The 144,179-nt window shown below is 43.1% G+C and overlaps 2 long non-coding RNA genes across 4 annotated transcripts; both read left to right on the top strand.

The window, feature by feature from the left end:
* Positions 1 to 29,948: 29,948 nt before the first annotated feature.
* On the top strand, positions 29,949 to 38,903 carry LOC137157691 (uncharacterized). 3 transcript variants are annotated; one of them, XR_010921190.1, is made up of 4 exons: positions 29,949 to 30,052; positions 32,992 to 33,128; positions 34,248 to 34,342; positions 37,887 to 38,903. It is a non-coding gene; the product is annotated as an uncharacterized lncRNA (long non-coding RNA). The 3 variants fall into 3 exon arrangements; XR_010921189.1 differs by lacking the exon at positions 37,887 to 38,903 and adding an exon at positions 34,493 to 34,714; XR_010921188.1 differs by lacking the exon at positions 37,887 to 38,903 and having other exon boundaries at positions 34,248 to 34,714.
* A 32,795-nt stretch (positions 38,904 to 71,698) lies between these two features.
* On the top strand, positions 71,699 to 86,338 carry LOC137157692 (uncharacterized). The gene is made up of 3 exons (XR_010921191.1): positions 71,699 to 71,812; positions 76,193 to 76,640; positions 86,241 to 86,338. It is a non-coding gene; the product is annotated as an uncharacterized lncRNA (long non-coding RNA).
* The last annotated feature ends 57,841 nt before the right edge of the window (positions 86,339 to 144,179 follow it).

Consider the following 144,179-nt stretch of genomic DNA (forward strand, 5'->3'; position numbering starts at 1 on the left):
TGAGGAATGCTCTGCTTCTTAACTGGGTAATACTCTATGATTTAGATAATCTGCCACATGCTACAAATAATGAATAGTCAAAGTGTGCTGCTTGTGAAAACCCCATAGGCTGACTTTTTTTGCATGAACGGTTTTTTGTTCATAATGGTTTGACTGAACTGTGTCTGTATGCAGCAATTTGCAGATAGAAGTAAATCCTGTATTAGTGGGCTATATTGTTCACAACTGGAGCTAGTCAGGATGGTGACTTTTTTTTGGTGACAATTTTTTTAAAAATTGTCATTAAAGTTGTCATCTAAGATTAAAAATTATTAACAAGTTCTATTTAATAACATAAAAACATAAGAATGGCCAATCTGGGTCAGACCAATGGTCCATCTAGCCCAGGATCCTGTCTTCTGACAGTGGCCAATGCCAGGTGCTTCAGAGGAAATGAACAGAACAGGTAATCGAGTGATCCATCCTCTTTCCCATTCCTAGCTTTTGGCAAACAGCAATCCCTGCCCAGCTGGCTGATAACCATTGATGGACTTATTTATTTATTGGAAGAAGAAATACTTCCTTTTTTTCATTTTAAACCTGCTCCCTACTAATGTCATTTGGTGACCTCTAGTTCTTGTGTTATAAGAAGGGGTAAATAACATTTATTTGCTATTAATAGTTCACCAGCTTTAGCGTAGAACCTGACCGGAGCCCGAAGTCGATGTTGTGATGTTGAAGAATAACTGAAAGCTGACTTTCAGTTGCATGAGCCTCTGTACTTCCTCATTCTCTATGGAATGAGAATCCAAAGGGCTAAAATTCCCTGGATAAAAACAGAGGTGAGAGCTCCTGACATTCAATTGTATATCTGGAATTGTGGTTGCTTATCCACAGCATATCACTCTCCCTTTTGAAGATCACACACGTATTACTAGTGATGCTGTTAAATTAGTCATACAATCTTAGGCCATTGATACAGGTTGGTCATCAATTTCATACATCTCTCGGGTTTAAATTTCCTCAATTTAAGATATTGTTACAGGGTTAGCAACTACAAGTAGTTGTTCCTTGAGCACTTAAACTCGTCACTGTGTGATTATCAACTATGAAGCTTCTTCCAGAAGCAGTATGCTAAGGTAAAAGTAGTAGGCTGGAAAGGGTTCAGGGTTCCCTGCCTCTCCCAGGACTGACAGGGGATAGAGGAAGGAGGTTTCCTTTTCCCTGCCTCAGCCAGCCATGGGGAAAGCCTCTGGCATTATGACCAGCACTTTCCATTTTATTTTGTTGTGTTAGATAACACCCTGAGGAAAGGGAAAGCATGGAGTTTGCTTCCCTCCCTTGGCTAGTGAAACAGCCTCCAACTTACAAGCTGTTACGTTGGTGTCAGACACCCTTCAGTAAATAGGGGGGAAATAATGTGAGCATCAGAGCTGGCTGGAAATTTCCCGGCAGAACATCTTTCCCTTGGAAAATGCCAATTTTGTCAAAATCAAAACGTTTTGTGGGACTGTGTCGACTTCTGAAATGTTCAGTGGAAACCAGGCAGATATCTGTCAGGAACCGGCCTGTCTTCCTGCCAGCCACCACTTCATCAGGCCGTTCAACTTCCTAGGCTGGCGGTTCCCCGGATCAATCTTCAAACAGACAAAGATTCCATTGCAGTTCCTCCAAAATGGAACTGGCCGGTCTCCCCCTCTCTGAAAAACTTCAGCTTTTTGATATTTCATCCCAATTGGCATAAGATTTTTGTGTTTTGTTTTTCTTCCAGAAATTTGAAATTTTCATGCCAGCCTCCTCGAGTAGGGTAAATCTTGGGACTGTTTCCTGCTTGTCTTTAAGGTTCATTGCAATGCTTTTTTTCTCTTCAGCTCTGGTCCATTAGGATAATCAGTCATCAAGTTTTTGAGTCTTCGGTTTTTGCTCTTGATGGTCAATATTTCATCCTCTTGAGTCACCAGGATATGGAAACAATATCACTAACTTTTGTTTGCATCAGGTCAGTACCTGCACCTCCCACACAACGAAGGTGCGGTCTGTCCACAAAGGGCCATGATTTAATGCATGTGACAACTTCTTGCTTGTGTGATTCTTGAATCAGGCCCCCACAGAGAAGCATTTGAGACTAAATTCTCCACTATAATAAAAATAAAATGCAACAACTTGCAACTAGTGAAAGACAGACACAGCCACAAACTGTGTGTGACCTCTCACATCCCAGCAGTTCCCCAGCCCAGAAGGCACTCTGACTGCAGTTAATGAAGTTACATCCACGGCGCTGTACTGTAAGGTCACGTCCCTCCCGCCTCCCACTGGGCTTCCAGTTCAGTAACCCTCGCCCCTCATCGTCAGGACTGCCAGGTTCTTGACACAAGCTGTTAATAAGTGTGGTCACAGTTCTCAGCCTGACACGCGAAGCTCCATGGAGATCACACTGCAGTTATTTGGCTGCGGAGGTGTCTGTCTCTAGCCCAGTAGCTCGTCGGGATAATGCTCCCACAATGAAATTGAACAGAAAATGCTTTGAAATGAAATTCTCAAGGGGAAGCTGACAAATTGGGGGTGGAGGTTGCCAAATCTCTTAATATTATTAAGAAATAACGAATGTTTACAAGCTCATTTAGTTGGATTCACTCTATGGTCCTCTATTTATTCTAACTACTTTGGGTCTGTTTTTTTTAATCTTGTGGTTACACATGATACTAAAAAGGCATGTCACACTTATCTGCAGCTTGTGTCCATGCGAGCCCTGCAGGCAGCAGGCCCGGCCACTGCAAGCAATAACCACTGAGAGCTCTTCAACGTTGCGGGCTCACTTCTGCCTGGAAGGTGCAAGTTCACAGCCGGCGGCAGTGCCGATACATGGCGGGGGGACACAATGCCTGTAGCAGAGCAAGGAGTGGTGCTTGGTGGCTGTGCTGCCCTCTGACAGAACGCAGCGCCCAGTGGTGCCAACACTAGAATTATATAGTCCTTGCGCTCAACAGAGCACACCGACTGCAGGAGGGCCGGGGCCCTGAGCAGAGGGGATTGTCTCATTGTCGCCTCTCTGGTCCCTTGTTGTGCTGCTACCCAGGGCCTGGCACACACACAGCTGTGCTCACTTTCACACAGGCTGAGAATGACTTATTTAGCATGAATGGTTTTGTAACTGTGTCACTCCGCACTGGAGACACTCCAGTGTTTAATAGCCCTTACCCTCTCCCTACACCCTGGCTGATGCTAGTGCATGGGCCTGTACTGAGAACAGGTTCTGTTTTGAGAACAAATAGAGAAAAATATAACCTTTATGGGACTGGCTCACTGTCTCAATGGATATTTCTTTGCTTCTATGTTTAGGATACTTAAATGAAGCAAGTGACAAATAGGGCAATCTCCTGGATAAACCTTATTGAATTAAGTTTAATACCTTTGGGGTCCATTGTATTAAAAATGCAATTGGTTGTGGTGTTGTGGGATTGTATATAACTTCTCTAGGAGATGGGACTTATGTAAACCTTGGAAAATGGTAGGAACTTCAAAGGACTCTTTGAACCAATGGGAACTTTTAAAATTGTGTGTTTCTCAGGACCTCTCTGGGTGGAGGGAGTAGCTAACATATGAACTCAGCCCTTTGAAGCCTCACCCAGGGGAGGGGTCCCATTGCCTTGCTGGTTACCTATCCGCAGCATCTTCAAAGACTCCAAAATGGATAAAGGAAAGGATTCAATCACACATTCCTGGTGGTTGTTGTTCTGAGCAAAGGGTGTTATGAACTTGATCACCTGCCAGTGCCCATTTTGTAGCCATCATTTTTCTAGAGTTGGTTAATATTCTGTAACTGGTGGTGCTGGTTCTGTTTTGTGTTCAGTGTTATCGATCTAACCCATGTGTGGTTTAGAAAGTCCCTTTAAAACTTCATCCTGAGGGAGAAAAAGTGCTGGTTGTTCCAGTGGGCGCTGGGTGGAGAGAGGGAGAATAATAGGTAGGGGTGTGTGTGTGCGTGTGTGTGTGTGTGTGTGTGTGTGTGTGTGTAGGGAGGGAGGGAAGCTCCACACAAGAGGGCCTACAGTAAGCAGGTCCTCACGTTGCAAAGCGGCTGAAAAACAGCCTGAAGCTCAGAAGGGACAGAGAGGCTGACTGGGGGACGTCCTAGGACAGGACTGTTACCCCAAAATTTAGGCTTTGGGGTGCCCCTAGAATAACCTGCTTATCACCCCTTAATCTGCTCCTCCTGGGGCCTGGGTCTCCAGGGTAGCTAAGGAAACACTTGGAGGCCACGGATACACCCTTCCCGTAAGGTGCTTGACACGGACGGTACACTTTCCAGAACAGTATCTTTTACTGATGTAACTAGTCATCCTTACTACAATTGTAGCTAAACAATGAATCCCTCCTTGCACGTTAAAGAGCCTTTGAACTACAGTAGAGTCATTTCAGCTGGATTCTGCGTGATGCCCTCCATGGCAGCTGATCAGTCTGCAATAGGTCACTGACAGCGATTCTTAAATTAGACTTAAAGTTCCGCAGAAGAAAATGACAATGAGCAGCCATCCATTCGCACACACGCACACACGCTGATGTTCGTGGCTGCTGCAGGAGCTGGAGCGATTGAAACGGCGTCTTTCAGTAGCTATTCAGGGTTGTAAAATGTCGCTCTTTCCTCAGCAGCTCGTCTGCCTTCTTTCTCTCCTCCTCCCTCAGCTCTCCTGTCTCTCCCTTCTAGACTATTCTGTTGTTAGCCCTTCACTGAGACCTCTGGTAACCTTCTAGCTTCCACGTTGTCCTGGAGTAACCTGTATGTGACCAGGAGTAACCTATGGCTTCTGCTATGTGACGTTTAGTGACCTCATACTGCACATGCTCATTGTCAAGCATTATCTCATTCTCGCACGCGCTCACTTGCATTGTTTTGCCTCAGAACCACGATGCCTTCATCCGCCCTTACTGTTCATGCTCCAGGCCATTTACTTTGTGGCCATGCCTCGTTTTATTTTACATTAACTAGGCATGCTCCAAATTTGACTTGCGTAGCTGATTTTTTTTTTTTTTGTACCAGGCATGCTTCTGAGCTGAGGGTTCCAGCTAGGGGGAAGTGAATCCTGCTTATTCAAAAGAGATCAGGCATTCAAAATGGAGGCCAGAGAATTTATTCAGTCACAGAGCCAGGAGGAAATCGCCAGAGAAGGACAAACCAGAGCCGGACCCAGTATCATGACTGCCCCGAGCTGTATGGGGCCGTGAGTACTGGACCTTGTGATCGTGCATTGGGAATAAGGTGGGAGGCGGTAGCTAGTGAAGTGGGAAGTGGTCGCTCTCCGGGAGGGCACAAGAGGGGCTTGGGGAAAGATCACTGGCATCAAAGATGACCATGCGTACCCACGACTCACTGCCGGACTAGAGTTCTGCCCAGGGTTCCTGAACTGTGGGTCTTAGACACAGTGCTTAGCATCTGTGCTTTTATATTGTGGTTCTGCTGGGCCCGTGGGTCCTCATGTCAGATCTAACTCTGTTTAACCACTCCCCCCACCTTCTCCATTCATTCCTCTGTAAATGAATATTGCCCTTTCCTATATTCATTGTACTATTCCAGGGTGTGTGTGTGTGTGAATTAGAACAGGAGCCCTGATGCTGGAAGGGAGTTTCCCTGCTGTGTTCCTGTGTGTGGCTTTTCGTGTCTGGCACCAACCCCAAAACAGACTCCATCTTGGACACAAGGGCGCTAGGGTACACAAAAAAGGGTTTCCAGAATGTCCTGACCATTAATTAGAAAAGCTTCCCGTTTCTCTATTGCCTCTCCTTCTAACGGGCTTTACAAACTAGGTGCTTGGTTCTCCCAGGATACATAGCCAGTTTGCACTGCTCCGCTAGCAAACCTGCCGTGCTTCTTTTGATCTCGTTTCCCAGGCCTTTTCTTGTCCTTGCATTGTCTTTGAACATCTCTCACGGGTGTGCTGAGAAGTGACTTATCTTGAGCTCTTTTTCTTCCCTTCTTGCATGTGAGTTTTCCTTGCAGCCCCCTGCTAAACTAAAACAATGTAGTCATGCTATAAACATGTCATTAACCAGGTCAACATACCGTATTCATAAATAGTTACATAGTGGCTCCGCTTCCATCACAGAAGTATTTTAAACATTGGGAAATATGAACTGCAGAGGTTCCATAAAAGCATTAATGTACAACAAGAATATAATGCAGTCAGTGCACATTTATCAGTGTAGAATAATATCGTCACTCTTGAGAGGTCAAAGAAATGACTGTGGACCCTACAGTAAGGTTTGTCCTGTATACTGTATCTCAGTTACAAACCCTGCAATCTTGCCAAAGCAGGCTTTATATAGAAAAACCCCCTGAAAGGATCCAGGCCTAATTTTTAATTAAATAATGTCTGCTCCGTGGATCTATCTGCAAAGACACCACACTACAGCACTAGAAAGGAATTCAATCAGCAAGAGGAGATATGGCTGGTTTAGAATAAAGAGGGATGCTGGGAAAAATCTTCCGTCTTAGTGCAGACAATATATTATGACTTTGATGTGTGAATAAAAGTAACTGAAGGGACAATGACTTGTCATGTAAAATTAAGTTTCATTCAGTGGCTGAGTACATTTTTCCATGGAGGGTTCTAATTATCAATCCAGCGCATTCTACAGTTGTATCAAGGACAAGTGATGGATTGGATTTGCCAGCCTGAATTAATGGTCATTTAGCACGTTATAAAAGTTTTGCACTCCAGTTATTTAGGTCAGTGGCCATAAAGGAATTTTAGATAAGAGAAAAGGAACAAATTGGTATCGAGCAACTGCTTGGAATAAAGAACCAAAAATGACGACGCGTGAAGGTCCCTCATCCCACCTCCTTGGAAATTCAAATATTCTTAGCTTCTGTCAAACACTAGAGGGAGATTATGACGTTCAAGAGTTGCACAGCCGCTTTGAAAATAGTCTGTGGTTTTTACTGGAGAGCAGTGCAAAATGTCACACATATAGCGAGGTTCCACTAAGACACAATATCTGCAATATGGAAAAAAAAAGAAAAAAGAATTAAATAGTCAACATTTGAACAAAAATAGAGGCTGTTGAGCTATTTCCTATATATCTATATTGTTGCCAATGTAGAACTTTTATCTGCTTCATTGGCTTAAAAATCTTAAAAGCTCCTTAAATCTCAATGACTCCTAAAGCGATGAATGCAAAGAATCTGGAGGTACTTCCTATTTCCATTAGGGCTGGTAAATGTCCCCTTTCAGAACAGTTAGCGTTGTGCAGGCTGGTCTGCGGGGGTCGTGGTAGATAAAAGCGACCCAAATCCAAACTAATTCTTTTTTTTTTTAAGTTAAAAAATGTGGCCAATATTTTTATTCTTCACTTCTTGGTTTTGCCCAGAAGATACAGTGGAAATGCTAATATATTGTGAAAGAAGCTGTCTTCTGGGTTTTGCCAGTTTATCTGGAAAACTCCTGAGAGCCTGTTCTTATGATTTACAGCCGAAGTTTGCAGGCTCAAAAGGCTCAGTCTTTTGTGTCCAAACATTGTGAGATTGACTGAGAAGCAACTCGTGAGAGGCACGCTAATGGCAGGAAAGTAATTGTTTCATTTAGGTTAGAAAGCACGGATTGGCCCATCTTGGGAATCAAATCAATAGTATCTCTTGCTTCACAGAACACAGTGCATTTGTGTGAAACATTAGAGGCAGGCCTTCGGGGGATTTCTAAATTTATCCTTTGGAGCAAAGGGATTTTGGGATTTACCCCCATTTTCTATTAGTGTCTATGTACCCATTCTTAAGTGCTTTATTTGGGTTTCAAAGGGAGAACAGCAGTTTAAAATCTGGGTGTCTGTTTTCATAATACAGGGATGCCTAGAGGCCTTCATTACAATTTTGGCCCCATGTGTGAGACACTGTGCCCACACAGAGATTTTACAGTTTAAGGCCAGAACTGAACATCTTGCATGTTACCGACATCAAATTCCACCCTAACAAGTTCCACCCTACATTAAGCCCCACAACTTCAAGTAAACCAAAATATTTTAGTCCAAAGGATACTAAACTTGTGTGCCACAGGCAGAGAACTGGAAAGACAAAGGCCATCAATGGCTCAGGCCCCTGAAATGGCAGGACATTAGAGATAGGACCAGATGATCCTAGCAGGTGATTCAGACTCCATGCTACATAGGAAGGTGAAAATCCCCGAAGAGTCCCTGCCAATCTGATCTGGGGAGCAGGGAAAAAATTCCTTCCCAATTCTGGCAATCAGTTAGATCCTGAGCATGTGAGCCAGGCATTTATGACAGAGGATTTTCTGTAGCATCTCTGAGCACTGGACTACCCAACTGGCTGATCTCTCATGCTTCAGAGGAAGGTGGAAAAGAAATCCAGATTACAATTATACACTGGGGAGAAAAATTCCTTCCTGACCCTACAGGTGATCACCTGAAGCCCTGAAGCATGGGATTAGATTACTCATTACTCATTACCAAATAGAGAGCTACAAATATTATGAGCCTTTTGATCTGCCTTATTTCCCCCCAGAGAATGGGGGCACAGGGGGATTCATAGATTCCAAGGCCAGATAGCAGCACTTCCATGACCATCTACTTTGCTCCCTCAGACACACCTGTGTGCACATGCCACAGACCTTTTCCCAGAAACTGGATTACAGCATATCTTCCAGAAAGAAATCCAATCTCGTTTTAAAGACTCCAAGTGATGGTGACCCCGCCACCTTCAGTGGTGCACTGTTCCAATGTTTAATCCCCTTCGCTGCTGGGGGACTGCATCTTAGTTCAATGCTGACTTTGTCTAACTTGAATTTCCAGCCACTGGATCTTGTTATCCCTTTGTCTGCAAGACTGAACCTCCACCCAGTCCCCTTCCTTGCGATGAGCTGAATAATCTCATAGTGTAAGGTTTATTTTCCAGCCCATGGATCATTTCCGCGGCCCTCATTTGAACCCTCTCCAGTTTTTTCCACATCCTTCCTGCAGTGCCGACTCCAGAACTGGACACAATATTCCAGTAGCAGTCTTGCCAAAGTTGTGTACAGGAGCACTGTCATTTCCCTTCTTCTGCTTGACGTTCCATTTTTTGTGTACCTAAGGATCACACTAGCTCCTTTTGCCACCCCATTGCACCGAGAACTCATGTTGAGACAATCATCTTTGATGATCCCTAAATCCTGTTCTGAGTCCGTCCTTTCCAAGGCAGAGACTCTCACATCCTGTAGGTATAACCTGCATCCTTTTTTCCCCAGCTGTATTACCTTGCTTTTGGCTGTGTTAAAACACATTTAGTTGGATTATGACTATTTAACCAGATTATTCAAATCACTCTAACAATATCCTAACTTCCTCGTTATTTACAATCCCACCAGTCTTTGGGTCATCTGCAAATTTTGCTAGCAAAGATTTTCTACTATGGTCTAGATTGTTAATAAAAATATTAAATAGCATTGGACGAAGAATTGATCTTTGGGACTTTCACCGGGGAGGTTTGTTATATGCCCACTAACAACCACATTTTGAGGTCTCTCAACCCGTTTTTAATCCATCTAATTTGTGCCCTTTTAATTCCATGAAATACAAGTTTTTAATCAAAATGTCATGTGAAAGTAGGCCAAATGCCTGAAAGAAATTCAAGTACACTATATCAACACAGTTATCTTTAGCTACCAGACTTGTAATCTTGTCAATGAAAGACAATGGGTTTGTTTGTCAAGACCTGCCGGCCAAGAAACCATGCTGACTGGCATTCATTCTATTTTTTACCCTCTATTTCTTTATTGACAGAGTCCCAAATCATATTTTCCATTAACTTACCCAGGATTTACGTCAGACTACCTGGTCTATCGTTCCCTGGTTCATCCCTTTTAAAATATTGGAACTACATTGGCAGCCCTCCAATCCTTTGGAGTTTCCAGAGCTTTTTCCCCAGGCTTTATTACAAATTAACATTGATTCAGAAAGGTCTTCAGCTAATTCCTTAAATGCTCTTGATTGTAAGTTTATCTGAGCTTGTTGATTTGAAAATTTAATATTAGCAAATGCTGCCTCACATCCCCTTTTGTTACAGATGGTAAATCTTCTGCTTCATTCACAATATCTGAGCTAGATACACCCTTTTGCCATATTTGGCATTTTTGCCATACAGAACAGAGGGGTATTTACAGAATATTTCTGCCAGTTCTACATTAATATTTACAATTTTAGTGTCTGCGTCTAGCATTGGACCTATACCTGACCTATTTCTTTTATTGCTAATACGTTTTAAAAATGTCTTCTTATTGTCTTTAACCCTATTAGCCGCTGAGGTTTCACTGATTTCTTTGCCTTTTCTTATCAGTAGCCTATATTACCTTTTACTTGACTTGACTTGACTTATTGTCATTCACTTTTCCATCCATTCTATACTGGGACTTTATGCTTATTGCTGCTTCCACATCTTCTTTTGCTGCCCAGCATAATTTCTTTTTGTGTCTGTGGAATCACGGTATTTTGGCCATCCAGTGGGATGTGCAATTCCTGGTTTTCAGGAACACTGCTCACGTAAAATTTAATGTTCCCAGTCTGTTATGTCGACATTTGCTTTGAGTTTTGGAAAATTGGCCCTTTAAAAGTTCCAAATATATATTTGCCCAAGATAAGCACAGCTAGATCAGGATCACTTAGGCAACTGATAATATTTAAGTCAACAATTAACTCTTCTTGGACCATCAGAATGAGGTCCAATATTCTTTCTGTGTTAGGTGCAGGACAATCTATATTAAGAAGTTATCTATGTTTAGAAATTGTCTAAGATTTGTTGCTGGCTGTCCCAATATTCTTCAGCTTGATGTCACCCATGGTCACTGTTTTTCTTCTTGCACATTATGGACAGATGTCTAAGGAGGAGTTCATTCTGTACTCCATTAAAAGTTGGTGGTCTGTAAGAGATGCTCGCCAGTACTCCTTTTTCGACTTTACTAGCTAGAACTTGAGGTCCTGCAATTCTGAATCTGTAACTGTATCTCAGATGCAAGGTGCCACCCTCTGTTTTTTCCCATTTTATCCTTACAAAACAAATTGTAACAGGTTTTGTTACATTCCGGTCATAAGATCCATCCCACCAAGTTTCCGTAAAACCAGCCATATTGTATTTCTTCTCATAGTAGTGTCTCCAATTGCTCTTGTTTATTACTTAGGCTCCTACCTTTAGTATAAGATCATTTTAAAAATGTGCTGCTTACATATTTGGCTGTTTGCAATATACCTAGTTTCATTGTCTCCATCACCCTTCATTATTAGTTTAAAATGCTTCTGGTGACCTGACCTCATCTATCACCCATCAGATTGGTATCTCTTCTACGGAGATGAAGTCCATCAAAACCATTCAATTCCTTCTCTCCATAGTATTTACCGTAATGTTCCAGAAAACCGAAACTTCCCCCTCTACTGTCACTTTCTTAAACCAACAGTTCACCTCCGGTATCTTCTTTCTTCTCTTGCTCAAGGGACAGGAAGAATTTCTGAGAAGGCAGTATGGATGAGCCTTTTCTTCTGTTTCCTTGCTAAATCCTTGAAGCTTTCCAGGATCGATGGATGCCATGTGGTGTAATTTGCACCAGTGTTGGTCATCACCAGAGGAGTCTCTCAACGACCGCAGAATCTTGTTTATTCTTGTGGTGACATTCTTTGTCTTCACTCCTGAAGGCAGCAAAATGTCTTGCTATCCTTCTGCCCCTTACACAATGACTTGTCCACTTTCTTAGCCTGAAAACCCCCATGAGGATACTCTGTCATATTTGGCGAGAGGATACTCTGTCAGCTTGGTGGAACAATGATAATCAATGGGATAATGTACAGTAGAACCTCAAGGTTATGAACACCTCGGGAATGGCAGTTGTTCGTAATGCTGAAATGTTCGTAACTCTGAATAAAATGTGATGGTTGTTCTTTCAAAAGTTTACAACTATAAAGTGACTTAATACTGCTTTGAAACTTTACTGTGCAGAAGAAAAATGCTGCTTTTAACCACCTCTCTTTAAATGAAACAAGCACAGAAACAGTTTCCTTACCTTGTCATATCTTTTTTTAAACTTTCCCTTATTTTTACTAGTTTACATTTAACACAGTACTGTACTGTATTTGCTTTTTTTTTTTTTTTGGTCCCTGCTGCTGCCTGATTATGTACTTCCAGTTCCAAATGAGGTGTGTGGTTGACCGGTCAGTTTGTAACTCTGAGGTTCTACTGTAATACCAAAGTACAAAATACACAGGAATGACAGAGTAGGTCACGCCTATAGGGGAGCGGCACCATATGCAAAAGAAAGCATGGATTCAAATATAGTAAAAATCTTAAATGAATCAAACTGTACCATAGAATCTCTTTGGATAGAAATTCCATGCTTGAATAATAAAAGCATAGCAAGAATAGGAATATACTACCTGACCAGGATGGTGACGGTGATTGTGAAATGCTCAGAGAGATTGGAGAAGCTACAAAACCAGAAAACCCAATAATAATGGGGAATTTCAACTATCCCCCTATTGACTGGGTACATGTCATCTCAAGATGGGATATAGAGATAAAATTTCTAGGCACTATTAATGACTGCTTCTTGGAGCAGCTAGACCTGGAACCCACAATGGGAGAGGCAATTCTTGATATAGTACTAAGTGGCACACAGAATCTGGTCCGTAAAGTGAATATAGCTGAACCATCCTCACAGGGAAAAAATGCCAAAGAAACCCCCACAGTAGTATTTAACTTCAAAAAGGGGAACTTCTCAAAAATAAGGAGGCTATTTAAATGGAAATTAAAAATGCCTGCAAGCTCCATGGAGAGTATTTAAAAACACCATAAGAGAGGCTCAAACTAAACACATACCCCAAATAAGAAAAACAGTAAGAGGACCAAAAAAAGCCAATGTGGCCACACAGAGTAAAAGAGATGGTTAGAGGCAAAAAGACATCCTTTAAAAAGAGGAAGTCAAATTCTAGTGAGGAATAAAAACAGGCACGTAAACTTTGGCAAGGTAAGTGTAAAAGTATAATGAGGCAGGCCAGAAAAAGATGAAGAGCAATTAGCAAAAGACACAAAAACTAGTACATCAGAAGCAGGAAGCCTGCCACACAATCAGTGGGGCCACGGGATGATCAAGGGGCGAAAGGAGCACTCGGGGAAGATAAAGCCATTGCAGAGAAACGAAATGAATTATTTGCATTGGTCTTCAGTGCAGAACATTCTGAAGGAGACTCCCAGACATGAGCCAATCTGAGGAGCTGTCTTAGAGGGACATGACAATAGAGGAGGTTTATGACCGGGCACTCTAACTGTTGGAGGGTGCCACCTCCTGGCAGTTCTGGGGACTAGCTGTGCCAGACCGATGCCCCTTCCTGTGGTTGCACTCCATCTCTCTGTCTCTCTCTTTCTTGCCACAGTCCCTCTCTCGTGTCAGAAGAACCTGCTTCCTCTTTGTGACTCAGTCCTGGGGCCAGGTCACTCACTGTGTTCCTCCCTTCCAGGGTATCCAAGTCTTCCAAGCTGAACTATCCCAGGCAGTCCACACTCTGCTATCTGGTCTGTGCCACTTCCCCAGCGGCTGGCAGAGGAATCCGGGCCTGCCCTCTACTCTGGGTTCCAGCTCAAAGGCCATCTCTTCAGCAGCCAAGGACCTTCTTACCTCATATCTTACTGCCTTCTCCCAGAGCCTTTCCTACCTCTCTAGCTCGCTCCCTTCTTTAGGTGTGCCAGCCCAAACTTCCTTCTTCCAGGGAGTAACTATAGGTTACTTGCCGCTATAGCCCCAAACACACCTCCCTTCCACCAAGGAGTGTCTGCAGACTCCTTCCCTGCAGCCCCCTTCTGCTCTCAGCTCCTGGGCTCTCTATGGGCCCCTGCTGCTCCTGTCCAGCTAAGCCTAATTTAATCAACCCCTGCTCCCTGGCTCCACTCTCTAGGTGGAGAGTTAATTGGTCCAGCTGGCCACCTTACCCCTTTCCAGTCCTGTGTGGGGTGGACTCCCCAACACAAAGTTTTAGCACAAATTGACAAATTAAACAATAAGTCACCAGGACAGGCTGGTATTCACCCGAGAGTTCTGAAGATACTCAAATATGAAATTATAGAACTATTAGCTGTGGTATATAGCCTATTGTTTGACTCGGCCTCTGTACCAGATGACTGGAAAATAACTAATGTACCACTGATTTTTAAAAAAGGCTCCAGAGTTGATCCTGGCAATTACTGGTCGGTAAACCTGACTTCAGCACCTGGCAAATTGGTCGAAACTATAGTAAAGAATAGAATTATAAGACACACGGATAAACATGATATGTTGGGGAAGAGTCAACATGGCTTTTAAAAAGGGAAATCATGTCTCACCAGTCTATTATAATTCTTTGGAGGTGGGGGTGGGGTCAACAAGCTTGTTGATGAGAGTGATCCAGTTGATACAGTGTGCTTGCATTTTCAGAAAGTCTTTGAAAAGGTCCCACAGGAAAGGTTCTTAAAGAAAGTAAGCAATCAAGGAATAAGAGGTCCTTTCATGAATCAGTAACTGATTAAAAGACAGGAAACAAAGGGTAGGACTAAATGGTCAGTTTTCACACTGGAGAGATGTAAATAGCAGGGTACCCTAAGGATCTGTATGGGGACCTGTGCAGTTCAACATATTCATAAATGATCTAGAAAAGGGGGTAAACAGTGGGGTGGAAGAGTTTGCAGCGAATACAAAATTACTCAAAATAGTTAATCCCAAAATGGCTATGAAGAGTTACAAAGAGACCTCACTGAACTGGGTGACGGGGCCACAAAATGGCAGATGAAATACATTGTGGATAAATGAAAGTCATGCAAACATCATCCCTACTAGCCATATAAACGATGGGGTCTAAATTAGCTGTTAGCACTCAGAAAAGAGATCTTGGAGTAATTGGGGAAGGGATAGATTATGAAACAGAAAATATCATAATGCCACAATATAAATCCATGACATGCCCAGACCTTCAATACTGCATGCAGTTCTGGTCACCCCATCTGAAAAAAAAAGGTATATTAGTATTGGAAAAAATACAGAGAAGGGCAAAAAAAATGATGAGGGTTTTGCAGCAGCTTCTATATGAGGAGAGATTAAAAAGACCGGGACTGTTCATTTTAGAAAAGAGCTGACTAAGGGGTGAATGACAGAGGTCTATTAAGTCATGATTAGTGTGGAGGAAGTGAATAGGGAAGTGCTATTTACCCCTTCACGTAACACAAGAACTAAGGTTCATCTGATTAAATTAATAGGCAGCTAATTTAAAACAAATGAAAGGATATACTTCACACAATGCACATTCAACCTGTGGAACTCATTGCCAAGGGATGTTGTGAAGGCCAAACGTATAACTGTGTTAAAAAAAGAACTAGGTAAGTTCATGGAGGATAGGTCTATCAATAGCTATTAGCCAAGATGGTCAGAGAGACAACTCCATACTCTGGTTGCACTGTAGGAACCTAGCACATTGCATAGCATGGACCTCTCAGGTGCTTAGCCAGTGAGCTGTGTAGCACCTTTAATAGGTGCCGGATGCCTATGGTCACAAGGTCCTGAGGGCACTGATTTTGTGCTGCGTTCGTCTGTAGTTCCTGTCAGGCAAAGCGATGCATAGGGGTGGATACAGCACGGCCACCAATTGCTTGGGTTTGCTGGACACAAGATTGTCCAAGTCCGGATTCAAGGTTTATAAAACCAAGCCGTTTATTTTAAAAAATTCCTCAGAGCAGTTATTAAAACAAAGCCCAGACTTCACCTCAGCCCAGTGCCATGGGGAGGATTTATTACTTACACTCAGCTGCTCTGTACAGGGCAAAACCTGGGCCTGGCTGTTCTTTCCACCTGTGCCAAATGAGTGTCAAGTGCATGTAAACTGATACCAAATACCAATGCTTCAGTGACTGCACAAGGTGCAGAGAGAAGGAGAATCAAGCCCAGTGGCTTTAATGGAGGCTGGATGGCATCTGCTCTGCAGCTGGGAAGATCCCCCCCTTCCAGAGAGTGGCCTTTGATGACTTTGCTCTGAGAGCTGCGGGGCTCAGGTCTGGATTGGGTGGAGCAGTGCCAGACATACCCTCGTATAAAGGAAGAGCCAACAGACAGCTAAGGGAGCCAGAGTTCTTGGGCTGCCACCCCCCTACAAAAGGCCTGGCTTCTCTCAGGTCCTAATACAGTTAGAGGATTCGTGCTTTGTCTGAGGTGAGCAAAGGACCTTTATCTGTCAATTTACCTCTAAACTGACTATATCAAACAATATCCATACAGGACTCTACCACCTCTCCCCTCCCCCACCAGACCTGTTATTTTTTCAGCTGCTATGTTCTGTGCGCGCTCAGGAAATAACTACAACTATGCTGCGTGTGTGTGAAGTTCCTGCAGCCATTTTCCTATTAGAAACAGTGCCAGTCAGCAATGCTAGTACCGGCGATATCGTGAAAATACAGACGCACAGCATTATGATAATGCAGCCGTTTACCCATCACTTTTATTAGGTATGCTAACATTATTTCATTGCCACAACAGCAAGAAAAATGACTTCTTAAGTTCTGTGAGTCCCCACACAGCATTGCTTAATAACTGTAAATCCTCTCCCAACTAACCATGTTTCCTTTGCTGACGTCTTCAGATCTCTTCCACTGAGACTGTTTTCTTGCTAAAAAGGAGCAGCACAAGAGAACGTCCATTTTCAGTCCTGGAATAAGGGAGTACTGGAGAATAGTGAAGGAGATGGTTGAGATGTAAAGAAACAAAGATAAGCTGATATAGTAGGTTACGAGCTGTGCTGTGGTCCTAGAATCCTCTTTAGAAGGAGCGTAGCTTAATATCTCATAATGGTAGGAAATCGTTCAAACGTTAGGGTCAGATGCAGTGGGGCTGTTCCTCAGCTGCTGTAAATGTATGTCAGTGGGATTAAGTTGAGTTACAACAGCTCAGGATCTTGCCCAATAAGCTTCATGGTAGTGGCCTGAAAACTTTGTGGAAAATTTTCCACATCAGCACTAGCACTTGGCTGGATGTGCATTTCTAAGTACACTTTCACTGTCATGCAAAAGACTATGGGGTTTCCCGTGAAACCTTTCACGTAGCTCTTCCTACAGCTATTGCTGCCTGATCCCCATAGAACTCTCTTCTGTACCAACAAGTCCTGCATTGGTGTCAAGAATGCCGTGGTGGTTGGAGAGGGTAGAGTGTCAGCGGTTCACTAGATGAGCGCCATCTACTGGCTGGAGGGTATTGGCATCAGCCTTGTAGGAAACCCACTTTCTGTCCCAGATGGTTTGGAGGCAGGAGTGCAATATGGTACCCAGATAAAAAGAAGTGGAGGAGCATGAGGACCGTGGCTAGGACAAATGTCTATAGGTTCTGTGTGGGCTGAGCAGTAAACTACCGGAGACCTAAAGATATCTCACAAGCAGAGTGAAATACAATGTTACTGGATTAAACGCATATGAAAAAGTAATTGCTTGTTACAGCCTGGTCCCTCCCAGCCTGGATTTTGTGACATTAGGATTTATAGCACACAGGTTTGTTTTTTTCTGCATGAAATTGATTGCTGCCAAGGGCAGGGTTTTAAAATACTTACAGTGCTTCTCTTGAAATTAATTGTGCATCTTGGCCCAAATTCATCCCTTGTGCAATTCCATTATCCTCAATGCAATTGCACTAAGCAAAGCTATTGGCCCCTTAAGTCCTGGAAAAACTAGTACGTGGAATATGCTGGGATAAACAAAGACACTAAAAATCATGGTCTTAATAAAAACTCTGGATTTATGGCTTTTTACTACAATCTGTAACCCATTCCCCCCACCCCCCTTTTTGTCCTATGACTACAGGGGTGTTAACGGGCCACGTCACCTTGATTGGTCCCTTAGAATATGTGCTAACTACTTATGCTAAACTATCTATTCATCCTTGTATTTAACTGTGACATTCTGAGTGCCTGTCTTTCCCAGACCTGAAGAAGAACTCTCCAATAGAAGTTGGTCCAATAAAAGAGATGACTTCACCCACATTGTCTCTAGGATAAACAAAGGGAATTTAGCATACGCATAGTAAATGAACTATACTATTAGACAAAATTGAAGTTATTGTTTTCGCAAATCCGAATTCCAGCGCTGTTTGCAATAGACCTGAGATGAATGCAGATGAAGCTCAAGCATAAGCAAACTATTTACAGTAAAATAATGAGTATCATTTATCACTGGATGATTCCACCTCCTGGAGCACTCTACCTTTAATGCCACTGTGTTTTTTAAAGTTCAACTAATTTGATACAAGGCACAAACTAATGCCTTATGGAAAATACTTTAGAAGCAAATTACTGTCCTGAAAGATGATCCTTAGGAAACAATTCCATTAATAGTTTTCCAGAGGTAATTCCCACTGCAGACAGAGATTCCCAGGGGATTAGTAACAGGTCCGGGAGCATTGTAGTCTTACTTTGCTGGTTAGAATCTGGCAGAGTCTGTAATGACCATACATGAAATGACTTCAGGGGCGCTTGGTTCAGTTCCCACTGGATAGGAGACTGAGTAAAAGAATGGGGTAGTGATAGCCTCTGTAACAGTTTCAATGCAGAGCTTTGCACCTCTAATTTATATCTTTTAAATACATTTGTCGGGTTTTATTTCTGTCTGTCTAAGTTTTCATCCCCTCTATTGCAGGCACTTCTATTATTAGACAACCAAGCATGACCTGAGTTATACCTGCCAGGCTGAAAGTCAGCAAGCATAATGGAAGTTAAGGTTAATTTTCTTGCCATAGCTACTATAGCAGAGAAGACTATGGTAATTAGAACCAGCTTTAAAACGATTTAAACTTGTAAACAGCCTTTAATCAGTAGTAATGAGGTTAGAGAAAGCCCATGCTACATACATGCTGGCTGGTTCAAGGAGAAAATTTAGGTTTTTTTTATAATTAGGTGCTTAAGAATGGGATTCATGAAAGCCAGTGTCATGCTGGCTAGATTTGGTGGGGGTGGAGGGCGCATTTATTATATTATTTAACATCAGTGTGTCAAAATCATAATAATTCATGCGAGATATGCCATGTCAGCTACTGTTAGGAAAGCTACAATATGCTAAGTAAGATGATAATGTTTCTGTTCATGTGTTATGTGTGTAATGGAAGTTATGGATATGTTTGATATCTCTGTATTTCAAATTGTGTTGTGTTTGGGACACACCCCAGTCAGGATGGCTGTAGCACTAGCCTGCTTAATGGCCCATTAAGAAATTCACAGGTCCAGGGATCCAGGGGAAGAAGCCAGGGATATACCTGATGAGTCACCAGGACTTACTCATGTGACTCAGGAGAAACCTTTTTGATAAAGAGCATAGAGTTTTAAATAACTGGTCTCTTTACTGGACCCAGTGGCCGATTGGGAAGCAGAGACTGAAATGCAGTAAAGGGGGCTGTGTATATTTTTATTTTGCCTTCTTGATATCCAGTGTGGGAAATCAGAAGCGCTGTTTGTGGCTGGTTGGGAAGTCTGACTTCAGTATCACCCACCAGCGCTGGGAGAATCTGCTCCCCTTTTACAGCCTGCCCTGACCGTGGTATTTTCAGGTGGCTGCCCTAGGCACGGAAGGGTCACAGCCATCACCCTGAATGGGGACCTGCCTAGACTAGCTGGTAGGCAATTCCTTGCTGCAAGCTATTTCTTTGTGTCAGTTTTGTTATTTCTGGTATTATTACTCATATTACAACCTGATCGGAGCATCCTAGTGACAGTCACTGCACAGGTGTAATCCACTGGTGAGTGTGTGTTACAGTCTCACTCTGGGTCACTCCTTAGACGAGAGGAGTTGTTCTTCGGCTGTCCGTTGTACTCGACGATGACTGTGGAGAAGGGAAATTTAGCACGTGTTGGCTTGGCAATGAGAAGCGAGTCCAGCATTTGAAATAAAGGCTCGGTGACAGTTTGGGCAGCAGAAATTGGAGAGCTGCTTGGTGTTATGCCGTTGAAGATGGTGGTATTGATACGCCGCCTCTCTGTGCGCCTCAGCTGCCTGGATAAAATCCTACACTGCAGATCTCCATTTGTATCTGTCTCTGTCAACTTCCTCCCAGTTCTCTGTGTTAATATTTGCTTTATTTCTCATTCCTTTTCAAAACACCCGTATAGTGCAGCTTGTGCCCTCCTCTATCTCGTTTCCCTTCCTTGAGTTCATACAATCAGAGAAGATTAGGGTTGGAAGGGACCTCAGGAGGTCATCTAGTCCCAACCACAGGACCAACCACAACTAAACCATCCCAGCCAGGGCTTTCTGGCCAGGAGTTCACTATAGAGGAGAATCTTTGGGAGCCGATGATCTGGCATACAGACAACATGACCTATACATCTCAGCTACACAGCTGCTATAAATGCCTCAACACTGAACATGCCAGCTCTTCTCAATCCCTCGACGTTTGGGACTCGAGCTTGCCATTTAATTCCTAGAAGCTGCCGCAGATGTCTCATTTGCAGGCTTGTCAGCTTTTTGATGGGTCGCCTATATACAGAGAGTATTTCTATAGGATACAGAAGTGCTGTCCGCACCACGGCACGATAGACCTTCATCGTAGTTGCTGTAGAGATGCTGTGCTAAATGTCAGAGACTTTTTGATAGCCTCCAAAGCGTTTGGAAGACTTACTGAATGCGTTATGCAACTCTGCATCAGGGGTTTATTGCTAGCAACTGTGCTTCCTAGATATATAAAGGTGTTGACACATTTAAGGGTTTCCCCAATGACAAGAACTTCAGGTACAGCATCGCTGCCTACATTTTGTCTGTTGGATGGTTGGTAAAGAAGTTTAATATTACTGGTATTTATCTTTAATCTGAATTGTTTTGCTGCTGACACAAAGTGAGTGGTTCTCTCTTGGATGTCTCTGAGCAAATGAGCAACTAGGAACGAATCCGGTGCAAAGAGAAGTTATCTAATGCATTCTTTATGCGCCTTGGAGCTGACACGTAATCTAGCCAAGTTAAATAGCTTCCCGTCAGTTCTAGTGAGAATACAGTCTCCTAAATGGAAGTTTTCTGACATCATAGTGAGGACACAGGCTAAGAACAGAGTAAAAAGTGTGGGAGCAAGGACACCGCCTTGTCTCACACCATGGCATATGTCAAACAAGTCTGTAACATTTCCTGCCACAGAGACTCTACCAGTCATTCCATCATGAAATTTTTGTATTATTTGAACAAATTGTTCTGAAAAGCCATATAGGTTAAGCAGCCTTCATAGGGTTTTTCTATCCACTATGTCAAAGGTCTTGGAAAAGTCCCCCCAAAACAACAGAGGACGTGATGTTGTTCTAAGGCCTTTTCTTGTAATTGCCTCATGGAGAATATCATGTCATTGGTTGACTTTTTCACACAAAGTAGTTACGGTTCCTAGTTACAGCTCTGGTTCAATCCTCAGCACGTTGGCCAAAAGGACAGCAGTCACACAGACACATTGTGAGCATTTCCTGCCCCACAAAGCTTACATCTAAACGGATATCACAGACTCGGGATGGAAGGGGAAACTAAGACTCAGAGAGGAAAAGTGGCACAATAGGCGAGTTGTAGAGCTGGGTTTAGAAGCCAGGTCTCCCAATTGCTCGGCCAGAGCCCTACTGACTGGAACTTGAGTCCCCATTTTCAACCAATGCGAGAGATCAGCTGTGTCTGTCACTTCTCCTACTTTCCGTATTTATTTTCATCTTCTCACTCTCCACACCAACTGAGAACCAGCTTTGCTTAATGTCTGCAATGTAAAAGGACACCACCAAATTGATTTCAGCCCAACATGTAGACCGCAAGGTTCTGTAACACCTTTGATCAACCAAAACATTCCCCTGGGTTTTCCTTAATTCCAATCCAAACTACGTTTAGATCGGATGGTGATGCTCCCCTCAGTCTGCGACCCAAGGTAAAGCCTGTGAAAATATTAATTGTCCAGAGTGAACCCAAGGTTAAAAATCAACAAGCAGCCCTCGGTCTGTGCCTGTGGTGTGTCTAGGGTTCAGAACAGCTTGGGTGTAAGTGGTGAACACACCGAGAGGTGAGTGTTACTCAGTACACAGATGTTACGATGGCTCTGTGGGAGCTGGTTTGTCTTCTTTTGGAGAAGAGATCACATGTAGGCCACAGGAAGGATGAAGGGTTTGGAAATGGGCTGTAAGAAGCTATACCAGGTATGTAACAGGGTGGTCTGCTGTTTTAGGGGCAGTCCTGTTCATTACTCTGATGCAGCTGAGGAGAGGACAGGGGTTTCCTATTAAGAGCTGAGCTGTCAGTGTAGAAGCAGGAGAGGGGTGTGTGTATTGACCTCCCTGGAACAGGCTGCTAGAGACTTCTGGGAGGGGAGGCTGGTGGGAAAGGAGCCTCCAAGGAGAAAGCCTGCAGAGGTGGTGCCCAGCTAAAAGAAGAAGGAGGAATCCGACAGTAGGACCTGCAGAGGAGGGACTGGGAGTGGCGGAGGGGAAAATGCTTTGGAGCTGTAGCCAGCAACTGTTTTGTGTTTTTTGCCTATATTTGGGGTGGGGGGGAGGAGAACCCTGTGCCTGGTGTGGCAATGGATCCGTTGTGGGCTTGGGACAGGCCCAGCACCTTACATGAGGCCATGACATAGATGGTCACAATCCTGTTCGCACACCAAAGCCGTTTTGGAGGTTGTAGCTCCCAGGGGGACTATGGGCACTGCAGGCTGGGCAGCAATGCATGCTGGGAAAGGGGCAGGAAATAAAGGAGCAGCTGTTTCACCACCGAGGGAGAGGCAAGATCTGTTGTGGTTTTCTACCGAGGGAAAGGAGGAGAGGGCTGAACAAAACTCTGGAAAGAGAGACCAAGAAAGCGAGATCAGCTGTTGCTGGTGGGTCTTAGCAATGAGAGGGGACCTGCGAAGGGCATCCTGGGAGGGGCTGTAGGAAGAAGTCTGGGAAGGGGCCCAGAAGGAGGCCTAGAAACAAGTGAAACTTGCAGAAACCTAGGGCCTAGCCACTGCCGTCGTGTGGGAGCTGATCGTAACCCAGTCTGAGAGCTCAGAACCAGATCTAGTTTGGACCCCACAACCAAGGGGAGAAAGTCCAGTGAAACTCCTGCTGTTGAGGGGCGAAGGTTGCACGGACCCTGGGGGAAGAGCTTTGGCCTGGGGAAGCTGAAGGGTTATCTTGGACTTTTATTGGATTATTATTTATGACCCTGGATTTTGATAGAATTTGACATTTTGGCAAGAGGCCAAGATGAACCAAGCAGAGACGGTGCAGCCGCCACGCTGGAGGCCGGTGAATTGAAGCGCAGCCAGTCCTAAAAGGCGAGCGACACCATGAGAGAGGCATGCACGGTAGCTTGTGGAACAGGGAGTGAAGGACACTCCACGCAGAGAGGCATGGAAAAAAGATGACACTGGCTGAAATTTTCAAAAGCGCCATAGGGAGTTAGATGTCCAACTCCTACTGACTTTGGTGCCTAAACCTCTTGGGTTCCTTTGAAAATCTTAGCCACTTAGATTGGAGAGAAATACTTCAAGACAGCCTAGGATAGATTTTCAAAAGACCACAGTTAGGCACCAAATCAATGGCCAAATATTCTGAAGAGGTTTGTGGATTGGATGCTGAGCTCTCTTGAAAGTCTACCCAGACGTGTCCTACTGGGACAGCTGAGTGCTGAGCACTTCTGAAAACATGAACATGCTCTTGTGCCATGCTTGCTGCATCCCTGACTCCTAAATACAAAATCTGCTGCTCAAATGGATCATGTATTGTAGCAAGAGCTGACAGTGTCGCCCATAGCTTTTTCTATGACCAGGCTTTTTGTTTCTGATGAAGGGCAGATTTGTTTTTGCCAAAGGTATGTTTGAACTTTATCTTCACAACAAAAACAAAAGAAAGTTTGCCATTGGGATTTGCACATTCAATCTTTGCGATAGTTTAGTCGGTATCTTAGAAGATTGAAATGGAACATACCGGACACTGTAGTTCAAATTAAATGCTTTTCTTGTTTGTATAACTTTAAAGTAAAACTCCTTCTAAAGTGATTTGTGCATCTCCTTCATCTTCAGAAGAACCGTGTTTAAAAGCAAACTGTGCCTGGCTTGACAGTATTCTGAGCCCAAGCGCTCTGTCAAATGTACTGGGGAGGGCACAGAGCTGTCGGACAGATGGTCTCATACCTTGCTTGCCAACTTCATCCAGCTACCAGGAGACTCTGGATCCAGATCAGATGCCAAAAAACAGATACAAATTCTTTTTGAATTCGGGCTTACAAAACAAAAGGCTTGGAACGCTGTCCTGTGGTGATTATGTATCTGTTAATGAGGAAGAAAATGAAAAACAAGAGTGCTTTTGAGATACTGTAAAACACTTCCAGTGCTGAAAGCGAGCCAAATCCAACTCAAAGAGAGCAGTAAAGACAATGCAAGAGGCAGAAACCAGCCCAGTAAAAAGTTTGAATTATTTGAAATTGGGGAAGCATATTCCTAAGGGAAATTGTCAATGAGCAATGAACAATAGTAGAGTGAGAAACTAGAGGGGCAGATGACAAGGGGAATGTAATCAGCCAGTTTCTAACTTGATGTTAATGATGGCAACAAGCATCTCATGTGCAACTCCACGATGGGCCATGGCAGCAGTGTCGCCCCGGCAGGTGTTGTCAATAGTTTTTCGCTTTCCTGGGTATTTCCGATAACTGCTGTAGCCGTAACAGGAAGTAGTTCAGTGGTGTTTGTTAATCAGTGAAGAGAAGTCAGTACTACTACGCCAGAGCCTCAGAGACGTCTGTGTGTGTATTTCATGGGGTAGCAGAATGCTTTGTTGGGGCCAGACACTGACAGCTCCGTGCGTGCTGAGTCCCTGATTCCTTGAGTCGAGCAGTAAATGTGAATAGGACTGGCTGAATCTGGCTTTCACTGAGGACACTGGTTCTGTGACCCTTGCAGTGTAAAATTCCACTTCAGACTCTGCATCACTCACTGCCTGGATGGATGTGAGAGGAGGTTATTGGCCAGGGTTGTTGGTGTGGGGAATATTGACGGCTATGGGGCAGCCTATGCATGTAGGGCCGGAGTGTGTCCTGTAGGCCTAGTTCTGAACGGGGGATGGAGCTTTGGCGGGATTGGACCTCAAGGCAGCCTCTTACTATGCTAGTTAGTATATAGAAGCACAGAATCCACACTACACACATCATGTTTTTCTCAGAAGCTCATAGCTGTGATGTATTAGACCCTTGTGCAGAATACATTAGTTGGTGACCCCAGTGTGCTGTTATTTAAAATCAGAAGTACACTAGTTATGTTGTTCACTTTTCTGAAAATATTATAAAGACACAACAATTTTTGCAGAATGCATTATATTACAAGTGTGCAGGGCACTGATCTGTCCGTGTAACTAACCAACCAGTTAGCAAATGAGTTACACTGGATGGAAAGGCTTCATGTTTTATTGTTTTTATATGCTGACTTTTTTTTTTTCTGATGTGATGTCTCACTTTAAGGCTCCCTTACCTGTGATACAGCATTCTAAGGTAATTTATTCTAAGGTAAGGCAGCCATCCAGTACAGAAATCATGGTCTTGTGGTTCAGGCACCCACGTCAGCCTCAAGTGTTCTGAGTTCAAGTCCCAGGTGTACCCCAGGATTCCTATGTGACTAGGGAATGAGCAAGCTACTTACTCTTCTGTGCCTCAGTTTCTATTTGTAATCTGGGGGTGATAATATACCATTCATATTTATCTTTTTCATGAATCCCCCTCTAATGTGTCAGTCAGTGAGCAGCACATTATACAGAGATGGGTTACTGAGACTTGGCCCAGAATGACCAGACACACAGCACTTCACATACCCACTGCTAATTAGGTTCAGGATCCACTTGTCCGATTTTAGCTAGTCAGAGAATTTTTTCCTGATGGAAATGAGATCTATTTTAGATCGCCTTTAAAAACCATCAAGAAATACTTGACAAATGAAAACAAAATACATTCTTCCCCCCCCCCCCCCATATCACTAAAACAATCCATACTGTAAAGACAAGGGGTTGGGATTAATCTACATTTATTTGGAAGGCCATGTTTGCTGCTTAAATTATGAGCCATGTCCCCCACCTTCCTAATGTGTGTTATCATGCTGCTTGTAAACTCAGCTGTTGGGCATGCAAGCAGATCTGCTGCAGCTGATCAGATTAGTACATGGGAATGCAGGACTGAGACCTGCATGGAAATGAAGTAGCCACGTCTGGGGAAAAAAGTGTCTGGATGAAAGGAAGGGCCGAAAACGAATAGGCAGAAAACCAGGAGAGAAATGCCGAACAAGGAGCACAAAATCGGAATCCTACTACTAGCTAAGCTTGGAAAAGAATAAAATTATAAGTAAAAGCAAAATAAATATTCGTACCAGCTAAATGCGTGATCGGTCCTTTTTGGCTAATAATGCATCCTTTGGCTAGACTAACTGCCTTTGCAGGAATGAATACGCAGCAGGACATGGAAGAAAGAAATGTTACGCATTTTACGTGAGAAGCAAAGCAGTCGAAATAAGTGGTTAGTCAGCATTGCATGTGGAACTGACCTGTCTCAGCAGCCGCAGCTAGATGGCAGAGTTATCTCACTGTCAATACACAAAAGCACTTACTTTGGCAGAGGCATTATGTAAGTGATGTGGACTATGCTGCATGATCTTGCCTGAACAGCTCTCGGCTCTGTGACTGGATAGAATCATAATCTCGCCTGCCACTTTAACCCTCCCTCTAAGGGTCTAATCCAGTTCCCATGCCGGTTGATGGGACTCTGTCCATCGACATGAAAGGGGGTTGGATCTGGACACAAAGCCCTGCTTTGAAGTCTGCTGAAGATTCTGAGGCCGTCCTGCTGGCCCTGAGCCCCATGGATGTTAAGTGCTGGCAAAATTGGGGCCTAAAAGTGCATTTCTAAGTGACAGTCATTTTAACAATGTCAGGTTTAACAATGAGAAGAAATATTGCAGGCATCACACATGGCTGTAGGGTTCCTGCCTGACCGGGGATAAATAGGAAAAGCCCAGTGCAGATGCTACAGAGATGATAACAATTTATTGATGGACTCTGAATCAAAGTCAGGCCATCTGGTCACCAGAACACTGTCTGGCTCAGCGAGTCTTTGTGGGTGAAATTATGCCCCATTGAGGTGAAAGGCAAAACTCCCACTGACTTGAACAGGGCCCGGGTTTCACCCTTTAACTTTACAATTGAAAGCTGCGTTTCATTCCTGACCCCCTGATACTAATGATACCTAGTGCTTCTGTAGCGCGTTTCATCAGCACATTTCATGGAGGTCAGCAACATTATCCCCATTTTACAGATGGGGAAACTGAGGCACAGAGGGATAAAGTGACTTGCTTAAGATTGCCCAGCAGGTGAGTGGCAGAACTGGGAATAGGATCCATTGTCCTGAGTCCCAGCCAAATGCTTTATCCATTAGGCCACACTGCCTCCCCATAAAATATGCCAAAATGTCATCCTATCACCGGTGGTTGTGAAACCCTATGGCATGCTCTGCCCTCCCTGTTCACAGGACAGAGATCAGAACACTACATAGGAGCCCTGTTTTGGTTACTCACGGTTCTATGTGGCCAATTAAGGATAGGCAAGCTGGCTGGCTAACCTTTAGGATGGTTGTGTTGTTCCCACGTCCTGCAGGAGTGTGTCTGCAGAATCAGTGTCATGGGGAGAGGAGGGCACATGACACCTTGTAGGATCAGGCACTGAAATTGTAAGACCAAGAGGCCTTTTGTAAAGTGTTACGTGCTACTCTGGTGTTTTCGAAAGCATAAAGAACAATCTTTTCAGCGGCCCAGTGCATTATATCCTGGGGAGCATCAGCTCAAATGTCATCTGAGGGGCTCGAGGCAGAACCTTTAGTAACGTGGCATAATTTAGCTGCTATAGAGAGGAAGTTGTTCCTCCTTGGAACTGGAAAGAGACTCCCCAAGTGCACAGGTGCAGCAGCGGGGGCCATTAATTGCTGCTGTCCCGAGCCTTACAGGAAATTGGGGTAGGTTAAATATGGTTTTTTTCCTTCAATTTCCAGTTGCAAAGGGAAGAAAACTCTGAATTCCTACAGGAAGCTGAGCTCCAAAAGCATAACTACTGCATGTGCTTTTAACTTCCTGACATTTCAGCACTGGCCATGATGAGCTGTAGAGTGCTCAGTGCTGGAGCTATTTAATGTGCCCTTATCATAAAAGGAAGAATTGGCTGGGGGAAAAAACGTTCAAAAGGTCAGATACAGGGGAGGGAGGAGAACCAGAGAAATGAGGCTGAGGGTGGAAAATAGAAGCCATTACAGCAAAATAACACAACTAGATCGTAGCCAAAAAATGAAATGCAATGGAATCCATGATCAGAAAGTACAGTCAAATGTAGTCTGCTTGCAGAGTGAATATGACTGGAAGTTTTCACTCTGGTTCTTCAAACACAGAAGAAAAATAACATAGCACATAGGTCTGGATTGCTGTGCAGTGGTAGCCTTAACTGGTAGAAGTTCATATATATTATTAGCCAGGAGCTAAGAATCTACTTATGTAAAGTTTTATACCTGTTCTGTGTTCAAAGAATAATGAATTGGTTTTCCTCCTAACTTCCACTGAATCCCAGGAACATAAAATAAAATTGTATTCCTGTTTGGTGGTGGTTGTTTATAGACAGATTAGTTCATAAAATAACCGGCTTGTTATCTGCAAGTTCCTCTGTCTCACTCACTGCTAGGATTATGCTGGCGTCTTTCTCTCAAAAGGTGATTTTAGAAATACAGAGGGCAGGTCTACACTGCCTGCAAAATTTGGCGGCAGTCGACAGGAGCTATGCAGAGTAGCTTGTGTAACTCCCGTCAACTTCAGTACTTCCCTTTAGCGTGATGTCTCCACTGCCCTGTGCCGTTGGGAAATGCGTTCCCATAGATGTAGCGCTACACTTTTTTTGGAGATGGTTTTAATAGATTGACTTCCAAATCAAATGAACGTGTTTTCACTGCCGCTCAGTTGACCCAGAAAAATCAATCTGACGGTGGTGAATTTGCCACCATCGGTGTGTACATAGCCAGAAAAACTGTGGTAGCAACAGTCTGCTTCGAGGTCTTTACAAAGGCTCCAAGTAACTCCATTCAGCTCTGAGCACATGGGTCTCACATGGGAAGATCTTGCAAGTAAAATACATGCAAAGTAGCATCAATGAATGCTAGAATACCTGAAATGTGATCCCTGGCATGTATTGCTGCAAATTTAAAACTGCCTCTATTTGAATAATTTCCCCCCCAATCCCTCTTGTCCCCCAGAAAAACAAACTTGTATTACTGTTGTTCCTAGGAGCCCTAGGGTATACCTTCACTGACAGTGGCAAATTCGCCACCGTCATATTGATCTATCCGGATCGATTGAGCGGTCAGTGAAGACCCATACAATCAATCCAGAAGTCGACGCATTAAAACCACCCATCAAGTGGCACAGCACAATGAAGACGCCATGTAGAAGAGGAGTTAGGAAGTCAACGGGAGTTACTCAAGATACTCTGCATAGCTTGTATAACTCCCATCGACTGCCGCTGAATTTGAAGGTAAGTGTAGACCAGGCCCTAGTCATGGACCAGGAACTCCTTGTGCTAGGTACTGTACAAACATAGAATGAAAAGACAGTCCCTTCTCCAACAAGCTTCCAATCTAAGTGTAAAACAAGAGAAAACATCTACAGGCAGACCAAAGAGAACAAGGACAAAATGACACTGTTGGTCAGCATAATAGGCAGTGGTGGTCTCAGTTCACCAGGAGTCTAGCCATTATCAAAATTTTTGTAGGTGTCACAGCAAAGGAGAATTTTAAGGAAGTTGTGGCAGGGTGCCTGCCCCTCACTGGCCAGGAAAGGGTTAAGAGAGCTCTTGGGGAGGCTGCACGAAAAGTAGCCAATAGGAAGGGGCTGTGTGGCAGCCAATCAGGGCCCAGGAGGCCAGTATAAAAGGAAGCTGCAGAGCAGAGCAAAAGCAGTGATTGCCAGGAGCTTGAACAGGGAGGACTGTCAGCACCTTGGACAGAGCAGTGGCTGGCTGCCTGCTGAGACTCAGCAGAGCCAAATGCCCTGAAGCAAGAGCAGGAAAGGTACTGGGGCTACAGGGAAGTGGCCCAGGGAAATCCACTGAGGAGTTGGGGGGGGGGGGGAGACAGAGAAAGGCTGCCCCATGCTTAGGGGCCCTGGGCTGGAACTTGGCGTAATGGACGGGCCTGGGTCCCTCCCCGATCACCATAGGAGTGGTGGCAGGACTGTGGTGTCCACTGTGGGAAGTGGCTAGAACGGACTGCAGAACCCCTGGAAGGGGTGGCACGTGGATAGTGACTCTGCCCAAGTAATGAGAAAGAGGGTCCAGTGGAGACAGGACTGAGTGCAAGATACTGCAGAGAGGGGCGCCTGCCCGGCAGAGACCCGATTCCCCAGAGACCCAGCGAGGGGCACGAAGGTGGTGACTCAAAGCGTGTTACAGAATGATTTGAAGGGGGATGCTATGAGGTAGAATTGTGAATGTCTTTCTCAGCCGTAAGAGTCAGCCTGGGACATACCACAAAAGAGCTGCCTTGAAAACATAATTAGCGGGCAATGGAGGCTGTCATCACTGGCCAATATGAGGTGAGCACCGGCTGCTCGATAGCAAATGAGAAACAAGTGGTAGGGTGGGGAATGGCTGTGAAAGGCCTTGAAGGTGAAGACAAGCAGCTTGTGTTTGAAGCAATAGAGCAGGGGGAGCCAGTGGAAGGATGCGAAGAGAGGGGAAATTAAAGCAAAGGGCTAGGAAAATAGTCTTTGTAGCAGCCTTCTGAATGCCTATGAGATGGGCAGGTTGGCATTTGTCAAAGCCAGAGAGCAAGATAATAAGAGCTTGGATGAGAAGTTTATCTGTTTTCGCTCTTCCCTGTGTCTGGCTGGATAGGAAAGGCTGTATCATAGAGATGTTATGCAGGGAAAAAAAGTAAAATTTACCCTAGGCTGGCAAGTTGTGGGCCCAAATTGGCCCATTTTCAGAAAAATTCTCATGGTGGAAATGTTTCTTTATCAATGCATGTCTTGGTAGGCCAATTTCCATGGGGGTGTGAAATGTATGTAATGCTTCTAGGGCAGGAAAATGGGTAGATCAAAATGATTGAATCATAAAAATGTAGGGCTGGAAGGCACCTCAAGCAGTCAACTAAGCCAGCCTCTTGCAGTGAGGCAGGACCAAGGAAACTTAGACCATCTGTGACAAATATTTGTCCAAACTGGTCTCAAAAAACTCCAGTGGTAGATTCGACCGCCTCCCTTGGAAGCCAGCTCCCTTGGTTGAGTATTCTTATAGTTAGAAAGTTTTTCATAATATTTCATCTAAAATCTCTCTTGCTGCAGATTAAGCTGATTTCTTATCTTCCCTTCAGTGGATGTGGAGAACAATTGACCATTGTTCTCTTTAGAACATCCTTTAACATATTGGAAGACTGTTATCAGGTCCCCTCTGTCATCTTTTCCCAAGACTAAACATGCCCTGTTTCTTTACCTTTCCTCATAGGTCAAGTTTTTTAAATGTTTGATCATTTTTGTCACTTTCCTGTGGACTTTCTGCAAAATGTCCACATCTTTAATATTAGAGTTGGAAGGGACCTCAGGAGGTCATCTAGTCCAACCCCCTGCTCAAAGCAGGACTAACCTCAGCTATATCATCCCAACCAGGGCTTTGTCAAGCCTCAGCTTAAAAACCTCTAAGGATGGAGATTCTACCACCTCCCTAGGTAACCCATTCCAGTGCTTCACCATCCTCCTAGTGAAAAACTTTTTCCTAATGTCCAACTTAGACCCCCTCCCCCCCCGTAACTTGAGACCGTTGCTCCTTGTTCTGTCATCTGCCACCACCGAGAACAGCCTAGCCCCATCCTCCCTGGAACTCCCTTTCAGGTAGTTAAAGGCTGCTATCAAATCCCCCCTCATTCTTCTCTTCTGTAGACTAAACAAGCCCAGATCCCTCAGCCTCTCCTCATAAGTCCTGTGCTCCAGCCCCCTAATCATTTTCGTTGCCCTCCGCTGGACTCTCTCCAACTTGTCCACATCCTTTTTGTAGTGGGGGGCCCAAAACTGGACACAATACTCTAAATGCGGCCTCACCAATGCCGAATAGAGGGGAATAATCACTTCCCGTGACCTGCTGGCAATGCCCCTCCTAATGCAGCGCAATATGCTATTAGCCTTCTTGACAACCAGGGCACACTGCTGACTCATATCCAGCTTCTTATCCACTGTTACCCCCAGGTCCTTTTCTGCAGAACTGCTGCCTAGCTCGTCGGTTCCCAGTCTATAGCTGTGCATGGGATTCTTCCTTCCTAAGTGGAGGACTCTGCACTTTTCTTTGTTGAACCTCATTAGATTTCTTTTGGCCCAATCCTCCAGTTTGTTTAGGTCACTCTGTATCCTATCCCTACCTTCCACGGTATCTACCACTGCCCCCAGCTTAGTGTCATCCGAAAACTTGCTGAGGGTGCAATCTACCCCATCCTCCAGATCATTAATGAAGATGTTGAACAAAACCGGCCCCAGGACCAACCCCTGGGGAACTCTACTTGTGACCGGTTGCCAGCTAGACATGGAGCCATTGACCACTACTCGTTGAGCCCTATGCTCTAGCCAGTTCTCTCTCCATTTTATAATCCATTCATCCAACCCATACTTCTTTAACTTGCTGATAAGAAAACTGAGAGACAGTATCTGTAAGCGTGGTACGCAGAATTGGACACAGTTCTACAGCTAAGGCCTCAACAACACTTACTAGAGAAGGACAATTACCTCCTGTGTCTTGCGTACGATACTCCTGATAATGTACCCCGGAATGGTATTGGCATTTTTCACAGCTGCGTCAGACTGTTGGCTCATAATCAATTTGTGATCCACTATAACCCCAGATACTTTTCAGCAGTGCTACTGGCTAGCCAGTTATTCCCCATTTTGTAATTGTGCCATTTGAGTATTTCCTTCCCCAGTGACATAATTGCACTGTCTTTATTGCATTTCATCTTGTTGATTTCAGACAAAATTCCTCATTAATTGGAGGCAACAGAGGAAGGGGGAGACCTGCATAGTCTGTAGCAGACAGAATACCCCAGCTTGGGCTCTGTTATGACATCGATCCCTAAACGTTCAAGATCACCTTCTTCTGCATTATCGGTGAGTTGGAAACAGGTAATGCTGCTCCCTGTTTTTCCTGAATAAGTTATAAGCATTGATTTTGACACACCAATCATGTGACTCATTGCTCCATGTTTCAGTAATACCAAGTAGATCAAATTTATGCTTATGAAGGAGGAGCTCCTGTTTGTTCCTAGGGTTGGCATATAAGCAACTCAAGAATTTCTTCTCTTCATGTCCTTTGGTTCTCTGATCGATTTTGTTCTCCCTTCAGTTTTGTGCGGAGTACTCATCTCTTCCCTCTTTTTTTAGCCTTGCCTTTTACTAGTAGTTTAACGTACTCCTAACTACGAGCGGGTTTGTATGACAAGGTTGCTTGTGGTGATGGGGGGCGGGGGTCAGCAGCCATAGGGTGATTTATGTCTTATGTTCCCAAAGCTCATGCTTCAGAGTTCCGGCTGATCTCCTGCAGGGATCTGGAAGGGATTTCCTACCCCCCAGTGTATTCTGTTTTTTTGAGGAGGTCATGGCTAAAGATAGGACACTGGATGGGGGGTGGGCCAGTTCTCTGAAGTTGCACTGAGTATTTTCTCTCTCAGGTGCTTGGCTGGCTGGTTCTTGCTCACATACATAGGGTTTAGCTGATCACCATATGTAGGGTTGGGAAGGAATTTTCCCCCAGGACAGATTGGTGGTGTCCTGGGGGGGGGGGGAAGGGAGTGTTGCTGCTTTCCTCTGCAGCATTGAGTGCGGTTGCTTGCTGGGATTATTTGGGTATATCTCACTTAATGAATTCCTTCTTATTGCTGGAGCCTCAGACTTTGGTTCACCTCAGTCTCTCTCCAGTTCTCTGCCTGTGTCTCATAAGAGTTCAGTCTCCGATGAGGTGTAATATTTGGTCTCATTTTGGTTATTGGGTTTAGTGTGCAGGTGCTGCGTGGTGTTGGTGGCTTGCAGTACTCAGAAGTCTGGTGACCAGTCTTGCCAGACTTTTTAAAAGCTGGATCCCACACAACTGGAGTGAGCGACGCATCCCCTCTTGCTCAGCTGCCTCTCCTCACCGGCCTCCTCCAAAAATAAAGAATCGCACTGCTGTCACTGTCAGAATGTCAAAACGTTTCTCCTAACAGCTCTGCAATTTCTCACCTTTTTAATTAGTGCCCATCTTTGAAGAGCTGTTGAGATGTCAGAATGTTGTAGTCGGAGCCGTGTTGGTCTCGGGATAAATCACCCACCTTGTCTCTATGGATGTTGTAAGTCATATAGACTGGTTCATTTAGTCTGCTATCATGCCCTCCACAGAAAAACAGAAATATGTTGTAATATTCTTAATCAGTCAGTAGCATAAGACCCCCCCCCCCCCCGCCAAAAAACCCACCTGACACCATTTTTTTTCACCACAGCCATAATCGAAAGCATTGAGAGCAATGGAAATTTACAATGATCTAGGTTCAGATCTTTTATGTCAGAAGCATGAGGATTGACAGATTTTAATTTTATCCTGTGTATAGTAGTATAATTAGAGTCTACAGTTATATCTATTTTGTTAAAACTTGCTGAGCTGTGAGCTACAAATGGGATATAAACTCCTTTTTATTAAACAGAACTCATTAAAAAAATTCAGGATGCCTGCAAAATTGCAGACCCTTCCATCTTGTTTTAGTTTTGGGAGTGTCCTACTTGCGTCTGAACGCATTGACTCTAGTCAATAGCAGTAAATGACTAATCTGAGTTTTTTGCTCTCTAAACAATGTTAAGAATATGGGGAAATCACACTGGCACAAACTGGATTCCATATCGTGTGTGTTAACTATGCAGAAATATAAAAGTCCTAAAAGCTATGTACTCTGCTGCTGTGGAAGCATTCTGGTAGCTTCTGCATTAGAAGCCCTGTAGTGGGCATCCCTCTCTTCTAACCAATTTAAACAGATGTTACCCAGTTTCTAAATGTTACACACCCCATTTATAGAGCTTCCAAAACGAAGTATTTCTACCTAATTACTGGAGTTAAACAAATTGGTTTGGACAAAACACTAAGCAACCCGCAATAGAACTAAACTTGTATTGAGGTTTAAAACAACAAAAACGGTTGACATTGTCACACTGTTGCCATCTCGAACCATTCAAAAGTCATGTGACTGGCTTAAATCACACTTTAAAAGTAATAAATTTGGGGTTTCTTTATTTGCCTTCTGGTTGCTGAGCCTTTAAGGTGCACCCAGGTCATGTGTTCAGGCTTTTCTGTGCAGCTATGAAACCTAAAAACTTGCTTTTTGATGATGAAAGCTGAGACTCTCATGCAATCTCTTGACTCAATCAGCTGGGCCTTTAAGAAAGTCCATCATGGGACTTGTGATAACAAGGTGAGAGTTGGCCACCGGTAGGTAGGTACACTTTTGGTTGCTTATCTGATCAAAGAGGAGTTATTGAAAGGTGAAATGATAGGAATTACCTCCTGAGGTACAAAATACAGTTCCTGTTTTATTTAAATCTCTTGTTTTGGGAAGCTGAACATCATCTCAACAGCTAAAATCCTTCTATTAGTGAATAAACAAGGACTGGATGGCACGGGACTGGTCACAGTAACAGATCTTTTCATCTACACCTACGATCCTAAAAACTCTAGTTTTAGCTGAACCCAGCACTTCTTTTCTTGGCTATAGCTCAGCATCTCTCCCTCTTGAAATGCTGACAGATGGACCAAGTCCAAAAGACTGTTAGTCTAACTTAAAAAAGCATTGTTTTCTTAGAACCTTTCCTGTGGATACTTCAAGGTGTTTGCTGGAAGGCAAGATCACAGAATTCTCAGGAGCATCTCCAAAGAAATACAGGGGAATTGCTCCTGAGAACCGTTTGTACTGTCTTAAAGTCCTTTTAATTTACTTAAATACTCCTCTCTCCAAAGCATTTTAGTAACTTAACTATTTGCAGTTGTGTTCTTTGATTTGTACCTGACTGAAATACCAGCGTTTTTCATTGCGGAGAAATTAAGGGTAATGCTAACTTCCACCAAAACTTTAGACTGCTGGTTTCTAGATCACAGTTGCCTGAGGAATTTTGGCATGTGCTTAAATTTAAGCATGTCACTTCAATGAGACTTAAATGTAGACGTGTCCATAACTGAAGTACCTGTCTGAATCAGCATCCTAAGTGAGTGTCAGGAGAAAAGAAACAAACAAAATATTGATCCTACAATTCCATCCATGGATGGAGCCTGCATGAAAGCCCATTGAATTCAGTAAAAAGCTGCATGGATATAAGGACTGCATGAATCCGGTTGGAAGACTGAGGTGTAATAAAACAGATATATTTTTGTGTTGGATTCCTGGATTTGGTCTTCTAGCTATGTGTGAGTTGGAATTATTGCAAAGCAGTTTGTCCTTTCTCGGAAAGGATCTTTCTCACACTGCACAGCTTGTTGCAGTGATCTGACAGTCTGTAGATATCCTTGGCATGAAATAATCAAGAATGGGAAAGTTATGTTGTATCTTGCTGATTTCATTTTTATTGTACTTCGCTGAAAGCATTGTTAGGCTTGGCATTCTTCAGTTCTAAAGAGTTTTTTCTTCCAGGAGATATGGGGATCTGTTATGCTTGGGAAGTTACCTGAAGAAACTTCCTTTGATCTAATAAGAGGCCACCAAAAACAAATATTTCCAATAAACACCTTAATGCAAAAATTAGAACATTCTTTTAAAGAGTTTTTTCATTACCTTCTTTCTTATGTTCACAGCACGGACACAGGAGTTAGATTAAAAACATAAAATACTCTTGCTGGAAGGCTGCAGCATAACACTTCTTTATTTCTTGGAATCCGGAATGAGAACTCACAAGAACAGAAAAACAAAGAGAGAAAACAGGCTGCTCCCTAAAAAATCAGAGGCACATCACCCCACCTCTAATCTGTCTGTGTGCAGAACTGACTGTAGCTTGCACACTTTACTCCAGAACCCCCTAGCCTGGAAGCAGGGCTAGGAAAAACCCTGAGAATTTGAAGTGATAGATCATAGCTAACAGTTGTCAATACAGCACATTTCTCTCCAGCAATATCCTGGCTAGACTAGGGAGATGCCACCTTCTGATGACAAAATCTCCTCCAACAAATAGCTCCCCAAAATCCAAGAGGCTTTTCAGAGGGACAACTCCAATGATATAAAAATCCACAGTGCACTCTCATGCCCTGTACACTGGAAGTAGGACGACCACCAGTTGAGAATAACTGTGGTTATTAAGGTTATTTGTTTGTTTGTTTTTTTTAACTGAGAAGTGGGTTTTCAACTAATTGAAAATGTTGGTGGATTTTCAGTTTTGACCTTTTTTTAAATAACAAATTTGTTTGGGTTTTCAGTGCCAGAAAGCCAAACAAATCTTGGTTTTACAAGAAATCCTTGAAACTTTTTTGCTGAAAGCTTGAATAAAACAGTTTTGTTTTTCCTCTAAATTTCCTGCTGAGGAAAAAATCCTATGTTTTGGTCACTCTAGTGGCTAAATTTTTATTAACCCTGGAATGGTATCCCTTCACTGATAGGAAACGGTGTGTGTTGCCTCCGTGATGGTTGCTGTGTGTTGGGTCATCATCAGGAGACCTTCTCTTTGTGATGTGGTGCTGGTGTTTGTGACCCAACAGCCTCCTAATGCCAATGTGATGGCAGTGTGGGTACCCAGGACCATGAGTTGCCTTGTTACCCCCTTGCCTCCAGGCCCCCTTGTCAGACTTGCCTTTTGCTTAGCTGGTACGACCTGTCATTCACCCCAGCACTCTCCTGTGGCCAATGCTAGCCTTCCTTTGCTTTGCAGGATACCAGTCCCTGAGCCCCTTTGAAGAGTTCACCTGTGGTGCCCAATCTCATGCATGCCAGAAAGTCTGGGCATGGCTGACTCACGACAGAGGCCTTGGCTACTTCAGCATCAAGGAGGAGTCGCACGCTCTTTGACATGCTGAAAGTCGAAGAAAAGGATAAGGTGGTTTTGATAAATGAAGGACTTGTAGAGACAGCCAAAGGTCTCTGCTCATGTATGCTTTGGCAATGAGACCTGACCAATGACCACCACCATCTAAAACCACATCACGGATTCCAATGATTTTTAGCAATCTCCCTACACAAAGGCCTCTGGTCTTCTAAGCTACATCAGAAATCCAGGCCGTGCAAGCTGTCAGCTCTTTCATCAAGTCACTGCAAGAGAGAGATGCAGCATGGTTCTGCTTCTCTGCTGACCACAACGGTCGGGTTGCTCTTGCCTTACAGGGCCTTCTGACTTAGTGCTGGCTCTCTTTATCGACACTGCCTCGTAGGCCCTTGTAACTGCTACTAACCAACCTCCCAGGTTTGAGGCTCTGCAGAAGCTGGTTTCAATTAAAAGAAGAGAGTTATTCACTACAATGGGAGTTTCTCTTCTCTGAATACTGGCTCTACCTCTGCAGATCCACACTTAACCCGCTTTGCCCAGTGCCTCTTCAGGTCTTTGCAATGGAGCAGAAGGCAACTGGATTTGTAATGCCTTCTGCTGGCCTCACAGCAAACGTTCAGACTGCCGAGCGGGTGAACACATGGCCCCAAGAACACGCTGTTTTCTGAAAGGTTCCAGGCAATAGTGGATCTGCAGAAGCACTGAGACGGATCCTGTAACTTTAAAGCCATAGAGGGTCTTCCCCAGTATATTTCACTTTCAGGGGAAGTAAATCGTTGTCTAGAGCCTTAGAGGTTTGTGTTCACTTCTCGGTGAATGTGAGTCTGAATGTGCGGGGATTCTTTCACTTCCTAAAACTGGTTCTTTTACTCATAATAGTCATGTCTAGTCTAACCTATACCTTAACATCAGTAGTGACAGTTCCTGTACTCCTCCCGATAGTCTACTTCCCTGCTGACTTTGTTCACCGTGAAGATTTTCTCATTTGCTAGCCTACTCCTTCCATAGCATCATGTCCCTGTTCACTGTCCTACCATCTTGAGTATGAATAAGTCCTTCCCTTGATTTTATACTACTTTGAAGGTGTTTTTAAACTCTGATCACATCTTTCCTGAGCCCCTCATTTTGCTGTCAATGTACATGATCTCCTTCATGTTCCCCTCTACTATTATCTTCCATTGTCTTTAGAAAGTTCATAATTATAAATAGTGGAGGCAAGGGGCTGGATCCTTAGCTGGCATAAATGGGCTCATGAAGTCAATGGATCTACATCCATTTATCCCAGCCAAGGATCTGGCCCTAAAATCTCTCTCTCTCTTTTACTGGCAGTTGCACTAGGGCTGTGTCCTTATCTATTTAGTGTCGTGTGTGATTCCTGCTAGCTTTGAATGCAATCTGCAAGGTGAGGGGTTTTTAAAAATATTCAATAACCTTATGAATGCCTTTGAGTACAGCTGCTCTTTATAGGATGTAGGCACTCCTCTTATTGCAGCTGTATTAATGGCACAATTCTTTAACGGCTTACACTATTAAAATATATTAACACATGACCTCAAAGGTTACTCTTATGGCACAAGAACTAGTATCTTCTAGACTCTAGAGAGGACCTAGAGCCTATGGGTGGCTGAAATACAACTGGTGGAAGGTATCCCTGGTCAATTTGAATGTTTCCTCAGATGTAAAACCATTCCCCTGCATTACCCCCTCAAACTCCTAGCAGGCAAGAGTTGCGGCAGACCCGCTTGGCATGATTGGATGGTTGTGGAACATGTGGGGGTTAACCTTGCAGTTGCATTGATGATGAATGAGCAACTCTAGCGGTGTTACCCCTGCCCTGACGTGATTACTGTCTAAACAGCCAAAAACATACATGCAACATGTTCCCATTGCCAGTGTAACAGTACTTCAACAGGGGGACTTCACCACACTGAGAGATGCAAAAAGCAGCCCAGGATCGACAGGGGTGACAGAACCTTGTTTGTGACCCACGTGATGTTTGATGGTATGGGAAGGATTCAGAGATGTACTTTGGGGGACTGTCAAAAGAGTTCTGGGGCAGAATTATTCTCCTTCGCGCTGTATGCAGGCCGGGACTCTCTGCTTGTGGAATTTGCTGTGCGTGGGGTGGGGGGCAAGCGGCCAGCACCATTCCTCACCTCATCCCCCTCCCTGCACAAGAGTTATGCTTTGGGAGCAGAGGCTGGGTCCAGGGAGCATTTGTTATAAGCATGCGTGTTAGATTCCAAGGAAGGATGCCAATAATATTACCGTTCTGTGCACATTTGTGTCTGCGCTGCACCACACAGTGCCCTGAAAAAGGGCTACGAAGAGGAAAGGAAGGATGGCCTTGTGTTTTAAGGAACTTTTCTGTCACTTCCACAGAGACCTCGTGCACGTTGGTTAATATCTCGCTACCTTAGTTCCCCCTCTGAGAAAAGGAAATAAAATGTATCTGTCCCGGCTGTTTAGAGTGTAGGATCTGTGGCTGTGGCCTCTTAGTGTGTGTGTGTGTGTACAGTACCGAGCCTATGAGACGACAACCTTGGCTGGAACATCTAGACTCTATCAGATGAATAATTAATAACAGAGCTTGCAGTTCTTACTCTTAGGAACGGGAAAAGGACAGGATGAAGGGACAGCCTTGTAGCTAAATCAGTGGCAGAGTGGAGAAGATTCTTGAGGTGAAAATATCCTGATGCCCACTTGTCCTCTGACAGCCTATAGGTTTTTCCCATATATGTAAACTGAAGTACAATAGCTCTCCCCTCCCCCAAGAATCATTATGCAGACAGGAGGAGAGCTGTCCTGTACCAGATCAACACGTAAGGCCAATCTTCAACTGGTATAAACCCCACTGGGCTCCCTTCAGCTCAATAGAGGTTTACCGATCAACACCAGCCAAGGATCTGGCAGCTCATCGTTTGTTTGCATAAGAAGTGACCATGAATAAAATAAGAAATAATCTTTCCGATCATCCCTAATGTGGTGAACTCGTAATTTTTTCATGCTCTGGAAAATGATACCGGCATTTAAATGGCCTTTCCCATGTTCTGGTGTGCAACAAACTCAGTGCTAGTTCGCAGCTCAAGCAGGAAAAAGTAGGTTATTTATCTTTCCCAATTTGTGTCAAGGCCGTGCAACTATAAATCATTGTGACTGTGGAGACAGGCTTTTAATTAAATGACAGCCATAAGTCACTTTTCCTGTAACTCATAAACCAGCTACTGCTTTGTAAAGAGCTCTCTAATTTGGCTGTAATGTTTAAATCTATGAATATGTTCCCTGCGATGCTCAAATTCCTACACAATTTCCATCTCGATTTTTGCCTTTGTTCATTGTAAAATGTGTTCTGTAGCATTGCACAAAGCCACATTTCAGGCACATTATTTATCATTTCTTTGCAGTCAGAGGTTTAAAAATGCTTAAGTATTTATCAATAGGAAAACACTTTCAATTGTGTCTAGACGAACATTGATGGGCCCTACATTTTAATAGATGTAAATTATAAAATGCTTTTAAAGCATCTTATTGAATTAGCTATGCCATACATAGCTATTGATGTTTGCAAATCAATGTTTCAGAGAGAGAAGCTGAACTGTTATGGAACACATCCATCAAGGAGTAAAGGATTGCAGTAGGTAATCACACCTCTTATTGCACTGAAGGCCCAGGCTCAGTGTGAGATTATGATGAGCAACTGAGCCAACTAGTCCTCCTAAACTTGGGTATGGTTTGCAGTAGTGGCTATTTTAATCATTTCCAGCTTTTGCAGTGAGATCTGCAAGCCTCTCAGGATGGCGTCACATGTTCTACTATATCAACCTCAGCCACACGAGAACCGAGGGAATCAATAGGCACTTCCGTGGCACGTATTCTGCAGTTGGGCTTGACCTTCTCAAATCGCACCGAATACACACCTTGTGTAGGCATTTATCGTTTATCAGTGGTGCCAATGGCTCTGCTACCAGTTTGAAATGACCAAAATACCAAAAATATTCATGGGCTTGGCCCGTATGAACATACTCTCACTTAATCTCTCCATCTGAGTTGTCAGCATTTGAAAGCTGCCCGGAGTGATCTTCCTCCCATTCTCCCTATGTAGCTGGAATAGCATCCCACGTGTATTTGCTGAAACGCCGGTGGAGTTGGAAATCTCACTGAACACCGTACCTTCCCATGTAGCTAATGGACTCCTTGGTTCCTCACCCGTGCAATCCTGTGCTTTATCCCAGATCAACTGAATTTGTTCTAAGCAGTGTGCAAAAAGAACTTGAGGGCTTGAGGACAAGACAGGTACAAATTTGTTCCAAAGCCTTCATCATTCCAAGGAGCCACATCAGATCTGTTCCCTTTTTAGGGAGCAGACTTCAACAATTGCTCTCTCTTTTTCTGGACCTGCCCTTCCCCCACTTTATCAGTAACTTGCCCTAAAAACTGCAGTTCGCTTTGTTGTAACATACCTTTTCCTCTGTTTAATTTCAGCAGCCTTAAGTGTCTTCACAACTCGTTTGAACCTTACATTATTGTCCTCCTCTTTCTTCCCATAAACTGAAATGTTCCCTGAATAAATAGCCACTCTCTCCAGGCCTTGTATAATACTATTTATGATGCTAATGGGAGACAATGAAAGCAATATCTTCTCAATGGCACTATAAAAGGTGTCGGCTTGAAAGTGTTGGGGTGAAGCAGAATTTGCTAGCGTCCACTGAAGAAAATGTTGTTGCACCAGTTAATTTGGAGATGATGTTTCCCAGGAGGGAGAGAATCTCTTTGCTAAGGGCAAGTCTACACAACAGAATTACTTCGGTATAACTCTCGCTCAGGGGTGCAACATAGCTATACTGACCGAACGCCGGTGTAGACAGCGCTATGAAGCCCTCCCACCGACAGAGCTACCACCTCTTGTGGAGGTGGGTTAACTACACTGATGGGGAGCTCGCTCCTGTTGGCGTAGAGCACTTCATTAAAACGCTCCAGATGCACAGCTGTACCAATGGCGCTGTGCCAATGCAGCATTTTAGTGTAGACTTGCCATGCATGTCATTAAGTTGACACAGTGAGAGATATGGCCACTTTCTTTAAACTAGTGAGTATCTCTCTGTTGCACCATAATGTGCTCTTATTCTATTCATCACCAACCTCTCCTCTTCTTCTTCTAGTTTCGGCAGCCATGGGATTGGCAGCACTAAGGACTGTGTTGAACATTTTCAGTGGGTTTTGCACTAGCTATTATTTTATTACGATGATACTCAGCCCACCAGGGATTTGTTGGGTTTGCCCAATGATTATGCACAGAGATTGTGGGTTCATTTTCCCCTTTCCATGTACCGTTTTTGCATGCAAGTGGATGCTTTACCCATCTTCTGGCCTTTTCACGGAAGTTGGAGGTTCTGATGGGTAACAATTGGTTCTGCAGGAATCCGGATGTTTGGCTACAAACAGTAAATGTATCATAAATATGCAGGAAAAAAGTAATGACTTTGGCTTTACAAACTAGGAGCGGTTTAGCAGTACAGATGGGTTGCATAAATCCAGTAAAAAATGAGGGCTTTTTGTGGCGTACAGCAAATATGTAATCTGGCCAGGCTTCGTCAGAGTATTCACAGCTCGTTTTAAGAACTTGTCCATAGGCAGCGTGTGCCTCTTGCATTCTGGGAGGCTGGCTCCACCCCAAGACCCCGGCTCCACTTGGTCTCCTCCCCGCCCAGAGCGCCCTGCCCCCCCCGCTCACTCCTCTTGGCCCCGCCCATCGCAGAGGAGCGAGTGGTGGGTGGAGGGGTTCAGGGGAGGAAGTGGAGTGGGGGGAGTCCTGAGAGAAGCAAGCAGTGCAAGTCGGAGGCCAAGATGAGACAGCATCAGCAGGGCGGACTCGGGAGAAGAGGCAGAGTATGGGCAGGCAGAAGTGGAGCAAAGACGGGCCCTTAGGGGGAAGAGGCGGTGTGGAGGCAGGAAGAAGAACAGTGTGTGGGGGGGGCAGAAGCCGAGCAGGAGCTTTTGGTGGGGGCTGTTTGGGGAGGCTAAGCCTCCCCAAGACTCTTATACCTGCTGCCCATGAACTTGTCATCGTTTTTGGTTTCGTTAGTTTCTTTTTCTCCTCCGGCTCAGGTGAAGATCTCTTGAAGGAGCTATATTTCCCACACTGAAATGCTTCACAAATAAAACTTGGCCTTTGTTGCAATTGTCAGAAGGCCAATTTGAGAGCAATTTTACGTTGCAGTAACAGCTTGTTTTGTGTCAATCTGCAGCTGTATTTGCAGAGCTGCACTATGGATTATTACTGTTGTGCATTCATGTTTTAAAGCTTAGCAATGTTCTGTTTACATTTGTATACTGATTTGATTATTCACAAGATTCAATGGAAGAGGTTTAGCAGGTCTATGATTTAGGCTTAAAAATAAGCAGTTTAAGGTGTTTGCATTTATTTCAAACACCTTATTTAAGAGAGCACAATTTCAGAGCTAAAAGAGAATTATTCTTTACACATAACACAGGGTTGCTTTAGTGGGAAGCATCATATCTTTATGTATAGTGAGTCTTTTTGGGCTTCTAGCAACAAAACAGGTGCATTTGGTGTCCTATTGATCTCAGAATTGCCTGGTTGGTGCCGAAAATCAATCAAAGGCCTCTCTTACGCAATCACAAGACAGGATACGTTTTATTAAGCTTGTCCATGATTTATAGTTTTGCCAGTAGTGTTAAGGTAGACTTAAAAATATCAATAATTAACTTGAATGTTTTCAAAGTGGCATTGATTCTTTACCAAAGCTTTCTCTTTCATAGTCATTACCCCAAGCTAGTCATAATCACGCGGAATCGCTCCTGAATTGTCTGTTTCAGCAGCATTTGTGATATGGCAAAGCAACCGATTTGCATTTAAAGTCTAATGAGTCAGTATTTACTATAACTGTTAGCTCTTTTGGGCAGCGACTGCATGTTCATTTTATGATCCCTGATTGGAATTTGTAGGCCCTCATCTAATAAAAATGATTGTCATTATCACTAGTGCTGAAGGAATTATGAAGAAGATGCCATCACAAAATCAATCTCGGTTTAAAAAAAAAAAACTGACCTGTCATGTAATTTCTCACTCTCTGGTTTTCTAGGCCGATGTTTCCAGGCAGAACACTGATGCCTCAGTCCTGTCTATATTGTGTCAGGCAGGATGGGGCAGGGGATGAATGATTCATTTCCGTCGCAATTTCCAGCGTGCTGCAATTGTCCCACAAGCTGAGTTTGTTTTAAAAATGAATGGGAAAGAAACACTGTTTTAATCAAATCTATTGGAATGAAATCTACTGGGCATGAAAACCGGCTGGCTGGGACGGGCACAAAGGGCAGTGCCAACAACTTTGCTTCCTATGACCAGTATTAGCAACTAAACCCATTTGCACAGCGTTTCCAAAGACACGAGAGGACACCGTTTGCCCAGTACCAGCCTGGAGAATCTGGGTGAGCGTCTTAGGCAGCACAGAACTCAGAGCCCAGGGCGAGAGGGGACTGAGATGGCTTGAACAGATAGATTTATCTCCCAGTCCTGGAGCATCCTGGGGGCCTGGGAGGGACCCCTCATGTAAATACCAGAATACCTGTCCCCAGCCTCTCCCCAGTATGTCAGCTAAACCAGGGCTTGGAAAGGCAGCCTGCATCTGTCTTCTGCAATTTCTGTACCGATGGGATTCCCCTTTGGCTGCCTCTGGGGCATTTGGAGATTCTTTACACCACTCTGGCCTCTTACTCGGAGTAAAGAAGCCAGAGCTGGGGTGAAGATCTTATTCTCTGTCCCTTGTTTTGTGGATTAACTGTGATGAAAGCAATCCTCCTAATTTTGTAAATGTTAACAAAATAACAAAGCCAGTTTAAGAATATGGTCTTTTAAAACATTCTCCTTTTGAGATACGTGTGGGCAGACCCTGCTACCACCACCCACTCACAATGGGAATGGAGACGTAGCGAGATCACTCGAGAGTAATAAAAGAATTCTACAACTGAAGGACCCCCTGTTAGCTCTGCAGAGATATAGGACAATGCCCATCAACAATAGCCAGATTAGCCCAGTTTAATTGCTGATGGATCAGAGCAAGCTTAGAGGTAAAGCTTCATTTGATGTGGCACTGCTTAAAGGAGGTGTGGTTAGGAATGACCAAATAGAAGAGAGCCCAGGCTTTCCTCGTTAACTTTCAGAATGCAGCCCGAAGCTTGCCCACATTTAAACCAGGGAAGCCAGTCCTGATTAAAAACTGCCTGAGCCAAACAGCTGTTGCCAACAAATATAGATGCACTCCTAGATTGTATGTGACTGAGTCTAATTGAGGTATCCAGTCTAGAAGAAACAGATGGCGTCTTCAGCATGGTTCAGACTCAGAGTTACATTAATACTCTTGTTACAACAATGATAAAGGAGAAAATCCTGTTGAAAAGGATCCTAACATTATTGATCAGGCGCCTACTCGTTAACTCCGCTTCTCTGAACTCTTCCAAAGGCGGAGTTGTCGAGATCTGGACAAGGAGTGAAACCAGCACCACCTTTGCGTCTAGAATTTTTTATTAAATATTATTTTGTTAATGATTATTCATTCTGGGGCACTGGACCATTTTTATTTCTTCATGGTTCAAAGCCTCAGTGATATCCACTTCCCAAGGGTATGTGGCTTCCCTGTTTCAGTGTATCATGCACTGAATTTGTAGCCGACAAAAGAACAAGCACATCTTATTCAGAGTCATAATGGATCCAAGCAGATATCTGGGACACTCTAAAATAAAGCAAAGAAATACAGATCTGCCACATTTATCACAGACATTCTTTATTATATTATTTTGATCAAGCTTTGTACTGAATGCACCTTGATTTGAAGTTCTCTTGTAGGAAACTAAATCTTACAGCTGATGCAAAACCCGTACTTAGTGTTATATACTTGAAGTACTAATGCTCTCTTATGCCTGATAATAGACCAGTCAAGGGAAGCAATTTAATGCTCACACATTTTTCTCTACTATCACAGTGTAATATACTAATCTAAACTCCATTCAACTCGAACATTTGGACAACAGTTTTAATATACCATTAATATTCATAGTTCTTATGTCAGCAGCTTTGCTTTAAAACTATCAAAGATTCATTTTAATTTATTCTGCCAAACTAATAAAATAAGGAAAGTGGTTAAAACAATTACAAGACAACTTAGCTCCCTAATTCTTTTTTATTAAACTTCCTGTGTCGCTTGATTCAGTAAGAGCCTTCTCTGTTTTCAAACCAAACTGCATGCTCTAGGAATTTTTCTTCTTTTCATCAATGTCCCCGACGCTTGAGATTTCGTCCACCTTGCTCAGTTGCTTTCTCACGTTAACTTGATTCAGCAAGATCGTGGATAGACTGGCCAGCGCAGGGAGAAGTGTCAGCATTCAAGTGTTGGTCACTACTTTTCCGCCCCCTGCCCCCTTCTGTTTAGTGTTTGCAAGTTTCAGATGCCTGTGTTTACTCACGCCATCTCTCGCTCCGCAGCCTCTGTAACTGTCACCATTAAGGGCTGGTGTGAAGAACTGCACACAGGAAGCCATCTTCAGTGCCCCCTACAAAGAAGTTACATTAGATTTGCGAAACCCAGGATCTATTCCTGCATATTCCTTCGTGTCGGGTAACCGCCTATTTGCATTTATACAGCCATACATAATCTAAAACCTGGGTACAATTTTGTAGAGAAACCAGTCCTCTCTGGACTGCTGGGCATGGAGATTGGGGAAGGAAAAAGGCAGTGAAGAAGGAAATGCTCGACTAGGAGGGAAGGGATGGGTATATTCCAGAGCTGGCTGGAGTTTGGATTTGGTGAAAGTCAGAATAAGTATCATGCCTGTGACAGACATGAAGCAGCTCTATACTATGCTAAGAATACTGATATGTAATAAGTGTACAAGCACTGCATGTGACCTGGGTAGCCCGGTAGCTGTGAGCTGGTGGGATGGTGTCGGTGGTGAATTTCTGGCAAGTACCAACAGCCGAGAAATCAAGGAAAGAGTAAAGAGAAAAGGTGTTTCATAGTCTTTTGGGGAGAAGAGAAGGCAGATGACTTATGAGCAACGCAAGAAGGCAGCTTGTGGAGATATGCAGACAGAGGCAGCTAAACTCTCCAGAACTGACAGAGGCACAGCTGGGTGACCTGCTGTACTGAGAGGACCAGAAAAGAGTGATTTTTCCAGGGCCAGGAGGGGACTCTAGAGGAACATCAGCTCATTAGTGGGGATAGCAAAGCTTGAGGGAGTCCGAGGCCAAAAGGGAGCAGAGGACCAGGAAATCTTGGGGATGACCTCCCGGAGAGAAGCGGAAAAGACAATGACAGAGGAACGATGGGGCTCCGTCCAGACGGAGTTGACCAGTGCTGGCTGCTGCTGAAATGAAGTGTCTGTAGAAAGAGGCAAGCTGCACTTGGTGGCCAAGTGATTTGCAGATCAGGAGCAGCACAAACAAAAAGATAGTAGAGAGAGAGGCGAAACGTTAGCACAAACGTGAAATGGAGAACATGGGCCCGGGCTCTTCTCCCTCAGTAAGCGGGACAGACCCTGGGCGACCCTGGTTAATTCACAACTAATCTCAAAATCAGGACATAGACCATACTAGCTAAAGCTAAAGCCAGGGCTCCTTGAGCCATGCTGCTGTAGGAACCATCTCTGCTTCCTTTCCCTGTTTCTGTTCCTTTGTCTCACTGCCAGGTGAGACCCCGTGTTTCTGCAAGCTCAGCTCATAACAAGGCCCCGTGGCCCCCCTCCCCTTTGTTCTGCAGTTCATGGCCTTTCCTCTGCTCTGCAGGGAGGGGGGGGGGAATCTCTTCTTCCTGGCAGATGGTTAATAGGTGTGAATGTCCCAGCCGTTGGAGTGTCCACTGCCTTTTCCAAATGAGGAACTGTGTTGTCTGCTGTAGATTCCTGTACAGACTGGGAAGGATCAGGGATGTTGATGTGTGGGGTGCTAGAAAAAAAAGATCTTTTGATGCAAGAGTCAGAATTTTTGGGGTGATGAGCATACTCTGCCCATATGTACCCTTCCTGCGGGATCTGGAATGATGACTTTGGAGTAGTGGGCAAATGTGAGGGTGCAGGACCTGACAGGTACCTCTGCTCCATCCAGTCTGGAAGAGTTGAGATGTGACAGCTGTGGACCTGCTGTGTAATCGTGTCAGAACAGTGCTATGTACAGACTGCATGGTTTTCTGTCCAGCAGCATGTGCCAGGAGACAGAAACAGAAGGCATCCGCCAGGCAAAGCAGACTACAACCTTCCAAGTTTGTTTAGACTCTCACCACTCTGACAGTCCCAGCTCACATTTCTCTGACGGAACAGTGTTTAGACACCTCATTTACATACATGAATCTTTTAACAGCCTTTTGGCCAGATACAAATGCTCTTTGCTGGATGTAATCTTCTGAGCTGTCTTCATCAGGTAGCCTTTGTGAGCAGATGATATCTTATCTCCAGGGAGAGAGACAGCTCTGAGTCCTGAAGACAGTTGTAGGGGACTCTTGCTGCATGAGAACAGAACTATGGATTTCAGATTGGAAATAACAGTCAGCGTCAGTGAAATTAGATAACTGGGTCTCTAGGCACCGCACCCAACCTACCTTAGCTCTAGTTAGATCTGATTGGCTCTCCAATCACCTTGATGCTGTTTGCCGTCCTAAAGGAGATGAAAATGACATTTCTTTAGATACAGCATAACTAAACCATCCCTTTGCTGATGTTTAGAAGGGAAAATCACCCCATCCTATAAATGTCAGTAGAACCAGGCAAGACTTTTTTCACCAAAAAATGCTCAAAAATGCAGTTGTGGGTCAAAATTGGCTAATAGATTTAGCGCCCCCCAAAAGTTAGAAAAACGTCCATAAGTAAAAACAATTAATTTCGATGCTTTCAAAACCAAACATTGAAATGTTTCATTTTGAAACAATGGGTCATTCAGAAATTCAACTAGATTTTAGTTTAAAAAAATATTTAAAAAATCACCCCAGAATGAAAGGAAACAGTTAGTGGCGGGTCAAATAAAATGTTTCATTTGACCCAAAACAAATGTTTTAGTTTTGTTGTTCTGTTTCAGCCGCTAAACCGAATAATCCGGTATTCACCCTGCTCTAAACATCGGCATCTTAACGTTTTACGAGGTGTGGGTGAGAGAATGTGGCTCAGTTCTGAAATAGGGAGAAAAACAACCCATCCCGATTGAAAGGGGGTACAGGTGTGGTTATGTCACTGGGCTGGGACTCAGGAGATCTGGATTCACTTCCCTGCTTGTGGCGTCCTGCTCCTTTAAAAGGCTAGGCACTCTGCACTCAGCACACAGCCTCAGTGCCATTGGTTCCTGTGTGTTGCCAGAGCAATAAAGGCACCACAGCAGACAGCTGTGTTTGGATCAGCTCCCCTTCACTGCTGGGTTCAAATATAACACTGCTTTGCCTCAGACTCCCTGCGTGATCCTGGCGGAGTCACGTCATCGCTCTTTGCTCATTAGCTCCCCGTCTGGATAATTTTCCTTTGTCTCTCTTGTCTATTTGTAGCCTGAGCCAAAGCCTACAGGAGTCAATGTGCATCTTTCTGTTGACTTGATGGGTTTTGAACTGGGCTCTTAGACCGTAAGCTCTTCAGGGAAAGGCCTGTCTCTCACCATGTGCATATATGGTGGATGCCGATAGTTGCCAGTGTATTACTCCTAGAAATACATTCACAACTGGCCCCCTTGTTTAAGGTCTTAACAGAGGAGTCACTGATAGAAATAGCACATAGACTCGTGATGACCCTACAGCTGCTCCCGGAAGAACAAGTCTCATGCCCATTCACAGGGTCACAGAAGGAAGCTTTGTTTTTCCATGTTGTCAGTCCCGGTGCCTTTCGTAAGTACTGCACTGAAATTAATAAAGCAGGTGAAATTCCACAGGCCTCATGCCCCTGAACTGTGGTCACAGTTGGGCTCCATGGATGCACAGTTACGACTTGTAGAGCCAAATCAATGTTAAATAAAGGCCAAAGAAGTGGAGGGTCTAAATAGCTTGAGTCTCTTTCAGACAGTGTTGTTGGCAGGAACTTGCTGGGAGAAGTGTTCTGTATCAAACTATTTTTATATCCAGAAGAAGTTCAAGGGAGGTCAACATATGGTGACAAGAATAGGCTGCTTAATACATTAGCTAACAATAGGATGCTGTGTTACACATTGTGTTGAAGTTAATGCAGTGTGGGGGGAAAGAATCTCCTCCTTTTAAAAGCCATTAATTGGAAAATATGTGAAGCCATCACTGATGTTGCTTAATGACACACACAGGGCCTAAAATATGTAGATTCTGCCAGCTAAAAGCAAGCCTAGGTTATTTTTTTTATGTTTTACCCGTTCATTTTTATGGCTAGCTATTTAAAAATGAACTTTTACAAGTTATTTATTTATAATAAATTTACTCTCTCAAATATTTCATAGACAGCAAAATTAGCAACGGGGTCTTCATTTTGTCAGGAATATCAAATTACTTGCATTAATGCTGTCATGTCTGGCTATTCCTGCTGTCTGCTGTACTTGGACATCAAGTGATTAAGATCAGCAATCATCTGGCATTCACTACCCAAATGTTTTACTTTAAAATTATTGACAGTATGCTGAAATCAACTCTCCTAATTCCTTAACCTCAGTCCTCTGTCCTCAGCAGATGAAATCAGGAGTTGTATCCCTGGTTGTGTTATGATTTTACTCAGTGCTTGTTCATTACTGTGGATAGTAGTGAAATGTAAAGAGGATGAGCAGAAGAGAAGAAAGAGGATGAAAGCAAGCGTAGCGGAAGAGAATACTGAGGGCTTGTCTACACGGTGCCTTAGTCCACCCCAGTTGACAGTAAATTCTAATGCATGTTGTGCATTCACAAGCCCATGGGGACCCTGCTGGCGTACACTAAAAGTTACCCGGTGCATGTTAGCGTAGTACTGTTGAAAAGGGATTAATGCACCATGTGGACAACCATTAAGGGGACATCCAGGGCTTGAGGAGTATTAAGTTACAGTGAAGTAACATCTCTTTGCTTCTGAATGAGAGCATCCACACGGGAGTTTAATGCACATTGACTTCACAGCTTAGCTTTCCTGAATGCCCCCATGTAGCATGGCCCTAAGCATGCATCTAGACTAGAGTTTGTAGTCTCCCTTGAAGTGGAGTTCACAGATTATCAGTTAACTGGCGTTAACTAAAATGACTGGAAATGCTAATCCAGACACTCCACAAACCCTCATGATTTCTTCACCCTAGTCCAAACATTTTGAGGAGCATCTGGACTAGGTTTTACAATCAGATTAGCTAACTGGCGGTCAGTTAATTTGTGTTAAAACTGAAGCACAAGCTCTTATTTAGACAAACTCTAAAAGAACAAAAACTTAAAATGCAGAAACAGAAGTGGATGATGGAAGATGAATAACAGGAGAAATGGTACAGAGGTTAAGATCAGGATTTTCAAATGAACCGGAGGAAATTACGGACCCAACTGCTATTGACTGAAAATATCAATCTAATGTTCACATACAGTCTTAAGTGATGCAATCTTCAATTTCATACATTACACTGCGTTACTGCCTGGAGTACCATGTGATCACTGCCGCCTCTTCAGCTGGGAATATCCTCTGCTAAACGTCCTGGTGAAGTCAGGGCTTCCACTTAATTTTGTAGGCTGCTCATTGAGTTGCTGCTTGAAATGGGTGTATCTGAAGTGTGGTCATCTAGAGTTATGCTGATACTGAGGTCTCTTGCATCTGATATCACCAATATAAAGGACCTGCAAAAACTGCTAAAACTTGCACTTCTTTGGAGTATACACGATGATCACTTTAGTTGCAATGAATGAGAGGTAATAGAATAACTGTCATTTTATATACAATAGAAGCAATTAAAATAGCTATGTTTGCAGTGTATCGTGTATAAATAGACATGTTCTCTTTGTTCTCACTGTACAAAACAATAAGAAGTCGGAATGAGGAAAACTGCTAAGAATACACAGAATGCAATTGCTGGGTTGGATTTCAAAGTTGTCAAGGAGAAGAATATTATTAGAGATGCAGAAACCAGGTTGAGCCAATGAGCTTCGCATGACTGGAGATTTAAATGCCAGGAACCAGAATTTCTGAAAAACGTAAACAAAATAACTCAGAAGTAGGTCAGGGATATAGTTGCGTAGAAAGAAGGAAGGGTCCCTGTTATGGCGGGTAATAGAGAAGAGAAAATGTTGGCTCGAACTTCAGCTCATTACCTGTTTATGCTTATTTTGGTAAACTTATATAATAGAGTACCACAGTTCTAGAAAGTAGGGTTGGATGAAGGCTTTAACCTTAGGCATAGCCAATTTTAATTATTTAGAAATTGCGTGTGATAACCACTAAAAAGTCTCTCCTTCCAGAGGCACAGTATGACTGCTTTCTTCTGTGGCTGGTGTTGAAGCCTCCATACACAGAGGCTATTATGGACTTCAAGCGAAGGGACTATGCTACATGTCATAAATAAGGTTGACGCTTGGGGCTATCTAAAATTGAGTGGTTCCAATATCAAAATACTCATGATAGCAAAGTATTGAAGGGAAGAGTCAATGATGTTAGGCTTCCAGAAAGAGGATGTTGAGAGAATGAAAACTGCCCCAAGCAATGATGATTGCCGTCCTTTCATACATAGGGAGTCTACTCTAGCAAAACAGGAATACTAAGAAACTATTTGTGAGTGGAGCAGACATTAAATTGCAACCCCATTAAGTCTAAACAGGGAAGTCAGCGGAGGGCAGTGCAGCAAAGTAGGGGAGGAGAGGGCAGCATACGCAGGAAATTATAAAATCAGTTTTTTAAAGTGGGATCAGCATAGGAAAAATGGCTGTAAACAATATTGCTTGAAACATTCTGCTTATCTTACATAAATAAACTAGGACCCACATCTGTCACTCGAGCCTTGTGCCTGTGCGGATCCTCATGCACGATCAAGACCCTAATTTATAACACTAGGCATTGAAAAACTGCTCTGGAAAAATACAAACAATATGGTATTGAATCGTATTTCACACTGAAACACTAGGATGTAGAGTCCATGGGAAACTAGTCCCATAAAAAAAACCCATGAAATTCACCAGCTAGCAAGATAGTCTTTTAAACTATCTTATGAGTCCTAACATTTGCAATATGAAATCCATAGTCCTAACAGGCCAGCATCCCTGACATAGTAAGTTTTTTGGGGTTTTTTTGTTTTTATTTCTTCCCATATCCCAAGTGTAAAATATTAGGTTTAAAAGAGAAGCCCTCAAAAGCACACAGCATAGTTACAAAGTGAACTGCTCTTTCAGGTACAGCTATGAATTGCAAATCCATTTCCACACCAGTTCCCCCTCACCTCTCAGCCCATTAACAGGCTTTTTATAGCATCAGCCTTTCAAACACATCCAGGGGCTAATTATCTTGAGCACAAAATCCAGAGATAGTCAGGTCACAAATTATGCTACTGCTGATTATCCACTTATCTGCAATTTTCTGTGTTACACCATTATCCTGGAGAGCATGCAACCCAGGGCAATGTTTGTGATTTCAGGCTTGGAGAGGTGCATGGGTTAGGAATTCCAAAGCACAGGGTATGCAAAGAAAAACCAGGAAGCTAAGAGAAACAGGAAATATATGGGCAAGTCTATTTCACTCATATGTAGCATCTGGAATGCTGCTTCCTGAACCAGAACTCCACTCCCCCAGAAAAAGGGGCAGTATGGGTCATGTTGGAGGGAAGGGAAGGGAAGGAGAAGTGTGGGGAGAGATTCTCCAATGGAGTTTGGTCTCTGATAGATCTGCTCCTAATAGACTGCAGATATCTGTATTACACAAATCTCTGCATTAGCTAGGTGTGGTGGGTCTGGTGAGCAGGAATGGCTAAAACATGGTAAAGAGTACAGTTTGGCAATAGTTCATGGGTTGATTTGCAAGACAGATACAATGGTCCTAGAGGCACTGACCTTTCTGGAGTTTGTGAGTCTCCACTAATATCTCATCTCATAACATATTGTTACACACTGTCTGAGCTTCCAACATCACAGGACTCAGCCAGTAGCTTCCTGGATCCCTTGCAGTGTGCATTCCTGGGACCAATCCTGAGCTGGCACGCATGACTGCTGGGAAAACTGACTGTACTTGGGCGCAAATCTGAGGGAGCCGGCAGCTAGAATTTTAAACCTCAGTAGACCTGGGCAACTGTGCAGCTAGGCCACATCCAGCTCGGTTTGGTGATGGGAGAATCTCAGCTGCAGCTTCTATGTGGATCCCCACTGTATGGGGCCCCCCTGACTGTGCCTCTGGCATGCCCATGTATCCTTCCTCCAGGGTGCTGTGTGCAGGCCTGCATCAGATGTCCTCCTCGGAGACACATACCATTTCTGTGTTGATTGGGACACCAGTGCAACCAAGTTTGGACTTGTATGTCCAACCTTTCTTGCAATCAGCACCAAAAAATTCAAAATCAATAGCCTTCTGCCCTGCCTCTGAATGGTGTTCAGCCGTTTGTACAAGAGATGACGACGAAAGCACCAATGGATTAAAACGGATGAAGTTTCAATTTCCTGAATGACTCTGCAGATAACTCAGAAGTCAGGTCTTGTGTTGGCTTAGGGATGTGCACTCTCCATTCCAGGCAGATCCCTCAGTTAGCCTATAGGATATCCATTGGCATGTATGTGCATATACAGCATTGCGAGTTTCATGCATTGCTACTTGTGATATAGCGAAGGCAGAAGGCTCTAGAAAAGTGATTGAAGGGAGATATGTAAGCCTCAGAATGCTCCGGGCTCTGTTCCCTGCAGTTTAGCTGAGAGACGTTAGGGGGCAATCAGGAGCAGCTGGGGCTAATTAGGGACCAGCCAGGTGCTCCATAAAAACCCTCTGACCCAAACAGACAGGGCACGATCTGGGAGGAGCAGGAGTGCTGTGCTGTGCTGTGCTGTGCTGTGCTGTGCTGTGCTGTGCTGTGCTGTGCTGTGCTGTGCTGTGCTGTGTGTAGGAGTACTGATTGTGAGGAGGAACAAGACTGGAGTTCAGAGATTCTGTGGAAGAGCGGGCGGGAAGAAGGTACCAGGCTCAAGAAGCCAGAAGGAGGGGCAAAATTAGCCCAGGGGAAGAGAGTTGCAGCTGGGAACATGGTGCCAGCAGCACATAGCTGCTTCTCACAGGGCCCCTGGGCTGGGACCCAGAGGAGTGGGTGGGCCCAGGTCCCTACTCCCTCCTCGGGGAAACTGGAGTGGCTGGAGACGCCCTGACCCACTACAAGCAATGGAAGCGTGAGGCCCACTAGGGTGTACTCGGCTATCTGCCACATACTTTTGTGCTGGAGCTGTCCAGCCGTAAACCTCCACAGGCTAGTTTGCACTTCCAGCATCTAGTGGGAAAGTCTCAGCAGCAGAAGTATAAATTAGAAGTATTGTGATTCTGTGCTGACCTCCTGCCCCTCCTTGACCAGGACTAGTGCAGGGGGATGCATACTGAGTTTCTATTTGGACCAAACACACTAAACCATTTGAAGTAATAAAAAGGCATAAGTGAGACCGGAGATTGAAAGGCCACCAAAGCTACCCAATGGAAGATTGCTAGGTATTCAGTTCAGAAAATTGCTATGTAGCCTTGTGATTGAAGATCAAAAATGCCATGTTCCAGTCCAGAATAAAATGCTAATGACTTACAGAGTGTATAAGGCACTTCCATTTACATTTTATTAGGCCTAGATGTGTTTTGGGGGAGCTGATCAGTTAGAACTTTTGTAAATGTCTTCCTCCTGGAATGTCAGAAGGTAACCCCAATTATTTTATGCATGCTAACAAGCTGGCAGAGCACACACTGTCTGACTGCTGATGTTCTTCAACCTTTAAATGACCCAAAGACAGATGCAAAGGCCCCTAAACATTAGCTCAGAATAGACTTCCTTGCTGTTTCCTTTCACCAGTTTAAATGAAAATCTGGCCTTTACTGTAACAAACACTTTTAACATTTCGATCCCGGCTGTGGAATTTTGAAAGACGATGAAGAAACATTTCAAATTGAATTAGATTTCTCAGTGTTTGCAATCATTTTGCCAGGGCTTTTTTATTGAATACCCCCGCTTGTTAGATGGGATACTGTGTGTCTTTCTTAGAGATGTGGGAGAGCCAGTGCAGAGTACCTGCTTCTCACAGAACTTGTGGTATGTGCTGTCTGCAAACCAAACCCCCAGGTGAATCACTGCAAGCCAGATTGTTACAAATGACATAAAGGCAGGCTGAGACGCACTGCAAACAGAAAGTGAGTGAAGTGCCCTGAAGAAAAGGCCTGTATTTTCTATCGTTAGTGGTAAAAGCAAAGGAAACGTAGCAGTAGAAGAAGGGTACATTGTAGTGTAATAAAATAGGTGACAAGACTTTCTGCAATGGGGAGATGTTTGTTTAGGCTCAAGTTTCTCCTACTTTAAAGACTCAGATATGTCAGTTTTTCCTCTGGAAGTAAACAGTAAATGATTTAAAACTGAAATGTATATTTTGCTGCATGAAAAGCAGACATTGCAGAAGCACTTATGAGGCAATGGAAGAACACAAAAGGCACATTTTGTGCTGTAGTGACTTATCTGGAGGCACAGGGCAGTGTATTGCTTCATCTCATTCTGTCTTGGGCATTTCTGACAATATTTAGATTCCTATCCTTGGTGGAGTATGTCCCTCATTGATATTTGTACTGTCATGGCATTCTTCAAGACTGCACTGGACCGATAAAGCTTTTATTGAGGTTATTATATGTCATTTGCAGTAAAGTGCAGGATTTAAATGTCACCAGGTTTCCCTGTGACTCAACGTGTGAAGATTCCCGGAATACAATTCTCCTTCGGATAGAGAGGTTCAGGACACACATTGGCAAAAATGTTTCCTGTTATTAGTGAATCTGCAGATGGTTTCAGTGTATCCGTCTGTAACACCTTAGTCCTTAGACTTGAGTTTTAACAAATGGTTACTTATAATTTCTTGAAATGAGGTCTTGACTACTTCCGGTTCCCAGGAATCCTTTGGTACTAGGGGCTAGATTCACAAAAGGATGTAAGCATCTCACTGCCATTTTAGGTGTCTAAATCCCAGAATCAGGTCCTGCTAGGATTCACAAAGCCCCTGCTCAGCTGTCACCTGGAGGTGCCTAAATTCACTCAGCACCTACGGCTTTGCACTGAAAGTTCCCCAAGTGCCTATGTTTCTGCCTCTGAGCCTGCGCACTGCACCCCGTGCTAGGTGTCCAGACCCCTGAGCCCCACAGCGATGCCTGAACTGGAGGAAGACAGGCAGGCGTCCCTCTGCCTAATTCACCCGTGGGGCCCCATCCGGTAAGTGTGCTCAGAGTTCGCCTGCCGGATCAGGCCCCCATGGGCGAACTTACACAAAACGGTTGGGGGGGGGGGGAGTGGACAATCTCCTTTCTAACTTTTAGCCCAGTGGGTAGGGAACTGACCTGGGATATAGGAGACACCCCCGCCCCCGGCCCTCCCTTCCTGAAAGAGGGGGCTGCCCCACTCGGATGAGTGCGCTAATCACTGAGTTGTGGGATATGCTGATGGTGGGGGGAGGCGGCTCCAGTTTCTCCTTTCCAAGCTCCCACCGAGGATAAATAAATTTACAAAAATCATGGGAGCAGGGAGGCCGGCCCGTTGGTGCGTTCTGTAACCACCAGAGCTATGCTCTGGCTTCTGCTCTCTCTCTGGCCCTGGCAGTTTGTCATTTATTTATTCACAGTGGAACGGCTTCAGCAGGGTCGCCTATCCCGTAGCCCCGGGGTTAGGGAACTCAACTGAGAGGTGCCTGAGGGGAGAGGGGACTTGAACCAGGGGCTTCCCCCATCCCAGGTGAGTACCTGAGCCCCGGGGCTAAACTGTATGAGGGAAGCAGTCCCCATTCCTCCTTCCCCGCCTCTGCCCCCTGCCAAGAGAGGGTTTCCTGCTGAGAAACGCCAGCAGAGGGAGGAGCCTTCAAACAGCCCAGACTTAGGTCAATCTGAGAGGGGTGGGATTTACCTCAACTTGCCTCTCCCATTCGCTAGTTTGGGGGAGCAGCCATCTATCATGCTGACTTTTCTGAATGCTCTTCAGAGGTGTCCATCTCTCCCCAGTCATTGTATGAGGCGCATACCATGGCTTTTTAAGTGCCATAAAATTAGTCCCAGATGTACTAGGCTTTGTACGTTGGCTAAATTCCGGTGAGGTGGTTATTATGCCTACCTCACTTTCTTTCCTGTCCTGAACTGGTGTGTAATGATGCTGTGTGTTGTTTAAAGACTGTTTTTAGCTTGCATCCCACACCATACTTCTCCTGTTGGTAGAGCCACATCACTGAAATCTGTTTGGGATAAATTACCCAGAAGAAGCATGATGCACAGGTATTCCATGTAACTGGCATCATCCCAGTCTCCTGTAATGCCCTGGCCTCTCAAACACTTATGAGCCTGAATAACTGTATACGCACAAGTAGTTGTCCTGAGTTCACGCAGCGACATCTCTGTTTGCCAGATCGGGGGCTCAATTTAAAAACCTTTGTGTGCACAGCTGTTGTTCCTGTGTGCATAGACAGGTGCTTATATTCACAAAATGGATAGCTGGGTACAGCAAACGTGACAACTGTGCATATTGTCTGTGACACCAGTGCAAGCTCCATTTCTCTCCAGTGCAGTGCGTCTACATTAGGGATTTGCACTGGTTATAAACTAGTACAAATTTCCCTTATTTAAAAAAGCTCCCAGACACAACTCTGGTCTGAGATCTTACAAGTTTATTTTGTGATGGCTTGTGAGCTCAACTTGGGTGTGGGCCTTTTTAAATCTGGCCTTACATTTAGTTTGAGTTTTGTTCTTGCTGCCATGCTTCACTTGCTAACCTGAGTTCTAAGAACTCATGCTGTTAAAACTGCTATCAAACATGCGTGATAGGACCCGAGCCAAATAAATTCATAGATTCTAAAGCCAGAAGGGACCATTCAATCATTCAGTCTGACCTTCTTTCTGTTACAGGCCATTATATTTCACTCACTTTCCCCCGTGTTGAGCCCAATAACTTGTGTTTGACGAATAGAGCATCTTCCAGAAAGGCCTCAGTCTGGATTTGAAGACATCAAGAGATGGAGAATCTACCACTATCCTTGGGAGTTTTTTCCATGGTTCATCACCCTCTATATTCTGTTCTATATAGTTTCTTATACTATGGTCAACACCATAACACTGTTAAAAATTTGTGCCTTATATCTAAGGACTGGTTCACACTTACCGCGCCATTCGGCAGCAGTCGACGGGAGTTATGCAAACTACACAGAGTAGTTTGCGTAACTGACGTCGACTGCTCTGCTTCCCTTCTGTGCGCTGTTCTCACTGCGCTGAGCCTACGCTACTTGAGGGGGTGGACTTACTCAGTCGACTTCCTGATCGATTGAGCAGGTCTCACTGACCGCTCAATTGATCAAGAAAGATCAATCTGGCGGCAGTGATTTTGTCGCCATCAGTCTGAACACAGCCTAATTCATATTTGTCGGACTTCCACTTCCAGCCATTGATTCTTGTTCTGCCTCTCTCCATTGGATTGAAAAGCCTTTTAGTACTGGGTATTTTCTCCTCATAAAGGTATTTATACACCTCTGTCTTCTTTTTGATAAGCTAGAAAGATTGTACTGTTTAAGTCTCTCCCTAAATAACTTACAAACCATCCCACAGTTACTGGCTTCAATAGAACATTTAATTTGCCATCTCTCTGGATGACTATAGGGTTCCATAAAAGTATAATGAGATTCTATAGAAATTACTCTTAAAGCTGAGAGTCTTTAATATAGTATCATGTCTCTTCTACAGAATTGTATAGGATGGTTAAAAAACCTGTAGAAAGACCCGGAGTTCTGTTCAATTCTATGAGCTTTTCCATAAGGATTTCTTTGCTTTCCATTACTATTCCAGTTGAGTTCCCCAGCAGAAATATTGATGAGAACAAGTGAATGTTCCTGATTGTGCAAACACTGACTCCTGCACTTAACTCTGCTCCTCTGAGCAGTGCCATTTGGATTTATTGGAGCGACTGGAACTTGAGTTAAGAATGTTCATAAACATGTGCTGTATTGAGGCGCAGTGAATAGAGAACTTCTGTGAAATTGAAGTTTGACTTCCTAATCACGAGTACTCATGCCAGAATCATGTTCATTCATTCATGGAACAGAACCACCTCCACCTGGGACCTAAGTGTCCAATCAAAATTAATCAAACCAGCTTGAATTTTGGGTATGGAAGACTCACCACAAACTGGATGCAAACAAGGCTCAAGCCTTTGCCCATGTTGCTGCTTCCACATTGCTCATTTTAGGTGCTAGCTGACATGGAGCTAGCATGTGTAGGTCTACCCGAGCTGGGAATTACACCTCCCAGCTACTGTGTAGATGCACTCTACATAGCTGCTGTTGAACTGTGGATAGGGAAAGCAGAGAAGATCCTAGGTTAGAAACAATTACATGGATATAGAGAATTGAATACCCCCTTCCACAAAAATACAGGGCATTAAGGCCTGTGTGAGGCAATAGCAGGTGACAAAAAGGAAATGAGCCAACCAAATCTTTCTAGGTGATGGGAAAGATGTAGGACCTGATCCAAAGTCCTTTGAAGTCAATAGGAATCTTTCAATTGCCATCAGTGTGCTTTGGATCAATGCTTAGCACTACCACAGAGCACCATCCTCTTGGAGAGAATAATAATAGAACACTAACATAGCATCACAACCAAGTATTGGATTAAATTCACTACCTAATTCATCTGAGAAAATACGGCTCCTTGTGCAATAATGAATATTGTCTGGGAGTGCTGTCAATTGAAAGATTTCTGCTGCAAGGGCAGAAAATGGATGTAAGAGCTATTACAGGGTTCTATCCTCAAATCTCTTTCATTATGGTTTTAGCGAAATGTCCTGCTTTGCTGAAATTAAACCAACACAGATCTGAGGGTGAAGTCCTCATGACTACAGCTAATAAATGTGTGATCTTTCTTGTAGGAACGGGGGGGAAGGGCCCCTATTGGAATGTGACTCAAAAGAAGAAATGAATTAAGGGTCATAGAGTGATCTCATTAGAAAGAGCACTGATTCGAACCAGAAAGAATTACAAAAGCGGTGTCTATACTGACTATATCCCATCAGCTGTATTGCATCCATTCTGCTCTGCTCTCTGAAGTACAAGATTTGGACTGTGAAAATGCCTTACTTCCATGTACTGTAGGTCTGTGGTTCAACCTGTCCTAGGTGTAGCTGAGCCAGTATATACGAGTGACAAGGGTGCTGGCTTTCCCTGCCTCCATACAACCCTCTTTGAGTCCTGCTCTTCTATCATGCTTGTGCTGAAGCTGCAAAGGTCTCTGCTGACACAGTTCAGGGCAATTGCACCTGAATTCCCCCCTTGTGGTCCCACTCTCAGGCACCTGGCTCTTTAGCGGTCACCTCTCTTGGGCGGAGACCCGCGTCTCTGTCTCTCCTGACTGGGGTATTTCCAAGCTGCCCAGTTCCTACCCACACTACCCAGTTTCTACCCAGCAGCATCTGACTGCCTAGGTAGGCCTGCTCTGCTTTGCTCCTCGGCGGTTCTGAGCAATGTAAATGCCACAGTTGTAAGTTACCACACAGCTCGTTCTACACAAGCACATTTATTCTTAAGGTAAAAGCATTACACTAAAACAATAGAAGACCCTACACGCAAGCTAAGAAGCTTACCAGAGATCACACCACCTTGAAAAAAGGGTCTGGCCGGTGTTTAGTCCTTCAACCCTGCACCTCATGGGTTTTCCTGTGGTGAGAAGTTCTTAGCAGCTGTTAGCTGTAGCCTATAGGACTAGCCTTCTTGCTTGCACATGTGTACTGTTCCCTATACATTTGAGTATTTGTTTTATTATAATAGAGTCGTAGATTCACGTCAAGGTATTATAGCCATAACGCAAGATACTTACAGGCCACATCCGGTATGAAAAGCTAAGGCTGTTAGCATACATCTGTTCGGGACCTTTGGCCCAGGTAAGTAATGATGACTTAAAGGATAAGACATATATGGTTATAACCTTTACCCTAGATAAGTCAGGAGGCATCAAGATGTGGGGGTCTGCCTCAGTTTATGCCCCAAGTGAACTTCACGGGTACACCACAAAACCCACAGAAAGGGCCAGAAATAACAAAAGTGAGATAAACGAACCGTCTGGAGAGGATATATATATATATATATGTCATTAATATGCACGAACCTGCCAGCCTATAGAATAAGTGTACCCTAATAATTTGGGGGTGAAGAAGCCAAGTTTGGACTTAGAAGGAGGACCCCTATTGGTCAGAGTATAAAAAGGGCAAGCCATGTTAATTGGTGGTGATCACCAGTTACTCCTCCTTTTGCGCTTGTTTTCTGTTGGCATTGGTTAGCATCTTTGTTAGTTTATACTTTGTGCTATTTGTAGTCTTAGTCTGAGTCTTATAGCTCTTAGCTCTCCAGCACTGCCTAGCTCCCTATCCCTCCTCTCAATAGTTGAGGAACCGGGCATCTCTCTCAATCAGGTCATCAGGGAAGGGTGTGAGTATATTAATCCAAAACGTACAATCTATCTATATATCTCTATATCACGTGTCTTTAGAACAAGACTGTAATTCTAATCATTATCCATTTGATTATTCATTTGTCTATTATTCTATGCTCTCTTAATAAAAGTCTGTAAGTCAGTAAGTCAGTGTGAGCATTCCTGTCGTGCACCCCAGGGGTCCTTGTAAAACTCTTTGTAGCCTGATTCTGGGACTAGAACCTCATTATCTTCTCATCAGATCAATTGGCAAGTCTATAACTCCACTCAAATTACTAAACACCCAAAATCAGGCAACATAGCTCAGAACAAGCACCCCCATGAATCTGAGAGCCACCCTTTTATCCAGTTTGTACCTTTGATCTTGTTCTCACGTAATAGATGATCAGAAGACAAAGGGTTTCTTCTCAGGCACAGCTTCAAAAAGACGGGTCTGGAGCTGGGTGATTTGCATCCCACTCCCCACCAGGATTTCCTAGGAAACCCACTCAGCTAAAAGTTCTCTCTTGTCTAGAGATTGTTTTAAGAGAATCCTTTGAAGCTCATAATACTCCCCCTGGTTTTAGTCCTCTCTCCACGTAAGGAAGTTACACACCGTAACACACAAATATTTGTATTTCTAATACAACCAACTCCTAAGATGCTTAAACATAACCCAGTGAGGTTTGTCCAAGATGCTGCTTGACACTGTTATCTCTGTTCACAACTGCATCTCCTGTGAAGGCCTGGGACCACATCCTTCTCAGGTTTCCTGTGAGTCATCTGGGTCCTTAAATATTACAGCGATAAGAGGCACGAATGCCACTGGAAGGAGGAAGTGCAAATCTCCTTCTCATCCTCTACTGGCTGACAGCAGCTGGAAGCAATTTGTTTGGCCTGTCAGCCTCTGAGAGACCCGCTTACCCCAACATCATCCCCCGCCCTGACTGCCATGACAGCTTCAGTCAAAGCTTTCTGACCATCCCTCTCTTTATAAAGCATGAGCAGTACCAATGGCAAGAGAACAAACTTGGCAGTGGGGGGTGCTGAGATTCAGAATGAAGAACTGGGAGAGCAGGAGAAAATAAGAGAAAACAAACACCAGACTAACAGAGAGCTCTATTCACTGACATGCGAATACAAAATGGGCTAGAAAAAGAAAAGGGACAAAAGGATGGAGAGAAGCCTGGGGAGAAGGAGACTAAACAGACAAACGGGTGATGCAGTGGCTGTGCCGTATGCAGCAACTGTACTTATGAGTAATCTATTCTAATGTAGCTACATTACCTACCTTCTATTTTGTATACCCATGTGTTCTAATCTGCCATAAAGGGGTGTTGGAAGAGTCAATATGTTCACGTTGCCAGTGCTTTTGAGAACTTCGGATGGAAAACATAGAAAGGGAAAATATTGTTGCAATGTTATGACTAGTTTCCCTATTTTGAAGCATGAAGGAGAAGTGACTGCCTCGAGGTCGGCAGCAAATCAGTGTCAGAGCTGGGGATATAACCTAGGTCTCATGCTGTAATCAGGGTTCATCTCTTCTTTGTCTTCTCTTACTTGGGCACTTATTTCCCAGGATGCTGCTTACTGTCAGATCCCAGGAAGGTGTGAGAAACCAAATTATTGCAAAAATAAATGGATTTAGCCAATTCTGAATTGCTCTACAAGTTCAGTTGGAAGTGGAAGGCAGGGAGACGTGTCCTACAATAGATCAGGGCCACATGCCCATGCTGCTGATTCTACAACCTGGGAAAGTCCTTGCGTATTCTAGATGTTGAGTAAAAGTGTGGGATGCTTGGTGACTGTTAGAAAAAAACACTCAGGCGTATGGTCCGAACATGGGGTCCATGTGACTGACTCATTCCCAGCAACGTTGGAGTGGGCTGAGGGTAATTTAGTATAATAATTGTATTTGAGAGTTGTCTCAATATTTCACTTCTCTATTGAATTGGCTACAATCCATCATCCTAATCACCTCTCCCCGGCCAGTTGAATTTATATGACTGCTTTTATCATACTTGAAGGATGGTAGACACAACCTTTCTTTCTTATTTTGATTAGGAAACCACTTTTAGTTTTGGAAAGGTCATGGTGTCCGCTTTCCTGAAGATGGTCATATGTATCAGTTTAAAACATTAGACTAGAAACATGAAGTAGTTTTCCTATATTTAAATGGCATATTGGTCTTGCTACACAGGACAGAATTAATATCACCAGGTGGGACTTCCACTGAGTACATGCACCAGATACTTAGCTAGTGTAAATTGGCATCATTTCATTAACTTCAGTAGAGTGACACTAGTTTACACTATCTGAGGAACGAGCTCATTTTCTCTTGTGGGCCAATACAGAAAACCCGTTTGAGTGAAAGTTATCTCAATGGATATAAACTCAATATTGCTAGGGTTTGGGGCCAGATTTCCAAAGGGGATCAAGACCCTGAACCTCACACACAAATTGCACCAGTTTAACTAAAACTGGATTTTAATCTGATTTAGTTCAACTGGTGCAAACCTCAGCATGGATGTACTTAAATACGTGTACAAGGGACTTGTATTGATTTTGCTTCAATCAATATGAGCAATCCTGATGCAAATTGATTTAACCCATGTTGGGGTTTGCCTTTTTCTTGGGGAAAAAAAATCAATTAAACTTATCTTTCGTAAACCAGTACAATTAGTTGTGCAGACAAAGTCTGAATGGCTGGGTTTTTCCAAAGAATTCAGCTCCCATTTAAGCACCAAAATGAAGTGTCCAGATTTTCATTACCGCTTGTCACTTAGCAGCTGCATTATTGTCTCAGAATTAAGCCTCACAATAAAGAGTCTCACCCTATTATTGTAGATACAAAAGTAAAATCAATGTCCCTACTATAATAAAACCCAAATAAAGGCATGTTTGCTACCAAAGGAAACTACACCACATGCATTTATTTTATCACTATTGTATTTGAAATAATGGATATCAACTTTGAAATCAGTGAAGCCTGGCACTGTGTGTATTGAGAGGGTTTTTTTTATATTGGATAAATTAATGGATTCTGTTTCAAACCATGCAATTAGCTTGTCATCCTTTGTGCTGACTTATTAGTGCACAACTAATTTATTTTACACCCAGTACATAAGCAAAAGTAAAATCAATAGCATGCATGTAGTAAAATTTTAATATACTACTGCCATCAGAGAGAAGAAAACTCCATCTCATAAATACATAATGTTTAACTGCTACATATATTTTAAAATAATGGATACAGATCTGAAGAGCGACAGCAGGGTTTTGGCTTTCCATACACCCGACTCTGTTGAGGAGATTTCATATGATATGTAAGAGAGAGAGAGCTGGTGTGAATTAAAGGTAAGTATGTTTAATTAAAAACTCTAAAATTTGAGTTAGATGCTTTTTTTGAGAATGTTTAAAATAGTTGAAATTTTCCATTTTGAGGATCCAGGAAACTTCCACAGAAATCCACAGCCCCCTCATCCAAAGAAGGAAATTTTCCAATTTGAGGATCTTCTGTGGATAAGGTGATCATCCATTCATTTCCAGTGCTAAGCACATTACCAAATAACTGAGGCTACTGCATCCCCAGCACTTGATTAAATAACAATGGAACATTTGAGAGCATCTCTGTGGTAGGTCTCTGGAATACAAAAAGAACACCATTGCAATACTTAGTCAGCTGTTAAACCAAGCCTGAAAAGAAAATGAACCGAGGAACAAAGTGATGACTTGAATGGCCAAGTAAGAAAATACACATGTTCTGAGAATCTAATTCCAAGAAGTATGAAATATCAAGATGCACAAAGGAAAAGTGGCTTTGTTTAGTGGCAAAGAGTTAGTCTTGGGAGAATTCAACTTTTATTTTTTATAATTTCAGTGGACAATGTCAAAGTTTATTTTTAAGCATTTAAAAATCAATTTAAATTTCCACAGTTGGGGAAACCAGGGGGGGGGGGGAGTGTCAGACAATTATTTACTGACAGTAGATGTTGAAATTCAAAATTTAAAGCTTTATAATTATTAAACTACAAATTGTCAACATCACATGTCAAAAGATACAAAGTAAAAAGCCTTACATCACGCTCTCATAAGTTTTCAAGTCATATTTTTCATACTTTGCCTGGCTGTAAATTTTGATTGTTAGGGATGGAAATACATTTTCATTGCTTTCTATGTGTATGATATATCGACGTTCACAGACATTTATCAATAAAACTCCAATCCTTCCAAGCCTAGGTATAATGTAATGTGTATTTAGTGCTAGTGTAAACAGCATCAGACCCAGCTGCACCTAAAATCTACTCTGAAAAATGAAAATCCTTTTGCAAAGATGTGTGATCAAGGCATTACAAGGGCAGAATTTGTTTCTCATATAAAACAGTTCTCTGTTTTAGGGAAAATATATATAATGGAAATGATGGACCAAAATACTGGTAGCTATGATCCAGATCCTCATTTGGTGTAAAATTGTATATCTCAACTGAAGTCAACAAAACTATACTGGTTTTCACCAACTGAAGACTTGGCCCAATGAGCTTAGGAACACACACAGTGCCTATGATGGAAGGGTGTCCCCATATGCAGTGAGGGTCGGCTGCAGTAAGGGACGGGGTCTGGGTAGGTAGTGTTTGAATCATAGAATATTAGAATTGGAAGGGACCTCAGGAGATATCTAGTCCAAGCCCCTGCTCAAAGCAGGACCAACCTCAGCTAACTCATCCCAGCCAGGGCTTTGTCAAGCCACACCTTGAAAACCTCTAAAGATGGAGATTCCACCACCTCCCTAGGTAACCCATTCCAGTGCTTCATCACCCTCCTAGTGAAAAACATTTTCCTAATATCCAACCTAGACCTCCCCCACTGCAACTTGAGACCATTGCTCCTTGTTCTGTCATCTGCCACCACTGAGAACAGCCTAGATCCATCCTCCCTGGAACCCCCTTCAGGCAGTTAAATCCCCCATCATTTTTCTCTTTCGCAGACTAAATAAGCCTAGTTCCCTCAGCCTCTCCTCATAAGACTTGTGCTCCAGCCCCCTAATCATTTTTGTTGCCCTCCACTGGACTCTCTCCAACTTGTCCACATCCTTTTTGAAGTGGGGGCCCAAAAGTGGACACAATACTCCAAATGCGGCCTCACCAGTGCTGAATAGAGGTCTAGGTTGGATATTAGGAAAATGTTTGTCACTAGCAGGGTGGTGAAGCACTGGAATGGGTTACCTAGGAAGGTGGTGGAATCTCCATCTTTAGAGGTTTTTAAGCTGCGGCTTGACAAAGTCCTGGCTGGGATGATTTAGCTGAGGTTAGTCCTGCTTTGAGTAGGGGGTTGGACTAGATGACCTGCTGAGTTCCCTGCCAACTCTTATCTTCTATGATTCTATATATTTGAAGGGAGCAGTCAAAGGGAAATGTCCTACTAACATCCCTCCAGTCATAGGAAGGAAATGGGGGACAGCTGAGGAGGGGTTGTTAGTGGGTTATAGTTTGTGGTATTAAGCCCTAAATCCAGTGTCTCTGTTCAGTGCATGCTTTTTAGTGTCTAGCAAAGTTATGAATTTAAGCTCCCAGGCTCGTCTTTTGAAAGAGTTGTGCAGGTTTCCTTTGAGGACGTGGACTGAGAAGTCGGCTATCGAGTGATCACTTCGTGAAAAGTGTTCACCCACTGGGGATGTGGTGTTTGTGTCTTTTATCATTTTCGTGTGTGAGTTCTTCTGAGCGCATTGTGATTTGTCTGGTTTCACCCACATAGTTGCTATTGGGGCAATAGGGCCCTGGAGGAGGTACACCACTTGCTGTGATAGGCATGTGTAGGACCCAGGGATCTTGAAACGTGTGTTGTAGTGGGTGCTGATCATTGTAGCAGTGGAGAGAGATCGGCAGGTTTTACATCTGTTGTTCTGGCAGGGTCTGGTGCCATTTTGTGTTGATGTGTCCTGATCTGTGGGGAGCTTGCTTCTGATGATGAGGTTGGGGAGAAAGGTGTTTGAAGGTCTGAAATGGGGGTTCATGAAAAAATTCTTTCAAGATGGGGGTCCCCATCAAGTATGGGTTGTTGTTGTTTGATGGTACCCCATGTGGGTTCCAGTGTGGGATGGTAGGTGACAACTAGGGGTGTGCAGTCGACATGGCTGGACTTAGGGACAGGTGACCCAGGTGACCACCTGGAGTGCTGGGCTTGGGGGGGCGCCGGGCTCAGGTTGCTGGTTTTGTTGTTCACGACAAAGGGGAAAATAGAAGGTATGAGGTAAAACATTTCAGGTATTCCGTATGTGGGTTCATTTTTCACCAAACTCCTAGAATGTTCTTCACCTTTGTAGAACCTTGTGGAACCTTCCAGACATTCTGAGAACTACATTTTCCTTGAACCTCCTAGCATGTTGTCATGGGCGTATAAGGGGCAAGACTTCGAAAGTCAGTCAGTGAGATATAAGAACAAAGTGAAGTAAAGTGAGAACCCACCTGCGATATTGTGAACCTTGTTTTATTGAGTAATTGTGAAAATGTATGTGTATGCAGGGGAGGGTGCCGAAGACACTCCTTGCCTGGGGCACCATTTGGTCTAGGGCCAGCCCTGGCGGTCAGAGGAGATTTTCCTTCTGTGTTGAAGCAGGCTCTGTCAGGGAATTTGGGTGGCCAGTTCCATGATGCAATCTACTTCTCTGGTGGAGTTTCCTTGTTTGGTTTTAAGTGTGGTAAGGTGTATATCCTGGACTTTCTCCTTGGAGCATATTCAGTGGTAATTGAGTGCCTAGCTGTAGATAACAGATTTATTGGAGTGTTTGGGGTGGCTACTGGATCTGTGAAGGTAGGTGTGGGGGATCTATGGGTTTCTTGTATAGAATTGTCTGTAGGGTTCCATTGTCGAAGCTGATTTTGCTGTCCAATAAGTTGATGCTGGTGTGGAAGTTTTCCAGAGAGCGTTTAATGGACTATGATAGTTGTTGAGACAGTGGTGGACATCTGTGAGGTTGGTCCAATAAAAGAAGTTGGTCCAATAAAAGATATTACCTCTCACACCTTGTCTCTTGAATATCCTAGGACCCAGTTGGCTAAAACAACACTGAATACAGTATTCTCCTAAGGCAGGGACATGTTACCTGTACTTCAGAGAAGACTAAAGTGGCCTGTGGAGATGATTCCTTTCTTCCCTCCATCATGGAGATACTCCAGGCCAAATTCTCTGCTGGTGTAAATGGACACAACTTCACGGACTGCAATTCACTAGCAGAGAAATTAGCTCCCAGTGCACAGCCTGCTGGGTTCCTAGTTTTGGTTCATTGATAGTTGAAGCCCCCTTAAAAAAGACAGGTGTGCAAGTTAATATGTGTGGCGGGAAGTGGGAGGGAGCCACAAAGAGTATTCGTTCCTATTAGGCTCTCATTCTTTTGGTACCAATTGTTTAATTATAAAATTGGTTATTTATGCAGCTGTTTGAGATCTAGGCTAAATGCTGCTTAAACAAACAAACAAATAAATAAATTTGCCCTGATAACTCAGTGCATATTCAGACTGTTTTGCCATCTCATCTAATTCAGCAGGGAATCTGAAATTGTGATGGGTCTGAAGGCTACCAGTAACAATGCAGCTACACACAGAGATATTCGGCTTATTGTTTGGCTGCAGATAACACAGTACTTGAATTGTCTTTTTTTCCCCTTTTTTTTCTTTTAAATGCTTTACATGTTTTCTGAGGTTGGCACAAGTCACGTGGGAATTCATTATTTGATACCACGCTGAGAATAGCAGGACAATATAAAACACTTACTTAAAATCACACTGTGATGAATATAGAAAGGTTCTTTTGGTCTATCCATCCATCATTATGATTAGCAGTAACCTGTAGGGAAATTTAAAACAGCCATGAGGACCATGAACAAAAAATCTTCATTAAATATTGTGATTTATGGGACCTTGTGAAGCTCATACATAGTTATTTATGTATCATCATAATAAACATAATCTTTAGGGGATATTTTTACACCTGTTTTTAAGCAATGTGGTGCCTTTTTTTTTTTTTAATAGTTTGAAGGGAATAAAGCCCCACTGAGCCCAAAATGCATAAATCTCTGTGTATGATAACACAAACGGGTGCTTTGAGTGTAATTATTTCTCTTTCCTTTGTTTCTCTGCCTAGGTGTATTTTTGTTAGGGCTTGAGGAATAGTTTGCAGTGAATGGAGTCTACTGGCATGAAAAAGCTCAGGCAAACAGAAGACACAGGAAATGTTAGAATTATCGATAATAACACAAAAAAGTAAGACCTGTTAAATATATATTTCTGTTCTGTGTTTGGGGAAAAAAACAGATGATGTAATCTCATCATATGATGATGACACACTTTCCATTCCATCACTGTCTCAGGAGGGTGGTAAACAGCAGCTACGAAAGTCAGACATTTTAAAATCAGCAGGTCCAGAAAACTTGCCTTGAAGAGTTTTTAAAAGAGCTGGCTGAGGCGCTCGCTGGACCATTACTGTTGATTTTCAATAAGTCTTGGATCTCTGGCAAAGTTCCAGACGACTGGAAGAAAGTTGATGTTGTGCCAATATTATAAAAGGGTAAATGGGATGACCTGGGTAATTATAGGCTTGTCAGTCTGACATCAGCTCCAGTCATGCTAATGGAGCAGCTGGTAAGGGAGTCATTTAATAAAGAATTAAAGGAGGGCAATGCAATTAATGCCATTCCACATAGGTTTATGGAAAAGATCCTGTCAAATTCACTTGATAACTTTTTGGATGAGATTACAAGTTTGGTTCATAAAGGTAATAGTGGTGATGTTATATAATAAGACTTCTGCAAGACATTTGACCTGGTGTCACATGACATTTGATTAAGAAATTAGAACGATATAAAATGTATATGGCACGCATTAAATGGAGTAAATGTTGGCTAACACAAAGCTTTTAAAATGAAACTGGGGAATCATTATCAAGCGGCTGTTTTTCTTGTGAGGTCCCGCAGCCATCTGTGCTATTTCAAATGTTCATCAATGACCTGGAAGAAAACATAAAATCGTGACTGATAAAGTTTGCGGGTGACACACAAATTGGTGGAGTGGTAAATAACGAAGAGGACAGGTCACTGTTACAGAGCGCACTGGATTGCTCGATGAGCGAGGTACAAGCAAACGAGGTGTTTTAGTATGGCTAATTTTAAATATTAGGAACAAAGAATATAAGTTACACTTACAGGATAGGGGAAGCAGTGACTCTGAAAAAGACTGAGGCGTGCTGGTCGACAATGAGCTAAACTTGAGCTCCCCATGCGACGCGATGGCCGAAAGGGCTAATGCAATCCTGGGGTGCATAAACAGGGGAATCACAAGTAAGGAGGCTATTTTCCTGCTGTATTTGACGTTGATGAAACCACAGCTGGAACAGTGTGTCCAGCTCGGAGGCCACAAATTGAGAAAGCTGTTGAGAAGGTTGAGAAAAGTCACTGTGATGGAGTCCCCCAGGAACTCTGGAGCCAGTCGGACGAAGCCAGTCAGGAGTCTAATGCTTGGAGTCCGCCCTGCCCCAGGCCCCTTCACGCCCGTGCCGCTGCCTCCTGAATCTGACTGCTGAGCATTCAGCAGCCTTGCCCTGAGCTCCCCCTGTGAGAGGATTCTGGGGGGGCTCTTCCACTTCTCCATAGGTGCCATGCATCCCACCTTGCAGTCAGCGTGCAAATCAGAAGGGTTTAGTAGTTCTCAGGATCACAGCGCAGAGAGACTTTGTTAGCAGATTAGTTGGAAGTTACAGCAGTGATTAACTAGGGAGCCCAGAGCCTGCATTCTCGGGCCCTGCTCCCAAGGCCCCTTATGACCCCTTCCAGCTTGCCACATCTCCTTGCCCCTCCCCAATCCTTTGTCACTTTCCCAGGCAAGGTGTCCACTCCTCCTTGTTTCCACCTGCCTTGACCTGATACAACCTGTAGCAGCTGGTTGATCCAGGGCAGAGGGGTCCTGGCTATTGTCTGCGTACGTGTGGCTGCAGAGGGCCCATCTGTCCTCTAGTGGTCTCTGCAACGATCACACAGCTAGGTCCCATCACCAAAATACGTGAGTAACACATGGGGGAAACTGAGGAACACACACAGCACTCAAAGAAAATCCCAAGAATACCTCCACTTTGTGATAGCCACGAGAAAAAGAATGAGAAAACATGCCTAATAGTGATAGACTCGAGGAGCTCAATCTATTTAGCTTAACAAAGGGTGGGCTTATTACAGTCTTTAAGTATCTATATGGGGAACACATATTTAATAATGGGCACTTCAATCTGTCAGAGAAACGTATAATGTGATCCAATGGCTGGACATTGAAGCAAGACAAATTCAAAATAATACTAGAAATCAGGCTTTACATCTGTAACAGTGAGAGCAATTAACCACTGGAACAAATTGGTGGTGGATTCTCCATCAGTGACAATTTTAAAATCAAGCTTGGATGTCTTTCTAAAAAATATACTTGCAGAATTATTCTGGGGAAGTTCTGTGGTCTGTGCTATACAGGAGGTCAAACTAGATGATCACAATGATGCCTTCTGGCCTTGGAATTTATTAATTTAAGACCAAAAAATATCAAGCCACATATTCAATTCACAACTTGGATCCCTGTCTCCTTCTTTACTATTCTGCTTGCTGGTGGTATAGCCAAAGGCCTTGTTTCTGCATACACTTAAGAACAGGAGTAACTTTTTTACATGTGAGCAGTCTCATTAAACTCAGTGGGAGTCTTCATGAGCTTAGGTGCTTCATTGATTTTTCAGGTGAGCAGGAATTGCTATGATCATCTAATCTGACCTCCTGCATAACCCAGGCCAGAGAATTTCGGCAAGAAATTCCTGCAGTGAAGGAAATTCTTCTTCCCTCAAAGGTATTATCGAGCTCAGTAATTTGTGAATATTTTATAGAAAGACTCTCAATGTATAGATGCCAAGTGATGATGAATGTACTACATCCCTGGGTAAGCTGTTCCAGTGGTAAATTGTTTGCAGGACTGAGGCCTTAGGCTGTTAGAAAAAATACAAATATGTGCACATGGTGTAATGAGCAATAACTTCCCATTAAATCAGACATAAAATTCACAGAAATTCAATGTCTGGGGTGGGAGGAGAGAGAAAAAATGTGTATAACTAGTTTACATTTTTATTTTCTGCCTTTAGTGCAGGCTTGAGGATTGTAACTGTGTGTGTTTTAATAATTTCTGGAATGTTTGATTTATTTTTATAAACCAATTGCAATAAAGAATTAATACGGTTTGCAAAGCATAAAACATAATAAATGACATGTCGTGATTGAGTTCCAGTTGTAAATTCTGTTATGATTTTATTTAATTTGGAAGTTTTGTTATTCAGAGAAGTTCCATATAACTAATAAAGTTACCAAATGTCAAACCCAGCCTTTGAGTAGGCCAAAATGCATTAAATATAATAATTTAAAGAAAACAGTGCCAAACCTGGGACTTTTGTTTACAGTAGATATGGGTGGGAACTGGATTATCTAATTAATAGGGAATTCTGCAATTTTGATTAATTCTCCATTGCAAAACAGAACATTTATTTTTAAATTTCCCATGAAACAAAAGTCTGAAACAATCATTTTGAATCATTGAAACTTTTTTCAATAAAATTGAAATGTTTCGTTCTGATTTACATTTTTTTAAATTTAATTTAATTTTATATATATATATATATATAATTGAAATAGTCATTTCACACCAGAAAATTGAAAGAATGTGTCATTTCAAATACTCCAAGGATGTTAAAAAAGATTATTTTGATATTATTAGAATGCTTTATTATTTCTTTTTAATGAAATTTCATGCAAATCGGCACTATTCCATGAAGGATTTGCTTTTGACAAATCAGCACTTTTTGACAGAAAAATGTTTCATCTGAAAATATATATGACCAGGTCTAGTTTACAGGGCTTTGAGCAAATTTTTCTTTCTTCCTCTCCCTTCAGGTGAGTTTGCAAATTATGAGTTTGAGGTTTGAATGAACTAAAGTTGGCCTTGAACTAGAATGCTGGAACTGAACATCCTTTGCAAGGCATAACACACCTGTGACGGGGTATAAAAGAGTTGATGTGGGCCTGAAAGGCCAATTAACCTATCAGGCTGCACCTGGAGGGTGGGACAGCCCTAATTTAAGATGACAAGAGCCCGGAAACAGGTTGGGGAGAAGGCCTGAAGAAAAGGCTATGGTAGGAAGTATGAGGGAATGCAGGCTTTGAACACGGGTTCCCAGGCCATGACTACCACTCAGCAGCTCTCCTGAATAACCAGGGAAGGATTCAGCCAAGGGTTAGCTCGCAAAGGGTCGCCCCACCCCGAAGCTCCTGATAGGGGTAAATATCCAGCTCCTGCAATTGGCTAAAGTGCTCTATATAAATCAGGAGCTAGCAGCAGGAAGGTGTCTGAGCAACTAGAAGAATTCCTGTCTGGCTGTTACTACAGATCTCTCCTCGTTCTTGCTGCCGGTTCCTGTCCTCCTCTCCCAGGCTCCCGTCTACTCCCAGTTCCTGCTGTCCTGCCCTACTCCAGGTCTCTGCTCCTCCGCCTTACCTCTGATGTTGTCTCCGGCTCTGAATCCTGGATTGGTACCAGATACTGTTTTTGATTTTGACTCTCTTCTCTGACCACTAGGCCTGACTCCTGCTTCGACCACTAGGAATGACCACCTATGCCCTGGTCATTGCAGGAAGAAGCCAGGGAGACAGGTGGATGGTGCAGACCTTGGTTGCTGATTATAGAGTCCCTGGACAGAACACAGGGGACTGCGTTCCCCTCCTAGGCCCTGGGAAAGTGGTGTGAAGCTCCTGAGAAGGGGATAAGTATGACTGAGAGCCCAGAGAGAAGGATGTGAGGGCAAGTGGGCCCAGAGTTAGGGCTGAAGAACTTTTGACATTAAACTATTATTTTTGGATGTGGTTACCCCGGGAAGAGTGTGACTAAAATGTGACCTGGCTCAAGGACTGAGTCACAAGAAGAGAGACCACTGCAGGGCTGGGGCAACCATTGGCTTGGGGTGCTAGAGAGGAAGGAGAGGAAAGGTCTGCTACACCAAGCCCAGCTGTGAGGGGGCACTCGAGCGGTAAGTCAGCCTTTCTACAACTCCATTTCCTACTGTTGTCCTCCCATGAGCTGTAGTGGGGATCACAATCACTGGTTGGAGGTTCTCAAAAACGTGGAAGTATACTTGAACTATCTGAATCTCCTTGGTCTGCTAAACTGATTTAGCGTGTCACTAGAACACGTTCTTGTGAGAATTTGTACTTAGTTTTGGTGGTGGCACTGGAAACTTCATGAAAAATGCTGTTCTTGTGGTATTTTAGCTCTTCCAGTCCTCAGTGTAACCATAAAATGCTAAAACATTTTCAGCCCCCAGGAAAAGGATTAATTTTGGGTTCAGTTCCAGTTTCAGGCAAAGACTTAGGTTGGATCTTACTTCACCTAAACTAGTTCACCTCTCTTACTGACTCTGGGCCACATTATAGCCTCAGTTGCAATTAGGCAAACTTCATTGAAGTCAGAGGAGAAAATGAAGAAGTTGCTCTAATTGTATTAATGTGGAATTGGAATAAATCTACCACACAGTTTATGGTAGCTGGGCTGGTAACTGCAGTGATGTGATAGGGAGTGACAGAATTACCATGCACTTTTGAAGGATGCTGTAAGTATAATATAAAAAGGCACATCCCTTATTTAAAATTTAGAGACCAGGTTCTCCTCTTGCTTGAGTTCCATGGGATTCCCTGGAGTTTTACATCAGAGCAGATATATTTAGCTGTTTACTAAATAATAAAGCGGAGCCAAACTGATATTCATAGAATCATAGAGTTGGAAGGAACCTCAGGAGGTCATCTAGTCCAACCCCCTGCTCAAAGCAGGACTAACCAGGACTAACCTCAGCTAAATAATCCCAGCCAGGGCTTTGTCAAGCCGCAGCTTAAAAACCTCCAAAGATGGAGATTCTACCACCTCCCTAGATAACCCATTCCAGTGCTTCACCACCCTCCAAGTGAAAAACCTTTTCCTAATGTCCAACCTAGACCTCCCCCCCCTGAAACTTGAGAAAATTGCTCCTTGTTCTGTCATCTGCCACCACTGAGAACAGCCTAGATCCATCCTCCCTGGAATCCCTTTTCAGGTAGTTAAAGGCTGCTATCAAATCCCCCCTCATTCTTCTCTTCTGCAGGCTAAAAAAGCCTAGTTCCCTCTGCCTCTCCTCATATGTCTTGTGCTCCAGCCCCCTAATAATTTTTTGTTGCCCTCCGCTGGACTACCTCCAACTTGTCCACATCCTTTTTGTAGTGGGGGGCCCAAAACTGGACACAATACTCCAAATGCGGCCTCACCAATGCTGAATAGAGGGGAATAATCACTTCCCGTGACCTGCTGGCAATGCCCCTCCTAATGCAGCCCAATATGCTATTAGCCTTCTTGGCAACCAGAACACACTGCTGACTCATATCAGGCTTCTTATCCACAGTTACCCCCAGGTCCTTTTCTGCAGAACTGCTGCCTAGTTCGTCGGTCCCCAGTCTGTAGCTGTGCATTGGATTCTTCCGTCCTAAGTGCAGGACTCTGCACTTGTCCTTGTTGAACCTCATCAGATTTCTTTTGGCCCAATCCTCCAGTTTGTTTAGGTCACTCTGTATCCTATCCCTACCTTCCAGGGTATCTACCACTCCCCCCAGCTTAGTGTCATCTGCAAACTTGCTGAGGGTGCAATCTACCCCATCTTCCAGATCATTAATGAAGATGTTGAACAAAACCAGCCCCAGGACCGACCCCTGGGGCACTCCACTTGTGACCAGCTGCCAGCTAGACATGGAGCCATTGATCACTACTCGTTGAGCCCTATGCTCTAGCCAGTTCTCTATGCATTTTATAGTCCATTCATCCAACCCATACTTCCTTAACTTGCTGATAACTTACTGTGAGAGACTGTATCAAAAGCTTTGCTAAAGTCAAGGTATATCACGTCCACCACTTTACCCACATCCACAAAGCCAGTCACTTCTTCATAGAAAGCAATCAGATTGGTCAGGCATGACTTTCCCTTGGTAAATCCGTGCTGACTGTTCCTGATCACCTTCCTCTCTTCTAAGTGCCTTAAAATGGATTTCTTGAGGACCTGCTCCATGATTTTTCCAGGGATTGAGGTGTGGCTGACCGGTCTGTAGTTCCCTGGATCCTCTTTCCTCCCTTTCTTGAAGATGGGCACTATATTTGCTTTTTTCCAGTCCTCAGGGACCTCCCCTGTTGCCACGAGTTTTCAAAGATAATAGCCAATGGCTCTGAAATCACCTCAGCCAACTCCCTCAGCACCCTCGGGTGCATTGCATCCGGCCCCATGGCCTTGTGTATGTCCAATCTTTCTAAATAGTCTTAGACCTGTTCTTTCAGGTCCTGAACCAAGTTTAAAATAAAAACAGAGGTGAGTATGGGGGAGAGGAAACCAGCTGAACCTGAAGCAGAGGTAGCAAAAGGATTAGGTTGCGCTTCCATAGTGTAGATAAAACCAGCAAAACCAAGGAAATGAAAAGCAAAGAGGAATGTGCAATATTCCCTCACATGCTGTCAGTAGTAGAGGGTATAGTATGTTTCTCCCTTAACTATGATATTGACATGTGGTTTTCATCTTTAATGTTGTGGAGAGATGTTCAGGGGAGAGGTAATTTGGGTACTGTGGGAAGGACTTTTATCTGAGCTGTGTATACATCTGCACCTGAAAAGCCATCACTAGGTGTGAAATTTAGAGGGTGGAAATTGTCCACCTTGAATCTGCCTTTCCACCACCCATACAGATGGAGTGGCATCTAGGCAGGGGGTATGTTCCACATCATTTGGCATGTACATGCCCCAACCCATCCCTATGCACCCATATCTCCTGTAGAATACTCCCACCACTTGGCAAGTGTACCCTACCTGCAGAGCCTGTCCTTGGGACAGAGACTGCTAAAACTGGGACTTGCATCAAATCTCTTTATTCAGCCCTCAAATGCACCGTCTTTAGGGTGGGGTTGACTAAATCGATTTAATGCTCAGATCTAGAATGTGCACCCATGTATGTCATGAACAAAGACAGGAACAATGTGGGACCTGATGCTCTGATTCACAAAAGGCTTTGACGTACATTTGAGTATTGAGCAGTCACCATTCTGTTAAATTGAATTAAAAGTTTGTAAAGCAGAATACCCTTGTGCTTTGGGACATTGATGGGGGTTAGGTAGAAAGGTCTAAAGTGTGGGAAGGTTATTCCATTATTGAACACAATTCATCTTTTTGCACATTCTCACAAAATGTCCTAGACTAGAGACCAATGGATTGACCCGTTTTCTATTAGCTAAATCTCAGTGTGCGGTGTTTCTGAAGGCTGGTGGTTAGATCAGAAGAAAGTTGATCAGCTTTCAGTATTTTATGCAAACTGACTGACAGAATGGAGCCAGCCCTCTCGCTGAATACCGCTGACATCCATCACCTGCAGATTTCTCAGACTCTAATTTTGATTGCTGTTGCACTAAGAACAACTCATCTCTCAGCTCTCTGACAGCTTCCTCTTGTCCTCCCAACTGAGATCTGCTTGTGGACATTTCCAAGCAGTCTTTGAGTCTCAGACTGAACCAAGGCAATGCATCACTAGGTCTGGGAAAGTCAGATCATTCATCATTGCGTGTCGTCTTGTGATGTCGCATAAGTTAGCTGTAGTCTGCAGAGGCAGCGAGGTGAAGTAAGAGACCTTTATCGGTGATAATTGGAATGGTTTATTAGTAACTTAAAACTGAAGGAAGGGCGGGAATCATTAGATAAACTAATCAAACTTTCTTATATTATCCTTACTGTGTTGTTAAATGGAAAACATAGGAGTGTTTTTGCCATACTACTTCGTTATAGCTTGCAATAACAGTGGGCCCCATTGTGGATAAATTACTCTTAAGCATTAATGTGAAAGTAAAGGATGCAAGAACATGCCAGTCAGTGCATTTTATTTGTTTCGAGGAATATAGCGTAACTTGTTGATATTGTAAGTGTGGCACAGTATATGTTGATGATGTTAGCAAAGTCTTAGTAATGCAAGACTGCAGTGAATTATGGATCTATTTGTATTCCAGTACCGCCTAGAGGCTGTAAGTGAGATCAGGACCCGTTATGCTAGGCACTGTATAGACACACAGTTCATAATCTAAACAGAGAATATAGACAAAGTAAGGAATATCATTCCCACTTTACAGAGCCACAGAGAGATTAAATAACTTGCCGGAGGTCACAACAGAGAAAGTAAAGAGTACTACACAAAATGGGCTTGCCTCTGTCTGACACATGTCATTATTTGTGCCGCTCTAGACTCAGAGGAGTAGACCTTATGAGAGCAGTGAGCTGGTAATAACAGAAGAACTCACTTCAGTACTCTGATGTTAAATCTCTCCTGAGAGATTCAAAGAGCCTGCTGGGCATTCTGGGGACATCTATCATCCAGCCTGCAAAATAGCAAAGGGTGAATTAGTGATACCCCAAGGCATTTTGTGTAATTGCACTCCACCTCAAACGAATGGTGAACAAAGCTTCGCGGCCCCATCTCACGCAACACACTCATTCATGGCAGGAGGTCAGAGACAGGCCCTCTGTTTTTATTTCAGTAACCTTTAAATACCCCATCCATACACTTGGGTGAATTTTTAAAAAAAGCTGTGCCATGCAATGTCAAAAGCTAAAGCCATACCTAAGCCAGCCAAACAACGGGCCCGGGCCTGTGATGTCTTCAGCAACTCCTGCACAGGGATAAGAGCACACATGTAACATTAACCTTGGGGAAACATATCCCACCAAGAGATTATATGTATCCACAGGCCTTCAGATCCCTTCTATCAGCTGCCTTTGCTTTTGTGTAATTCAGAGATTTTTAAGGCCGGAAGGGATGTCTCTGATCTCCTACTCTGATCTCCTGCGTAATGCAGGCCATAGACTTTCTCTCCTATGTAATGCCAAGCCCAGTGACTTCGAGCTGAACTATAGAATAGCTTTTAATTTGAGACTGGAGCCTTTCCAAAGTATGCAAGTGATAGGGAATCCAACACTTCTAATACATTGTTCCAAGGCTAACTGCCTGGATACGTCTCTTGTCTCCGGTTTGAATTTTTCTAACTTCCACTCCCTGCCCCTGGATCTTGTTGTTATGCCTTTGTTTGCTGAATTAAAGAGCTCCCTAAGGTCTGATACTCATGAAATAGGATTTTTTCCATGCCAACGTCATTATAGTCCAGGACAATTGCTTCTTAACTTTCGTTTTGATTAAACTAAATAGATCAAGCTCCTTAAGTCACTCACTGGAAAGTGGGTTTTCTAGACCTTAAATCATTCTTCTAGCTCTTTTCTGAACTTTTCCTATTTTCAACATCTTCTGCGAAGTGCGGATACCAGAATTGCACACAACTAATCTCTCTACAGAGGCAATACCGCATCCCTCCCCTTGCTCATTATTCTTTTGTGCATACCTCCAAGGACTGAGTTAGATCTCTTTGCCACAACTTTTCTCCAGATGCAATGCAACCCGCTCCAGTATTGTAGGTTTCAAAATTTGAACAGACTGGGTGGAGGTGAGTGGTGCAGAAAGGGAGCAGGGTGACAAATGAACCCAGAAAAGCTGGGAATGAGGGAGAAGGAAATTCTGATTTGAAAAAAGTCCAGTATGCTGAATACAATATAATACAGAGGACTAGCTTCACCAAGGGGCCTTAAGTGTCATAATGCTGAGTCTAACTTTAGAGACACTGACACTGAGTAGAATTCCCAGTCCTGGCACTCAGGCTCCTTATATAAAGCATAGGGAGAATTAGGCACCAAAGATGGAATTCATCAAAGCCAGCGCAATGAGTGAGGATCTGCTGCAGCTAGGCCACAGGAAATGCTGAGGAGAGGGGTGTTTCATGCCTAATGTGAGGCCACCTCTCTTCTGGGATTCACAGCCATGAATCCTCTCCTGGAGTTAGGCACCTGTGCCGAAGGGGGAATTTTCTGTAATCTTTATGAAGCCTGTGTGTGCTTCAGTTTTCCATGTACTTTGCCTGGCTACCCATGGTGGAGGGCAAGGATTAAGTTTGCTCTCAGGGCAGTCCAAGGGGTGTTTGTGTGTGTGTGTCCTAGCTGTCTGAGTGGACTGAATAATTCATTAAAAAGGACTGGTCAAGGCTGACCCATATCAGAGGAAAATCCAAGAAGACAATGGAAAGCCCAGTCCCCAGGACGCTGATACCTAGCAACCAATGATCTAGAGGGAGGGACCTCCCCTCTCACCAGAGAAGCTGAGCACAGCTCCCCGCTCGAGAACAAAGGGCTGAGGTGTGAGGTGGGGGAATAAATGGTTGGCTTCTGGAAGAAGCTTGGCAGTGGGGGGCAGCCTCAAAGGGAACCTGCTGGGGCTCAGGTGCAAGCGAGGTGCTGGGAGATGGCCCTGAGGAGGCTTTGCACAGGCTCACTGGCAGGAAACTGAGGTGCCTGAGGAAACTTAGATGCCTTCAGGGTTAGTTGGCAGTTGAGCCGGGGGAGGGGAGGAACCAATGTTGGATGTAGGCCTCTAAAGGGCTTTTAAAGAAAATCTGACTGAAAATCCCAAATGTGCTGGATACTCTTGACTCCACCGAGCAACCAGAAATGAGAAATCCATGAGCAGAGTTATAGAATTGTCAATAAAATGTATTGGTTGATCTCATAGAGTGGATCCTGAATCTTTGTACACAACATATACACACTTGCTTCTGTATGGCCCCCTGTCTTTCATCTTTGCTCATTTGAGTTGCTCACCCTGTTCCAAGAACTACAAGCATGCTCACACCAGCATAGCCTGGGCTAAAGATTAATTTAAACGATCTTGCTGTGCAACCTGCAACTCTATCTTTTCTTTCTGGCACCCACAGTGTTGCCTAGTAGGTTGCTGCTTGTTGATAGACTTATCTTCAGTAAGTATTAATCTATTTTTAATTGCAGTGTCTGAAGTGATTCAGCATCTGCCAGTGATTTTTGAGACCGAAATGTTAATGTTAAAAAACATGATTCATATGAAACAGGGAAGATTTCAAGGCATTTTAGCATTCCTGGCTCTCTGCCTAGTACTAATTCCTATCTTTTAAAAGCAAATGGGGGAGGGGATTTAATTCTAAATTACTCATGAAATAGGACTTTTCAGCTCAGGTTTGGCACAATTTTCTCATCTGGTTAATGTGATATTTTTAATGTCAACATCTTTATGATTTTACAAGAAGGGTATCCCAAAAGCTTAGAAAAAAATCTTTTTGCATGGGTGGTGCCAGACATTAGGGGTGCAATCATAGAAAATGCTAAGTGTCAGAAAAGGTGCTATGTCCTTCCAGTTCAAATCATTAGAAGCTGTGAATACTCTGGAGCGCACAAGAGACATACAGCACGTAACAGGATCAGACTCTACAGCTCTGGTCCTGCTAACACACGCATTACTGAAATGAAGTGTATGCATAAAAGTGTGTGGGATTATTATTTGTATTCTAGTGTCCTCTGCAGTCACAGCCAAGATCTTAGCCACATTGTGGTAGGCCCTGTACAAATGCATAGTAAGAATCAAACCTTTCCCTGAAGAGTTTTCATTTATAGCTGGTTGGTAAATGTTTTTTTCGTTCCTTTAGAAAAAATTCAAAGAAAACAAAGCTTTCATTTGTGTAGCAATTAGTTTGCAAAGGCTTTTGAGTCTGTATTTAAAGAAATGAGAAATTTTGGCCTAAAATCCCGGTTTTTCTATTAAAAGATGAAATGTTTGCTAGAAATCAGATACTTTCCATGAAAATTTCTGTTTTGATGAAAGCCATTTTTCACTGAACAAACTTTCTTCTCTCAGTGTAAGTAACCTCACTGAGACAGGGTAGGGAAAGTAACAGAGTAGAAGTGACTTGCCCGAATTCCATGGTGGTAGAGCTAAGAGTAGAACATTGGTATGCCAATTCCTAGTTTAACGATGACTCCACTGGACCATGATGTCTCCCATAAGAGTGATGAGGCCTGACAGTTTTCTGTCTCCATGAAAAGGATTTAGAGATTTTATGCATGGAAGAACTATTAAGCATAATAGATTGGCATGCACAAGACATTGCATGTTGTTGTTGCAACTGATCGTGGACTCAAAGCGGCCTGAAAGGCCTTAGTTTAGGATCGCGGGTCTCCGGGAGCAGAGGACTTGCCTCCACCGAGGGGCAGGGGTGACCGAACAAGAATGTGAACAAGGTTTCAACCAAAGAAATATTGCTCATTTATTCATTCATTAGTAAAGAACAAAGTACATAGACATAACTAATACACACACAATATCAGAAAAAGATACAAAAGCCTAATACTCTACCATGCATGTAATCATTTCTTATAGTGCACTATTCTGTTACTTATTTCCTTATACTTACAGACAGATGGTCGCTTGTAAACTATGTTTACAGACAGATGGTCGTTTGTAAACTCCTTGTTACCTTATACAGACAGATGGTCGTTTGTACAATTTCACTACTTATTGCCTCATGTTTACAGACAGATGGTCATTTGTAAACTGTGTTTACAGACAGATGGTCACTTGCAAACTCTCAGTTATCTTAAAGCAAGTGTACTTTCATACATTACCAAAAAGCGCTTCTTTCCCTAAGCCCTTTGGGCTGAGTCAACTCTAATAAGTGTTAGCCGTCCCTCAGACGCTGCTGGTTCATAGAAGGGCTCGGTCCAGCTACCGAGGATCCCAGCGGGCTGCAGTCCAAAGTGCAGCTGACTTCAGGGGGTTTAAATACCTTCAAACTGATCACCAAACTAATCAGCTTGATCAGTATGTAACCAACCAGTGAACAGTGTCACTTTTGCAGTCAGTGTCGTTACGTGATGTGACATATTCTCAGTGACCAGGTTGGCACTTCCTGTTTTTACCCAACCGGCTGAAGTCAGCTCAGTTGCGGTCAGCTCATCCGTTCTTATTTTCACCTTCTATTTGTGCTGTGCTAGCATCTGGACTGCCCTTATCAGGTCCTTCCAGCCCTTTTCCTAAGCTTTCTTAAAGCACAAAACCCATTAACTATTCTTTCTATATTCTACGCTGATTAATGTTCTTCACGGTTGTCATGGAAGATGGGGCAGAAGAAGATAGAAGATATGGCTGGGTTGGGAGAAAGGGATAAGGGCTTGAAGCTGGGGAGCCAAATAACTTGAAGGCTTTCTTGGTGGTGGTTTTCTTAAACACCTAAACCATCTAGAGCTGTCAAATGTTTTTGGTTTTAGCTTCAAGGAAGCTTCTGCGTTATGTGAGCTGGATTTCCCATCCCTAATATAATATATATATATATATATATATATATAATATGAGAGAGAGGGAGAGAGATTACTAAATCCCAACAGAATTGTGAAGTCCACTGTAGGAAGACAAAGGTTCCTCCAGAGTGGGTGCCATTTACAAATTCCTCCCTATAGTGCGTTCTCTATTTAGAATGTGTACCGCTTAAAGGAATCTGTGTTACACTGGAGCAAATGTCATTGAAAAGGAAATGTGCACTTTATGCATGACCAGAACCTCCTGGACCATTTCCCCCTTTGTTTAGAGATAATATATATTGCCATCTTCCTATTATGATACAATGGATAAAAAACTCTATATTATCATTTCCCTTTTCCATCTGGTAACCTACAAATGTGATTTCAGAATCCCGAAATGGACAACAAACTAAAGTTCTGAAATACCAGCTGACCTTGATAACAAAGGAGAAGGTCAGTACTGCCAGTATTTTCTGTAGCCGTGGGAAATAAAACCCATCAATACAATCTCATGAATCTTGGTATTGTTTTGATATACTGATGAGAAGAGTCATAAAACTGAGGTCTGAAATTGATTCAGGGAGGGCTAATCATGGTGTAGTTTGAAGAAAGGCAGATTACGTATGTGCACAGTGGGTTACTGATATTATTTTAATCACAGTACTGCATGAAAGTCTCAGTGAGGTTAGAGGCCCATTGGACAAGGTGTTGTACAAATGCATAGCAAATGACAGTGCCTCCCTGAAGCCTGAAAGACAAGACAATGACATAACCTAATGGGTAAGGTGAGAGAGAGAAGTGGGAGAACAAGGTAACAGCAGTCCTCCATGTCCATGAAACCCTCCATTAGAATTTAATTTCAAGGATGAATTTTGCTCTCATTATGCTCCATCTAATTCAGTGGAGTAACACCTGGGATGAATTTTACCCCTGCCAATTTTCAACAGGTAGATGATCTACAAATAATAAACATTACAGGATGGTGGAGATATAAAAAGTGATGTTTTCTGGTGCATGGTCCCAAGCCTGATTTCTTTAAATTCAGGGGAAGTAGGAAGCAGCCCATTAATTCTGTATTGTTAAAGCTAGGCCTGGTCTAGACTGATGCTGGCGTTCAACGGGAAATATGCAAGGTACAGTATGTCGCTTAATGTTGACTTATATTGCTGTACTGCAGTGTCTTCACTGTGCTACGTCAATGAGAGACGCCCTCCGGTCAACTCAATCTTACTCTTTTGGGGGGAGTGGGGATTACTGGCGTTGAACAGAGAGCACTTCTGGGATCAATTGAGTGGGTCTCCACAGCCTGCTCAGTCAATCCCACTGCATTGATCAGTGCTGCTCCGGCAGTGTAGACATACTGCTAGAACATCATCAACAATTCAGTTTTGGTCCTTCTCTGCTCTTGCATGCCCTGTGACTTATGGAAATTTCTGTCCCAGAGACCAGCAGAGGGACAGTGCATTGAGAGCCTCATTTCATAGTGATGTGTCATCATATGGTGTTATTAATACTAGACCTGATCATAAATTATCCATCAACTTTGTTTCAATGAAAAGTGGCTGTTTTAATGGAATAGAAGTTTCCTCAAGGAATTTCTGCTTACAAGTAGATTTTTTTCCAAGTTTATATCGGGGGGGGGGGGGGGGGAAAAAACCCTCCGGGGAAAAAAACCTGGCATTGGCAACCAAAGACTGAATTTTTAGCTTTTCAGGTAACCATTTTTTAGTTTTACTGAACTTTCACCTGACCAGCTGAAATTCTTCAGTTGTCAGCTGCCAATGGGGGAAAAATACATGATGGAAATCTGAAATGTCAGATGGAATTTCAAATGGAAATGAATATTTGTTTTTTTCCCCCATAAAATAAATTTGTTGGTGGGGTGCTGGAGGGGTGGATAATTTCTCAGCCAGTTCTAATTAGAACTGATACAGCATCACATTCACATTGCTGGTCAGTATGGAATGTGAGCCGACCTTATCCAATAAAAATAATGGGCTAGATCCAGAGCTGGTGTAAACTGGCACAAAATGGGGCTGTGCTGAAATGTGTTCCCTTTTATTTGTTTATAAAATCTAGCAAATAAGCAGCTGTCTACTAGCATGTTGAGTCTGGTGATCAACTACCAAAATGCCTTGACGAAATGACATCCTTGTATCATACAGTGGCTGTTACTGAGTTTGGCTCATCGCTAAGTAGTTTGAAATATGGCGAAATAGCTACAGGAAATAGGTCTCTGTAGTGCACCCCATCACAAAATTATGGTTCTTTTCCCACTGGTTTCACCTCTTGCCATCTACAGGTGACAATTCTTAATTTTGCTTCATTTCCGTTAAGATTTGTGAATATCTTCTTTTGGAACCAATTTTTTTATTACAAAATGTCTGTCTTTCTGTCTTCATCTGAGCAAACAGACAGACAATGTCCCGTTAACTAGTTTAATTGCTTGAGGCTTGATTAATCTTCCTCGTGCTCTTCCCATGTTCTCTGTGTCTTGCCCTAAACTTGTAAAGTGCAGTGAATCCCATTTGCTTCAATAGCCGTTGAAGGAACTCCGAACTTTGCAGGAGACGCTTTCATCTCACAAGAGCTCTCTGTCAAGCAATTGTTTCTAATCTGTTCTTTCCTATGGTGTTTTTAAAGGCATTTTAATTCCCATTCTCTTCTCTTTTATAGCGCTGTGAATTAAGCACCTTTAAAGAGATTTTATAGTTTCTTTTTTTATGACATTCTGCAAAGATTATGGGGAAGGACATTTTCTCCTCGTAGCACAGTGAGCATTTGGTCTGCTTTAGAAATTATTCTGCTCAACTTGCAATAGTTTCACGAACATTTCATATTTAGAAAACCTTTAAAGAGAACCTGCTATTCTTTCTCAAACTGGCATGTGTGTGATGGAGCTTTGTTTACACATACCGGGCTCCATTCATCTCTAGGGAAACTCCACTGAGACTGTTGTATTGTCTTGGGTGTAAAGTAAGAGCCCAGTCTTGCAAACCTTTACTTGTATGAGTAGTGCCATTTGGGGGCAGCCAAAGAGCAGGGACTTATTTAGATAAAGGCATTGTAATATATAGAATTATGCCTCCTGTGAATCTTAGGGATTGGTGATGGATGAGACAATAAGGTTTTTTCCAGTTTTGCCTGCCAATGAAGTGAGGGCAACAGTCAGAAATTAGCTAGTGTTTTATCCTGTGTATTAGTAAAAGTACCAAGTACAGGGGCTTCTGCACCTTCTCCTAGATGGCTTATATGTATTACACTGCAGTCTAGAGGCTTTGGCCAAAACGGGGACACATGGCGCTGGACACATAATAAAAACACAAGCTTGCAGTTTAAGGCCCTGATTCTGACAGTTTGCACACTGTAGGCCAGATTCTCTGTTTGCATAAACAAATGTAAATGAAACTCAACTGATTTCCTCCACCTGAGAATCTGACCCCAGTAGTAAACCCCAAAATCAATGGGAACATTCAGAGTGCTTAGGTCTCTGCGGAACTGGGTCCTAAGGTTTTGATCCTACAATGAACTTCACACTGGCAGACCACTGCCCCCAAATGGAGCTCATTGCAGGGTTAGAGTTTAAAGGACAAAGTGTAACATAGGTATGAAATTAACCTCTGGGTGGGTGGAATTAGGACAGGGTAACAATAATACGAGCTTGTTTTAGCACAGAATTATAGAAATGCAGAGCTGGAAGGGACCTTGAGAGATCAACTAGTCCAGCCCTCTGTGCCGAGGAAGGACAAAGTATACCTAGACCATCCTAGACAGGGGTTGGTCCAACCTGTTCTTAAACCTCCAATGAATGGTATTCCTCAAGCAATTCATTTTGAAGCACTTGGAAGAAAGGAAGGAGATCAGGAACATTCAGCATGGATTCACCAAGGGAAAATCATGCCTGATCAACTTGATTGCCTTCTCTGATGAGATGACTGGTTCTGTGGATGTGGGGAAAGCGGTGGACGTGATATACCTTGACTTTAGCAAAGCTTAGATATGGTCTCCCACAGTGTTCTTGCCAGTAAGCTAAAGAAGTATGGGTTGAATGAATTAACTATAAGGTGGATAGAAAGGTGGCTAGATCATCGGGCTTAACGGGTAGTGATCAATGGCTTGATGTCTAGCTGGCAGCCAGTAACAGGCGGAGTGCCCCAGGGGTCGGTGCTGGGGCCGGTTTTGTTCAATATCTTCATTAATGATCTGGAGTGCATTGCATCCTCAGCAAGTTCACGGATGACACTAAACTGGGAGGAGTGGTAGATATGCTGGAGGGTAGGGATAAGATACAGAGTGACACAGACAAATTGGAGGATTGGGCCAAAAGAAATCTGATGAGGTTCAGCAAGGACGAGTGCAGAGTCCTGCACTTAGGACAGAAGAATCCCATGCACAGCTACAGACTGGGGACCGACGAATTAGGCAGCAGTTCTGCAGAAAAGGACCTGGGGGTTAAAGTGGATAAAAAGCTGGATATGAGTCAGTAATGTGCCCTGGTTGCCAAGAAGGCTAATAGCATATTGGGCTGCATTAATAGGAGCATTGCCAGCAGATCGAGGGAAGTGTTAATTCCCCTCTCTTTGGCACTGGAGAGGCAACATTTGGAGTTTTGTGTCCAGGTTTGGGCCCTGCATTACAGGAAGGATGTGGACAAATTGGAGTGAGTCCAGTAGAGATCAATGAAAATGATTAGGGGGCTGGAACACAAGACTTTTTAGGAGAGGCTGAGGGAACTAGGCTTGTTTAGTCTGCAGAAGAGAAGAATGAGGGGGGATTTGATAGCAGCCTTTAACTACCTGAAAAGGGGTTCCAGGGAGGATGGAGCTAGGCTGTTCTTGGTGGCAGTAGATAACAGAACAAGGAGCAACGGTCTCAAGTTGCAGTGGGGGAGGTCTAGGTTGGATATTAGGGAAAGAATGTCACTAGGAGCGTGGTGAAGCACTGGAATGGGTTACATAAGGAGGTGGTGGAATCTCCATCCATTGATCTCTGTCCTTTTATTAAGAGTCCCTATCATATTTGAAGATTATCAGCCCAGTTTTTTAACCTTTCCTCATAGGTCAGGTTTTCTAAACCTTTTATCATTTTTTGTTGTTCTCCTTTGGATTCTCTCTAACTTGTCAATGTCTTTCTTAATGTGTGGCAACCAACCCTGGACACAGCACTCGAGCTGAGGCTTCACCAGTGCTGAGGAGAGTGGGACAGCTACCTTCTGTGTCTTACATACGACACTTCTGTTAATACACCCAGCCTTTTTTACAACTGCATCACACAGGTGGCTCACATGCAGTTTGTAATCAACTATAATTCCCAGATCCTTTTCAGCAGGACTACTGCCTAGCCAGTTATTTCCCATCTTAAATGGAATGCTTTGCCCATGTCTTTATTGAGTTTCATCTTCTTGATTTCAGACAAATTCTCCAATTGGTCAAGGTCGTTTCGAATTCTAATACTGTCCTCCAAAGTGCTTACAACCTCTCTCAGGTTGGTGTCATCCACAAACTTTATAAGCATGCTCTCCATTCCCTTATCCTCTTTATTAATGTAAATATTGGCTGGAACTAGACTCAGGACTGACCCCTGCAGAAGCCCAGTTGATACGTCCTCTGGTTTGACAGGGAATCATTGATAACTACTCTGAGTATGGCTTTTCAACCAGTTGCGCACCCACCTTATTGTAATTTTATCTAGACCACATTTCCCTAGTTTGCTTAAGAGAATGTCATGTGGGACTGTGTCAAAAGCCTTATTAAAATCAGTATATATTATGTTTACTGTCTATTGCAGGAATGTGTACTGGTAGGTTTTAATATCAACTTTCAGTGCATATTATTCCTGCTTCATTTCCCCATATTTGCTTTCTTGGTATCCAATACCTGTGTATACACCTTTTTATTTTTTGCTTTCCCAAACCTCTTCTGGTGGGGTGGGGGAGGAAGGAAAATGGATACATTTCAACAGTTTAATATAATCTATTCTGAAAATTTTCATGGGGTCACAATTGCATCAAATAAAGATTTTAATTTAAAAAAAAATCATTAAAAAAATCAAACAATTCTTACTGATGCAGCAATGGGGCTGAAAAGATGCACTAACTAAAACAAGTTAGTGTGCAGTATAGTTGTAGCCATGTTGGTTCCAAGATATTAGAGAGACAAGATGGATGAGGTAATATCTTTTATTGGACCAACTTCAGTTAGTCCAGTAATTCTGTTCTTCAGAAGTTGGCCCAATAAAAGATATTACCTCACCCACCTTGTCCCTGAAACGTGTTGGAACTAGCAGGATCCTCTAATAGTGTTTTATGCTCACTTTAAGATAAATGCTTCTGCTTTAAGCTTTTATCTGTTTAACCTTGTATATTTCCTGTTGTTCTCTGTTCTTGAGAAAGATGCCATACAAACACCATTTTAATGACCTTAATCATTAGTCAGCAGCTAAATCTTTGATAAAATGCCTCTTGTGCTTGAAATCTTTGTTGCTTTTCTTCATGTATTATGCACAGCTCTTCTTTAGATGTCTAAATGTTAATTAGACCCTTCTAATCACTTTCTCCCCTCCCTCATCCAATATCACTTATTGCTAACTTTGCTTGTGGTGATACAGGACAGACATTATCTCAGAGCCTGATTGGTTTCAATGGAGACTCCATTGGAATGTGGCAGTCGAGATTAGCGATGGTTGAAACTGATCATTTCCGTTCACTGGAAATTCTGACCTTTTGAAATTTGGTTTAGTTCTCAATCCACGCAAGAACAAACAACTTTGAAATTTCCCATGAAACAAAAATTGCAAATTCTAATCTTGAAAAGTTTTATTTAAAAAAATATATATATCAAAGTTCTGTTTTGAGAAGAAAAGTTAGTTTCAATTTTAATTATTTTCTTGATCTGACCTGGTAATTGTACATCATATATGATATTATGCACGTCTACTGACATGTAGTAGTAGTTTGTTTTACTTTATTTTTTAAATATTAAAATCAACTCTAATTATTACTGAGTGCCTAACTTATTACCTGATTCAAAGTAGCAAACTGTTACAATAACAGACACTTTGAACAAAGCAAAAAGATGTTTCATTTAGTATTAATTGGAGCAGCAGCTATTTTTAGTAACTTGGAATAATTGTTCTAGGATAACACAAGGCCATTAAAAATATCTGGTACTCTATTGTGAAACCTCTTAACTTCATTTTAAAATAAAGTGTTTTTCTTCAATGAATTTTTTTTAGAAAAAAGACCAAATTTTTTTTCAAAATGAACTTTCACATAAACTAACAAATTTAATGGCTTTTTTCAATTTTGATGAAAATGTATTTTGCAATGGAATGCTGGTTTTTGTCCAAAAATGTTTCCAACGAGCTCTGATTTCCTGTCCCTCTAAATGTTCCCTTCTGCAGCAGTGGTTCTTCTGATACTGCAGACTATGTGCATTTTCACTGCCTTTACAGGCGTTTGCTAGGTATGATCTGATTCGCTCCTGTGATCAATCAGCATTGGCACCAATGGCCCTTGCTAGGGCAGACTGTGAAGAGGATTGTGCTGTGTACTGTGATGGACTTTCTATTTCATGCTCCTCCAGGATGTAAACACCCATCCTGGGGCAATGCCCATCTTCAGTGTCGCCATTTGATCGCTGCTTTGTGGGCAGCAGAGGATTGAGATGTGCTTTTCCATGGCATGAAACCATCAATTAGTGCTTTTAGAGCTTTTCCTCTTAATGGAAATGGCAGGACGCCCCCAGCGGGAGGGAACTGGAAGGCAGCACTACAGCCCTGTTCCTTCGTCAGGAAGACCTAGATATTTACCAAGGTGCACTTCTGAGTTTTGAACTGAGGCTTGCTGAATATACTAGTTAGGAATGTTACACGGCCCCATCTCGTTGACACCGCTTTATCTAACATCTTCAGAAGGAGCAATGGTCTCAAGCTGCAGTGGGGGAGGTCTAGGTTGGATGTTAGGAAAAGCTTTTTCACCAGGAGGATGGTGAAGCACTGGTGTGCTAGGAAGGTGGTGGAATTTCCATCCTTAGAGGTTTTTAAGGTGCAGCTTGACCAAGCCCTGGCTGAGATGATTTAGTTGAGGTTGGTTCTGCTTTGAGCAGGGGTTGGACTATGTAACTTGATTTTCAATGTATTAGTTATTTAATAGCGTTATAGGTTTGCAAGTTGCTTGGATTAGAAGGTTCTTGTCCCTGAATCAGGCTCCAGAAGAATTTTATAGGGACCCCGGGGTGTACAACAGGAAGGTTCTTAGTGATAACCAAATTTGTATAATTTTATAAGTTTTATTAGGATAACATAACATGATAAACAAATGACTAATATAAAGAAAATGAACAATCAAATGAATAATGGATAATACAATCTTAAATTTAGAGACTTATGTGGCATATATATATATATATATATATATATATATATATATATATATATATATATATATTATATGCTTTGGATTAATATACTCATGCCCTGGTTGAGAGATATGTTTGGTTCCTCAACTTTTGAGTAGAGGGGTGGAGTAAGCACTGCTAGAGAGTGAAGAACTATAAACTAAGACTACAAATAAGACTATAAAATGAAGAAGGAAAATCTTAACACAAACTAAAGAAACTTCAAGCAGGAGTAGATGACGATCGCGCCAAATAGCACGATCTTCTCCTTCTTATACCCCAAGAATATGGGTCATCCTCCTAAGTCCATCCTTGGATTTTCCACCCCCAAATTATTGGGGTATGCATACTCTATAGGTTGGCAGCTTCATGAATATTAATGTAATTCACTTCCCTTTTCAATAAAATTCCATTACTTCACCTTTTGATGCCTGACATCAACACTTTCAACATCTAGGCCAAAGGTCCTTAATATGTCTGCTAACTGCTAAACCATCTATGGAAAAACATGACCATATATGTCTTGTTTTTGCTATACGTCAACACTTTCAACACTAGTTTCCGAATATGTGTATAATAATTACGTAGCTGTCATACAGGATGAGGACTGTAAGGTACCTTGCATTACAGTAAAAATATATATAAATTTATAACTCTATTATAATCACACAATTACTTAAATCTATAAGAAAAGATATATATCTCTATATAATGCAAGCAAGCAGGCTAGTTCTATAGGCTACAACTAGATGACCTTCCGAGTTCCCTTCCAACCCTCATCTTCTATGGTTCTGCAAACCACACTAGCCCTGCCTCTAGAAAAGCAGTCCGTGGATGGTCATGCACATTGTTTGTGCAAGCAGTTTGAGCACTGCGAGAGAGGATTGCCACTGGCCCTATGGCTTCTGCACAGGGGGATAATGGGGTGTAAACTCCCACCTCTAACATTCCTTAGCCAGTTGTGGGAGAGCTGTATGACATCACTATTCCCCTCAAACAAGCCTAGGCTCCACCCCTCGACAATGTACCTGGCCACATAACTTTGTTCTCATGAGGTCAGAAGTAAGTTGCACTTTGTACAGGATGCAAAGGAATTGGCCCTTTACTCAAGCAGTTGAGCGAAGTCTATGCCTGTCTGGAGCAAATGCCTATGATTCAGGAGGATGGGTTGCATTGTGATCCTGTGGGAGGGGGAATTCTTTTATTTCTAAAACTTTAAATGGTTCAGAAAAATGCCATGTAAATGCAGGACAAACTATCCCAGGGTGGGGTCCCCAGTGGAATATGTGCCAGACTGCCATGGTGGTAGCCATGATTTATTTCCAAATATCAATTTCATAGCCTCCTTTGTAAATCCAGGAGAAATAATTCATTCAATCTTTTGCCAATATCTACCTCTTCTGTCAAATTATTTCCCCTTTTTATGTGCAGTAGGTGTGGGTCTAGTATTAATACTAACCCCTTGTATAATCCTGCCCAGTCTTCTCTGCTTTTGTTTGCATATTTTGCAATTCTCTTCAATCTCTTCTGCAATAATACGTCCAGTTCTTATTGTGAAGGATCTATAAAGCAGGGGACTACAACTCCCATCAATCCATCCCAATTGCAGTTGCTCTTCCCGTGGCTGGGGAAGGGTCGTGAACCAGGAGGTGGCTGGCTTCTGTTTGTTTGGAAGTGGGAGTTGCATGGCAGCAGGGAGCTGGAGGGAGACCCCAGAAATGTGGATAGAGCCCCACCCCTTCCCATTTTGCTCTATTTACACAGACATTACAGACACTTTGGGGCGAGGCCCTGAACTCGGAGTCCTCATACAGCTGTCCTCCCTTCTGCCCTTATCAGTCCTGAGCCCTAGGAAATGTGGATAGAGCCACATGTGGAACAGTCTGTGAGTGCTGGACACCACAGCCAGAGGCAGGTCAGTTTAGGACTTAAGGGGAAGCAGGGAACCACTGCTGAGGGACCCCAATGAGTGGCACTAATGGAGCCTGGCCTGGAAACCCACCAATGCTTATTTGCTTGAGTAGAGCCTGGAGAGGACAGTCCGGGCACCTGAAGAGCCCTGGCTCTTGACTGGACTGCCCCAGGACTGCTATTGCTCACTCTGAATGGTAACTGTGTAAATCTCGGTATTTAGGGTTTCTGGAACCTTCTCTTTCCTGCCAGTCTTGATAAAAACCTTTCCCGTAACCACATGTCTGTGGTTAGTGGAATCCACCAGGGCTAGACTCTACCAGGTTAAGCCGCTGAAATATCTCCAGTGTTTGCTTCTGAGTTGCAGCACAATGGGCACGTGACTGGCACCCAAGTGTCCGGGATACAGAGGAGCCCAAATAATTACATTATCATCTGGACCTAACGTTTGGTACCTTGTGTGTTCCCTTCACGGCCCTTGATTGTATTTTGCAACTGTTTTGTCATCCTGTGTTCACTTTTCGGGCTGATCTATTCAAATGGTGTGCAGGGACTTTGCTGCAGTGTTTAATGGGAATCACTTAGCTAAACCCTGACGCACAGAAGTGAAAGTGAATTGCCAGCCGCTCTGGATGATAGATGGTAGGTGGTGCTGCACATAATAAACTGAGATTTAGTCAAGGGTTATATCTGAAATCTTCTTATTTCTTCTCTGGCTCCTTCCCCAGTCTCATTTTTCAGTGTCACCCAGTCCTTAGTACTTGTGGTAACCACTAAGACTAAGACTTTCTGTGTCAAAAATGTAGGTTCCTGGATTAGCCTTTTTTTCTTAGGCTTAGTCTACGCTACACATCTAGGTCGACGTCAAATGCCTTGTGTTGACCTCGCTCTGGAGGTTTCTTTACTTAAGTTTGACTCCTGCCAACATCAGTGCCTCTCTAGGCCAATTTAGTAACATCACCTCCCCAAGCAGTGTTTGGTCACAGCTGGTGTAATTAGGTCAATGCAGAGTCAGTGTAGACACGACTGTTACTGGCATTCAGGACAATACAATCAATACAAGGGCTCCTGGTGAGGACACTCACTGCTGACACAAGGAGCCCAGTGTGCACATGCACAAGTGATTTCATAACTGTAGTGGCTGTATGCCAACATAAGGGTGGTCGACATAATTCTGTAGTGTAGATGTGGCCTTAGAGGCTTCCTCTCCTTGAAGTCAGAGCTGCAATGGGACACCGGTACCCCATGTAACATCGATTCATATTCATTCACAGAGTTTAAGGCCAGAAGGGACCTTTAGATGATGTACACTGACTCTGGTATATCATGGGCCTGAGACTTTCACCCACTTACCCCTCTGCTGACCCCAATAACTTGTCTTTGGCTAAAGCATACCTTCGAAAAAGGCAACTAGGCTCAAAGTGAAGACATCAGGAGATGGAGAATCCACCACTTCCCATGGAAGTTTGTTCCAGTCATTAATCACTCACCGTTAAAGTCAAATTAGAAATAAAACCTATTTGTCTGGCTTCAGCTTTCAGTCTCTGGTTCATCTCATGCATAGCTCTTTTCAGATTAGAAAGCCCTTTAGTACTGAGTATATATTTTTTTCCCTGTGAAGGTATTTTGCAGTGTAAGCAAGTCCTCTCTCAATCTTTTTGATAAACTAAGCAGCTTGAGCTCTTAGTTTCTCACTGTAAGACATTTTCTCCAGCCTCTGAATCATTTTTTACGGCCATTCTCACCTTTTCCAGTTTTTCAACATCCTTTTTAAAGTGCGGACCCCAGATCTGGATGCATATTACAGTATTGATCTCACCAATGCCATTTAGAGAAGCAAAATCACCACCTTATTCCTACTTGCTTCTCCCCTGTTTATACATCCAAATATGGGGAAAGATGGTCCAGTAGCTAGGGCATTAGCCTAGGTCCAGATTTAGCAGACCCCGATTCAATGATCTGCTCCAACAAATACTTGCTGTATGGCCTCGGGCGAGTCCCTAAGTCTCTCTGTGCTTCAGTTCCCTACCTGTATAAATGGAGACAATAGCACTGTGCTATTGTGAGGATAGATACGTGAAAGATAGTGCGGTGCTCAGAGATTATGGTGATAGACCATATGGGAACCTTGGACAGATAGGGTCTTTTTAGCCTTTTTAGTTGCTGCATGTGGGAGCTCATGTTGAATTGCTTTTCCACTGTGACCTCTAAATACTTTCCAGTCCCTGCTTTCCAGGAGACTGTCCCAACAGGGTCTCAGCAAAAGGCATATCCAATACTCCGTAGCTAAAATCCTCTGTAAAACACCCATGCATTTAGTAGTTGGTCTCTCTCCAACTTTGTTCTTTCTCTTATACTTGGCACTGGAAGGATCTCTGAGAAAACCCATGTTACTTCTGTTCCCAGGAGCCTGCAATGGTCTGAGATGGTATCAAATCACCTTTCACTTTGTGTTGTTTCTTACATCTGACCTGTTGTATGGCCAGATCAGACCTCACTGAAGACAGTGGGAATCTTTCCATTGAGATCTCTGGGGTCCGGATCAGGCCCAAGTTGCATCCAGCTTAGAGGCTACACTGTTGACAGAATTGATAGCCTTTCTGGGAGAACTCATTATTTTCAGGTGCTAGCTTTCACTTTGGAAGCAGGGGGCAGATCCTCAGCTGATATCAATTTGTGTAGTTTTGTTGACTTCAAAGGAAGTATGCTGATTTACAGAGCCAAGGATCTAGCTCCATGTATCTGTCTCAAATGCATCGTGATAAGTTACAGCCAAATCAATCTTGCCCCACAATTTGCTAATTTTACCACAGATACTTCTCTTCAAAATGCTTGCCAGGCCAATTGACTATTGACTTTGTGTTGACGGTGCATGGCCTCTTTAACTGTTTCTCTTGGCTGCCATGAGAGATCTAACAACAATATCTGTCAGGGACTTGGCAGATATAAGGCATGACTGGCATTCTGCAAGGTACTTTTCTGATTGTGTCCCTGGATCTGCTGAATCTAGACTTTTTTGACACATCTGGCTTCTCTATGCACCCTGCTTTGGGTTCTGACCCAGCAAGTGAAGCTATTGAAAGGAAAGGCTCTGAGATGGCTGTGCCTCATCCCATTTCCTTTGAGTTTCATGTAACTATGTTCTAAATCATATAACTTATAATAAACCCCATTAAAATGATTTGCAGGATACTGTCTTATTCTAGTAAGACAGATAAATCTTTCATGTGTAAACTCATGTGCAGGTCTTGGCTCAAGCTAACTGAATATGCATCCTGCCTGCATCTCTTTCCTTGGAATAAAAGCCAGAGCCTTTTTATTTATTGCTGTAAATTACTCATTTTATCCAATAAATTGGGCCTGAATCTTTATTGATTGTGAAGTTACTTACTCTAGTGTAACGTGGGTATAAGACTCTGATTTTAATAGTGTTTTAAACCCACTTTGTGCTCACATGCACTGATGTAGGTGATTGCACGAGGTGCAGTGCAATGGAGAATCAATTACTGACCAGCATTTTGTGATGGGAATACAGTGAAATGCCATATGGAAATCAGGGAACAACTTTCAGCTTAAATTATTTCTTTTATTTTTTACAGTAACGTGGCCAAAGTGATTCCAACAGTCTGATTTAGAAGCTTCTGAACACCAGATCTTTATATATAATTTTACATATAAAATTAACTCCCCGTCAAAGCAGTAAGAGCTATCATACAGCCAACTTTCCCCAGCTGAACAAAGACCATTCTGGATGTTTTCTTACTTCTGTGCAGCATGCTGCAATTTGAGCTTTCTGCAGTGCAAGTTATACATGAGGCTAGACCTGAGCTCACACGGGTTTGTATTTAAAGCCAACTAACAATGAATAACAAGTGAAACACTCTCTCTTGCTATTTTCCATAGACTTTGTTTGTGCTGGCACACTGTATACACACTCTGGAGCTACCTCAGGACACATTAATGTTCGTGGTTTGCTGCCGTGCCAATTCTTATCATCATGCCTACAGTTTGAGTCCCAGCTCTCCGCAGAATTTCAAAACAGCATGGAGGGAAAAAACGTGTTGAAGAAAGATGGTGAGGTGCATTAAATAGAGATACAGATGTGAACGACACATGCTTTATGCATTCAGCATCAGAATTCAGACCAATTTGGCCAATTGGCATCCGGGGCAGGAGAAAACCTTGAGGGGCAGTTATAATAAAATCTGTTTGTTCGTTCTTCAGCACGGTTTTCTGCCTAGGAGCCAGTTGTTTATCAAAGAGACAGGCCACTGGGAGCATCTTTTATTCTTGATCTACTAGCACTGGTCCAATTATATAACCTTCTTTGTTGCATAGCTCCTGTCTGCAGTATTAAACAACAGGCAAGCATAAGGAGCATAAGCAAACATGGCTTTTCAGCCTCGGTATGCAAATCAGAATAGATCACAACTATCACTAACATTTATATTTTCAGAGGTGGTGTGGCTGTGCTGGTCCCAGAAGAGCTCCATGGAGCTGGAAAATTTGTCTCCTTCATCAACAAAATTTAATTCAATAAAAAAATGTCACCTCACCCATCTTGCCACTGACATTGATGACATTTAAGAAGCAGAGCGCGGGTGAGCATGTGTTCGTCTGCTTACAACTGGCCATGTTTGTAAACCCCTGTGGCATACAGCTACTTTGAGTGAGGAAGTGTGCATTGCCATCAAAGGTAGTGTACAGCTTTTACAGCTCCATGCCATGTTTGTTTGAATATTCATGGAGCTCAAAAATCAAGATCTAACCAAATTAACATACCCCAAAAAGTGACAGACTTGGCCACGATTGGTCTGTGGGCTATATCCAGGCAAGAATTATAGATCATGACTGTCAGTATTTATGTACCTGGATCTCTAAATTACCAGGGTGCGCAGATGCAGCATAGTATTCAGAAAATTAAGCTGATAGTTTATGAACCAAACATCTAGATCTGTTTATTATGCCATCTGTGAGTATTTAATGTACACATTAAAAAAATTCCCATCAGTGTAATTGGTATTCAAAGGCCGTCCCTGCAGAGTTACAGAACAATGTATGTATAAGGTGTTTCAAGTGCATGAAATATACATTTATTAAAATACTGAAAGGCACAGCTTATTTCCTTGAAACAGGGTCAAACGACCCCTAAATTCTCCCTCTCAATAGCTTTCAGGATTTAAAAAAAACAAAACAGTTGACCTATTGGAGACGGGGATGAGGGATTTCAATGGATGTATTGAATGTTCCAAGCTTTGAAAGCACAGACTTTATTATAGGGAATTTAAGGTTGGTTTCCCATGTGTTGCTTTTGCTCTAAGACTCTTGGTATATCAAAGACAGCAGTTCTTTTTTCTAATTAGTTTATCAGCTGGGATTTTTAAACATTACCACCATATTATTGGCATGCAGTACTATATTCTGGCAAAAACTGGCAGCTGTGCAACTCAACGGTTTATATTCATTCATCATGTCTGAGATGGACAGAAACCTCATAGACTTTAAGGTCAGAAGGGACCTTATGATCATTTAGTCTGACATCCTGCACAACTCAGGCCACAGAACCTTAGAACCACAGACCCACCCACTCCTATAATAGACCCCTCACCTATGGCTGAGCTACTGAAGTCCTCAAAAAATGGTTTAAATACTTTAAGGTACAGAGAATCCATCAGAGAATCCACCAGCAAGTGACCCGTGTCCCACACTGCAGAGGAAGGCGAAAAATCCCCATGGCCTCTGCCAATCTGCCCTGGGGGAAAATTCCTTCCTGACCTCGAATATGGTGATCGGTTAAACCCTGAGCATGTGGGCAAGACTCACCAGTCAGACACCCAGAAAGAATTCAGTGTAATAACTCAGAATCCATCCCATCAAACATCCCATCACAGGCCATTGGGCATATTTATTGCTAGTAGTCAAAGATCTCTTAAAAGACAAACTAGACTGTCCCAGCATATCATCCCCTCCATAAATTTATCAAGCTCAATCTTGAAGCCAGCTAGGTCTTTTGCCTACACTGCTCCCCTTGGAAGGTTGTTCCAGAACTTCATACCACTGATGGTTAGAAACCTTCTTCTAATTTCAAGTCTAAACATCGTGATGACAAGTTTATATCCATTTGTTCTTGTGTTCACATTGATGCTGAACTTAAATAACCACTCTTCCTCCCTGGTATTTATTCCTTTGATGTATTTATAGAGAGCAATCATATCGCCCCTCAGCCTTCTTTTGGTTAGGCTGAACAAGCCAAGCTCTTTGAGTCTGCTCTCATAAGGCAGGTTTTCTATTCCTCGGATCATCCTAGTAGCCCTTCTCTGCACCTGTTCCAGTTTGAATTAATCTTTTTTAAACATGAGGGACCAGAATTGCACACAGTATTCCAGATGAGATCTCACCAGCACCTTATATAACAGTACTAACACCTCCCTATCTCTACTGGAAATACCTCGCCTGAAGCATTCCAGGACCGCATTAGCTTTTTTTACGGCCACATCACATTGGTGGTTGATAGTCATCCTCTGATTAGCCAATATGCCCAGATCCTTCTCCTCCCCTGCCCCTTCCAACTGATGCGTCCCCAGCTTACAGCAAAAATTCTTGTTATTAGTCCCTTGCACTTTCCACTATTAAATTTTATCCTATTTCTATTACTCCAGTTTACAAGGTTATCCAGATCTTCTTGTATCCCGGTCCTTCTCTGTATTGGCAATGTCTCCCAACTTTGTGTCCTCCGCAAACTTTATTAGCACACTCCCACTTTTTGTGCCAAGGTCAGTAATAAAACGGTTAAATAAGATTGGTCCCAAGACCAATCCCTGAGGAACTCCACTAGTAACCCCCTCTCCAGCCTGACAGTTCATCTTCCAGTATGATCCTTTGTAGTCTCCCCTTTAACCAGTTCCTTATTCACCTTTCAATTTTCATATTAAACCCCATCTTTTCCCATTTAACTAATAATTCCCCATGTGGAACCGTATCAAATGCTGACTGAAATCTTTGTTTAAGAAATCTGTTATCTTCACAAAGAAGGAGATCTGGTTGATTTGGCACGATCTACCTTTTGTAAAACCATGTTGAATATTGTCCCAATTACCATTAGTCTTGATGTCCTTAATTACTTTCTCTTTCAAAATTTTTTCCAAGACCTTGAATAATATTAAGGTCAAACTAACAGGCCTGTAATTACCCGGATCACTTTTTTTCTCTTTCTTAAAAATAGGAACTATATTAGCAATTCTCCAATCATATGGTACAACCCCCTGAGTTGACAGATTCATTAAAAATCCTTGCTAATGGGCTTGCAATTTCATGTTCCATTTCCTTTGTTCTTTGATGGAGATTATCCCGGCTGCCCAGTTTAGTCGCATTAAGTTGTTTGAATTTGGCTTCTACCTCGGACGTGGTAATTTCTACCTCCATATTTTCAAACCCATTAGCCACCCTGCCATTTTCCCTAAACTTTGTTTAGATATTGGGCCACGCTTAGATTATCCTTAAACTCCATCCCATCCTCAATGCTTAGCAATCCCACTTCTTCTTTCATTGTTTTCTTCCTATTTATATGACTATAGAAGCTTTTACTCTTGGTTGTCATTTCTTCTGCAAGGTCCAACTCTACTTGGATTTTGGCCTTTCTCACTTTATCCCTACATGTTCTGACCTCCAAGAGGTAGCTTTCCTTGCTGATCCCTCCCAAATTCCACTCCTTGTAGACTTTCTGCTTTCTCTTAATCACCTCTCTGAGATGCTTGGTCTACAACTCTTGCCTATTAATTTTTTTCCCCTTCCTTGGGATTCAGGCTTCAGATAGTTTCTGCAACTTTGACTTGAAGTAATTTCAAGCCTCCTCTGCTTTTAGGTCCATGAATTCTTCATTCCAGTGCACTTCCCTAACTAATTCCCTTAATTTTTTAAAGTTAGCCCCTTTGAAATCAAAGACCCTGGTCACAGATCTATTTCTGTTTATCCGTCCATTTAGTTTGAACTGAATTAGCTCATGGTCGCTTGAAACAAGCTTGTTCCCTACAGCCATCTCTTCCATGAGGTCCTCACTATTCACCAATACCAAATCTAAAATGGCATCCCCTCTTGTTGGTTCAACAACTATTTGGTGAAGGAACTTGTCAGCTGTCACATCCAGGAAAAGCTGGGCCCTACTATTATTAGTAGTATTTGTTCTCCAGTCTATATCTGGGAAGTTAAATTCTCCCATAATCACACACGTCCCAGTAGTATTTACTTCATTAAAAACATTAGAGGTCTCTGTTCATATCCAGATCAGATCCGGGTGGTCTGTAGCACATTCCAAGCACTATCCCAGGGAAGACTCTAGTAGCTTTCTTCCCCAATGTGATTTTCATCCAGACAAACTCTGTCTTAGCCATTCCATCATTTCTAATTTCTTTACAGCAGACGTGATGGAATGGTTAAGACAGAGTTTATCTTAACCTACCAGCAGAAAGTAATGAAAATGACTGCCGCCCCACACAGCTCTTTAGCAATTGGCGTTAATCTGGTACTTGGATGAGAATAATGCATGCCTACAATCTTAACTGCTGACACTAGCCTCTCTATATCCATGAGGAGAGGGTTGCTTATACCTGAAGTCCAGCAGGCTTGTGTTGTAAGACACAGAACATAACTCACTACCTGACCTTTGGCACTATTTGAAGCTTTGGCCGCAGGTCAGGCGTGGCTGGGACTATCCAAGGCAGAGGATATTTGAGTTTCCTGTTGAAGGAGATATCAGTGCAAGGAGTCTGGGTATATTCTCAGTGCAATTTGTTTTTCTTTACACTTACACCAGTCCTGAAGTAGTGGTGGTCACAAACAACAGGCAGGTAATCACTTCTTTCAGAATTCTCAGCCCAAACATCAAATGTTCACTCCTCAGGAGGCAACACTGCCCTAGAAATTGTCTTTAATTAGATAAGGTAGACAGTTGTTTCTAATTAGAGCCTTTTACCTTAGAAATGTCAAACTTCCTTGTTCTGTGCCCCAACTTCCCCCAAGAACTACGTGAAAAATCCAACAACATAGCATTTCTTCCAAGACTAAAAACTTGCTCACATGCTAGTGACTATGCGGTGACCCATGTCAACAATAATGTTAATTAATATAAACAGTAGTACTAAGACAGTATCCAGTGAGCTCAACTGGGATCAGGCCCCATTGGTAGCTGCTATTCAAGCCCATAAGAAGACATAGTGTCTGCCCTAAAGAGCTTAGAAACTGCGAATAAAAGAAGATTAGGAGGAGCATTCTGTCACTCACTTTTTCTCCCAACAAGGAATTAATCCACTGCTCAAGTCCAGCCTTTCCAGACTGTTTGGAAATGACATTGCTCAGTTGAATCAACAGGACCCACAACAGACCTGTCCCACTCTTCAGGAACACGGGGTGGATAAAGAGAAATGTTTATACAAAATGTAATGGAAGAAATGTGTTCACATGGACATTAAAGAACAGGAGATTGTAGAGATGTCTAGTGGACAGGGCACTGAACTGGGAGCTAGGACGCCTGGGTTCTGTTTCCAGCTCAACCGCTGATGTGTTCAGTGTCCTTGCACAAACCATCCATCTCTCTGTGCCTCTGCTTCCTCTCCCACCCTTTCTATTTAGACTGTAAGTTCTTTGAGGCAGAGCCTGTGGCCTGTCTACACTTACCGGCAAATCCGGTGGCAGTGAACAGGAGTTACTCAAGCTGCGTAGAGTAGCTTGCGTAACTTACGGCGACTTCCTAAATTCTCTTCTGCGCGCTGTCTCCGCTACGCTGCGTTGACGGGAAATGCGTACCCATCGATGCTGCGCTACTCTTTTTTTTGGAGGTGGTTTTATTAAATTGACTTCCAGATTGATTGAGCGGGTCTTCACTTGCGCTCAATCAAACCGGATAAATAGATCTGACAGCGGCAAATTTGCCATTGTCAGCGTAGACACAGCCTGTCTCTCATGATGTATATAGACAGTGCCTCGCACAATGGGGCCTCAATCTCAGGAACCACTGCACTATAAATGATGATCATCAATGTGCTGCCCTTTGGATAGCAATCACTGTTGGTGTGTTATGATCATTCTCTCTGGACAGTATCCCTCTGCCCCATGGCTGGCTCTTTCATGCTACCCATGATCCTTTTTCTTTTCTTATTGCTCCTCCTGACTTCCTCAGTTAGCCAAAATTCAGCCCGTCACCTCTTTATTGGTACCAACGTCCTTTTCCCATTCTCTTCTGCTGGGCTGGGTGTCTTCCTCCATAGTGACAATCAGTGTCTCAAATTTGTAAGATACTGAGAGCTGCTATTAGATTCTCCCCCATTCCAGATAAAGAGGAATTGCCCATCCTGAACACTGAACGTTTCATCCGTTCTACATAATCATACGAGCTACCTTAGCATCTTGTCTTTCAAACTCTGAGCAAAGCACTTTAATAGCAAGTGGTTAAAGAAGATTTGGTTGATTAAATTACATATTTGTAGATCTTTTGAAAGGAATTAGTTGTTTGTTTGTTTTTAAGATTATGTATTTTTTGTAACAAGTGCCTGCAGCCAATTATCCCAACCTAATAATTTCTTCCAAATTGACAAGGCACAGTTATACAACATGGCCACCTCTATGGAACAACAAAGGTGTGTTTTTTGTTTTTTTTTAAATTTCACTCAATAAAAAGTTGATGGATAGTTTTAAGAGTTAGGTTGTTGTTGAATATCTGCTGAGGTAATGCCATGCCAGAGAGGGTTCTAAATAGTAATAGAAAAATGCTTAAATAACTCTTGTTAGTCCAACAGCTTGGAATACTCTCTACTTCTAATTCAAGAAACCACTGCAGGCCATGTCTCAGGGAAGAGGTACTTCAGAAATATGGAAAATATTTTATTTCAGATATTTAAATGGGAAGTAAGGAACAACTGAAAGGCACGTTCCTGATCCAAACTCTGGTGAAGTCAATGGGAATTGTTCTTCCAGTGTCTTAAATGGGCTTTGGCTCAGGTCCTCTATTAGCAGAGATGAGACGGGTAATGATGGGAGAATCTTGAGAGAATAGGAGTTTGGCTTAGGTAAGCTTTCTAAAATGTAAATTTTTATCTGAATCATTTGGCAGCTTCTCGGGTTTTCGGGGGAGATAGGATCTTGTTAGATTTAGAGCCCAGCAAATAAACTATTGGGATTCAGATTCTGTCTATGCCTAGCAGATTCCTGTCTATGCCATGTTACCATAATATCTGAGCACCTCACAAACTTAATAAATGTATCCTCACAATATTGTGTAAGGTATAAAAATTGCAGTCCTCCCACATTTTCAAGGGGGAAACTTGAATTGAGGGGCTTGCCAAGGCCACCCAGGAAGTCTGGCATAGCCAGGAAACGACCCCCATATGTCATCAGCCTTCCCTCCCCCCCAGCTAATAAATAAATACATGCTGGAATTAAAGAAACATTTTTTACTAAACGTTTTAGGTAGATTAAAATTGTTTGAGTCTATGTATGGAAAAGTGACTTGGTAGGTAACATTTACAGTGATCCTTAACTACTCCTGTCCTTCATTCTGATCAATCAAACTATGCATTAGTAATCTTTCACAAACCCAACACAGCATCCTCAGAGTGGTATTGGTCTTTTTCCTTGCAGTATCACAGTGTAAGCCAATGTCCATATTTTCATCTATCTTCAGGTCCTTCTCTGCACTATTGTTCTCTGCAAAGCAATCCTCCCATTTCGTACCTCGGCATGGTGGTGTTCCCTCTCCTTTGTTATTAGCTTGTGTTTATCTAAGTTGAATCTCAGACCATAGAGAGTTGCCTTTTTAACATGTTTCGATAAAACAATTTAAGTTGCTTTTGCACCTCCCTCCAGTGGTTGCTACAGGTTTTACTGCCTTCTACTCTTCTCTTCCTCATCCTCCCCGTTCTTCATTTCCTGTACACTTCACTTTTCTTGTCATGCTTTTTTGTCCTGGCTAGAGTTTGCGGACACTGCAGAAGAGTATTTGCGAATACCTGTGCAAATAAGAACTATGAATTTGCTGTGGTTTTCACAATTCTTTTTGCAAGCATTCATGTTTCATTCACAAGAATATTTGTAGACTCTGAAAATCACTATTCAGGTGACTTTGTACATGGAGCCATCTTGAAATCTGTTTTCTATATTCCTCTTTTTAGTCAGTCAACAGTTGGAGTGTCCTATAAAATGATCTTCTTGGTCTATTTCAGGTATCTACCTAAGATTCATTCCATTGCTGACAAACTCCTGTTCTCCAGACCATCAGTCCTGCTACAAAGATACATAAGAGAAGTCATTGACATAATCTGCCTGTGAAGGGTCCTGGCGATATTATTTGTCTCTTAGGGTTGATATTGAGTTGCTGCCCCAAGAGCTTACAATATCTTTTATACTGAGTGTGTGCAGCGTGCCTAGGGCCACGTTGTGCTAGATGTTTCATAAACACCTTCAAAGTCATGGTACCTGCCATGGAAAGATTATAGCCCAGGAAAAGCCAAATCAGATGCAATATTAATATGCATTAAGGGCCTGTTCCAAAGCCCATTAGTCCTGGAAGATTTTTCCACTTACATCAGTGAGCTTTGGATCAAATCTTAAGTGCTGAGTTATAACCAGATAGTGAAAGTCTTCCTACTTTTATCTCACAATAACTTCGTTTTACTTCATGGAATAAAATGGTTGCTCTGGTATTTGCTGGTAAGTTGTACGCAATATTTCATGATAAATCAACACTTACTACTTGGAGCTGCAAAGAATTTCCTGGCCCTCAGGTCATCTCAAATAATGCGTGGGAAAGAAAACTCAGGGTATATAAACATCTGAGCAAAGCTGGTGCTTGCTATAAGTTCGTCTTATACACAGAGCTGAGATAAACAGATGACAAGGTTTCACAAATATCCATGTGCATTTTTACCAATTAGTTTTGCATTAAACAATGAAGTGTGATGTAGGATTTCATGTGATATGTTCTAGGAATTATAGATATGCTTTAGGCATTATTTTTGGAAAGTTCTCTTGGCCTGTGTTGTCCAGGAAGTCAGACGAAATGATCCCAATGGACCCTTCTGGCCTTGGAATCTGCCGGTGGCTTACTCCCACTGTAACAAATGCTGTTAAATATTTTTAACCTTTTATCCAAACCACAGAAGGAGAGCAGTTAAAGTGTTTGAAACTTAAAGAATTAAAGCTTAAAAATACTTACCCTCTATAGCTAAAGGAAAAGGGAGTATTTTATATGGGAAACCCCTGCCTGACACTCTTTTAGAAGGTATTAAAGAGGGGGAGACAAAAGAGGACAAAGTTTCGATGGCTGTGTGATGCTGTTTGCTGCTTTTCTTTTATGATAAACCTCATGTGAAGGAAGAATGCAAGGACAGCAAAAGAGAGATAGCAGCGTCTTTCTCTGCTGTTCACTCTCGTTTGCAGCCTTGAGTTGTCATAGATCTGGCTGGACAGGAGTAAAATCTGAGTGCCAGGTTAAACCATGAACAAGGGAGGGACAGGCTGTGTGCTGGAGACAGTGTTTCCCAGGGCTAGCTGAGATAAATGGGAACACCCTGAACTGATAAAATTGAAATGTAGATAGGGAATTGGTCCTTACACAATATGCAAAGAACAAACATTTTGGAATTCCGCTACTTTGTCACCAGTTTAGCAAAGTACATAAGTGTCAGTTTAATTCTGAGCATCGGTAGTGGTGTTAATTTCAGCAAGACTTCACATGTTTACAAAGCTGTGCGCATTCCTGTATGCCTTGTTAAAGTGAGGCAGCAATCCTAATGTTACATTTAATTTCGATTTGGAGTAGAAAATGTGGGTTATCCGCAGTAACTGAAAGATGGGGTTAAAACACTGCTGTTTACTAATAGAGGTTTGAATTCCAGCTGTGAAGAGGCTAATAGGCAGTATGCCGTGTCATGCTGTGTCCTTAGATACCAGTGAAGTTGTCAGATTCAGATTTCTGTTGGATAGTCCTCAGTGTTCAGGAATTGTGGTTCCATTCTGAGATAAACACGTCAGTTTGTACATCCAGATACATGTTCAAATCACGCAAAATGCCCCCCCCCCATCTTGATATAACATAGTATGTACAATCTGACTTTGTGACTTTGCTACTTTCCTCTTCAGAGTGAAATGGTGAAAGCCATTGAAATGGTTTAAATGAACAGACTGGGCAGGTAGTTTGTTTTGAATTCTTTTTCATTTTCTGCCTGGTGTGGCATGATTATATAATTGCCTGCTAGTTCAAGCAGAATGGCTTTTAGAAAGAACAGACAGGAATAAAGATGGTGCATGTCACTTAAGAATCAGTTCCCATTTTTAAATATCATGCTGTAGTGAAAGGGGAGATGTAGGGGACCCAGCGCTGTCAAGTACTATCTGCACAAGAAATTGGTGTAACTCTAGTGAATGCACACATTCATAGCCGGCCCTTGCATAAGAAAGCCCAGCTCCCCTTGAAAACTGTTCACATGAATCTGCATTGCCAAGTATTGGTAAACGAAGTTATTATTCATTTTCTGGTACATAGTCTGTCTCTCTTTGTTGCACTTCAGTTAAACTGACAGTGTCTTGGTGATGAAAAGGCAGTTTTTTCCTCCTCCTTTTCACTAAATAAATGATATTGAACTCCAGTGGAGCTTGATTCCTGTTAGCCACGGCTTGTACATGTCACCTTCTACTCTCCAGCAGAAGTGAAAGTGCTAAGTCTGCCACTTATTTCTCCCAGGAGGTCAAAGTGGGATGCTGGCTTACCCTCCGCCTCTCCCTAGGATAATGGAATAGGATAATAATTAGGTAACGTTGACTTTTTGTTTCTTTCCTCACGATGATGGAATGGACTCTTTTCTTTTTTTAAGCACAAGTATTTTGCGAGCTTTCTATGCACATGTTGGCTGGACCAGAAATTTCTGCTTTAGGCAGACTGCTAAAGATGATAGAGAAGGTGACATGTGAAAGTCATTCTAACAAGATGGGTTCTGGTCTGGATGTTATTGCTCCAATAATTAAACCTCGGATCAGGCAGTGCTTTTTTAATGCTCCATATTTCCTGGTCGTGTGGCTATTTCGCTAGAGGGTTCAGCCCTCCAAGTGAACCCTTGTCTTCAATACTCATGGGGAATTCAGGCATTTTGATTTTTCAGTACATTTTCCAAGGGTGAGACAGGTGAAGACTTCTCATGTGACTGTCCCTGGGAAGCAAATGTGAGCGAAGACTGCAAAATCTATCCCTAAGCAAATATCATGCACTGGATCTAATATAAATATTTCTTTTCTGCATTAGTGCAGGTGCACAATTTTTACGACAGGTGCTGAGCTGGCTGCTGTTCAGAGTTATGTCAGCTGCTAAAGAGAACACACTGCAGGTGCCTCCTGTTTTACTAAAACCCTTCTTGGTATCTAGGCATTGCTGAATGATGATATATGAATGGTCTAGAGCAACATGTGTTGGCAGAGCTTAAAGAGCATAGTACTGTTTGTGTATTCAGTGGTGGTGATCCCTATGGAAATTAGTTGTTGTTTAACGAGATCTAGATGGCAACCAGTGAGTCTTCATGCCTTGTTTCAGTAGGTTCAGTACAGTTTTATATGAGGCTAAATTATTTGCTGGAATAACTCCACTTGCTTCTTTAGTGTTACATCAACAGAGATTTTGGCCCATGAAATGTAAATTACCAATCATTGCCTGAGTGGGGAATATTGACTTTCTTTCATTAAATAGTTCAGAAGAGGTACATTCTGGCATTTTCTATAACATGATCTACAGTTCCATCACATAATGTTTTAAAATCAGTGCATGTTGAGGACTTGTATCTGACCCTGTGATCCTAGTGGTCCTGGGAATTATATTTATTATATTGGTTAATCAGGAACCAGGGCTAATGTGCCATAATTCCTATTCAAAGGGCCATTTTAGATTTTGTACTAAGGTATGAGTTAATCCTGCGTTTCCAAACAGGAATGTCATGTCAAATCAGTACCCTTGATTCTGTCAAGCATTCAGCGATGCTCACAGAGTGTCATATCTGCATTCTTTTTCACTGTAGATCTCTGAAATAACGTTATCAGAACTGGACCCCCTAATTAGAGCCAGTAGGAAATTTTCCCATAAAAGACTCGTATCTATGACTAATTTCATAGAGAATTGCAGGCAAGGCTGTGTCAGAACCCTGCTTTTTGGGCTGCTGGGAACACGACTGGGGCAGCTCTCATTATGCCAAGGCTTCCAGGTTCCCTGCATGGGGCCAGAAGCCTGGAAATCCTTGTATAGGCTTCCATGGTTTATGGCTCCAGAGCAGTCCCACCATGCAGACTTCCCCAGGACTGGGGACCTGAGGCCTTGCAGACTCTAGGGGAGTAGTGAAACTGACAAGAATCAGTCAGTTTTAATCAGCTGAGGCCCCAGGAAGCACATTTCATTTCAGAAATACCATTTTCGGAAACACCATGTTCAGTGTTTCCGAAACATTTTATTTTTAATTTCCAAAATATTTGGTTTCATTTCAAATTGGACCAAAATCAAATTTCAAAACAGCAGTTTCCAAAGAACTTGAAATTCCAAGTTTTGGTCAGCTCTACCCTGACCCTCTACAGAGACTCTGGGACAAGTAGCATAGTTGGCAAGTTTAAATTGTCTAAAGCAATTCATAGAGTTTAATGGTCTCTGCAACATTTCTCTTTTCTAAATTAATGTTTGTATACACCGCTTTGAAACTGTAAAATGCTACGAACTATAAGTGCTAAATATAATTATTTTTCATTTGCAAAGAGAAGACTGAAAAGATTTCAGTATTTTCAGCTACCATATTAGGTCTGAACAAAAAAATTAATGGCAATGAACTCTACTAACTAGACAGAAAAGAATAGATAATTTAAATTTTTTTAATAGACACCTTGGACCGTCTCTTCTCACTAATATAGATTTGAAATGTCTGTACTGTATTGAATTGAATAGAGTTACTCTGAGTTTACACCAGTTTAAGTGATTTTGATCTATGGTTCTTTTAAAAGACAGATATTGCCACATATACTCTGCTGATTTCTGAAGAAGAGCTCAGTGTAAATTTGAAAGTTTGTCTCTCCTGCCAATGGAAGTTGATCTAATAAAAGATGTTACCTCACTCAATTTATCTCTCTAATATCCTGGGACTGACATAGTTACAACAACGCTACATAAAGGAGTTTAGATAGGCCTTTTAGCTTGATGCATTGCGTGCGTTTCCTCCTGAACAGACTGTGGATAGCTGCAGTCCAGATTTATAATCCTTATGAGCCTATGAAATGCACTGGAAGCTTTTCTTGTTTGTCTACGTGCTAAATGAGTTTTCTGATTTGCGGGTGCTAGGTGGAAAATCCTTTGGATAGAAATGGTTTGAAGAATGTGGAAGACCTCTTAAAATGGCTGTTTCCAGAAGACTGCTGGAAGGCCTGTTTGCCTACTTGTCTTTTTTAAAGGATTTCTTCCATTAATGAAATCAATATAATGGGCAGTGCTATCAATACTGTAGGAAATTGCATGCCAATATGGCAGCTTCCATTACAACAGCATATCCACTGGTACTGCAGGTTGGTTATTTTTCAGGGAGTGCTTTATTTCCATGCTGGTTTATCTCTACTATTTCAAAGAGTTTAGCGGCATATAGCTACTGCATGCATCCTCTGCCTTATATAAATACTGGAAATGTTCATGTTTTTATAGATATTGATTTATCGCGTAGCCTTGGATTCCCCATTCTCGATGTCTCTTTCCTAATGTTCCCTTTGATACAATCATAGAGAAGAACTATTGGTTCTTATGTCCTTTCGTTCTAAATACCTACATGAGAATAAGACAAATGCAAATGAAGAACAATACTTGCTCATCAACTGATAAAAATGTCAGGGCCTTAGTTGGGGCTGGTCTTGTTTTGAGCAGGGGGTTGGACTAGATGACCTCCTGAGTTGCCTTCCAACCCTCATCTTCTATGAGTCTATGATCCAAAACCTATTGAAGTCAACAGAAAAGGTTTCCATTAACTTCAATGAGATTTGTATCAGGTCCATAGTATGAGGATTGATAACGTGTCAGGCACTGTGGACAGAGTTCTCTGATGTGGGACACTAGTCAGGGAACTCCTTGATGGAAAGATTCAGACACAGCCCTGGTTGTGTTCAGAGGTAGGTGGGTGCATGAGGCACCTTTCCATAAATTCTTTCCCCAGGAATAAGCCAATGTGAAAAGAAATAGATGCTGGACAACATGAACTTACACATCTCTGTAGCCCTGAAAGGAAACATGTCTTGGTCTTTGAATCTTTTGTTTCTTCTTAATTTTCTCTACACTTAGGTGCCTGAAAGAGACATATGTAGGTTTATGGGACCAGGGAAATGATATGCACATCACTAATTTGCTCAAGTTCATCTATTATGTATTGTTACACTCTGTCCCAGCCCCCGGTACAGCATGCCGTTTTCAGTATTTACCAGGTCAGTCTTCACAGTGTTTTTTTACTTCCCGTAAATAAGAGCCAGTGTTCATAACAGGCTCATGTTAGACGTGGTTCTCTAGTAGGCGAAAATGAGCTCACGAGCCCATGTATTCGTAACCTGAGTCTCAGGAAAGAGAAAATGTCTCTGAAACCCTAAAGAAAGACAATCACATGTAAGGTGTAGGCTCAGAAGTGCCCAGGTTTACATGCTTAGGAGCGATCCTCTCAGGTTGGACAGTAGAGATGCTTAAAGCCATATTCTGCCCTCCTTTAAACACGCACAATCCTTCTGAAGTCAATACTTACTGTGCTTCTCTGCTGTTCCAGGAAGTCAGGGGAGCTGCCCAGCTGGACGTGAGGGCAGAGTTTGGGGTCTGACCCAAAGCTTAATAAAATCAATGGAAAGCTTCCCATTGACTTACGTGACTTTTTGGGTCAAGGCCTTGATTCTTGTGGTCCCTCTTCACTAGACTATTATACCTTGTGTTAATTGAATGCCAATTAACTTGAGGTCGTCAACACAACTGTGAAGGCCAGTGTGAAGACTCCACATGCTATGGGTACAGAACAAATGTTTGTAGCTTGTATACAAAATGTAAGGCGTGTCCACGCTTGCCTTTACAGACATCTTAACTACCTTTTGCTAGCTGGCAATCAGGGAGTTTGAAGTACAAAACTCTAATGAAGACAAGTTCTTAGAGTTTGCAAATGATTTCCTGTGCTTCACCAGCTCTGGAATTCTGTCGCTGCCCTGGTTTTCTGAACCTTTCTGATGCTTTTTTGCTCTTTTTACCCTGTCTCTACTTTCCCCAACATTTTCCTGCTGTCTTCTGTGTTTCCTGCTGCCGCCGACCCTCCTTTTCCTGTCCAATTCCAGCAGGAGAAATGAACACAAGAAATGTTAAGACACAAAGACACCTAAAAAGTATGAAAAACATGGCATGTGTATGCATGCTGCAGCAAGTGGAAGGTCAAGCATGACAGCGGCTGAGAGAGGGGACCAAAGCAAAGTATAGCAGAGACGGAGAAAACTGCATGGCATATGTACTGTAGTTAATCAGTTTCTAAAGAAGAGCTCTCAGTGCAGCAAAAGCCAATGCTGGGAGATGCTGAGCCCAGCCACAGTACTAAATAAGCCATAGCATTACAATCCTTAGTAGGCAAGCTCTCATAGGATTTAGATTAGTAAAAATGCCATCCTGTCTGCTGCACGTGGGTCTCTTTACAACAGCTTTGGGATTGTGCGAATAGGTTGCCCTTACACAGGCACTGAGCCAGCAGAGCACTTAAGCATGTGATTAGTTTGAAGTCAGTGAGATTATTCCCGTGCTTACAGTTAAGCACTTGCTGAACTTCTTTGCGGGATCAGGTCAGTAAAGCATAAGTGTAATTTGTTGGTGGATGTCAAAGATTTCTGGGTATGGTGCAAACACTAAGCAAACTCCCATCAGCGTCTTTGCATTGTTAAAATATTTTTAGCCACTGGTCTGTGTTGCAGATGGTACAGTAGGAAGGACTGTGCGCCAGAAGGCAAGCTCTGTTCTTTGGGCACAGGGGGAATGTGCATTCCGCACCATCTCTTCTGGATGCTTCAGATTTCTCCATCTTCCTTTCTCTGGCGCGCCCAGCCATTGCCCCTCCACTCCCAACCCCTTCTAGGGTAAATTGCACAGAGACTGCAATTATTCCTGAGGTGTGCCTTATGTCCACGCCCAAATGCACCCACACAAGAGCCAAAAACAATATAACCCTTGCAAGTATCACAGGTTGGCTTTAAGTCCAAACCTTTTCCAATTTCAAAGGGCTTATGATTTGATTCCCCGATCCAACTGCTTTGATTCTGGGTTGGATCTAAGCCTGGAGAAGACTATATTTTTATTTCAGGTTCAAGACAATGGAAATGATGCAACATCATCAAATTCCTGATATCTGAGACTAAATTCTTGCATGAATATCCCAGGGGAATTTTGACACGGGTTTGAAACTTGGGCCTGATTCCATTTCAAACCTGTACCTTGAACCCTAGTGTAAACTTAAGACAGACCCAGATTCAAAACATGTCCTCAACTGTTCCCCAGTCAGTATATTTTTTTTCTTAAGTAAAAAAAGGTCATACCTCCCCTTATTTCTGATCTGAGGCCTACAATAACGCTAGTCAGATGCTGAGACAGAAGTACCTGCTTATTACCCTTGTTTTCTCACTTCCCCATTTGTCCATTTCAGTCAACTGTCATAAACTTAGATTCTTAGCAATCTGGGGCAGGGATTGTCTCGTTGTTACTTGTTTGTACAACGCCTAGTGCAATGGGGCCCTGAACTTTGATCGAGGCCTCTAGGTGGTCTTGTAATACAAACAATGAAATAACTGTGCACTTCTGTACATGCATGTATTGAGAGGAGAATAACAGCATCCAGCATGTGCACCATGGGTTGACTAGAATGCAAATGGAAAGAGAAAAATTATGACATTTATATGAATGTAAAGTCTGGGGTTTCTATTTTTTCCCAACAAATATTTTACAGCGGAGGTTTTAACTACTTACAATGTCCTTTTTTCCCCCCACAATGTAACAATTTGAAGCCAAAAATTGGATAAAACATACGAAAACCCTAACAACTTGGGATCACACCTTAAATAAAGCATGGCTTCACTGATACAAAAATAGGCAGTTACGCTAACTATATGCATACCAATTTTCAGGCTGATATGGACTGAAACACATCACTTATGAAAGTCAAAAAGCGTTATTGTTACTAGGGAAATATGCTAACGGACTCCCACTACAGTCGTGTTCTGGACCCAGGCGCTCACTTCATGGTGCTTTGCTGGAAATGTGCAAAACTTTGAATTAAAGTGAAAATTCTAAAGAGACTAGAGAAGGATGAAAGCTGTTTGAACTAGTATAAAACACAAGGCCACAGAGACCTGGCCTTAAGTTAAGGGGCTGGGAAAGCAGTAAAATAACCGAGGAATTCCTTTCCACAGAGGATAGATAATATCTGGAATAGACGGAGGAGCAACAGCAGTGATTAATGTACATCGTTCTCAAAAGAAGATAAGCAATAGCTTAGTAGAAAAAAAATTGGGGCTCAAAAAATAGTCCACAGATGCAGGGCTGAGCAGTGAATTTTTTAAAAAACCAAACCAAACCATCTGCCTGTTTTAGGGTTTTAGCAACCAAGTCTTGTATTAGTTTTGATGCTGGGCAGCTGTCTGGAGGTAGAAAAACGTAAGAGGAAGCACAAGAGTGCATAGGGATGGAAGTCGGAAGCCCTGGGTTCTCTGACACTGAATCGCTGTAGGATCTTGGGCAAGCCACCTAACTCTCTGCATCTAACTGTGCTCCTCTTTAAAATGGGGATACTGGGTCCTTTTGGAAGTGCTTTGAGATCTCTGCATTTAAGGGAGTCTATGAGGGAGTGGAGAACCTCTACAGCAGGAGGCTAGATGGAGATGGGGTGTAATTATTTGTTTGTATGTCTCTATTTGCCCCTGCAATGTGGTAGTCACTGTCTATGCCTATTTAGTCCCTGCTCTGAAGAACTCCCAGTCAGTGATGATGAGATGCGTGCAGGGCTGGGGAGAGGGGTAAAATATACAATCTGCCTATTAGCTATCCCCACCTTGGCTGGTGCCTTGCGGGGATCATAGCAGAGATAAGGGGAGAGGTGATGTAGGAGAGGGATCAACTCAGAGATCGTGCCTCACGCATGAAGGGAGGTGTGGAGGCAAGTGCAAAGATGGACGTGGGATAAGCTAGCAACAGGGGATAGAAGCTGGGAGGACTGGCAGAAGCAAAGGAGCGGGGACGTGGGAAGAGACAAAATGTCAGGACACCGGCCCTCCGTAGCGTGTGGTGTTGGCTCAGCAGAGCTGCCTATAGGCTCACCACTCACCGCCGGGCACAGTCTCAGACTCTACGTGGATCTGACTCAGTGTCAGGAGTTGGAATGGAAGAGAGGCTGATACGAGGGGGTTGCTAACCAGGACACTTTATGGAGGGCGTTATTACATGTCAGAGCTAGGAGTGACCTGCCAGCCCTGCCCGTGTCTCCTGGAATCCCATTCTCTGTAAAACCAACAAACAAAAAACCCCACAGAGCCTGAAGAGAGGGACATTCCCCATTTACAGGGCACATGGTCACCTCGTTTATCAATAAACACCATGTCGATGGCAGGGGAGATGTTAGCATGGTGGATAAGAACCAGGGTTTGCGGGGATCCGGCAGGGAGGCAGGAGTTAGGCATTGTTTGGAGGAGCAGGAAGGAAGAACACTTGTGAGAGAATGTTTCCCAGTCCTGATCTAAAGAAGAAAAGAGACGGCCAGTCCTGTCTGTAAACTGAAGCTGGGAAAAATGAGGCAAGGAAGAACTCTCTCACACAATGCACACTTAGCTTGTGGGACTCATTGCCACTTGATGCCATTGGGTTCGAGAGCATAGCAGGATTCAAGCCTGGATGTTTATGTGGAGAATGGGGATAGCCAAACTTCGAGTGGCTTTTGTAAAAAGTCTGGGAAGAGTTGCAAACCATCAGGCTTAAGCCAACCTTTCAAGTGTGTGTGTTAGATGGAAACTTTCCCTGAGGTCAGGTTGTCCCATCACTGCATCTGTGGCGTTTCGTGCACCTTCCTCTGAAGCATCTGGTATTTACCACTCTGAGAGAGAGGATGCTGGGCAGGATGGGCCTGAGATCTGATTTTATGCTGAAGTTTTGCCCAAAGTCCTATTAGGGCACTGCTCTATTCTTTCATTCCCATTGGATTGTTATAGGCACAGGTATATAACGAGAGACCGGAAATTCATGTTGTTTGTACACAAACACATTTTTAGAAAAATAAAAACGCTAAGGAGTTAATGTGTGCAATTCCTCTCTTAAAAACGATGTCCATTAAAGACAACCATTACTTTCATAATGGGAATTTAATGAGGAAAACATATTAGAGGATTATTAATTTTTTCATGTTAATTTAATGGGCTTTGCTCAGTCATTTCGAGCAGGCATCATTAGTAAAAGAAAAAATTACATCAATTAGAATCGAACCCTAAGGCTGCTGGAAAGTTGGGATCTAATTGTCAAAGCTTAAAATACTTCCAGCAAATCAATCTCTTTACAAAACGTAAAGTAGCTTTCCATACACAGCACTGTTGCAGATGGTGCCTGGAGCTTTGCATTAAACAAGGCAAGGGTACAAAGAACGCATGACTGATCGTATGCATCGCACTTCTTACATATGAAAAACTGCATCATTGTAAGACAGGCTGATAGAGAGATGATGGGGACCAAACGACTTTAAGATTCATAAAATCAAACAGTTAGTTATTTTTCTTTTATTATTAGGGAACCTGGGGTTATATTTTCACCATATGTTGGGTAGCATCAAAATTGAAGACTTGGAGCCTTTGCTCAGACTATCTGCTTCCCTTCTATGAGAAGTAGCATCTTCTAGGCTACTGCTTCAGGTCTTCTATACAGCAGAAATATGCAGGCTGCCTCAGTTTGTGTCCACTGCAGACATTGCACCTGTAGTAATGGATCTTCCCATTACATTCGGTAGGAGTCCGATCAGGCGCTAAATTAGTCAGTGTTGCTGGCTGTGGCACTCTGGCAAGCAGGGGCCCGGGCTCCCCCAGTCATCAGCAGGGGCACAGACTCCTCTGGTCCCGGGACCACAGCAGGGAGAGTGAGCTCCTTTGGCCCCGGTGCTGGGGGTAGACTGCAGGGGGACAGTGAGTTTCTCCAGGGCTGCAGGGGCGGCTGATACCTCCTTCAGCCCTGTGGCTGCGGCAGGGACACAGAACGTGCCCCTCCACAAGCCGTCAAAGTCTGATTCCTGCATGCGCCCCTGATGGCAACTGTTGTGGAGTTGCTGAATGGACCTGAAGCAGACTTTATTTCATCAAGAAGAAGCAAGAGAGCTCAGATACCATGGAGATGGGGGGGCTATAAAATCCTAAGGAGAACTAGAACTGCTAGAACGTGAATGTGAACACCAGAAAGCAAAAAATGAAACAAAAAAAAAGAAGGCGTACCTCCCAGCCTGACATAGGAAAACATCATCCTCTGTTGTGTGAAAGGGGCATTATGTGTCGTAATGGACATGAGAGTATATTCCTCTTTGCTTCTGTTCTGCACCTCTCATTTCCCCCTGAAGCCTCTCCCTAATCTATGGCTGTGACCCTTTCTTCCAGCAACAATAATGAGGTGTACAGAGAGCAACCCAGAGCATGCTCTCAGAACTATTCCGGGAAGGCTTTGGCCTGAACTTCTGTAGAGCAATGTAGAATAGCTAAACGTTTTCCACGTCTCCAGAAGGAAAGGTGTTAGCTACTGCACGTGAGAAGGAGAGCGGCTAGATGGGGTCTCGGTTGAAATGCACCTACTGGCTGTTCTATTCCGGCACAGAATGTTAACATCTATACATGAGGCTGCACAAAGTACAGTTGGACGTGTCATCTAGTGGTTTAAGTATATATGGCCTTTAGGGTTTCATTTTGATTGTCAAGTGCCTTCATTTTAAAAAGCTTATGTATTGTATATTTCTTGACCTTTTTTAATATATTCATCTGCTCGCTAAAGCTATTTGAAGGATATACCACTGTGGTTGCTGGAAAGAACCTCAATACATACGTGACATTTTCAGCATTGCTGATATAAATACATAAATAAATAACATTTCTGCTCTAATTGTTAAGGCTCAAAACTTCCTCCTCACTCACAGCAATCAGAACTATTTTCACAAATTAAATGAACCCACTAGTACACAATTAATTTCACAGCAAAACTTTACGAAATTATAACATGGACCATGGTTTTAGCTCCCTAATAAAATACTTACATTGTAGATTATTTACATGAGTTTTGTTGCTTTCCTGTATGAGTCCAGCATTCAAACTACTAGTCAGTCACCAAGACAGTCCGATTTCTAGCTGCAGTAATTCCCCTACGTAATTAACAATACGCAGCCATCCACGCAGAGGCCTCACAGTAGGGGGAGCAAGACACATCAGTTTTTCAGTAATTAAGAATTGTTTTTCTACACCAGCTAACAGTAAACAAATATAAAATATCGTATGACATAAATAATAGGACTTACTGTTGGAAATCTATAATTAATTTCTTATTTCGTTGTAATTAAGTATTTATATTTCTTCCTATAGCAAAAAGAATTGTATTATTACTACAAACATATTTCTATTAAATATACACATTTAAAATATATAAATATACATATATAATATTCCTGAATGTCAGAAGAGAGCAATTATTGAGTGATCCATCCCCTATTGTCCACTACTAGCTTCTGGCAATTAGACGTTTAGGGACACCCAGCCCATGGGGTTGCATCTCCGACCATCTTGGCTAATTGCCATTGATGGACCTACCTTCCATGACCTTATCTAGCTCTTTTTTGAACCCTGTAATATTTTTAGCCTCCACCACCTCCCCTGGTAACAAGTTCCATAGGTTGACTGAGCATTGGTTGAAGAAGTATTTCCTTTTGTTTGCTTTAAACCTGCTGCCTATTAATTTCACTGGATGATCCTGGTTCTTGTTACATGAAGGAGTAAATAACACTTCCTTATTCATTTTCTCCATACCATTCATGAACTTATAGACCTCTCTTGTATTCCCCATTAACTGTCTCTTTTCCAAGCTGAAAAGTCCCAGTCTTTTTAATCTCTCCTCATAATCTCTCCATACCCCAATCATTTTTGTTGTCCTTCCTTGTACCTCTTCCAATTCTAATATATCTAATGTATCTTTTTCAAGATGAGGCAGACAGTATTCAGTACAGCACTTAGATGCATGCTCAAGCATTCCATTGATTTTAAAAAAATTCTCTGGAGGGGATCCTGGCAATTACAGGCTAGTAAGCATTACTGCAGTAGTAGGCAAACTGGTTGTAATTATAGTAAAGAACATAATTATCAGACACACACATTAACAGAATAAGTTGAAGAGTCAACATGGCTTTTGTAAAGGGAAAGCATGCCTCACCAATCTATTAGCAGTGTCTAAGGGGGTCAATGAATATATAGAAAAGAGTGATCATGTGGATATAGTGTATTTGGACCTTCAGAAAACCTTGGACAAGGTCCTCACCAAAGACTCTTTAGCAAAGTACATAATCATGGGATAAGAGGGAAGGTCTTCTCATGGATCAGTAACTGGTTAAAAGATAGGGAAAAAAGGGTAGGAATAAATGAACAGAGTTCACAATGGAGAGAGATAAATAGCAGAGTCCTCCAAGGATTTGTACTGAGATAAGAGCTCTTCAACATATTTATAAAAGACCTGGAAAAAGAGGTGAACAGTAAGGTGGCAAAGTTTGCAGCTGATACAAAACTACTCAAGATAGTTAAGTCCAAAGCTGACTGCACAGAGTTACAAAGGGAGCTCACAGAACTGGACAACAAAGTGTCAGATGAAATTCAGTAGTGAGAAGTGCAAATAAAAGCACTTTGGAAAACATCCCTATTGTACATACAAAATGATGCCTTCTAAATTAGCTGTTGCTACTCAAGAAAGAGCTCTTGGGGTCGTGGATAGTTCTCTGAAAGCATCTGCTCATTGTGCAGCGACAGTCAAAAAAGGTAACCGAATGTTAGGAACCATGAATCAGGATAGGTAATAAGAAAAAAAAATATCATAATGCCACTATATAAATCCATGGTAGCCCCAGACCTTGAATACCACATGCAGTTCTGGTTGCCCTATCTGAAAAAAGATATATTAGAATGGAAAAGGTACAGAAAAGGAAAGCAGAAATGATTGGGGGTATGAAACAGCTTTCACAGGAGGAGAGATTAAAAAGACTAGGACTGCTCATATTAGAAAAGAGATGACTATGGGGGGAATATGATAGAGCTCTGTAAAATCATGACTGCTGTGGAGTAAGTGAGTAAGGTGGTGTTATTTACCCTTTCACATAACACAAGAACCAGGGGTCACGCAATGAAATGAATGTTTAAAAACAAGCATCTGGAAGTACTTCTTCATGCAACACACAATCTGTGGAACTCATTACCATGGGATGTGCAGGCCAAAAGTACAACTGGGTTGCTGGAGGATAGGCCCATCAGTGGCTAATAGCCAAAGTTGTCAGGGACGTAACCCCCTGGTTATGTTTAGGTGTCCCTCAACATCTAACTGCCAGAAGCTGGGAGTGGACAACAAGGAAAGGATCACTTGGTAATTTCCCTGTTCTGTTCGTTCCCTCTGAAACATCAGGCACTGGCCATTGTTAGAAGACAGATTACTGGACTAGATGGACCATTGGTCTGACCCAGTTTGGCTATTCTTAAGTTCTTGAATTTAGCTGACTGCTAAATAGCCAGTGCATTGGGATGGCCTTTTGGTTTTATTGTTTGCTAAAAAAGAGAGGCTTGGAATAATCCCCCAAAAACCTTTGTTTCCATTTCTGCACCTGGTGCTGGCAGCTCCGTTTTCATAATTCATAATCTCCACTCATGCTTTAGTAAATAATTTAGAAAGTTTCAAGGGTACTGCCAAATAAAAACAAAAAAAACCCAGGAACAAATAAACAAAAAACAATGCTCAACGCACAGTGGCATTCAGCCCTTGAAAACCAAGCATGCATGAATAATGCATACACATAAAGTTGTTTAATTTACGGAGTCAGATGCACTTTTGTTAAGGTTTTGCGTCCGCTCGCAGACATTCCCTAGTGTTCAGTATGTAGCCACAAAAGGCATGTCAGGATTCTCACAGGGGCTGGAGACACTCTGGAGAAACAAACTGCTGAATTTCAGACAAAGAAGAGTTTGGGGAGTTCTATGTATCAACAGGAGCGAAATAGAGGTTAGGTGAAAAGGAAAATTAATAACATTGAAAAGCTGCTTCCAACACACTGATGTCCTCAGAGTAACAGCGAAAAAGCTGTGCTCAGATCTCAGTGGTTTTTCTGCCGTCCTGATAAACTCAAGCCAAAACTCACTGAAGCCGCTGGAAAGCTCCCATTGATACCAATGGGCTTTGGATTGGGTCCTGTGGCCCTTATTCTGCAAAGCATATCCGTGTTTGTGTCTAACTTTACGCACGTGAGTCATGACTTCAGTGAGATTACTCATGTGCAAAGTTTCCCATGTTCTAAAGCACTTGATCTGGTCAGGACCTATCTTCACAGAATTTCCATTAGCATCGGCTGAAGTTGCAAAAGAATACTGGCAGTTGAAATCTATCATGCAAAACTGATAGAATTTATCACAGAAATACGATACCAGAAACGGACTCCTGCTTGTACAATGTGTCAGACACAGAATACGCAGTGGTATGATATGATCTAAAGACTTTATTGGCAGGAGGTCAGGCGGCGGCCAGCCTGACTCTTAAATGCGGGAATCCTCTGCATAGGTATTTTTACACTGTGCGGCGCTCAGTTTGTAAAGGCAGAGCACCAAGTGACTACATAAATAAATGCATGTTGAAAGTTACAGTTATGTGCCGTGCTAGTGAGGTGATTTACTCCGTATTTGGCCAGCTGTTTATAGCAGCAGTTCATCTGGGGTCTGAAGTATTAAAAGTGTTCAGCGGTGCAGAGTCATTCCCTTAGGCACGAAGTTCTACTGCGTCTTCCTTACTTGACTTCCAAGGGAGTTGATGTTGTTCAGCAGGGTTTGACTCACCTGGTCTGACTGAAAGCCCACTGCGTTCTGGGCGTGGGAGTAAATAATCTGAGCTAAAACTTTGCACCCTGGGAGTTGATTCTGCCCCACCGAAGCCAGGTAACTGAGTGGGAGCAGGCTTAGACACCATATGAATGGTCACTGGTCTCCTTATGTTCTAAAGAGCTGAACAAATACTGCTATCTCCACAGTAGCATGCTGCGTTACTTGAACTTACTCACTATTCAGTAATATAACTGGGTGGGGTGCATAACCAAATGGGGGAGTGTCAGAGGAGAAAGAGGAGCTGTGTGGTTTCCTCAGTTTGCTCCCTCCCTACCTGATTATTCTCTTAGGTACCCCCCGTCCCACCAGCAGCCTGACCCCTTCTGGCCAATGAGCTCCCAGACCCACCCCCTCAAAATTTGAGAGAGTGGCTCTGCAACTTGCACTTGGGATTGCAGTCCTACCCAGATTTTGCCTGGCTGCCCCTCCATTACGTCAGAGCGGTGACTGGGCCAGCCATGAATGAGTGGCATTGCAACCTGGTGCAGAGGGTCGCAGAGCCATTCTGTTTTGGCCCAACCTTGAAGTGGGTGAGCCACAGTCCAGGGATTGATGTGAGACTCAGGAAGAGCTGCCTGCTGTTTCCTGGTCTGTAAAGTCTCCTATTGATTTCAGGGGGTGGGATCAGGCCTGGATGCCCATTATGTGAAATGCGAGGCCTTCCCTGCAGTAGGGATGTAAACGTTGTATAAAGAGAACGGTTAAACGTGGGGGGGAGAGGGCGGTAGCTGTGCTGTGCTGTGCTGGGCTGGGCTGGGCTAGGCTAGGCTATCTCTGCCAGGCGAGAGCTGCCTAGCCGGGGTGGTAGCTGGACAGCTCACACTGGCGGGGAGCTGAGACGAGCCCAGCTTCAGGTCCCCCACCCCTGCGCCCCTGCTCACGGGGAGCCGAGGCCAGCTGTGGCTCACCTCCCCCCACACCCCCACCCTGGTCTCCGTGCCTCCCCGCCGGGAAGCTCATGTGGAGCTGAGCCTAGCTATGGCTCACCATCCTCCCCCCCGCACTGGGATCCCCTGCCGCTTGCGGGGAGCTGAGACCAACTGCGCCTCACCCCCGTGCTGGGCTCCATGCCTCCCCCTGCTGGCGGCGAGCTGAACCCAGCTGCCGCTCCCTCCCTCCCCAGTTTAAACGGTAATCAGCTGTTTAAACGTTTAAATGGTTAACCCTTTCACATCCCTGCCATGCAGTATGTATGTTGTAGAGAGGAAAATGGGCAAGAGAGACGCCAAGACTGGTGTGGCTGGGTGGAGAGCAACAACGTGAAGGAACCTCTTGGCAGGTGCAGCATCATGGCTCAGGAGGTTTTAAAATGAAGTCATAGTTAATCAAAGCAATTCCTGACCTCCGTATTTCTGAACCTGTTTCTGGCTGTGAGGTTTGGAGAGCAAGGGCCCAGTTTTACAAGTACAAGTGAAAATTCCGGCTCCTGGTCTGCGGTGGCCACAAGACAAGACGTGTCGACTGCTGGGCAGTTTTCAGAGCATGCAGCAGTAACAAGGCTCTCAGTGCATTGCTGAGCACGCAAGGCTTTCAGAGATTTTAGTACAAACACCAGCGCTGCAGTGGCAGTCAGGACGGCTGACATTTCCCGATAAGAGAGGCAATCCGAGGTGGAGCACGGTCATATCACCCAGCCAAAGCATCGGAGCCAGGAATCGCATGGGAACAATCCATTTGGAGTGTGCGTGCCTGTAGATGTGCTCAACAGTTTACAGCAGGTCTTACCACTTGCACAACTAACATTGCCCGGTGATCGAATTGCCACCCTTTATGTCAGTTGCTCAGCTTGTTACTGGCTCAGCTTGTCTGCGCTACCGTCTTCTGCAGGCCTAGTTCTGTTGGTCAGGAGTGAGATAAAGGTGTGATCCCTGACTGATATAACTGTGCTGGCAAACAAGCCTAGTGTAGACGCAGTTATACCAGCAAAAATGCACTTTTGCTTGTATCCAGTCTCGAGCCTTTACCCCTTCGGCAGTGGAATTCCACGCTCTCCCAGCCTCCGCTGCAGTTCCCTGTGTATTGACCGGGCTTACCCAATGTGTCCAGTGGCTTTTGGTACCCGCAATTCGACCAGTGGTGAAGATAGTGTTCAGACAGCATAAACTGAAGTGTTATTTGTTTTTAAACGTTTAGAGAATGAGGGTTTCAGAATAACAGTCCTCACATGTCTGTCTTACCTATAGGCTTGCCATCCCCTAATGACAGCTTTGGCAGGCCTCATTACCTCAGAGACCCCCAGCGGGTCCTGGGTCTCACCTTGCTTACCCCAAACAACTCTCTGGCAAGAGAGAGAAAGAGAGTGACCCTTTAAACTCTGCTATAGTTCTTTTGTTCTCCTGGGTTCCCTGGCTGTGGCCCTTCTGGAGAAAAGCAGCCCAAAGCTCAGCCGGAGATTGAACCAAAGTTCTTGGAGTCAATGGGTCTGGTGTTGTTTCCTCGACACCCCTCGTGTTTGCTGAGAGGCACCTTATCTTAAATTATTCTTTATTCTTTCTACTTTTTGCTGACAGCCCCATTACACTAAACCAATATATTCCTACAGTAAACATCCCAATAACCAGGTCCACATGCGTTACTGATAAGCTGTTACAGAGCAGTTCCAGATCCATCACCATCATATTAGCCCTTTTGCCATGGTATCAAACCAGGAGTTGAATTGCTTGTCTGCTATGGTGCCTAAATCCTTTTCAGAGTCGCTGTTTTCCAGGCCATGCCCCCACATACCAGAGGTTCCTAGGTATATGGCCATGTTTGAATTGACCCGTTTACCAGCCAATCTAGTTTACTTTGTATGACTACTCTGCCTTTGTGTTTATTTACACTCCACCATTCTTTGTCATCCACAAATTCTCAGCAGAGATTTTGTATTCACTTCCAGATCATTAATGAAAATATTGAATAGTATTGGACCTAATACCAATCCCTGCAGAACCCCATTAGAAAAACCGCTCTTTGACGATAATTCCCCGTTGACAAGTAGCTTTTGAGATTTGCCAATTCTTAATCCATTTAATGTGTACTTTATTGATGGTGTATAGTGCTAATTTTTAATCAAAACATCATATGGTACTAAGTCAAACGCCTTACTGAAGCTTATGTATATTATATCTATGCAGTTCTGTTGTGTTATCTCTCTTGCCATTAGATGGTAAGCTCTTCAGGGCAGTGACTGTCTTCCGATACCTGTACAGCATTTAGCTCATTGTAATACTGGTAGCTAATAACAACAACCAATATTGAAAATAATGTATTAAATATTGTATGTATCTGCTAGCATCCGTACAGAAACTGCTCTGATGAGTCATGTGCCATTGTTGAAGCTGGATGACAACTTTTAATCTTTCCTGGCTCACTTTTCTTTCTGATGCTTTTCTAAGAAATAGATGCAAGCCCCTCCCCCCCCGAAATTGTATGAAACATCCTGAATTTACTTCTGCTAGCTTTTGTTTCAAAGACAGATTACAGAGCAACATGCCATTGAAACCTGTGTACTGTCAGCCTGCTTTTTCTTCATCCATTACCTGGCTGCATAGCCATAACATAGGTAGCCTTGACTAGTAGAAGAGTACAGCTGCTACTGTGGCACTGAATTTTATCTGTGCTTATTTGACACTTAGCTACTAGATCATTAAGAACAAAAATCTGTGTTTTAAAGTGAAAATAAATAAAAAATCCTTTTTCAGTCAGCCACAAAAACTTTTAAGTGGTGTCCAGGAGTGATACCTGGAGATTTTTTACATTCAGAGCAGTTAAGATTACCCACATATTAGTTACATCAGAAAGACTTCTTGAAACTGCATGCCATAGCTATATGGAAGAATCTCTTTGCCTATACTGTAGCACCTAGAATATATTGGTGGATTTTTTTGAGTTTTGACACCATGGTTAACCTTGGTTCTCTCCACTCAATTGATGAGTCAAGTCACTTCTGTTGTAAGATAATATGACCTGTTTTGCAGAGAAAGTTGTTCAGATACAGGCCAAGTTTTCTGCCTCCATGATAACAGATCTGTGTATTGCGGTGATAGACACATGTCTGTACAGCACCTAGCACAATGAGTGCATGGCTAGGTTGGCCGCTAGGCACTCAAGCAATATAAGTGTTTAATGATATCTCCTCTGCTGATGTTTTGGCCATTGTCACTCACTGAGGTACTGGGCGTGTTGGGAGAACTTTAGAGCCCAACCTGTGTGTTAGACTTACACCCTTCCTCTGTGATGGAGGCCAACAGAAGAGTCAGGTCCCATTAATGGAGATTGTTAATGCCTCCATAAAGGAAGAGGGTTGCCATTGACTTTGAAGCAGGCTTGCATGCCCCGTTTCCCCAAGAAGTTTGCATGTGGCATTGACTTCTAGCCTTCATTGGAGTCAGAAGATTGAGATGATTGTGGTGCAACTGCTCATACTGTCTAGCTTTTTGACCCACGTCACTCTGGTCGCTGGCCTGGATGTGGTACAGAAATTGTGATTACTTCTCTGCTCGGTGATCTCCTAGCAATGGTAAGGAGCTAGAATCTATGCTGATCTATTCGGATCTCTCACCTGCCTTCAGGACCACGCGTTCTGGGGTGGTGGTGACTCACTTGCAAGAGTGTACTCAGGAGGCTGCTCTGGAATGGCTACATTTCCTCTAGGTAGAGGAGTCCAAAGGGCCAAAATGGCCCAACTAACTGAAATTGCTTCTTGTGCTGGGTGCCATCTTGTTTCACTTCTATATGGGACCACTGTGGGTCATGATGTTCTCAGTTTGCTGATGGCACCTGGCTTACTATATTCCTAACAGCCATCCAACAGAAGCAATCTGAATGCCTGACTCAGTGTCTAGTGGAGAGTCGGTCTCAGTCTTGGATACACTCTGTTCCAAACTGAAGACTGGTTTTGTCATATAGCGCCTCTCCCGTACATGAAGCTGAAGCCTCTTCCCTAATGCCAGCTACTTGTAGTGGTTTCTTCCCTCCCGTCACATGGCCTGGATTCTGCAGTATTTTTTTGTGGTGGCTGGTGCCTCCAGACTAGGTGACTCCTCACATGGGGTGCTGTCCCTTGAGGACATGGCTAATTCGACCATTTCTGGCTAGGAGTGTAGACTCCGGTACATGAGAAACAATAAAGTACAACAGCACAAATCCCAGCACGGAAATGACCCATCCCGAAAATAATGTAACAAAAGGGGACTTTAGTGGGAGCAGGAGCATAGGATATGCATAGGATGTGCTTTAGAGGTTTTTAAACTGTGGCTTGACAAACCCTCACTGGGATTATTTAGCTGAGGTTAGTCCTGCTCTGAGCAGGGGGTTGGACTAGATACCTCCTGAGGTCCCTTCCAACTCTATGATTCTATGTGGGGCAGGAAAGGGTTAGGGTTAACTAATAAATACTAAACGTTAATCAATCAACAAATATCCCACCTCCCAGGATTCAAAATATAGATCAACCCTCTGCTCCCTCCCTGTCATCTTCCCAGGCAGATCGTACGCTGAGGAGGAGTCCAGAGATGAGTGCCGCAGTGCTCTCAGTGTTGGTCAGCTAAAGCAAAAAAAAAGGGTCCTCTTACTGCATCTTTGAAGGATTCTTTCCTGGCTCCCTGGTCTGGAGCTCTGTGGAGGTCTGAGCTGGCTCTCAGCAGGCAGTGCTGGGCAGGACCTATGCCACTCTGGATGCCCAAGAGGCTCAGTGTGTCATCCAGGGGCTGATAAATGTCAAGTGCAAGTTACAGTTGCAAAAAGTTTATTTCATTATACATTTTAGATCTGGAAAAATCTTAAGAGCACTGAGATAGTGAGATGATGTGTCGCACAAAGCAGACCGGTCAATCTGCTTTGAAATGTGGCTCTCACAGTTTTAGTAAAGGAGTCTGGATCAGACGTGGAATGGCACCACTTCTTCTGGAACAGCTGTGAGACCTGCTCTTATTCTACTTCTTGTTAGCCCCCGCGTAAGCATTTGAATTCTCTTTTGACACTTTTACTCACTAATGGAAACCAACACTAACCTGGTGTGCAATTATAGGCTCCTTATATAAAAAAGATCCCTAAAAGCAGTTGGCCTTGCCCCAAAAAGGGAAGCATGAATCTGTCATCCAGCTAGCAATGGGATTTATAGCAGGTTTAGTTAGTCACTTGATAGACACTCTCATTCACTAAGGCTTAAATCCTGGCTTCAGTGAAGTCATTGGAGGTTTTTTTATGGACTTAAATGGTGCCAGGATTTCAGATAGATCTTTCTTACAAGTAGATAAAATGGCATTTTAAAAAGCTACCAGATGAACAGGAGCAAAAAGCACTGAAGGGACCAAACTTTAAAAAGCTGGCACTGATACTGAAAAAAGCACTGTTCGTCCATTTAGGGGCCAGATCTACAGCTAACGTAACTCACTCTAGCTTAATTGTCTTCCATGGAGCTCTATCGATCTATACCAGCACAGGAGCTGACCCTGAATGCTTCGTTAGGGCAAGATACTCCTGATACCTTCACTCGTGGTGAGTAGCGCTTTACTCCACAAATAGTCCCAGTAAAGTGAGCTGGGATGATGTCAGAGGGACACTCACTTCTGGAGTGCCTCTAAACAGCTAGGTGTGGTACTGCAGTCCTTTTCTCACCCCCGGTGCCTGCTGCAGGATCCCAGCCAACCCTGGTGCGTCTTCAGTGGTTTGGCCCTCCATCCAAGTCACAAAATCCAAATGAACCCCTTGGACTCCAATAACTAACAGTCTCTTTGCCCTCGCTACCATCTTGAGCTTTGGCTCTGAGTCCTTAAAATTCACCCCTTTGTTTGGGCTCCCAAATAAGCCCTGTCCCTATCTTGGGTTTACCCCACTTTACCTATGGCTGCTAGAGGAATCTGGGCCCACCCACTACGCTAGGTTCTAGTTCACGTACCCAATACACAGTAGCCATTGACTGCTTACCTCAATCCGTCACTGATATTTCCCTGGAGCTCTTCCTTCTGGGCTCTTTATCTCCAGCCCTATCTCAGGGCCAGTGTCCTCAGGTTCATCTTCCTCTGCAAACCCAGTGTAAATTCAGCCAGCCATAAACCATGGCTACTCGTCAGGCTCCTCCAGTCACAGCCAGGGACTGTCCTGCTAAGGCTCTGCAGCTCCTTGTATCTGAACCTGCTGGGCTCTGAATGGCTGCTTCTGTGAGGCCTCTTTAGGCAAGCCTGGAGCACCTAGCTTCACAGCTCCATCCTGTTGATTCTCTGCGGCTGGGGCAGGGTGGAGTAGGACCATGAGGCCACCTGTAGGGAGGAGTGACACAAAGGTCACTTGTTTGATAACATGGTATCTGGCACTGAGTGTTTGGCCTGCTAAAATTTAGGTTAAAGTCTCACCTTTAGGTGGCAAAATCATTCCTTTACTCCTGATTCTGTGCTTTTTCTGCCTGTGAGAGTGAGAAGCACCTCCTCCAGTGAGGACTGCAGATATGCCACCACTATGTGCTGCCCTGCAGAATTGTGTACATCGCTATGACATTCCAGGGTGCAGCCAGACCAGTGAGGGACTGTGTCACCCCTGCCCTGCAACCTGGGGGCCTCACAATGCTTTGCTACTGTAATGTCCAACCCAGGCCCCTCACAAACAGACAAACAGCATACAGGCCACACCCTGAGTGTCTGTGTACAGTTTCAGCCTACCAGCACACTCCAGTCACACTCTGGTCTCCACCAACTTTGGTTACCACTTTCAGGGTCACCCCAAAACACTTCCAGTCCCAGAATAACATGTCTTTCCCCCCCCAAAATATGTGTTCTACACTGTCCAATCCTCTCCTGGACAGCTCAGATATTTTAGGTCTTTTGCCCCTCTACGGAGATCAATATACAACAGTTTGCTATTTTAAATGGGGTAACCCTAACAATTCACAACACTGGATTGGTTTTGATTAAAGAATAACATAAGTTTATTTAACTACCAAGAGAGAGATTTTAAGTGAGTACAAGTATCGGGCATTAAAGTCAGAAATGGTTACGAGAGAAGTAAAATAAAAAACACTTCCTAGTACTAAAACTTAACAAACTAGACTTGATTCAAGGCGAAATCCCTTACCACATATTTCCGATAACATTGCTGATCACATTCTCAGGCCAGGATCTGCTCCCAAAGTCCAAAGGCTGCACTTTACCACTTTCTTTTATCTTCTTAGGTGAGAGAGATGGGAGGGAGTGATAAGTTGAGGTATCTTCCCCTCTCACCTTTATAGTCCAGTCTCCCTTTGAATGCATTTTCCTGAGTGTTACCCCTAGATCAAGCTTATTCTTCCTGTGAGGACGGAGACGAGTCTCATGGTGAAAAGGGTTTCATACTGTTGTTTGCTAAGATGCAGATCTATTTGTTCCTGCCCCCTCTTCCTTGCTAAAGAAAGGCCACTTGATGGGTGATTGCCCATCAACCTTGATCGCTGGCTACAGCCATCAGCTTGTCCTTTGTCTTTGAGAAACTGGTTTACCCAGACTTGTCTGATAAACACATTGTAGACCTAATTTCAGCTTATGTTTATAACTTTATATTTAATGTTGCCACACACATTTCATCATGATATTATTGACCAATGAGTTATGAGTTTTCAAATGATACTTCATCAGGCATATTTTGTATCACAATTATTACAATGGTCTGTAGGGTCTGAATACAGGGGTGCATTTGGCCACAATTGCATCCCTGTGTTCGTTGCTAGAATGAGCCCTTGTAATTAAATATACAGCACAAACTATTGTTTATACTGTACATACTGTCTAGCTAAAACATCTCCAAATTGCTGATCAAATCATGTTTCTGGAACACAAATTGATTGCATATTGTGCTTGCCTTCTGTACAGACACAGGTGATTGGAAAGGATGCATCTCGGGTAAGTGGTGATAATGTGACATTGATTCTTGCCAAGAAATTATTGTGTGCAGAAAATAACACTTTTCCTATGTCTCCTTGGTTTAGGGTGCAAGGGCCTGGTCTAGTTATTAGTTAATATTTATATTACGATAGCGCCTAAAGACCTCAGCCAGTTTGGGCCCCATTGTCCAAGGTGCTGCAAAAAGATGTAATAAATGGCAATTCCTGTGCCAAAGGGCTTACGGTCTAATAGAGAGATATGTGGGTGGATGAGACAAACAACAAGGCAGGGGTCCGAATGGAGAGACAGTGTAACAAATCTAATAGGCTGTGTGCAGTTCTCAGGCAGTCAGAAGCAGTGATCACAACTCCCCACCTGCCTGGCTGCTCCAAAGTTGCAGTTTCCTACAGGCATCAGAGCAAAGGGGAGTTCTAAGGAGTGACTTGGAGGTGCCTTGACAGGTTTGAACTTGGGTGATTTTCCCACACGTACTGAGTGCTTGCCAGAGAAGTGAGGGGGTTGATTCTGGCATAATAGGAATCTTCCCATTGAGTTCAATGAGTCTTGAAGCAGTCTTTCCATGGCTACATTTGACCCGTGTTAGGTAGCTTATTACTAAGCACCATGAGCAATGTAAATACTATTTGCAGATACGGGTGCTGTGTGATTAGTGTCCCGGGTGTTTTCCCCTTCTGTGCCTCAGTGACACACGGTAATGGTGCACTGCACGGGCGCACAGAAATCTCAAATGACGTCTGCTGTGCTCTGTGTTACGCTGCATTGTTCCAAGTCGTTGTGTTCAAATGCTGACACAAATCAAAGGTAAATAGTGCTAAACCACATAGAGGACAAAATAGCGTCAGGATGATATGCTGTCATCAATACGGCCTGCCACAGTTCAGCACAACTGCACCAGTATTTCCCTTTTGTGGCCCACCATGGGCCCCTGCACTCAGGTTTCTAGCCTCCCCCATCATCACCTCCCTTGGGCTGAGACCTGTGTTTTTGTAATAGTTTTATTAGCACAATTAGTAATATCACAAACACTGCAACATAGCAAAGTAGGGGGAAGTAATATAGAAACTCCAGCAATCTCATGCTTGCACCGTCCCTCGTTGGGGAGCCGTGTAGTAGGCAAGATGACACACCAGTGGTCCTTTGGCCTGGCAGGTTCCAGGAAATCTCCCTGGAGTGTATGGGCCTAATGCCACCTTTTTTCATAGGTTAGCTAATGCCTACTATACTCAATGTACATTCAATAGGCATTTCAGTCCCTTTTTCTGTATTTGTATTTCCCCATCTACTAATATTGAAGTGTCCTTCCACAGGTCACTAAATCCATTACCTAAAACTTATCAGCTTATGTATCATTTCGTTACTGTGGCATTCTTGTGGTTGAATATCTGCTAATGTTTCTATCTTAAAACTATCTAAAACTGGTATAAACTGGCATCTTGCATTTACATGCCAACAATTTAGCAACACTTACTTAAAACATCACTCTATCTTGTGACCTCTTGTAATATAAGGTCATCTGCGAGTTAGTTACTTTTGCTAAGGCTTTACGCCTTAGGCCTCAGTGAGTTTGGCTAAACTATTATCTTACAAGCTTGAGACCTGTAGGTTTTTGCATTACTGCGTTAATTCATACCTATTGCTCAGCTATATGCCTATATCACTGGCTACAAATTAACTGGGAACTTAACTTTTATGCAAGTACATTTATTCTTAAGGTAAAAGCACTACAGAGAAAATATTAAAAACAATAAAAAGAACCTGTATGCATAATAATAAGTTTATCAGAGATCACAAGTTGATAATAGCTCCTAGCTCAGAACGAGCACCACCATGAATCTGATAGTCACTCCTTTATCCAGCTTTGTGTCTTTGATCTGCAGTGACCGTGAATAGGTCATAAACTAGACAATAGGTTTCTCCTCAAGGCATAGTTTCAAAAGGATGGGTATAAAGGTGGGTAATTTGCATTCCTCTTCTCCAAAGTATTTTCTAGGAAACCCACTCAACTAAAAATTCAATCTTTGTTTTAAAAGAGTCCTTTGAAGCTCATAACACTTCCCAGGGTTTACATCAGTCACGTCTCCCTTTTTGAGAAGGTATACACAATCACAAAGTAATACATAAATACATGCATTTTTCATATAATGAACTCCTAAGATACACATACATAATTCAATAAGTTTTGTTCAGGAAACAACCATATATGTCACTTGTTTGTTCCCAGTGTATATAGCTGTCTGGAGGGTGACAGTTCCACTTTTTGACTATTTTCTAGGTTTTCAAATTTGTTTTCATTCCAATATGGAATGGAACAAAACCATTCAAATATTTTCATGAAACAAATTTATGTTGAAATGGCCATTTTTTTTTTGTCAAAAACCTTAGCTTTTCATTTTGAGGGTTGGGTTGGTTGGTTGTTTGTTTCTCTCTCTTGCTCGCTCTGACTCTTATATCATAGGTGACAGAGAGCCTTAGACCTCAAAAAGCTTTCCAACAAAAACATTTTTGAAATTGACGAGTCTGCAATATGCAAAATGTTTTGATTCAATGAAAAAGCATATTGAGACAAAATTTCATTTAGTTGAAAATGTTCCAACTGGCTCTACATCTGAGTAGCCTTGCATGTGACCAGCAAATTGGCATTCATGAGCTCTTTGGACTTGCACTGTAAGTCTGAACTGTATTTATTTGCCATTTAAAATAAAGAAATAGACTAAAAAACTCTCCACACAAACAACACAACCTCTTCTTTTCCCAGATCTGATTTTTGTCAAAGAAATATAAAGATAGAGTTATAAAGTCTTCCAAGCAGGGATGTGCTAATGAAGATGCTGGTTCCATTTTATTATTCTCTGCTAGATTTCATGCTAGATTTGCATGAAAACAAACAAACCCTATTTGTTTTGTGACATTATATTCACGGTGTGACTTGAACAAATAGAAAACAGAAAATGCCAGAGTACAGCGAAGAAAATTGTGAAGAAGAACCTGAAGCTTTACTGGAACTGACTATAGATTCCAATACCTCGGCTTTCCCCATCTGCAGGAAATAGGGTCATTGGAATTTTCATCTTGCAACTGAGACTCTATGACTGATTTTAAAACTAAAGACAGGTTCCTGGTGATAAAATGAGACCCTGATCTACAGCTGGATCCATGGCCAGGGACCCTTCTTGGGGCAACAGAGTGAAGCAATCAATGCTCAGTAATCTGTCCAGTGTTGACTGAAGTGTGTTCTCATGAGGTTTCTGGACCACCTTTAATCAGAGAGGTTCAGAGAAGTAGCCAAGGTCTGGACTCTTGACCAAACAGGTTTGTCTGTGATGTTCTCATAAATGATGCTATCTCCTTGATACTTGTGACCGTCATAGGTGGCACCAAGGAATGTCAATAACCAAATTATAGGATTTAAAATCCAAGGATGAAATCCCAGGCCCAGGGAAGTCAAAGGAAAAACTCCCATTGCCTTCAAGGGGAGATATGATTTCAAATGAAATATTGAAGGGCAGATTTCTTGTCATTTGTTAAAATCCATTATCAAGGAATTTCTGGGGTGATGAGACACTGGGGTGACTTGTGACATCAGTCTGGATCAGTCACTTTAGGTCACCAAGAGTCATGCCAGCTGTGAAGCACCAAAACCAATGCAGCTTGCTAAAGGAATGACAGTGTTCACCAGAAAATGTCTTTCTAGATTTAAAAAAAAAAAATTCAAGACCTAATTTTGATTCCCAGATAGAAAGAGAGTGCCTCCCTTGAACACAGGCCAGCAGATCACTCTTGATTTACTGGAGATAATAACAGTTCTTCCGAAACATTTTTAAATAGCTCTGCTTTCTCCTGGAACAAAATTGTGAACACTTCGAGTATGTCTACACGGCATCTGGGAACAACCCAGATCTGGGAACAATCCTCTAAGCCCAGGTTCCCAGACTCTCACTGGTGCACTAAAAAGACCTGGGTAGATGTTGCTTTGGGCAACATAGGAAGCGGAGCTCTCTAGTCCACCCACCCATAGCCTCCCAGGCTTGGAAGCCCAACTGCCTGCCTGAGCCGCAAATAAGATGTACATTTTTAACAGGGGGGTTATTACCCTTTGGAACAACTACCCGAGGGTCATGGTGGATTCTTCCTCACCGACAATTTTTAAACCATGAGTTTTAAAAGCTACACTCTAGTTCACAAGGAGTTATTGTGGGAAAGATCTATGGCTTGTTATATGGAAAGTCAGACTAGATGATCATAATGGCCCCTTCTGGCCTTGGAATCCATTCATCTATTTTTAGCGTGGGTCTGTGGACCTGGCTGCGAGAGTCGCTTTCAGGTGCCGTGTAGACAAACCCATAGTGACTTAGTTCATCACATAGACAAGCTTGGCATTTGTCCATGTAAAGCTGTGGTGTGCATGGACTGCCCACACCTTTACACAAGACATCCCTCAGCGGGCTGAAGCACTGCTGCACGCAGCCAATGGTTTGATTACTCCCTAGGCTGTCCCAGCTGGCGGCTCCAGCCTGTCCTTTAAAGGGGTAGTTCGCTCCTTCACAGTCCTCTTGCCCCTTTTTCATTTAGTTTTTGCAGTAGAACTATGATCTTATAAGAGGTCAAAGGCACAGCCTTGCACTGGCTCCTACTCCAGCATGTTGAAGAAGATGAGGCAGGCCCCAGCATGAAGTCCTATCTCTGTAGCACCATTCATCACTGACAGCTAAAAGCATCAGTTGCATGGCCGTTCTGCCCCAATGCAACTAAGGCCCAGTTAAACCAGAGGTTGTCCTTTTGATTGTTGTTTTAACTCTTTTCTTTTAAGCACAAAAGGGAATTTATAGTGAAAAAAGGTACCTCAAATCCTCTTTATCTGGATGCCTCTGAACTAGAGGCAATTGTGCTATAGCTTCACTGCAAATATTGATCTCATTTCTCAACACTGCCCTGCAGGATTCCATGGCGGCATTAATTCGTGGCCATTGCCCTGCCTCATCTCTTCATGAGTTAAATGTCCCAGGTTCTCCCTGGCTCCTGGAGATGGGAACGTTTATTTTTATTCAAGTAGTGTTTTTTTAAATGCACCCAACTATGTCCATTTATGCTCCTGGAATGATAAATTGACATACAGCATCCTCTGAAGATCCATAGATTTCCCACAGAAGGGGGCTGGGCAGAAAATCTATTGTCTGCACCCAGTGCTGGCAGTATAAATAACCTGCTTTTATACTTCAATCATACCAAAATGGTTTCTCCATTCTTAATTGAAAGCAGCTTTGCTATTTTTACCTGTGACTTTCAGCAAGCTAGCTCCTTTCATGTGGAATAACCCAGGTTTGACGCCTCATCAGGATAATGTGTCATGGCCAGTTACATCTGCACATTGCATTAAGCTGCCTAACATGATGTGCAGGTGTGATCAGGCATGGCATATCGACCTGGCGTTCCGGCAGATTCAGAGGGGCTCTGGAAAGATGGCTTGTCAAAAATTGCAGTGAGATGAAGTTTGCACTTAAGCTGCCCTACGTGGACTGCAGAAGGAACCAAGCAGTAACCTTTAGTAACTAATTATTACTGGGGAAAAGAAGTGTGCTGTGCTTGATTGGGAAATGGCCACGCAGTGAACTTCAGGAGTACACATCACATCAAAATCCTGTAGTGCCATGCTCACTATCTGCCGTGCCCAGTTCCTGCTGACAAATCTCACGAATCCCAAAGTAAAATGGAACAAAACACTAGTTAATTAATGTTTTATGGATGGACCGTTCTTTCTTCACGATCAGAACTTGGATGAGTTTCACAAATATAAAACACAGGCATGGCTCAGAGAGCACGTGATAAATGCTTGTAATAGTAAAGGATGGTAACTCTATTAAATAGGGGCATTACAATCACGTGATATTGCTGGAGAAGAGCAGATTATCGGGAGATACTAATGAGCAGTACCATTAAGAGGACAGTACAGCTAGGACTAACCCAGATGTCTCCAAAGGATCCAAGAGGCTATATACCAATCTTCATTTGTTAGGTATCTAGGTCATTTCCAGTTATGCCTAGTTCGGTTTCCAGAAGAGGATCCTAAAGAGAGCGTCTATTCTTGCTATTAAAATGTGTGGTGCTATTGACTCTGGGGCTAGGCTGTGGCAAGTAGCTACAGCTCTGAGCAGGGCAATAATCCTGGGTGCTTACCACTAATGGCACAACATGCAGGGAAAATAACTTTGAACAATGGATTCCTGAGATGCCCACATGAGAGCAACATGTGGGGACCAGCGGGAATGCCCCTCGTACCCTTACCTAGCCTCTCTCATGGGGCAATTTGGTGAGATGGCATGGCCTTGTGAATAGGGCGTGGGACACAGGAGGCCTGCATTCGGTTCTCAGCTCTGCCACTAAACTATTGTGTGAGCTTTGGCTACTGCCTATGAGATCCTTTTTCTCACCCTTCCCTTCTTTGCCTGTCTGCTCTATTTACATTGTCAGCTCTTCAGGTAGGGACTTTCTCTCATGGTGTGTGTGCACAGTACCTACACCAAAGGAGCCCTGATCTTAGGTGGGGCGTCTAATACAAATATATAATAGTAATCTGGTCTGGTACAGTGGGTGCCAGGGATTATGAGGGGGCCTACCTCTGCTCCCATACTGTCAAAAGCAAAACTTCCACTGAGGATAACATGGGCCTCTCATTCCTGATGAAATTTCCAATCAGAATTAACTTTGCATTTAGCCTTTCTTTCTGAGGGTCATGCATTCATGTGCAGAACTTAATCTGGGATTATGGAGGTCAAGGTCATTGATTGAATAATTTGGGGCTTGATTTCTCAAATGAGTAGTGCAATATCTGCCCCTGTGTGCATACACTTCCAGATATGGGTGGGCAGATCTCTAATTGATGTGTGAACATGGCTTAATAGGCACCTGCCAGCTAAGTGTACGCACAGAACAGAGTCGGGCACGCATAGGGTTATCCAGGCAAGGAACAGAAACATACTGTCAGCGAGGCTCTGCACAGCTGCAAGGGTCTGCCTCCATGGACCTGGTTGCAGGACTGGGACTATAGATAGGGAGAGACGTTGTAACTTAATTTTATATGTTGTCATCGTCATACTGTGTGGAGTGGTTCATGACCTTACGTGCCAACCTCAGCACTATCAAAAAGAAGGGCAGATGCCCCAAACTGGTGGTGTGGTCTCCAATTAGATTTTACCTACCCAGTAACAAATGTGAGCTCCTGGATCACTGTAACAGTCTTATTGTAGAGTCACAGACAGTCCCCTTGGGCTCTCCAGCTGCTACCTGCCCAGGCAAGCTGGACTCAGTGATAAATGGTCACTTACACCCAAAATCACAAAATACTCAGGTTGCTTCCAGCCCCAAGAAACCAATTCTAGTAGAAAGAGAGAGCCTGAGATAAGGGGCTTGATATGAGGTCTACGGCTTGAACTAAAGTCAAGCCCTACTAATATAAAGTAAAGTTATCAAGAAACGAGCTATGAACAAAAGTCCGGCCCTGTTACAAAACACCCTGCTTGCAGATTCACTGTCCAGAACATGAACTTGGCACGAACAGGGCTAGTCTTGCGAAGCCAGGCACTCCCAAGAAAGTACGAGGCAGAGGGTATTCCTGTATGCACATTCCAGGAGATGCAGGTGCCCCCTAGCATAAAGGGATGGGCTAACCCCGGTAGTGGGAGATGGAACAGAGACACACAGACCCAGAGTGAAACAAGCGTGGGAGGATAGGATGATGGATACAAATGTTCTGTTTTAATCAAGTGTAGGGTTGGTGATTAACCATGTCTGAGGGGCAATACGTAACTGGTTTGTATCAGTGTATAAAAGAAGGATTGCAGAGGGGGTGTCTTTGTCTGGCCTAGGGGAAGTGGAAGGTTCTGCCGCTCAATGTAGACATCGATCCAGGGAGCTAGAGCTGGGCTTCATCAGCAATAAACCTGGCCGCTGAACTGAGTCTGTGGTCTTACTGGGCAGCTCAATCGAATTCTGTTGTACTGGCTATCTGGCCAGACCCTGGGCAGCACACAGAGAGAACACCCACAGCCGATGACGGGCAGCACAAGTCACTTACCCCAGATCAGTTTGTACCTTCTCTCTCTCACCAAAGGCAATAATTATAGCCAACCCTATAGTAAACTAACTAAGGGTTTATTAACTAGGAAAAAGAAATGCGAGAGATTTTTACAGGTTAAAGTAGGCTACATATAAGCACAGATAAGTTACAGTCTATGATTCCAAAGGGTGAAGGAGATGTTTGTCCACTGAATGTCTCTTAGGGCTAATCCATGCCAAGCAGCATGGGGATCTGTTTGCTTATGTGCAGGAATCTTTGCCCCTCAGAGTCCAGACAGAGTAAAAGAGAGAACCATTCCTTCTTGTGAGCATCTTTATATCCCCTTCCCCCAGAGTTCAAACCGATGGGACAAAGGCTCCTGCACGTAACTTCTTCATGGGTGGATGGAACAATCAGCAAAGATTTTGTTTTACAATGGCCCTTTAAGTCTTGATAGTCCTTCCTGATGTGCGGGGGAACTGCTTTTCCTGCCCAGGTTCACAAGTTCAGAGCAGGCATTTTTCCAAGTATAAAGCAAAACTTACATATTGCCTTACAGCACTGCATACAGACATTACTAGTAAGATGAATGCGTACAGCAAATTGCAAGCATTTGATGGAGTCTAACCACCAAACACATTCTTATAAGTCTAACACCGATCTTAAACAATACTATCATAGAGGTGAGTTGGTCTGGTTTCCAGCCACGAATTTGTCAGAGCTCAGCTGATGCCTGCAGACTTGGTAAGAGCTGGTACCTGGTTTGCCAGCATCACAGTCATATTTCACATATTTCAGCTATGCATTTAATAAACCCCTCTCAAACTTATAAAAACATGCTTTCTGACAGGGGAGTTTCATATGCCACTAGATTTAATAAAGATCAACATAGACAGCTTCTTAAATAAAGGGTTTATATCCTGATATTCTCAAATTACTTTCTGTGCCATAGGACAACTGCACAGTACGTTTCTATAAAATTCAAATGTCACGGCTTTACACCAATCCAGCAAATACCAAAAGGAAACCTCCTCTGAAATCATTAAATCCCAGCTCATTTTATTTTCTGAGCCAGCCACACCTCACAGATATTTCCTTCTCAGCTGTGATACATAGAATCATAGAATATTAGGGTTGGAAAGGAACCCAGAAAGTCATCTAGTCCAACCCCCTGCTCAAAGCAAGCCCAACACCAACTAAATCATCCCAGCCAGGGCTTTGTCAAGCTGGGCCTTAAAAAACTCTCAACACCTCCCTAGACAACCCATTCCAGTGCTTCACCATCCTCCTAGTGAAAACGTTTTTCCTAATATCCAACCTACACCTCCCCCACTGCGTCAGACCATTGCTCCTAGTTCTGTCATCTGCCACCACTGAGAACAGCCTAGCTCCATCCTCCCTGGAACCCCCTTTCAGGTAGTTAAAGGCTGCTATCAAATCCCCCCTCACTCTTCTCTTCTGCAGACTAAACAAGCCTAGTTCCCTCAGCCTCTCCTCATAAGTCTTGTGCTCCAGCACCCTAATAATTTTTGTTGGCTTCTCCTGGATTCTCTCCATTTTGTCCACGTACTTCCTGTAGTGGAGGGCCCAAAACTGGACACAATACTCCAGATGTGGCCTCACCAGTGCCAAATAGAGGGGAATAATCACTTAGCTTGGTACCATGAGAGCAAACTGCTGTATTGCCCTTATCCTTTCTCATTACATATCACAGACTGTCACTGCCACTTACAAATTTAGCGTGCACTGAACAGACTAAAAATAAGTTCAGTTCAGGGTCAAGTTTCCTGAAATAGAATGAAAATGTGCAAGGCTGTAATGGGAACAGCTAATATTTGTTGCATGGGTCATAAAACTTCATAGTATGTTGTGACTGGTGCCTCAGTTATCTGTAACATTCCCTGATTAAAAGAAGAGGCTGTCATTTCGGTAAAAGAAGTCTGGACAACACTGGG

Source organism: Emydura macquarii, unplaced genomic scaffold (genome assembly GCF_026122565.2).
Source record: "Emydura macquarii macquarii isolate MOO-44397 ecotype Brisbane River unplaced genomic scaffold, CSIRO-AGI_Emac_v2 contig_1551, whole genome shotgun sequence".
Classification (NCBI taxonomy): domain Eukaryota; kingdom Metazoa; phylum Chordata; order Testudines; family Chelidae; genus Emydura; species Emydura macquarii.